This window comes from Anastrepha ludens, chromosome 2 (genome assembly GCF_028408465.1).
Source record: "Anastrepha ludens isolate Willacy chromosome 2, idAnaLude1.1, whole genome shotgun sequence".
Lineage (NCBI taxonomy): Eukaryota > Metazoa > Arthropoda > Insecta > Diptera > Tephritidae > Anastrepha > Anastrepha ludens.
Window position 1 is genome coordinate 63,548,923 of NC_071498.1, and position 126,690 is coordinate 63,675,612.

The 126,690-nt window shown below is 37.9% G+C and overlaps 2 protein-coding genes across 3 annotated transcripts; one reads left to right on the top strand and one right to left on the bottom strand.

Moving 5' to 3' along the window:
* The first annotated feature begins 53,260 nt into the window (after window positions 1-53,260).
* Window positions 53,261-103,491, top strand: LOC128871624 (ankyrin repeat and sterile alpha motif domain-containing protein 1B). Its single transcript, XM_054113517.1, has 14 exons — window positions 53,261-53,876; window positions 73,479-73,899; window positions 73,972-74,611; window positions 77,373-77,769; window positions 87,593-87,672; window positions 87,785-88,147; window positions 88,223-88,415; window positions 88,490-89,669; window positions 89,909-90,153; window positions 91,665-91,961; window positions 92,034-92,181; window positions 92,598-92,795; window positions 96,355-96,486; window positions 102,800-103,491. The coding sequence occupies exons 2-14, from the start codon at window positions 73,558-73,560 to the stop codon at window positions 102,956-102,958; spliced, it is 4,374 nt and encodes a 1,457-aa protein (XP_053969492.1). The 5' UTR covers window positions 53,261-53,876; window positions 73,479-73,557; the 3' UTR covers window positions 102,959-103,491.
* Window positions 103,492-119,596: 16,105 nt separating this feature from the next.
* On the bottom strand, window positions 119,597-121,201 carry LOC128871625 (40S ribosomal protein S3). 2 transcript variants are annotated; one of them, XR_008456046.1, is made up of 3 exons: window positions 121,090-121,201; window positions 119,938-120,804; window positions 119,597-119,879 (listed from the first exon to the last, which is right to left on the bottom strand). XR_008456046.1 is itself a non-coding variant. In XM_054113518.1 (2 exons), the coding sequence occupies exons 1-2, from the start codon at window positions 121,117-121,119 to the stop codon at window positions 120,100-120,102; spliced, it is 735 nt and encodes a 244-aa protein (XP_053969493.1). In that variant the 5' UTR covers window positions 121,120-121,201; the 3' UTR covers window positions 119,597-120,099. The 2 variants fall into 2 exon arrangements, 1 of the variants encoding a protein (XP_053969493.1); XM_054113518.1 differs by having other exon boundaries at window positions 119,597-120,804.
* Between the last annotated feature and the right edge of the window lie 5,489 nt (window positions 121,202-126,690).

Here is a 126,690-nt window from a genome sequence, read left to right on the forward strand (position 1 = left end):
AATTTTTTCTTCATTATGCCGCCATAAATGAGTGGATTTGGCAGTCGTTCGGTGCTAAGTATCGACATGAAACATCAAAATATTGAAAACAAATTACTAAAAGCGACACCCCTTGGCAAGCAATGACAAACCTCTGGAAGTCTTTCTGCTTTGAGAAGTTTTCTCATGAAAAATGTATGTCTTTCCATTTTAGAACGGCATTCAAATGTGGTTGAGTTGTATGGTTGCCCATGAGAGGTCCCACTTGGATGAGAAATTCGCCTCAAGAGATACCATTGCAAGATTAAAAGGGAGAAATACAGAAAAAAGAGAATAGCGGAAGATAATGGTTATGTTTGAGGGCTTAGCGAAGACCAAACGAAGACTACATCAAACTATCAATAAAATGCATCTTAACCTGCCTAGGCTAAGCCTAGATATCTAATTTTTAGCCCGCAGAGATAAGGATAGCTGAGGTGAAGGTACTGAGATGGTTCCAGTTCATCCTCTAGAAAGCTGCTGCAGAAAGTCATCACCATCATATTGGCACTACAGTCCGGGGTTGACCTTTTTTTTATCAGGATAACTAGCAGGTACAGCACTCAGACAACATTAGGTCCATTGTACTACACTCGGATTTCCTTTTAATTTTCTTTAAATCTACCCCGACCTGTCAATAGATCTTGTGCTTTCGGTCTAAGTTGTAAGATTCTCATCTTACGTATGCCGTCTTCTACATCTTGCAACCATCGTTGTTCCTTTGATATCAATGAAGATTTCATATGCTTGGAATGGCCAAAGTGTTGATAAAATGTTGTATTGATAAGAATGGATCCTTATTTATGCTGAATAATACGCCTAAGTATTTAAACTCTTGCAGGAGCTTAAAAATATAGCTTCCGATTCTGATGTGACTATCATGAAAGGATCGTGTCATTTGTAGAAAGAACTCGAAGTAATACCAAGTCTCCCGCGTGGATACCTAACAGGCAACGCCACAAAATTCGAGAGTTGTGGCTTTGTTAGTCTAAGAAGTTCCCACGAGCACATCCGATTCACCCGTGACCAGAAAGATGTCGCGATGTTTGTGTACTTGCGAAGCACTCACTTAGTTGAGACGAAGCGGAAAAACCACTTGTCCAGCTAGCTCAGCCGCCCATTCGGATGCGATCGGTTTACTGAAAAAATACGGCCGAGCAGAGTCTTGAGATTGGCGTAACATCAATACCAAAATTATAAATAACTGTCTGAACCTTCTTATCACAGTATTATTATATTAGAAAGGGAAATAAAATGGCTGATCACCTAACTAAAAAAGTCGTAAACTCATCATGAGCCTTTCTGTGGACTAACAAAAGGCCACATTAACGAATTTCTCAGAAGAAGAAATTTGTTGAACACTGGTGAAATTCTGTCGGTCAGCGATAAGCGAAACAGTTCCTAAAGCCGTACAAAGGAATTTCTGAGGAGCTACTTTCGCTTAGAAGAGAAGACTTAAGACTTTGAACTGGTTACTTTACAGGTCACTGTAGCCTGAATCCACACGGCGACAGAAGAAGAGGCCAGCCGACAAAACGATAGAGAGATGGCATTGAAGGCAACTTTGGAGCTATGGGAATATCTGATATTCAACGAAAAGCTTATGATAGGGTGACGTGGAGGCGAATTGTAACAGAAGCAATGGTTCACCCTGAGCTGTGATTATATGATGATGATAGCCTGAAATATTACTTAAATAAAATTGGTTTCACTGATACCATCATCCGGCGACTCCGTGAAATGGGCACTGAAAATTCAGAATACATTCTTTGTGAATGTCCTGCACTATGCATACCACCATGGTGATAGCCGTGCAGTAGAGCCTTAAGCCCCAGAATATGCTAAAAAATTTTAAAAGTAGCCTAATAATTTTGGGTTGTGCGACATATTTGGAAAGTTAAGCGCTCATGTGAATATAGTGTCAGTCAGTCTGCGCTTGAGGCATTGGTCAGCCCTCTAACTACTTCTAAACTAAGACGACCATTCACATCAGGATTCAACCTTGTTGGTAAGTACAATCGACTTGTTTTTATCTATGTTCTAGATCACACGGGACTAACCAGGAATGAGTGATCTTGTCATTTGGACTCTGACCAGGATAAGAGTAAAAAAATGTGTTAATATTTATCTCAGTGATGAGTGCAAGTTTTGAGAGCACTAAAATGAGTGGCCTTCAAGCAAGTTTAGCAGATCTTTTTCTTTTTTGTTTCTCAGAAGAGGCTAAAATCGAAAATTTCGGAAACATCATCAAAGTAGCCGTCACACCAGTGGTATGCGGGGAGTGCATGCTCTCGGCTCAGGCAGTTCGCTGAGACTGATAAACGCATTTCATCATGCTGGAGCCCCGTTTGTGCTTTTTATACACACCAGGTATCTGCGTTCAGGTGTCTCTCCTAGTTGCGTATTGCGTATTGCGTTCCCCTCCTAGTTGCCAATAACCTCTATGGCTACTTTGGTACCAATGGGGCATCGGAAAGTTGCAATTTCTTTGATCGATATCGACTTGTCGTCTGTTTTGGTTCGTCTTGAAGCTTACCTTAAGCGTTTGCGTTTGTCATTTGTTTGGGTTCGTCTTGAGGCGTTCGAGCTTGTCGTCTGTTTGGGTTCGTCTTGAAGCTTACCTCAGGTGTTCGTGTTTGTCGTCTGTTCGTAAATACAGTCACTCCACAGGAAATCTGGTTCAATATGGCTTCTTTGCATGGCGCATCTGTAAGATGTTCTAGTTCGGTCGTATTCGCCTTGCTTCCGCTTTGCACTTCCATTTTATGTTTCTGAGTTTTATTACAATCCTTGCTGCAAACTTTTTACTGCGACCCATTTTTCTTTGCATTGCGTTACCTGGTTACGCCGCGGACATTTGCAGGATCGGAGCGCCGTAAGTGAAAAGTCTGAACTCTTATCTTCTCTGTGGCATTCTGGACAGGTCGGAGTATCTGGAGGTACGCAAAAAAGCCACCATGTCCACCAAGAATCTGCGTTAGATAGAAATCTGTTTCCCATAATTAATCAATCCCATGGTAATCAATTTATATGCCCAGCGTCACTTTGTTATCGAACATGCGCGCTCGGTTATCTGGCTAGGTTCAGTAGATCTAGCCAGGTATCTGTACTTTCTACTCAGATGGAGCTACAAACCTACCTTCTGGAGGCTTAGACGTTGGAATACTTTCTGTGTGCCTCGAAGTGCCATCCATAGCTCCAAGTCCATAAGCTTATATCGAATTACAGATGAAATTCCTTCCACAAATCTAAGCGAATTCGAACCACTGTGCCGCTCGCCATCAGCACATCGCCACCGCACAGCACCTTCCAGCCTTTGTCACCAGCATTGGACACACACAGTAGCCATAAAATGTTGCCTTTGCGGCAATCATTGCCCGCCAGAATTGCTGCTGCTACTACAAAAACTACTGTCAATGATATTATGCGCTGCCATTGCTGTTGCATGGCTATCACCTCAAGCAGCTGCGACATACAGACGGACCGACAGCAGCTGGCGGCTTAATCTTGCACCATTTGCTACTGTTACAGTTGCAGTTACAATTGATAGGCCGTTTTTGATGTACGACTATTCTGGTTGGCTGCTGCCTGCTGACTGTTATTTCGATGCTATGCTTTTGTTGTTGTTGTAATTTTTGTCGCAATTGTTGCTGCTGCTGCTGCTGCTGATGTTTTTGCTATTGCCATTGCAATTGTACATTTTACATTTTGTAGCGGTTGACAGTTGACTGCAGTTGGTCGTAACCCTGCCCTTGTCATTGGCAAGAGCGAAAAGCCGGAGCATATTAATTATTAGCTTCAGCTGGCTGGTCGCACAAACACTCGGCGCAAACATCAATTCATACTTTAATACAGAAATAACTGTTGCTGCAGTAGAAATTCAAGACCTACACGCGCGCTCGTACAAAAGCATTCGCTCATACATACAGACCAGCATAAAAACAGTTGTCATAATGCCATTGCCGTGATTTCAAAGGAAGGCAGCCTTGCTGTCTTGCAACCTTGTAATGCAGCTGCTGCATTTCTCGCTTTTTACGCTTGATTTTGGGGGCGGCTTCAATTTCGGCGCGCATATTTTTATGCGATAATCTTTTTGACCGCAGAAGACATTTTCGCTGTGTAGGCTGGCCAGGAGGAAGAATTCTAAGCTTTTCTTTGCATTTTCAAATATTTATACCCCAATATTATTATTATGACTGGATTTAGCAGTGCGACTTGAAAGATCTTTTGAGTTCTCTCCATGAATTTAGAGCATTTCATTGAGCCCAACTTCTGCAATAAATTTTAGTATTTGTGCTTTTTTATTGAATTTTATTGAATTTTATTTCCTCCCCCGGTGAAATATGCCTACCCAGGTGTTTGTGCCGCTTATGTATCAATGTTGGGCCCGATGCCAACACAAGTTTGGTGGTTTCATCTTCTTCGCTATAGAACCTGAAGGGACTTTTGCATAAACCCCAACAAATCTTTCCACAAAACTATGATGAAATTTTGAAGAGCTACCGAACTGTTTAAAATTGTAATTAAAATTTCAAGTCGAATATTCCGATATCTTAGCAATGATTGGTGGAGTACCGCAAAGCAATGTACTAGCACCTCTTTTATATCTTATATACACCGCAGATGTGCCAAATCCGACAACACATAATGCCATGATAGCAGCGTTCGCGTATTGATACTGTATTAATGGCATCAAACAATGACGAAAATCTGGCGAATTTCACACTTCACAAAATAATAAACAATACAGTAAAGTGGTTTGACGAATGGGGTATAAAAATTATTCACTATGGCAATAAGTTTCCGCCCTCGTAAACGAGGGGTCGCTGCTAATACTATTTTTGTGTTCGCTCTAATAATACGAGGGGTACCTTTTATATGTCGGGATTAGAGAACAAAAACAAATTTAATCATCGCAAATCACTTTATTGTTTTTCAAAATATTCTCCATGAAGATCTATACACTTTTGCATGCGTTTGAACCAATTTTCGAAGCACTTTTGCCACTCTGAATGAGGTACCTCCAAAACATGCATTCTGAATGCCGCAACCGCGGTTTGTTTTTTACGTACGGGAATAAAAAGAAGTCATTCGGTGCCAAGTCAGGACTATACGGCGGATGGCCCATTAATTCGATGTTTTCGGTGCTCAAAAATGCAGTTGTTTGAGCCGATGTGTGAGAGCTCGCATTGTCCTGGTGAAGAGTGATCCGTCTTTGGCGATTGGTTTTCCTAATTTCTTGGAAGACAACTGGCAAACAAATGGTTGTGTACCACTCAGAATTTACTGTTCTGCATTGTTCTAGTGGTACGGTTGCGACATGTCCAGTTTTTCCAAAAAAACAGGCGACCATTTGCTTGGAAGAGCTTCGTGCGCGAACAACTTTTGTTGGATTTGGCTCATCTTGAAACACCCATACAGTCGACTGCTGTTTACTTTCGGGCTCATACGCGTAAATCCATGATTCATTACCTGTCACGATGTCATAGACGTGTTTCGAAGCCCCGCGATCGTATTTTTTGAGCATTTCCTTCGACCAATCGACACGAGCCATTTTTTGAGCGATTGACAAATTGTGTGGGATCCAACGCAAACAAATTTTTTTGACAGTCAAATGTTTATGCAATATTGAATGTATGCTGGTCCCACTAATGCCTAAGATTGTCTCAATTTCACGATAGGTCACATGACGATCTTGCAATGTCAGTTCGCGCACAGCATCAATGGTTTTCGGAACAACAACTGATTTTGGACGACCTTCACGAAATTCGTCTTGGAATGAACTACGATCACGATTGAATTCACCATACCATCGATAAACACGGCTCCTTGATGGAGCTTTACCCCAAAAAATGAATTAAGTTCATCCATGCAATGTTGCTGAATTAAGTAAGTTGTAAAAAATAATCGCACGAAAATGTTCACGATTTAATTCCATTTTTGGACCGAGATGAATCTTTTAAGTTACTGTAAACAACACAAATAGCGCTGGTATTTCAAAACGTTCTGAGTACGTAAAAGCCAAAAAATGTCAAACTTTGCGATACAGCTGTCAGTTGCCACATTGCAACACCAAGGTTTGTCAAATCCCGAAATATAAAAGGCACCCCTCGTATACTGCTGATTTGAAGGTGTATATATTATGTGAGGCCTCGATCGCAGTAGTTGAAATTCGTTTGAAGCGTAAAGATCCTTCTTTATCTGACGTCAAAAATATGTACATGCGTCCCAAAAAAACAGCATTTGCGGGAATTCATGCTTCCTTATTACCTTTTAAAGAAAAGTGCAGCTAAAGAGTTTTCCAATAACAGGTGCTACCTACCGCTATCGAGAGATGATTAACGATTTTTTATGGCCGGAATTGGATGGTATTGATATGGACAACGTTTATTTTCAACAAGACGGCGCTACGTGCCACACAAGCAACGAAACCATTGATCTTTTACGGGAAAAGTTTCTGGACCGTGTTATCTCTCGAAGAGGTGATCACAATTGTCTACTAAGATTTTGTGATTTAACACCTTGTGACTGTTTTCTTTGGGGCACGTGAAAGAGAAGGTCTACGTCAACAGCCCAGGGTCGATTCAAGACCTCAAAGATGGAATTCGGGAGGCTATCGAGGACATAGGGCAGAAACTTTGCAATTCGGTTATGGAAAATTCCATGAAAAGGATATTGTCCTGTAAGCGTCGTCGTGGGGGTCATTTCCCTGACGTTATTTTCCATTATTAACGGCATACCTTCCTCTTTACAATGCAATAAACATCCGATCATTTATATTAAAAAATAGCATTTTTCTTTTAATATCAAAATAACACCTCTTATTGGAAACCCCTTTATAACCTGTCGTACCTATATTGATCAATATTGACGGTAATCAAGGTCCATCAAATAGAACTTGATACAATGAGTAATTTCGACGCTTCCAAAGTGGTCATTTCGACGTGTGTGATAAAGATTAACCAGGTCCATTAACAGCGAAAAAAAAGCATCATGCTGCAAAGGTTATGTTGTGCACCTGGTGGGATCAGAAAGGTGTCATCTATTATGAACTCCTTAAACCATCTGAAATCATCACTGGCGATCGTTACCGACTGCAGCTAATGCCTTTGAATCGAGCTCTCAAAGAAAAGCTCTGAATCGGGAAATCTTGCCCCACTCGCCGTGTTCCCCAGACATTGCACCTTCGGATTATCATCGGATGGTCCGATCAATGAAATTAGCGCTTGTTGGAGAGCGGTTCACATCTTACGAGAGTATCGCAAACTGGCTCAATATATGGAGCAAGTTAAAAGAACACGAATTTTTCGCCAGAGGAATCCGTATGCTGCCTGAAAGATGGAGTAAAATTGTAGCTTCCAATGGCACATGCCTCTCATAATATCATAAGAAAGGACGGAAACTTATTCCCATACCCAATAATAAAGACAAAACTATACAAGTTATACTTATATATACAAACAAAAAGTCATCATAGTATAGGGTGGGCCATATAGCGTTTGCTTTTTGAATCACCTATTTTTTTGAGAATGGTAACACAAATGACATGTCAAATGTGTTCATAATTTACTTAAAGGATTGTCATTTACGAAATGGGACGCTATACGCTTGAACAAAATTGGGAAATATTGATTTTCACATCGGTGGCTACGTCAATAAGCAAAATTGTCGGATTTGGGGCTCAGAAAATCCACACGTTACTGTAGAGAAGCAAATGCATCCACAACGAGTCACTGTTTGGTGCGGTTTTTGGTCTGCATCATCGGGCCTTTTTTTTGGAAATGAGCGAGGAGCCGCGGTTACAGTAAATGGCGAGTGTTACCGTGACATACTCAAGGAGTTGTTTCCATCGAACTTTTGGCTACCGTTTTTGAAAACCGAATAATCAGCCGAAATTCCGATATCAATTGGCCGCCTCGGAGCTGTGATTTAAGCCCGTTGGACTATTTTTTGTGGGAAGCCGTTAAGGACAAATGCTATGCGAACCATCCAGAGACGATTAATGCTTTAAAACACGATATCGAAGTTGCCATTTATGCAATTGGAGCCCAAACAATCGAAAAAGTGCTTAAAAATTGGGTTGATCGAATGGCGTACTGTGAAGCCAGTCGTGGCAGTCATTTGAACGATATTATTTTTCATTCATAAATGACAATGTTCAATCTTCAAAATAAAAAAAAAGTTTGAAAAAATATTGATTGGTTTTTTTTTTATAGCCGATTCAAAAAGCAAATATTACTTGGCTATATATTCTTACTCTAAAAAACAACAAAGTTAAAATCCGTCCAGCAGCAAAATATCTTGGAATAACTATTTACGAAAAACTAGCATGGAAGCAGCATATCATTAACAAAAAAATGAAATTAAGTATAAGTACCGGAAATTAAATTGGCTAATCAAACAAGCATCAAAACTATCGTTTTATATTAAGGTGCTTACATACAAAACAATTATTACTCCTACCTGGAAATAGTAATCGAAATAAACAAGCTAAAACAACTTTTACAGAGAACGCAATCCAAAATATTAATAAAAAAAATATAACAAATGCGGGTTGGCTTATGTCCAATGAAGCCATCCATCGTGACTTAAATGCAGACACAATCCAAGTACCAATCACACAATGTAGCAGTAAGCATATACATTCTGTCAAAAACGTAGCGGGAATTATTCAATAAAACGCAAAATAATTGTTTCATCATCAAAATTTATTTGGTCGCCTTCAAAATAGGCTCCATTCGAAGCAATACATATACTCCAACGATTAGTCCAGTCATCAAAGTCCCTTTTAAGCGCATTTGAAGAGATCTTCTTCCGCTACTTCAGCGAATTCTCCTTAATGGCCTCTATCGACTCGAAGCGGCGTCCGCGAAGTGGTAATTTAAGTTTTGGGAAAAGAAAAACGTCACAGGGGGCTAAATCCGGTGAATACGGTGGTTTTTCGATAATATTTGTCGAGTTTTTGGTCAAAAAAGTGTTCAGAATATGAGTCTCGTGGGACGGTGCGTTATCATGGTGCAAGATCCATGAGTTTTCTTTCCAAAAATTAGGCCGTTTTCTATGCACATTCTCTCTCAAACGTCGCATAACTTCCAACTAATATTCTTTAATGAGTGTACAACCATTTGGAATGAATTCCGAGTGCACAACACCATGATAATCAAAGTAGACGAGTAGCATGACCTTCACTTTTGACCGACTTTGACGAGCTTCGGCTCATGTGGATAGCGCCATTCAGCCGCCTGTTGACTGGTTTGCATGTCAAACTCATATAGCCAAGTCGCATCACCTGTTATGATGCGCTGGATAAACGTTGGCTTCGAATTCACTTGCTCAAGCTTGTCTGCAGCCACCTTCTTCCGATGAATTTTTCGAAAGAAATTCAACTCTCTTGGAACAAGTCGAGCAGCCACACGTCTCATGCCCAATTGATGGTGTAAAATGTTGCGAATTGATTCGTGAGATGCGCTAAGGTCACGAGCTGCCTCTGTCAAACTTAAATGAGGGTTTTCCAGAACCTGACTTTAATGATGGTTTTTCCCCTGACTTTGTCGATGTTGTCATCTGTTCAAGCCGTTGATGGGCGACCAGATCGGGACAAATCTTCCACCACTTTTCGGCCCTCTGTAAAAGACTTATACCACTCGTGGACCAGTGTTTTTGATAAATCACACTCACCATAGGCTTTCTGCAACATTTTCACACGAAATCCCGTTCAAAAGACAAAAGCAGAGCACACCGGCGGTGGACTGATATAATTAAATGCAAAAAGCAAGCTAATTGACAAATTACGCTCAAACTCTGTCACACCATAGAGGACAGTTGTACCAACACTCCAGCAAAAAAAAATTTAGACATATGTATGTGTAACGCGCCCTTTTTAAATGAACAATTCCCGATATTTTTTTGACAGAATGTTAAGTACAGCGACTCTCAGTCGTGCGTAAATTAGTATCGGCAGAAAATATCAAGTGAGGATGATTAAAAGGACTACTTAACTGAATTAACAAAAAGATTTACACTGTTAATGTAGAATGAAAAAAAAATGTTCTGCTTGTATTGGCTAAAGGGCGTATATGTCAGATCCTAATTCTACCAAGATTGCATATTGTTAATATTTAAAAGATTTTAATAAATAAAGGGGGAAAAATGTAATCAAGGAAATAATTAATGGTAGGGGAATGCAACAAAATAAAGTACAATTTTACCTGTTTGCTTTTTTGTCTATTTAAATGCCATTATCTCTTGAACGGGTGGACGGGATTTAAAGCACCTTTCACTGATATGTAAATGAATTTATTTAGGATAGGTCATAAAGTGCTTTTGAATCGCCAAATAGAACTGGCATCGAATTATTTTTAAAGAATCGTTTTTTTTTTGCCAATTGAGCTTATATTCAAAACAAAAGACGAGAAGAAAAATTCACGGGATCATTCTTTTTGGAGATAGAAAGATGTCTGCTGTCATTCAATCAAACTTTCGGGCAAATGTATGTACCAATTAACCGTCCGTTGTGTGAAAGTTTTATATTCTTTCGTTGTTTAAAATGGCCTGGCCAGGCCACCTATGAGAACACGTGCTTTATTTATAGGCTGGTACGAAAATTATGTCTGTAATCAATTTAAGTTTAAAACCGAATAATAAAAAAACAGATTGATTAGTGTTAAAAGAAATTTATTTATCAAGGTTCATCCTTCTTACTGTTTTTTTTAGATTATTTGAAAAATTCAATTTATAAATAAATATAAAATATATATGAAGTTGACGTAGTTACTTCAGCTAGACATATGCTGCAAGTGTAGGTTTTGGTTTTTAAACCGTGAGTTAAGCACATTGCATCTTTGCAAATGTGGCAAGTAAATCGGGTTTTTCTTTTAAACTTATCCAGTTTGGTACATAGCTTGCACAATGCCCGGTGCTGTGAGCTTACGGGCTTTGATGCAGTTTTTTGTGCTGGGGCCGTCGAAGTTGATGGTGGATCCTGTGAGTGATACATTATTTAAATTAATTATATGTTTCAGTACGAATTCGGATGTTTATATAAATACTTACATAAAATACATTGAACTTTTGCATTGCTATTTTAATTCCTGGTCTACCATATACCCTGGGATTTGCTGCGCGTGTTTCCATATGATAACATACATAGATACATTTTCATCCAGGAAATCAAACAAAGTCTGATATAGAGGTCGAAACTTTTTATACGGGCGCACTGTGCCTACGACTGCATAAGAGACTTGGCCAATTCGAGTGATGTGAAAAAGTTATCGCAATACGCCGTTCGGCCGGAATTACGATACCTCTCAACCAAATCCAGTACCACTCGCTCACCTTGGTTAATTTCTCGTTCTTCATTTGGTCGTTTTCCTGTGTAAATCTGTCCCTTGAGAGGGTAGTTTGTTGAAGAATCGCAGACCCACCAAATTTTTATTCTGTACTTTGCCGGCATAGACGGAATATACTGCGTAAACTTAGTTCTCCCACGGTACGGAAATAGTTGCTCATCTACTGTTATTGCTGCATTTGGAGTATATGCTCCTTGCATATTGTGATTTCATCATAGTCCAAATGTCGTCGATTGGTGCAGATTTACTCAACAGCATACATTCAGAACGAGTATTAGCTCCATCAAAACGAACAAACCGAAGCAACATTTTGAATCGATCTAAAGACATTGTTGCATTATAAATATCAAAATGCCGAGAATGCCATAGATCCTTTGCTTGCATATTATTACAATGGAACACACCGGAAAATAATAGCAATCCAAACCAAGCATACATTTCCATTTCGTCTGTTCCACTCTTTTCTACATGTTAGATTAGCCTCGTTCCAGGCCTTGATCATATCTCCTGCTTTCCGATTCGTCTGACGAACAATTATATCGACTATTTCAGGTGACATTATGTCACGAAAAGTAGACACTGGATTTGGCAGAAATCGATGAGCAGGTCCCACTGGTCTGATGCTGGTACTGGTAAATCGGTTCCAATGGCGTGCTCTAGGTGCTGGCGGTTCCTTTTTCCAAAACATATTGTCAATCTTGCACTCGTAACATTGCTTTTTTCACCTAGTAATCGATTCACTCCACTGGCAAGATTTGAGACGCTAGGCTCAGGTTCGATTACTTCATCCCATTCAACTTCATAAATTTCTTCGTTTTCAGGCAATTCTACTTCAACCTCAAGCTCATTCTCAATATCAGACACCTCTCCGTCATCAACAGGAACTTAATCCTCATCATTATCGTCGTCGGTGACAAACGGATCATCTTCCTCATCCTCCGCTGCAATAAATTTGCTCAACACTTTCTCGTGATGGCGCATTTGCTCACTTGATAGACGATTCCTTCTTCTACCGATAGCTAATAGAGCCCTATCTACTTCGTTTGAAAGTGACATTTCTGTTCCGGCACAAAGCACTTTATGAATAATATAGATCACCATTTCAATTGTTAATAAATACTTACTTTTTTCCACTCAAACAAAAATGATTGCAAAAAGCAAAATCAATCATACACAATCAAAATGTGCACCTGTAATAAATAGAACCAAATTCAATTCTAACGGCATATATCTGGCGCCTGTTCTCGTGTTTTTTTTTTACTAAAACTAGTAAAACTGTCGAAAATGCGGTGAGAGCGAGAGAGCGACTAAAGTTTCAACTTCTGAGTGAGAGAGAACCGTATTCACTCTTTCTTGTACTCTAATTAGTCAAAAGACCAAGTACGGTGCATGACTATACTAGAACTGCAGTGGTGGCCTGTGCAGGCCATTTACCCTAACATATGAAGTTTTTGTGTAAAATGTATTTTTTTTTCATAATCACTTCGTGGAAATGGTTATAAAATTTTCAGAAGATTCATCTAACAGACTTGTATGGTATATTTTCGCCGTTTTTTGAAAACTTAACGAAACAAAAAGATATACCCCTCTAAAATTCGGAATGGCCTGCGTAGGCCACATCACAAAACGGACGGTTAAATACACAATTTCAACATCTGCTTTCTCGCCTTCAAATTATTACTCAGTAGACCTAAAACCAGGTTCCACGTTGCGGCAAATACCAGTTTTTCCAGGGAAAAATAGGTTCAGATCCGATTAGTTCGAAATATGCAAATTCGATTTCTTAGCCAGTAGCCCTGTTGCATTTAACAATGGGTAATGCATCACAATACGCTAAATCTTGGAAAATACCCATGAAAGGAGAATCGACACACACCATCTTTCCGTCGATTTCAAGGTTGCATTCGACAGTATGAAAAGGAGTTACCTGTATGCCGCGATGTCTGAATTTGGTATTCCAGCAAAACTAATACGGCTTTGAGAGATGGCGTTGCTCAACACCAGCAGCGCCGTCAGAATTGGGAAGGGCCACTCCGAGCCATTTGATGGCAAACGAGGTTTCAGACAGGGTGACTCACTGTCGTGTAACTTCTCTAACCTGATGTTGGAGATGATCGTACGAGCCGCAAAACTTAATCGCTCCGACACAATTTAATAATTTATAAGAGCGTATAATTGATGGCGTATGCCGACGATGACATTATCGGCGTTAACAACCGAGCTATTAGTTCTGCTTTCTCCAAACTGGATAAAGAGGCAAAGCGAATGGGGCTGGTGGTGAACGAGAACAAAACGAAGTACCTCCTGTTTTCAAACAAACAGTCGGCGCACTCGCGTATCGGCTACCCACGTCACTGTTATGATTTCGAGACTGTAAGAGACTTCGTTTATTTAGGAGCCAGCATTAACACCGATAACAATGTCAGCCTTGAAATCCAACGTAGAATCTCTCCTGCCAACAAGGGCTACTTTGGACTAAGTAGGCAATTGAGCAGTAAAGTCCTCTCTCGACGAACAAAACTAACACTCTACAAGACTCTCATCATGCCCGTCCTAACGTATGGCGCAGAAGCTTGGACGATGACAACATCCGATGAAGCGACGCTTGGAGTGTTTGAGAGAAAGATTCTGCGCAAGATTTTTGGATCTGCGCACGTAGGCAACGGCGAATATCGCAGGCGATGGAACGATGAGCTATATGAGCTGTACGACGACATAGACATAGCGCAGCGAATAAAGATCCAGCGGCTGCGTTGGCTGGGTCATATCGTCCAAATGGATACAAACTCTCCGACTCTATTAGATTATTCGATGCGGTACCAGCTGGTGGAGGCAGATGAAGAGGAAGGCCTTCTCTGCGTTCAGGTCGGGTGCAGAAGGACTTGGCTTCACTTGGTGTGTCCAACTGGCGCCGGTTAATGCGAGAAAGAAACGACTGGCGAGCTTTGTTAAACTCGAACAAAATCGCGTAAGCGGTTATTGCGCCAATTAAGAAGAAGAAGAATAAGAATTCAATCGCACATTGTCATGATTGTATTATTAGAATTATATATTAATCTTCATCAACTGGGTGCTTCTACTTTCGAAATTTCTGTCACCATTTCAGAAGGTGAACCCGGCCATCATACTTGCCCTTTCCAGAAATTTGTACCTACAAATGAGACTCTCTATGAGCAGCCAAGTTTTCGGTCAGCTTTTCAAACTCTTCTATAAAAAATGCAACACTCAAAAATAGCGCTGAGAAATACGGCCATTGTTTTTTCTCACTCACTTACAAACTGACCTCATTTGCATCAGGCAAAATTTCATGACCAGTAAATATGTACGAGTACAACGAGTAAAAGTGCGGTTGTATCAAAATTTTTTTAACCCGACTTTTTTATTTTAATTTCTTATTTGATAAATTATATTTTCCTTTGTCAGTTTTGTTTTATTAATTTTTTTTTCTTTAATCTCAGATTTCGGTCACAATTTCTTCTGAGCTCAATCATTTTTTTGTTTTGTTTCTACTTTGAAGTTGTTGTTGCCCACCCACATGACAACTATGTTGCGGCTATTGTATTGCATACATGCACACATGCATACATACATATATAGTACTTGTCTTTGCATGTATTCCTACATTCCTGCTACATACTTTTCGTCATGCTAAACGCTTTTTGCGGCTGGTCGCACCAGCGCTGTTACAATTTTATGATCTGTATTGCTCGTTCGCGGTCAAAGCAATACTCGATTGTTGCTGTTGTTCTTTTTGTCATAGCATGTACATATTGTCTTTGCTGTGTGAATTTCATGTTGCTGACTTTTGATTGTCGTGTGATGTTTCACGTTGTAGTTGTTGCTCTTATTCTGATGATTCCCTGCGGAGAAAACCTAAACCAGTAACAAAGTGACTAGTGCAGAACCAGGGTAAAACGAAGCACTTCACTTTTGATTGTCAAGTAAAACCTAAAGCAGTGACAAAATGACAAGTTGGCAACTAGTGTCAAAATTACTAGTGCAGAACCAGTTCAAAGTGAACCACTCCACATAATGTTAAGCTCGAACTTCTTTTAAATTCGCACAAAGTTTCATAATGTTAAAGCCGAACTTTTTTAACTCGCACAGGGTTTAAAACTTGAATCTGTGTGAATTTCATGCTGCTGACTTTTGATTGTCGTGTGGTGTTTCACTTTGTAGTAGTTGCCCTTATTCTGATAATTCCCTGCGTGGAAAACCTAAACTAGTAACAAAATGACTATATCAGAACTAGTGTCAATATGTCTAGTGCAGAACTAGTCCAAAGTAAACCACTTCAAATAATGTTAAACTCGAACTTTTTTTAAATCCGCACAAAGTTTAAACTTGAATCTATGTGGTTTTTGTAGAAGAATGAAAAATATTTTCATACAAAATTTATTAAAATCAAATAAGATGCAATTAAATTTACAAAAATTGTCAATAGGTCTTCAAAGTATAATTATTTAACGCCAGAACAGCTGGTTTTATTTTTTCCAATTTCTTTGGCTTCAAAATTGTCATTTTTTTATATCTGCTGATGATCACAACAAATATGTTCTACATATGTATGAACGCATGTGTGATGAATACGTCTAATAGTGAACAAATATGTTTAAATTTTGGGTAAATTTTTCTCAAAGACCGAAATTTATATTCCAAAAAGCAAACGTAACAAGAAGATGCAAGTAGTAGTTGTTGTTTTTACTCTACTGCATTAAGGGGTAAATTGGGTTTCGTTGGTTCAAAAAATCGATTTATTTTTTTTTTGGCTTATTAATTTCTACAACATCTCAGGAATATTATCCTAAATTTTCAACTCGGTCCGAATAATAAATTCGGAGATACAGCCTTTGGAATGTGTGCGCTCCAAGCCACTTTTGTTGTTATTCAAAACTTTAAACGCGTTTTTCTCGGAACTGTGTTTTCAAAGTCGGTTGTGAAATGTTCTCGAAAACTACTCAACCGATCTTGATGAAATTTTACACAGGTATTCGAAATACAATTACCTCGTGCTTGAACGAAGAATTTTGTTTTTTTTTTTTTCAATTACAACTATTTAAAAAAAAAATGTCCAGCAAATTTGACCGAAATGTTCATTTTTTTGCAAAAATGTCTGCCAAAATTTCAATTTTCACTTTTTTTTCTTTCCTTCGTTCAAGCACGAGTTTATGGTCTTAACTAAAGCACTTATTTTTGTTTTTTCATTTTTGATGAGCCTGTCAGGAGTTATGCTGACAACGCGGACGCACCTTTTCTTCGAGCGGTCATCGGAAATGACGTTACAATGGAGGAGTTTTAATTTTTTTTTTTTGAAAATTTTAAAAATTATTCTTTAAATATGTATCTATAAGACAGAAAAAGGTTCGAATTAAATAAATAATTTTTTACATAGAAAAAAAACATATTGAAAATAGGTCTTTTTTTACCCGACGAACCCCATGTAACCCCTTAAAATTCTTCGAATGCAAACACTGTAAGTAATTATGTCACTTGGATATTTTAATAAAATAATTTTTTAACTGAAAAAAGTACCAAAAGTTCGAACTTCTATTTATATGGTAGGCTGGTGATCCACCCAATCTTCTATTGAGTGAGTAAAATTTAACGCTGGTCCCGAACTGTAAAAAAATTAATGCAGCGAAAAAAAGCTGTCACTTTCAAGAATGTTACCATGTAAAATTAATCAGCTGTTTATGTGGAAACGAGAAGGAGCACTTCCGATTTCACTAGAAACGCACCAAAATTCGGCACCAGTGGGCTTCCTTCCCTACAGGGTTACGCTTACCCATTATTGATTGTTGCTGGCAAATATCCGTGTTGTTGTAGTTGTTTTCATAGTTGTTTTCATTGATTGTAAGCATTACCTCCTGCTTTGTTCTCAATCCGGGGGGGCAGCGGATGTTGCCATGTTCCAGCATTTTTGCCGAATCATGTTTACAGTTAAAATTCTTGCAACTTTTTTCGCTGCTCTTGTCGCCAAACAGCCAGTTGTGTTCTTTGCACAGTTATAGCGAATTAAAACAAAAACAAAGTAAAAACAATAATAGTATCGATAACAAAAACAATGCTTAAAATCGTTAAATCATTTCGATTGTTATGAGCTAAGCTGGCGCTTTGGTTGCTGCTATTGGTTATTTTTCTTTTTTTTTTTTATTTGCTTGTGCTTTTGACATATTTTCAATAACAATGAGATTTTTGACTAATTTATGTTTTTTCTTTAAACTTTTTCGCACATAGCAAAAGTGTAAAAACAATCGCGCAAGTAGTGCAGAAAATCGATTCACAATTATCAATGGGCGATTTGTCAACTGCCAAGACACAGCAGCTGTCAGTTCCATTAATCTAAGCGGAGAATATTTTCGATATTTTGTTTTGTAATATTTTATTGTAATTTATCATTTGGTTTTATTTTACGATGTGTCGCATACAACCTTAATTTGGGGAGTGCATTGTGATTTTTCGCCGCCAATTAGCTGCTGGTGTGTGTCTCTGCGAGCGTTTTTTTGTTTTTGATTATAGATAGAAATACACTGGAGAGTTTGTCGTTGCCTGCCGCTGTTAAAAATAAACTTTTGTTTTTAATATTTTCGCATCTGATTTCTTATGATTAGCCACCTTAACCAACTTACTGTGGTATCAACTGGGTAGAGGCTAAATGAAGAGTAAATAGTTGGGAGAATACTCAATTACATAATTACCCATTAGGAAGTCAGAAGAACTCTGTCAAGCAAAAAGGTAAGTCCTTCTACATACAATAGGGAACTGCATAACATGCGTAAAGTACCATAGATATAAGGAAAATAGTTGATTTCTTGGCAAGGAAGTTTCTCTCGACTATCAGCGGGCTCATGCAATCAGCGTTAAGGGAACGCTCTAAGTGAGCGACCTCAAACAGTCAAATGGTTAACCCAGCCAATACCGAATTAGTTCTGTTTAGTAGAAGATATAAGTTACCGAGTTTTCAGTTATCGTTCATAGATGGAGCAACACTAACCCTATTGATTTTGGCATAATTCTGGACTCAAAGCTTTCTTGGAAAAGAAAGACCGAGGAAAGGATGAATATGGCTGGTATTGCCCTCTTTATCTGTAAGAGGACATTTGGCAAAATATGAAGTCTGAAACCGTATATAAACCACTAGGCGTACAATACGATCATCAGTCCCATTTTGACTTACGAAGCTAAAGAATATCATAATAGTCCAACGATTAGCTTATGTAGGTATAAAAGGTGCGCTCTGATCAACGCTTTAGGTGGCGCTGGAAGTGATCCTACATGTTCCATCCATTGATATATAAAGGGTTTTCCAATAAGAGGTGTTATTTTGATATTCAAAGAAAAATGATATTTTTAATATAAATGATCGGATGTTTATTGCATTATAAAGAGGAAGGTATGCCGTTAATAGTGGGAAATAATATCAGGCAAATGACCACCACGACCACGCTTACAGGACAATATCCTTTCCATTAAATTTTCCATAACCGAATTGCAAATTAGCTGCCCTATATCCTCGATAGCCTCACGAATCCCATCTTTGAGGTCTTGAATCGACCTTGGGCTGTTGGCGTAGACCTTTTCTTTCACGTGGCGCCAAAGAAAACAGTCACAAGGTGTTAAATCACAAGATCTCGGTGGCCGGTCCGGAAACTTTTCCCGTAAAAGATCAATGGTTTCGTTGCTTGAGTGGCACGTAGCGCCGTCTTGTTGAAAATAAACGTTATCCAGATCAATACCTTCCAATTCCGGCCATAAAAAATCGTTAATCATCTCTCGATTGCGCAATCCATTCATTCGTAACACCCGTTATTGGAAAACCCTTTATGTTAAAGGCATAGCGGACCAATCTGCTTCCAGTATTAAAGCAGTAAAAGAAAACACGATCGGTGGAGCACTTCTAAGAAGCATCGGAAACACACTACCTGCTTCCCAAGATAGATCTGAACAAAGACTACAAAATACAAACTCTCGACAGAAAGGACTGGCAGACCAGAATCAAATCAGTTGATAGTGGTCACCATATTTATATTGCCGCCTCAAAGATGGACATGGATGGCACTAGATCGGGAGTGTACGCGGAACAATTATTTTAACCAAGAAGCCCGATAGGACTAATGGACTTACCTCCGGCAAACCTTACATTTTTTGTTGATAGTCAAGCAGCGATCAAAACTCTGGCCTCAGCGCGCATCAATTCAATATATGTTAAGGAATGGAGGAGGTCGCCCTCGCTTGTCCAACTGTCCAACAACACTTTGTTGGGTCCCCGGCCACTCTGGAGTGGAGGTAAATGAAAGAGCAGATGAGTGTGCAAGGAAAGGCTCTGAGCTGGATCTTCAGGGAGTGGTAGAGAACAGTAGCATTACTTTAAACGAACTGTACACTGCGATTGACTTGAGTGAAATCGCGGTAACCAATAGAAGGTGGTCTTTGACTATTAACAGCAAGATCTCCAAAGCGCTCTGGCCAAAACTGAATCTTAAAAGTACAAAATGTCTGCTTGGATTCAACAGATCAGCTACCAGCGTCCTCACTGGTGTTATAACGGGTCACTGTGCTATTGGTACCCGAGCCAGTGGAATGGGCGTCCCTCACAATAACTTTTGCAGGAGTTCTGGAAATGAATAATAAATTGAGTCGGTACAACACCACCTCTGTGAATGTCCTGCGGTTCAAAGAAGCCGTGCCAAATATCTTAGGGTTTATTTCTTTGAAGACCTGGGAAATTTGCAAAATGTCTCACTGGAGGAACTAGGTACTAATTACCTACCTAAAAGGATCTAAGTGGGTTAAGCAACTTAAATAGGGGATAGAAATACAATGCAAGTTTCACAAGAGGCTTTAAGGCCACCGAGTGATTTATTTTAGACAAGCAACCTGGCTAGCCTTAGCGAACCTAACTGTCTAACTTTCTGAGAGAAATTCGTAGTGTACAATTCCATTGTAATCTATAAAAACCGTAAGCATCGCTGTTTTTTTTTTTGGAAATCATGTCTTTGGCGATATCAACGCGATCCCTTTTTCTAAATTTTGCATGCAATTCTTGTCGGTTGAGACCAATTTTGCAGCAACACGCACAAATCCAAATCATTAACTTCAATGTCGTCGATGGATCCAAAAGCAATGTCCAAGTCCTCTGGCAGCACTCTGATGTCTGACTTAGAGCGTCACCAGGCAGTTGTTCAGAGAACTTTTTGATCAAGGTAGTAATCTATATCTACCTGGCCGACTATTTTAGTGCCCTTATGGGATCAGCTACTTTAATCTCAGCCATAAAATTTACACTAACTAACTATCCAAACACATCGCTATTGATTTGCTTTCCTCAACTGTTCACCTTCGTTTGAGTGAATTTACGTTGTGTATTTGCGTCAATTGATTAGTTGAAATTGCGCACGGCTACGCTGGATTATACTCGAACGTAACAAAGCAAAAAATATTTCGTTCTGGCTACTTAAGTTCGATTTCCAACAACGGCTACGCCGCACACTTTTTCACTACATAGTGTGGCTACACCAGCGCTAATAAGCGCCCTCGTAACCTTAACTATTTAATACAATCCGCACAACCGACCAACCAACCGTCCTGGTCAGCCGCTGATCACCTTTCCGCTATTGCCATAGCCCAGTGAAGGCGCAACGAAAGACGCTAGCAACAAACTTGCTAAAGCATTAATAATAGCTAATAATAATACCTGCATTCACACATACTTACGTACAAATATACATATGTATACATACATACATGCATACATAAAAATGTAAGTGCATAAGTATGTGTTTGGTGTGGATTTGCGCTTGTGTTGGCATATAATTTTTCATGGATAAAATTATTTAACTTGCTAATTTATGTTTCAGCCGTGCAAAATAATATTTTTGCTTGCCTTGCCTATCTCTCCGTTTTCCCACTTTATTTTCCCTCTACACTATATTTTTGGCAATTTAAATTTTTAATTTAATATTTAATTACAATGTAAACTTTTGGCAGTATTGTTGCTGTTGGCATAGATTTTTGTATGCATTGAAAAGCTTTGCTACGGGTAGGTACATACACACAAACGTATTTAATGTCCTTGTGACCTATATTTTGCCTGCAAATATTTGGTAATATTTCTATACGAGTATTACCTAAATAAATAATATATTTTAACGCTACCACAAACTTGCAATGAGCTAATCAAAGTAGGCAAAGTGCAAAAATATTAAAAGTCATATTCGATGTACCAAAAGGCAGCAGTTGGCTGTTAACTGAGATTTTCTCACCCCGTTGACTTGTTGGCCATAGAGACTGGCATTTAATATGTAGTTTTTGGCTAAACAATATTTATATACATATGAGCGCAATACTATAAATTTTGTGTCCTATTCTTGCATCATGAATAATGAAAAGCTGCAGAGGAATATTCTGTAACAAATTGATTTAAACGCCGAAATATTGTTGCTAATTTTTAGGCAATATTTGGGTACATTCACTTCTGAACCCATTTCGTAGTTTTTTCCATCTGACTGAATGCCGAATATTAAGTTGTGTACATAAAGCATTTAAAGGTTCCCCCAGCAGGAGTGTTCATTGTACCCACTCGCAATTTTGCTGTTAATGGTTGTAGGTAACAGCGCCTAGGTATTGTTTTAAAATGAAACTTGTATTATAAAAATTTCCAAAATAAACAAGACTTGCGTCATAAAAATGTTTTTGATGGCGCCATCTTTTTAATGAGTTACATCCCTAGCTGACTTCCAGTGAAAGCTTGGTGACATTCGGTTATGTGGAAGCGAAGTTATTGCGTCTAAATTGTCAGTATGTTTGAGTCACCGGTACAAAAATGAGTTTTGAACAAAGAGCTAATATCAGATTTTGTTTTAAAATCGGTAAAACTTTTACCAAAACATTTGAATTGATGAACAAAGTTTATGGTGATGATTGTCTGCTTCGTGCCAGAGTTTATGAGTGGTTTACACGTTTCAGAGATGGTTGTGAGGAGATAAATGACAATGAACATACGGGCCTCCCAAATCAGTAATCACCGAAAACTCGATTGAAATTGTTCGTAAATTTAATAAAAAATTAACCGAAATCATTGCTGAAATTCATGGAATCGGAGTTGAATATCTCCAAAACATCGGTTTATCGCATTTTAACTGATCATTTAAGCTTACGAAAGGTCTGTGTACGTTTCATTCCGCACAAGTTAACTGAGGACCAAAAATTGCTTAGAATTCAACATTCGAAGGACCTCATTAAACAGGCGAGAAAAGACAAGAACTTCCTTTACAACATTGCAACTGGTGATGAAACGTGGTGTTTCCAACATGAACCTGAAACTAAACGTCAAAATGCCGAATGGAAGGTCCCAGACGAGGCACCACCCAAAAAATCGCGTTTGGATAAATCAAAAATCATATCGATGTTCATTTGTTTTTACTGTTCCAAGGGAATTGTCCACAAGGAGTTCGCGCCAATGGGCCAACCCGACAACGCAATTTTCTATCTTGGCGTCTTAAAGCGTTTTTTGTATCGCATTCGTCGAATTCACCCTGAACACCGCGAAAGAGGAAACTGGCGCTTATTGCATGAAAATGCACCTTCTCATCGATTCACTCTTTTGACTAATTTTTTGACCAGAAATCGCATTTTAACCATCAATCAGTCACAGTATTCGCCTGATATGGCTCCCTGTAACATCGTCCTATTCGTAAAATTGCATTTGGCCATGAAAGGAAAACATTTTGCGTCCGTAGAGGCCATACGAAAGAATTGTACCGGCATCCTGAAGGACATTCTGGCCAATGACCTGAAACACTCTTTGAAACACTCTTTCAAAAAGCTTTTAGATCGCGCAAAGCAGTGTATCGAGGTCAGAGGGAACTTTTTTGAATAAATAAACTCGAAGTTATCAGAACAAAGGTCCTGTCGTTTCTATTTTAGCTCAGTCTTGGTTTATTTTGGGCTTCACCTTGTATGTGAAAAATGGCATCATTTAAATGTCCACCATGAGCACGTCTGCTGGTCAGTCATGGTGGTGAAGGCCTTATCGGAGTGGTATAGTCCAGACCCAATTAACACAAAATATGTCCATAGAGTCACTGCTTTTATATCTTGATTTGACTATGAATCTGGCTACGCCATCTATTTCCTTTCTGTAATTTCTCTCAAGTCTTGCCTTGCCAGTTCATCAGATTTCTCATTTCCTTATTTGTTTCCATGCCCAGCTGCACACATTACCCCGCTTAACAACAGTGCAAGAGCCCTGGGTCTTTAGAGGCCGCCTCTGTGGCTTAAGCGCGTTAAAAGGGCCACGTTATTATATGACAGGAGTTCGAGTAGACCTAGGACCGGTCTTATAGTATCATCCCATCTCATTGTGACGGGTCTTGAGCAATTCTGTTGCCAAGACCTGGGAGCGGCTGAGGTGTGTTGTAGGGGTAGACGCGGATGGTCGAAGTTTGTGATTGCACCTGCTTATTTTCCTTACGACGCTCTGGAAGGGCCACCACATGGGAAGGCCACTAGTCTCGTGAGGTTCTGTGAGCGGCGCAATCTGGGCATTATCCTATGTTGCGATGCTAATGCCCAGCATACAATCTGGAGTAGCAGCAAGTACAATGGCCGAAGCTCTCGACTATTTTACCTGGGTCGAGTGAGAGTGATGACTGTCGTGCGCACCAAAGCATTAAGTTCTTCTTTGCATTCTCTGACGATTTTTGAATTGGTTGAAGGTGACTTTAAAGCTAAGTTGGCTGCTTGACTATCTAAAAAAACACATACTTCCGATAGTTGTTGTGGATAGTTTTTAATTATCCTGTAAGCTTACCCTATACCGAGAATTTCTGGTTGAAAAATACCATTCCAATTCCCCGGATGAAAGAACTTGCAAGTTTCGAGTTTTTTCGAATATACACCGGCGCCGTCGTCGCGATCCATCTTGGATCCGTTTGTGTAAATTTCTGCTGTGTTTTCTTTGAATACTAAATTCAAATCCCATTGGTTTTGCGTGGGGAACTGAAAAAAAGAAGGTGAATCAACCTCGTCCGCCAAACAGCTTTTGCAGAAAGGACTTGAGGCAATCCCAAGTCTCACCGCATGGTCTACTAACGAGCAATTCCCGCTGAGGGCACTCATCAAATTTGCCCTCAGCGGGAATTGCTACCCGTGAATAGACGGATCTCGCGTCGTTGCACGTCTGCGCACTAACCCAGAGCTCACTGAGTTGACGTAAGGCGCATCTTTTCAGGAGCAGGCCACAGGTTTTTAAGGGAATCCCAATATTCTTATTTTGCAATGAAACCGTCTATATAGTCCCCTGTCTGGTGGGCAGCTCATATGCCCAGCTTTTCCCCGCTATGCCGCTGTGACCGGAATCACACATGTGTCTATTATTCGGATGTAATCGAGAGGGAAGTCAGGCATTCCCCGAATAATTTCGAACGAACAAATAACGAGCCCAAAGACGTAATTTTCACCTGGTTGTCAGAGTAAATATTTACCCATTTTACAATAATTGCCGAGATGTGCAACCAACCCACTAAATTTGAGTTTGATGGAGAGCTGCTCACAAATACTTCCTAATCAACTATTCCGTCCAACTTCGATCCATCCGTGAACATATATTTGCTATGGTCTGTCTCCAAATGTTGCACACCGCCCACTACTCCTTTGAGGGAATATGAATAGAATAAGTACTTCTTGGGGCCAGTGAGGGTGTACATTTATTAAGCACCATAGGGTGGAACTCTGACTTTCTATGAATACTTGAGTACTCGGAGCTTAAGTCTAATTTGTGACCCGAATACCTCAAACTGATTTGCTAGCCCAATATTTAAATTTTATTGCGATCGGACAAAAACCATGTCCATTTTTTTTTTTTTGCATATTTTAAAACTAAATTTCGGCCCTCCGTCCATCTTATAATACAAGCCATATTGTAGTCTTTTTTCCGGAACTGGATGACACTTAATTAGATTCTAGCGCCGTTTTACTACCACAATGTTCTGTTGCTTTGGTAGTTAAGATGCCAGGACTGCTATTTTCCATAACCACTTTGTTGTATCCAGAAAGGGACAAATATACCTAAATTCCAGGCCTGAAATTTCCTCAGTGTTGCTAAGAAATGGTTTGCCGAAAACTCGTAATCTCGCTCTTAATAAACCAGGGCAATTGCAAAGATAGTGAACAGGAGTTTCCTTTTCCTCCACTTCTCTACAACTGAGGCACATTTTGTTGTATGAATTTTTAACCTCGCCGCATCCTCACCTACATTCCAGTAGCCTGTGAGAATAGCGGTTGCTCTTGAGGTGTTGGGTCGGCCATATCCAAGCAGTTGTTCGGTCTTTGCTATGTTATAGTCAGGCCATGTCTTCCTGGTTCAGCTTACGTCGAACTTCAGGAAGTTTCTAGCCAAGCAAGCTCATCCACCTGCTCGTTACCTTCGATGTTCCAGTGGCCAAGAACTCATTCTGCAGTGATATCAAGCCATTGGTTAAGCGAGTTGGAGTTTACTGCCCTTGCCTATCCGTAAATATAGCTATCTTGGTCGGAGATGATTGCTAACAATTATACTAGATTTACCTGCTTGTCCAATCTGCTTCAGATGGAAATCCCAAACAGAAATCTTTAATGAAGATAAGTGATGACGTTAGCAAATGATGATAATTGCAGAAGGATCTTGCTTATGCCAAGATATTTTGCTTGTGGTAATAGTGCCAGCCTGGCACCATACTGCTTGGAGAAATTGATGCTTTGTACCTTATTATTACTAGTAAAGAGAAGTTCTCTTTTATTGGGATTTACATTCAGAACACAGCTTGCAGTAAAATTCTTAAACCAATCCACTGCACAATAACATAAAACGCCTTCGTGTAATGTACCTCTGTTGACAAATCTCTTGGTAGTGCTACTGCCAATTTCATAATTCAAGCTATAGCGCTCATTTTTTGCTAACTCTCAATTTGCTTAATTTATTTTTATTTTACTAAAATGTCCCCGAGGAGATAAAGTTTGCTTTGCGCTTTCTTCATCTTCTCGATTGGAGGGATAACCGCTTACGCGATTTCGGCCGAGTTTAACAAACCGACGCCAGTTAGACGCGGCATTAGTGGAGCCAAGTCCTTCTCCACCTGACCTTTCCAACGCAGAAGAGGCCTTCCTCTTTCTCTGCCTCAACCAGCTGGTACCACATTAAATACTTTCAGATCTAGACCGTTTGCATCCATTCGGACGATATTACCCAGCCAACAAAACGGCTGGATCTTTGTTCGCTGCGCTATGTCTACGTCGTCGTAAATCTCATACAGCTCATCGTTCCATCGCCTGCGATATTCGCCGTTGCCAAAGAGAAGTCAGGCATTCCTGGACTAATTTCGGACGCATAAACGACGAGCCCAAAGCCCTAATTTCCGCCTGGCTGGCGGGGCAGATATACCTATGAATAGAAAAAGCACCGCTCGGGCCCAGCGGGGATTGATCTTTAATGTCATGTTTAATTCCAAAAATTTACAACTTACCTAAATTGAATTTTACTAAAGTGTCCCCGAGTATATAGAGTTTGTTCCAGACCGAATTTAACGCTTCCCTACTTCTTTATACTTCGTTTATCTTCCATTGTATCTTACCAACTTATTTAATCTTTGTTGTACATTTTAATCCCATAAGATTTTTTATTATTAATTAAAGAATGGGGACTAGAATGATTTGGAGAAATTTACTGGGCAAATCTAATGGACAAATCTACTGGGCTTTAGTTGAAGACTGGGGACTAGAATGATTTGCCCCCACGACTAGAATGATTTGTCTCCATTCTTCAACTAAATCCCAGTTAGGTTGTGCTGCTGGGAAATGTTCCTCTGTGTTATTTCTGGATTAAACTGCTTCCACAAACACTCGATGGAAATTTTCTCTTAAATATTTAAAATTTACTTTCGCAGTATAAATATTATATAAATTTATATAAAATATATATTTAAAATATTTTCACAGAAGCATAAAGTCGCGTTGCCTCAATGTTTTGCTTTCGCTTTAGAGTTGTAAGGATTTTTCGTATCACTCTGCTCTGTAGGATGCATATTTTCGTTGAGTACACTTCTGATTTTCCTGACACTGTATGTACATATGTATGTGTGCTTAACTAGAAACATTGCTTACTCGTTGTTAGCCTCGTAAATCAAAAATTCAGCTTCTAACCATTTTAAATTGTATTCAAATTTTAATAAAACGCAGAAGATTTATCACCTTTAAAAAAATATTAAAATATATAAAAAAGTAAATACAAAATTTAAGTAAGCATTTATTAACTCGATTATAGTCAAAACGATTTGTATAAGCGCCCCGCGGTTTATAGGCAATTTGATTTACGTTGCCACAAACTGTTGACATTTATAATAGCCAGCCTGGGTAAGCGGCGGCTGCTCCTACTGCACGCCACGAGGCACAAACAAAACCCTTACGGAAGTCAAATAACCACAAAATTAATGCACAATGCATATTTTACATAAATTTTCTGCACTAACTCACAGTTGAGCACTCTGGTTTACATGCGAGTACGTTAAGTACCTTTTTATTTATGCGAATTTTGAACATTTCATTTCTGTAGTTGCCGCACGAAATGGGAGTCGAGGTATGAGCCAACTCAATGCAAATTGATTATTCTAATTTAGTGTTTAAGCAGCAGTGGACAATGCGAACACATTAATCATAACAAATGTCAATAAAGCACCGTTAAAGTAAATGCAAATCACACAAAACTATGAAATCGACACAATGGAAAAAATAGGAAACATGGAATAAAGGGTGGCTCAAATGGGTGTTTTCTCGTGTAGTGGAATTCACTCATCATCATAATCATTGTTTCCTTGAATCCCTAGCGGGACATAGAGCACCAACAACACATACGGGCCTTCCCGTCCGAATACTGAATAACGCCTTCACCTGCTCTCCGCTTAACCCGAGTTGAGCCGTCCCGCGATAGACAGTTCTTTTCCAAGCTTCCCTTGGTCTGGCGTCTATCCTCTCGCTGGGAATGGGTTCCATTCCATTGTCTTTTTCGCTATGTTACCGTCTTCCTTGCGTAAAGTGTGACCAATCCACTTCCATTTCTGTCTACTAATCAAAATATCTAGCGGCGCCATGTTTGCTTTTTCGAGCACTTCCTTAAGTCGATTATTCCTTAACAAATCGATTATCGCAAACTAAGCGACAACAATTTTGGTGTAGTTAACTCAAACAAGTATTAGTGGTTTTAATTAAAAGAATTTAAAAAGGGGAAGTTACATTATAAAAAAGTTTAAAAAAAGTGGGAATGTGTCTTTCGGGTATTTGGCTTATGATTTATCGCATGGAGAGGAAAGAGTGAGTCTTTAATATGAACGTTTGCTGCGAGATATGGGAATCGCTTCCATTTGGCGGCAGGGAAGTTCTAAGAACTATTTTGGTTGACTCTAGACTCTGCTGAGGACCTAACCTCTTAGCTTGGCAGTTAACTTAAAGGTTTCAGAATAGCAGCGATTGCGATTGGATGTTATTAACAATCCGTAGGGGAGCAATTACCTTTTTTTTGGTTTCATTTTTTTTTTTTTTTTTTTTGTGGATGAAGTAGGACTCAAAACGCCTTCGCACTTACAGCGACCGTCGTCGACTGGCTAAGTGGTGTGACCACTAAAACCGTCCCTCCTCCTTTACTGGAGAGACTCCCTTACCGGAACTACTTTCTGCATTACTTCGAGAGGGTTCTGTGCCATTGAAATGGACCAGTTCTATTCACCCTCGTCTGATTCGAATACATTTGTAGCCAGCTTCCTGCTATAGGCTCGCCTTCTTATGGCTCTATCTATGCCGCGTTTATGTCTATTGACTAAAATTGGTTCCTGCGACCAAGTCAAACAATTAGTGTAGCCTTACTCAAGACTGACAACTCTTCAGCCAACCACTCCGCATATCGGAGGTGCTGCAATATTTTCGCTGCATATCTCTTAATACCATTCCAGTTATTGATTGATGCACACATGGCTGGTATCAGATTGTTCACCTGCAATGGATGTCCAAGTAGCACTTGCAGTGTTTGACGCCCGTTGACTAATATATCCCATCTATGTTACCATTCTTCTATGGATTGAAGCTGTTCATTAGCTTTTTTCTCCTTCGATCGGTTTGCTCCATTGCCTGTCATATAGATGACTCATTTCTCGTGCATATACACCCATAGGGAGTTTTCCGGCGATAACGCAAATCGCAATCGCAATATTCCAGAGTCACCCATCCGTAATCCATCCCTCCCCTGCAAACTTCCCAGATTTGTTTAAAATCCGTCGCTTTTTGTCGAAGGAAAAAGAATGTAGCTTATTCATTCTCAATACATCCGACCCAAAAATGTATCATCTAAGTCTGGCGAAAGCCGGACGGCGGCAGAAAAAAGATTCAGTAGTATCCTCATCCTTCAAACGAACTCTATATAGTTGCCATTGAAAAAAAAAAAAAAACAATTACCGAGCTCCTCTTGTGGCATTCGACTTGATGTTGCTCCACAAATGAAGGCGCCGACAGTTTTAAGCCGACTCCGAACTGCAAATGGTTTTTTATGTAGAGCTTTTTTATGGTAGAAATGCTCTCGGAGGTTTACCATTGCCATTAAAAAAAGTTGTTCTATAATTTTGCTATTTCATGTATAGATATTCGAACTACGCACTCCCCAATGGTAGTCACGCACCAACTCATTCGGCTACAGCGGCCGCTCATGAATCCATTTCCATATATGAATAATAATTAGTCTTATTAGTGCTCGTAACTCACTGCTCCTTTGTCTGAGAAAGAATTTCGCTACCACTTTATAAGGCCTTCCAAGAATCACTTAGTTCTTGTGAACTCAGCTTATGAAAACTCGAATGATGTACCCGAATGTTTCCGCTGTACTTGATCTCAAAATTGGATCCGACCCAATTGGGCACTCCAAGGAAACGCAGTTTGCCAACTCATCAGCCAGTTCGCTGCTTGAAACACCATGCACCATGCACCTTTTTCAACCATTCAACGGAGTTTACCCTCAATTTACTTCTTCTTCTTCATTTGACCGATCGAAAGACCGTTGTCATCATACCTAGAGCAGCAAAGCATCTTAAGTTACCTTCCAAATGCCAACTTGCTCTAGTACCAATTTTAGTCTAGGAGCCCTAAGTGTAGAAAGTTCTTAACGAGCTTTCCTAGGGAGTGTTTGGGATCCCTCTCTTCATTGATTGCTTGTAGGAAAACTAACGACATACTTTCTTCCAAAAGAGATTCTAGCTATGAGTTTGTACTTACATACGTGCCAAAAAGGTGCTGCTCTAACAGCCTCATAAGCAACCCCCTTAATGAAAATATACTCTCTTCACGATATACATCAAAGTGTGGGTCTAGTTAAGAAGAAAAAACTGCAGGCACACTATTTTAGGTCTGGACTTTAACCTTTGACCAAACTTTAAGAAGCATTTTCTGAGAACAGTCTGCCACACTTTTTCACAAACTTTCAAACAGCAGGTCCAATGAATACGTCATTTGGGCTAAAACTTCTCTTGGCCCTCTGGTTGACAGCACAGCACTCAGTTTCGAATTAGGTTGAAGCCGAAGCCACTTCCTATGGTATACAGAGAAGTACGCTCGCATAGGTTATATGGTTACCCATGAGAGCATTGTCCGCTGTATTGATATGTAATGAATATTAATATTAAGTAAGTGAGCTCTCATATCCTTCCGCCTGATTTTGTTATGTGACGGAATCTCTACATTTTTTTGATGAAACCCCTGAACATTCCAGCTGTTGACTGAGTCCAAGACTACTAGGTGTTAACGTGTTTAATTTCTGCCAGAGTGTCGACAGAGATTACGCTTGGTTCTCCCTGTATACTATTCATTCGTGCAGTGGTGGTAAAAGTCTTTGATAGTCGTTAGTCAATTTGGGTACCTTTCCATCGAACCCCAACCAGATTTATTTTGTCAAGTAACACAAGGATTTATAGTTCATTGAAAGGCGATATGAGTGGATTTTATATTAAGAAAGCAAAACGTTTGAGCTCTTGGTAGATCTTTTTTAACGGTAAATTGGTCCTCTTAATTGCCAGCTCATTAGTATTACAGTTCCAAGAAGTGTCCCTATATAAGGGCACCCATTTTACGCACATTAGTGTAGCACTACGCGGCTATTTCGTTCAAAAGCTTCCCATATTCGATAGCTACCTTCGATTTTGGTGCTATTACCCGATAGCGATTTAATATCAGTTAGTTTGCATGAGCAGATTGTGAAAGACAATAAACTTACAATTTTTCCGAATTCGGAATGGTTACTTTCTCATAATTCGGATACAGTCTGACAGTTAAGACTTCGAGCAGAAAAAACTGCCATTGCCAAAATCACTCAGAGTCTTAGAGGAAAATTTATTTGGCACACCCTGTAAAAGAGGGCAGTGTATTGTTAATGGTTGCAACCAAAGTTTGCCATAGGCGGTCGAGAGAAGATTGCAAAAATAGCCAATTGTACATACTTAAATATATATTAAACTAAGGTTCGTTGGGGTTGAAGCTCATAATACGAGCATATCGGCCGCTGCACACCTGTTGCCAAAATAGCCCAGGTGTAGATTTGTGTTCTCTTTGTTTCTTGTTTTTTTTTTTTTTTGCCTTATACAGATTTGCTTTAGTTTAGTTTCTTAGTGATTGTTGTTGTCGATCGGTTAACCTTTATTGTTTTAGAACATTTCTTGGAGCATGAATCTGTGCCGCAAAGCTGCGATTCCACATGCACACACATACATACATGCATACATTTATAAACACCCTGCAAGAAAAATCGAAGCAAGAGAAACAAATTTCGATATTCACGCGAGGAACAGCAAGTCTTTTTCATTTTTTATGACCAAACTTTTCTAGCTTTAGGAAAGTACTTCAAGTAACGGCCAACAACGAAAGCTGTCATAGCAGCTGCAAAGATGGCTGGAAACAGTAAAGCTCCTGATCCAAACGGCACACTAAACACGGAGCAGAAAACCGCCATTATTGGAGCTCTATTTTTTCTCAAAAGTGATGGCTTCTCTTTCCCCTCGAGCAGGGAGTAATACCAAATGTGCGGAAAGACAGAAACGAAGCCAAGAACAAAACGGGACCACAGAGATTGGTACAGATCGCTAAAGACGCGAGAGCAGGAAGGCTGTGGATAGGCGAGGAAAACACATATATGCAATGGTGACTCGGAATGTTTATAACATCTACAATCCTGCAGATTAGGAACAAATTCTTCAAGCACTAAAAAGTTAGCTGCTCTAACATAAAACTGTAGAATAATAAATAAGAAGACCTACGGATAACCGTGTTTTAAAATACACTGAAGACGGCACTCAGTCGATACCGTCGGCTTCGCAGACGTCATCGCTTTGGTAATAAATGGTAGCTGGTAGTTGGGTAGGTAGATACAAGTGGCAGTCGATGTCTAAACCACTGACTTAGCGATCCTCGTTAAATCATTTTGTTTTAAGTGCAAACCCATTTATCTAGCTGACACTAATATTCCTAACGTCATCCGTATCATTCAAGCACGATGAGCCAAAGTATCTAAATCTAGTGACATGCCACGCGGGACAGCAGCAGAGAAGATGTCTGGCAGACTCTTTCTTCTCCTCATGGAAGAGACCGAGTAGGCAGCTTTTTCTGAAGTTGTAAACCTCGGTGGAAGCAATAGGAACAAAAGAACATACATAGGTGAGCCCTCCCCTGAAAAGGCACTGGTATTTAGGATGACACCCTAATATCAGTATAAAAGTTCTATCACGACTGAAACATAGCTTCGGATAAGGAATGACCAACGAAACTGTGATAAGATTTATAAAATCTAAGAAGATAAGATGGTCCGGGCACGTGGAAGTTGACCTTGAAAAGCTAAACGTGCGGCGCTAGAAGGAGGTAGCCTTAGATAAAGACAGATGGCGCAAGGTTGTGAATGAAGTAATGGTTCTCCAAGGACTGTGATGCGAAAAAAAGAAGAAGATTAGGAAGACGAGCCGAAACGCTTACTTTTGGTTGCTTAGAGTAAACACCAAAGCCAACATTATCGTCAAGCTTTGAGCCATCAATAAAAAAATGTAAGCAATTCTTCCGACTCGGTATATTATGAACCCACTCAAGTCTCGGTGGAGTTCTAGTACTAAATAACCTTTTAAAGCATGGTTCATTCAAACAAAAGTCAACAGGGCTGCTGGTCCCACACCGAGTATTATGGCCAAGTATTCAACGCCTATCGCGCCATTAGTTACGGCACGCCGAGCAGCAGGGTTACCTGCATTCTGTTTACCAACTAAATCTAGCGGAGGTAAGAAGAAAAGGTAGTTCACTTTCTGACAGATATGGAGGCAATAGCGAACGCTAGCGGTTCTCATAAATTGCAAAAGCCTAGGCAGTTTTCTTTAAGTTAGCAATCAGATGATGATATCTCAAACACTTGGACCACCTAACATGAAATCACCCAACCACCGAAAAAGAAATGCAACAGGGCACAATTTACACTTCATAGGATATTCCCATGTAAAATCCAACAATGGCTCATAAATGGTCATTTAGATGACGCACCCAGATGCGGTTTTAAAATAAAACATGTGAACATTTACTTTCAGGTTTCACTATTTTTATTCAAAATATCTTAACTATTATATGTGAAAAATGACATAATTTAAATGTCACCATGACCAACGCACGTCTGCAGGTAAAATCCGCCAAACAGTCGATTCATGAATGCCTAATTGCTGAGAACGTCGAGATATCGTTATTGAAGGTTGTTTAGCAATTACGCTACAGCAGCAATATTCTAAACAGAACACCTCGTTTTAGGTCTGCCAGCCCTTTTTCTATCCTCAACAGAACCAGTTTCTTGAAATTTTTCAACAACCTTTGAATTGTCGACTCATTTAAGCGATTATTTCCACCAAAAAAATCATGAATTTTTCGATATGTTCTTCTTAATGTTTTTATAATAAGTTTCTATAATTTTAACGCGTTGTTCTATGGTGTAGAATTGAAAATCTGTCTAATTAAGGGGTTATACGCAGTTATGACTTTCAAAAAAATCGATTTTTTTTATTGCATTTTTGTAAAGTACATATATTCAAAAGTATACACACGAAATTTGAAGTAGATCTAAGCAATACTTTCGGAGTTATACCTAAATATGTCGAGATGCCTCGGCACGTTTTAAGGTAGGTATTGAAACTTTAAACGTGTTTTTTTCAAAACGGCATTTTTCAAGTCGGTGTACACGATATCTCGAAAACGGCTTGTTTGATCGGTCAACCGTTTTAACTCAATCTTTAAAGATACATTTTCTAGTAATTAATCGTTCCTTTTGTAATTCTGATACTTATTTTCCATTTTATAATCAATTTACGGCCAAATTTTAACGTAAAAATCGAAATCATTTCTTTTAAAAGCTGCCATTTTGTGAAAATTCACTATTTTGATTAACCGAACGATTAATTACTAGATAATCTAATATATTAACAAAATTTGTTTGGTTTTTTGATTTCAGATAATCCAATCCTGAGTTACGATGTACACCGTAAATCGTCTTTTTTTAAAGGAGGTTCCAGAAATCGCCAGCAGCGCGCTCTATAATCAACATTTTCATAAATAAAAAATTTTGTTACGTTCTTGAAGGATGCTTTTATAACCGCCAAAAATTTTCAAATTAAAATATTCTGAAGTTTCTTCAGGATAAATCCTTGACAACCCGTCTTTTATTTGCTTCATAACTGCGTAAAAAATGTCAAAGAAGACAGAAAAAAGGTACTGTCTAGGAATTATTCGCTACCGACATTTAGGTGTCACTTTTGAAAGACCCTTTATGAGTGCATAGAACGCTGAAGGAATGCCAATTAGATATGGTTCTAAAATCACAAAACGCGCACCAGTTCGGTACTAGTAGATTTTCGCACAGGGAAGACTTCGATACTCCACAAACACATACACACGCATTCATAAACAATTGTAGGTACAAATGTAGTGTCTGTACACATCCATATTATAAGTATTATTATTATTATTTAAATCGTAGTTTTTCGGCTTTTTTGCTATGCAAATTCGTCGCAAGTAAATGCGCACACAAAGTCATAATTTTTATGAAATTGGCCAAATGTTGAGGCCAGCTGAATTTGGGCTTACCTTGATTATTCACGTGTTCCTTTGCTATTCATTGCTTGTGATTTATAAGTTGTCTGGCTTTTTGCATTAATATCAACTTACATACATACGTACACACAAAGATTCATACATGAGTAGTTATTTTGACGTACTTAGAAAAATGAGCTTTCTCCCGAATTCATCAAGTCTCTTTGTTACGTGAAGGTACGAATATTTTATTTGGCTATCAACCAATCTCCTCAAATGGCTTTGGCTTCTAGTTGCGGTGTAGGTTGAGATAGGGAATTTAGCATTCTTTTGGGTTTCTAGGCATGTCGAATTTTATGCCAAGCAAAGGTGTGACTTTTACGCAAAACATTAAGTCTAACCGTAGTAGCTTTGTTCATAGCATCATTTACCTATGAAATGAGACGTTCAGCTATTAGTCCATAGCTGTGGCCGGCCACCGAAAAAGTTTGAGGACGCCGAATTTCAATCATTGTTGGATGAAGATGATGGTCAATCGTAAGAAATGATGGCAGAGCAGTTGGGATTGACCCAAAAAGACGGGCAATTTTTTTAGCGCGGCACCCACAAATTGCCTAAGTGCTGGGAAAAATGTGTCGCTAGCGATGGCTATTATTTTGAAGATTAAATTTGTAACCATTTTTTGTTAATAAACGTTTGAAATTGAAAAAAAGTCTAATTTCATAGGTATATACCTATATCAGCAGTCGTAGGAAAGAAGTGAGAACCAAGATGCCGAAATCTTAGCCCCGCGATAGCAGGACAGCTAAGGAGAAGGTGCTGAGAAGGTGCACGCAGAAAGTACACGAAGTAATTGCAAGGCTCATAGCCTACATACCTCCCGGATATTGTTCTGTGAGAACTGAGATTTTGCCATCCTCAGAAGGCTTTCGCGTAGTCAGAAGAATTTCGTGACCTTACAAGTTCGTGTACTTGCCCAGCGCTCGGTGATTTGATGAGAAGCCCATCGTTACAGAAGTAGAGCGCAGGTGGTCTCTTGTCTAGCCAGCTGGTGATTGTTACTGAATAATAAAAAATAAAATATGATTTTCCAACACAGGCAATGCAAAGCGTTGTAGAAATTCGAAAACAAGAAATACAAAATACAAACAAATTTAAATAAAAGGTTTTCCAATAAGAGGTGTTATTTTGATATTCAAAGAAAAATGCTATTTTTTAATATAAATGATCGGATGTTTATTTCATTATAAAGAGGAAGGCGGCCGCCGTACCCGAATGGGTTGGTACGCGACTACCATTCGGAATTCACAGAGAGAACGTTGGCTCAAATCTCGGCGAAAACACCAAAATTAAGAAAACCATTTTTCTAATAGCGGTCGCCCCTCGGCAGGCAATGGCAAATCTCCGAGTTTATTTCTGCCATGAAAAAGCTCCTCACAAAAATATCTGCCGTTCGGAGTCGGCTTGAAACTGTAAGTCCCTCCATGAAACAACATCAAGGCGCGCACCACAAATAGGAGGAGGAGCTCGGCCAAACACCCAAAAAGGGTGTACGCCCCAATTATATATATATATGCCGTTAATAGTGGAAAATAACATCAGGCAAATGACCACCACCTCCACGCTTACAGGACAATATCCTGTGCCCTCGATGGCTTCACGAATGCCATCATTGAGGTCTTGAATCGACCCTGGTCTGTTGGCGTAGACCTTCTCTTTTACGTAGCTCCAAAGAAGGTGTTAAATCACAAGATCTCAGTAGCCAATTGTGAGGACCTCTTCGAGAGATAACACGATCCGGAAACTTTTCCCGTAAAAAATCAATGGTTTTGTTGATTGTTGTGAATGGTTTTGTTGAAACGTTGTCCAGATCAATACCATCCAAGTCCGGCCATAAAAATCGTTAATCAACTCTCGGTAGCGCAATCCTATTCAAAATATAATAACACCTGTTATTGGAGTTTACGAAATTTTCTAGAAATAGATCGCAAAGGGCGAGGAATCTGAAATGAGGATTAATTCACTGAATTGATTGTAATTCCTTTGATTTCCAGGCTTCTACGTTAGTGTTAAATTCAAAAAAAATATAATAATTCTAAAATTCTTTTCAAAAAAAATAATCGATAAGTCGCTTAAAAGCCAATGAAAAGTTAATGGAAAACTTTTTGTCCCTGAATGGTAGGATAATTCAATAATGAAATGAAGAATACCAAAATGAGCAGATGGAAGGAAAAATTAATGACGTGTGTGAGAGAACTAAGACGGGAGGCTCAAAATGGTCACCTTTCATTAAAAAGTTGAGAAAAAAATGAAAAGTTAGGTTACGTTAATGTAAACAACGAAAATTACAGAAAGGGAATAGAAAAAATGTGTTTGTAAAAGTTTAACAAAACTCCACAATTACATTGGCTCAACGACTAGGAATATAGTAAAGGTATCGCGAAAGGCACAACCTTCTGTATTCCCTCAGCCGTGGTTTATCGTACACCAAAGCAAAAGCGTGAAAAAGGGTGCGTGTTTTAAATAATCTTAATTACTAATTCTTTATCTTTTAGTCTTTTTTTTTTTAATTTTTAACTCAATTTCCAAGACAAACCAGCGCAATTCGCACATGTAAGAACAAGAACAACAACAACTACAGTGTGCATTTCACAAAAGATTAATAAATGACCACGAATCAATACCTTGATTAGTTGCCACATAATGTTGTCTCACATTGCGATAGCAATAAATCTTAATTGGCTATGAACTTGAGTAATTAATAATAATCAAAATTGTTGATTTTAATCATTTAAGCCCGGGTGTGTCCCGACCAATCGGCAACAAATCGAAACGGTAGCAAAAGAAAATCAGAATTAAAGAAATACAAAAAAAAGTTATCCGTTACCCACGACTATCAGCTTACAACACCAACAGTTTGATGACAATTTACGCAACTTGCTGTGGGCAAAAGAGAAACTCATGCAGCGAGCTGTAAATCTAGGATACGCTCGTAAAGTGCAGAGAAAATTTTGCAGCAGCCAGCTGTTGACTATTTGTAATTAAATATTTCAAAACCGAACGGACAAAAGCATTCCCACAATTAAATGTTCGTAGTAATGTGCGACTGGGGAGAATATGCCTGTGCAGCACGTTTGGTAAGTCACTGGCTGTTGGTATGTAAACGAGTGTAAGTTTTGTGCATGTACATATGTCAATGTAGAGTTGCTGAATCCCTGCAGTCAAACTTGGCTTCTAGTTTTGAACTACTTTGCTACCTCACTACTACTGCAACTCAACTAGTTCGTCTTCCATCTTGTTTCAATGCTAGTGACTGGTATTTTTAACACGGTGATATCACACGAAATGTCAATTGCCACTGAGATGCAACAGCGTTATACATACCATTTAATAAACTAGTCAGCCTCTGCATGATTTTCAACATTTTATGAAGTAGTTTATAGGAGATAAAAAATATTCCAGTCCAATTTGTGGCGAAAATCACCAGTTTTGAACCAGGTGTAAAAGTAAATAAAAATTGGTAAATGAATAAAAATTTATAAATGAATAAAAATTGTATACAAAATTGCTTCTTATGTTTAAACTTGGCGTACGTTTTCAACGATTTTTTATTTGTATATTTCAAAATTTTGCTGATTAAAATATTAAAATAATAAAAAAAAACTAAAAACATTAAATTTTCCTTCCTAAAAATATGGTATAAAAATTTATTTTCACATTCAACTCATTGATCATTTTGCAACTAGTTCAACACTAGTTACTTTCGGTTCAGTATGAGTTCTTGTTTGAAATAGCAGTGCATGAACTAGATTATTAGCGGATGAGTTTGTCTCTTTACTACAAAGTTGTTGCTGTATTTGTTTCTTATCTTTAAATTTGTTATTCGTATTCAATAACCTTTTTGGTAATTTACATGTTTAAAAATTTTATTGATTCTAAAAAAAATTAAAAAAAAGTTAAATTTTGCTACTTGAAAACATAGTGTAAAAATATGTTTTTCACATCCAACCAATTGATCATTTTGCAACGAGTGCAAAACTAGTTACTTTCAGACCTGTATGAGTTCTTCCTTCAAATACCAATGTATGAACTAAAATGTTTGCTGATTAGTTTAGCTTTTCACTAAAGCACTGTTGTTGCATTGGTTTGTTTCTTAACTTGGAATTTGTTATTCACCTTCAAAGATTTTTTTTTAATTTACGCATAATGTTTATTTACTCTGAACAATATTAAAAAAATAAAATATTAATATTCAAAAGCAAAAATCTTTTTTCACATACAATTCATGGATCATTTTAGAACTAGTGAAAAACTAGTTACTTTTGGACCAGTATATATTCTTCCTTCAAATACCAGTGCATGAACTACAATGTTTGCTGACTAGTTCGGCTTTTCACTGCCGGACTGTTGCAGCATGCCACATGGATCGCTGCGCAGCTCTGCCATTGATATGCAAAACACGATTTTGTAGAACAGTTTTGCGAAGTGCTCTTTTTTGTACCACTTTTTTGCATTTAAAAATTATATGCAATAATCACTTCATTCAGCGGTGAACCATTTAATGGTGCTTATGGCGGGTGAAAAATGCGCTAAACCTGTCATAAAACTGACAAAAAACGAATCGCAAAACACCAGTTGTACTCTTAACGGACAAATCTTGGGGGTGTAGTAAATTTAAAAAAGCAGGCAGTCATGTGCATGTGAATGTACTAGGTTGCGCAGAATTTCTGCAAAAATAGTTCACATACATATATGCAACTATAACTGACTCATTGAGCTCTGCGATTGCCCTGCAGAAAATTCCCGTAGTTGCGAATTTGAAGCTTAATCAAAAATCTGGGTAGAGTTGAAGAAGGCATTTAATCCCTAGTAAAAGGGATGTGTAAGTACTGAAACGTTGTCCGAATACTCCTTGCTTGCTACATGTAACAAAAGATCCCAAAGAAAGTGAAAAGGTATAGCTTTGGTACATTCTTTGATTAATTTGCTGACATTTTATTGCACGGGATCATGATTCTGAGCGATGCACTTTAATGTGCATTATAGCCTCGAATAACGGTAAAAAAGTCTCATCTTAAGACCATTTTTTAGATGAGCCAGGAAAGCTCTCTCTCGTGGAACAAAAACTACACCATTACACCTGCTTCTTGTATCTGTAGCCTATATGAAAGACTGAAATAGTATGGCTGCTACGATCCAAGACAATTTCTGAAATTAGAAAAAAACTTAGAGGAGGGAGGATCCGTTATATTAGCGACTAGTAGCGACTGAGAAGAGCCAGAGTAAATGAAGAGGCTTCTCGTGAAACTATACCGATAGTTCCACATTGGACAGTGGCAAAGGCGTAGAGGTATTCTTCGAGGTACTAGATGTACTTATACCTACGTCTCTGTTGGGAAACAACTGCGAACTTGTACAAAAGCACCCATCTTTCAAGGAAGTCAAGCAACAATCTTGTCGTTAGCGTCAGAAATTACTAATTCCATAATAGTTGAGATAGACACCCGAATGAATAGATAACTCACCTTCCAGGTTTCCAACCATAGAAAAAACGTATACGTTAAGAAGAATGCGGACTCAATCAAGATGGGCGCTGCAAATTTTAGAACAGTAGGAAAGGGTACTTCCCTGTTTCTGCGGTAATCCAAACTTAACTTTGTCTAGACATTGGATAAAAAAAATTATATTTTTTATTTTTTTAGGGTAATATTTTATTTTATTTTTCCAAATTTTTGGGAATTTTTTTCTAACCATTCTTGAGCATGGATTGGATGTCAGAAGCCTTTTAAATTTTTCTTGCAAATAGTTCTTTAAAACCAATTCATTTTTAAATAGTAAAAATCTAACCCATAATTAAAAGGTATTCTCTACAGAGAAATATTTAAAATAAATACCCTTTCGCAGTGTTTTATTAAAAACTATTTAAAGTTGAGAGCTGAAAAAATATACTTACAAAATATAATAGGACTATGAATAAGTTCGTGCGGTTTTACAACAAATGGCGTAACTTGATTATTATTCCATCGATCCACATTTCCAAACATTCATTGGAGAGCTACTGTCGTAAGGCACAAACGTCAGTATAAGTTTTTTATTTGAAGCGTAAACAACAATATTTTTACCACACTTGAAAATGTCGAATTTCGTGCCAAATAATGTGTTTTTGCGGGGAATTCTTCTTCATTATTTTAATATGAAGAAAAAAGCAGCCGAAAGTCATCGTATCTTGGTGGAAGTTTATGGTGAGCATGCTCTATCTGAGCGAACGTGCCAGAAGTGGTTTGCACGCTTTAAAAGTGGTGATTTTGGCTTGGAAGACGAAGAACGCGAGGGTGCGCCGCCAAAGTTCATGGATACCGAATTGGAGGAATTGCTCGATCAAGATCCGGCTCAAACGCAAGAAGAGGTTGCAAAAACTTTGGGAGTTGATCTCCAAACGTTTAAAGGCCATGGGAATGATCCGAAAGGTAGGCCATTGGGTGCCGTATGAATTGAAGCCAAGAGACGTTGAACGCCGTTTTATGGCATGCGAACAACTGCTTCAACGGCACAAAAGAAAGGGTTTTTTGCATCGAATTGTGACTGGCGATGAAAAGTGGGTCCATTACGACAATCCAAAACGTCGGGCAACGTATGGATACCCTGGCCATGCTTCAACATCGACGTCGGCGCAGAATATTCATGGCCTGAAGGTTATGCTGTGTATCTGGTGGGACCAGCTGGGTGTTGTGTATTATGAGCTACTGAAACCGAATGAAACGATTACGGGGGATGTCTACCGACGACAATTGATGCGTTTGAGCCGAGCACTGCGAGAAAAACGGCCGCAATACGCCGATAGACACGACAAAGTTATTTTGCAACATGACAATGCTCGGCCACATGTTGCACAAGTGGTCAAAACATACTTAGAAACGCTCAAATGGGATGTCCTACCCCACCCGCCGTATAGTCCAGACCTTGCGCCATCCGATTACTATCTCTTCCGATCGATGCAACATGGCCTGGCTGACCAGCACTTCCGTAATTACGATGAAGTCAAAAAATGGATCGATTCGTGGATTGCGGCAAAACCGACCGAATTTTTCACAAAGGGAATCCGTGAATTGCCAGAAAGATGGGAAAAAGTAGTAGTAAGCGATGGACAATATTTTGAATATTAAATTTGTAACCATTTTACGTCAATAAAGTTTCAAATTTCGAAAAAAAACCGCACGAACTTATTCATAGTCCATTACTTACATTTTTTTACTTATTTACTAATTTGCAGAAAAAATTCATGTGTGCTCATAAAAGTAATTAGCTTAATTTTAATTAGATAATTTCCTCAATCCACTAAGTAATAGATGAAATTAAAAAAATCCCATTACTCTGCTTCCTAAACAATTTTCAACCTACGCTACTGCTTGGGTACCACCACATGCGCGAGTATGACTCATTAGCTCACTTGACCGCAAGAATGTCGTTGGCATTTGCATATTCATTCTATTCAACGTTAAATGTTCACAATTTTTTCCATTTTTCTATTTACACAAACAATTTATTTCTGCGACTGTCTATTTGTTGTGCAACTGGCAAAGGCGTCATTGCCATGCATTCGCGATTTTGGCTGACCGCTGCAATTAACGCCCCCAATTGGGCAATGAAATCAAGGGGTGCCGCATTTTGCATTTTATGACACCACAAACTGACAGTTGCCGTTACAGAAAATTAATTTTTAGTGTTATGTCGAAATAATTTGGCAGTTATGTTCTAAAAAATTCAGGCGCCGCTAAGGAAAATAATTAGGCGCATTCAAAATGGATGAAGATATTTGAATTATAAGGAAATGAAAATTAAATATTTGTTGCGATTTCCTGATTATTTGCGGTGGTTAGTTAAAAAGTATAAAAATAAAGGTAATCACTTCTAAATACTCTGGTATTAGGTACAAGTAATAAGCAAACGATTGACGCCTACCTGAGAACCTTAGGAAAATGTTTGCTCAATTGAGCGGATAATGAGAGGTTTTATTTTTCTCCTTTGGTTAAGTTATTCAAATAAGACGACGTGGAGCTGGTAAGGCGTGTGAATGGCTGTCAAGAGGAAATAACCTGTACTCTGTGTAATACAAATGAACAGTGGTCTTGCAATCTACTGCATTTAAAAATGTTTATTTATTTGTATAATTACCCTAAAATCTAATTAGCGGTACAGCGGCAACAGCTACAATCACCTTTAGCTGTTTGTATGACAAAAGGAAGGCAGAAATATAAACAGACGGCCGTTGAGAAAAACAATCTGAACTGCTTCAGCAAGTGGTCTTATTATATCTAAATCTAATAATAATATTGTATAATACAATAAATTTTCAAAATATTTAAGTATGTTAATAACTTTGCACGGAATGCTTGGACCCTCACCGGATTTTTTGTATTTCGAAGCTTATCTCATTCGGATAAGCTTTGGCTTTCTCGGCTTAAATTGCATAAACTTACAGAAGGGGCGAGTCTACGAGACAAAATGCATTAAAAACTCATAAAGTTAACTGCATTACATCACAAATTACGCAACCGATTGGGGAACTGTTTTCCTGCTCCATAACTTTAAAATATTTACTATCATTCTGCGATAATCAAAATTATCAATTGTTTTTTATTACTATTAAAATATTCCAAAACAAAATTTAAAAAAATTGGTATTTGTGTGTACGGTTGCTGTACAGGGTTTGATTGAAAAGTAATGAGCCTTCCCACGCGGAGCGTGTGCCAAGCGATCAACCGAATCGGATGGTGGGGGAAAATGATCGTTAGACCTTCCCTTCCACTAGAAACCGGTCCCAGTTCGCTGGCAACAGTTGTGCCGTCAACATCGCTCCGCGCGTGAAAGCTGTTTTAAAAGAGTGTTAGGACTTTGCAGTGGCGAAAATGCAGCGATCGTTGGAGCAACGTTACTCGATCAAATTTTGTGTAAAGCTAAGCAGTTCGTACCTCCAGGAAGCACTGTAATCGCGGCATTTTACAAAGAAGTGCTCCTTTGGCTGAAAAACCGCGTCGCCCGACCTCGTCCACAATTGGACCCTTCATCATGACAATGCGCCGGCGCACACCGCCTTCCTCTGCACCTCTGCATTGGCCAATATGCGGGTTCCGGTGCTTCCCCACCCTCCCTACAGCCCAGACCTGTCCCCTCCGGACTTCTTCTTGTTCCCGCGCCTGAAAAGAAAGCTGAAAGGGAAGCGTTTCGACTCCATCGAGGGTATCCAAAAAACTGTGACAGCCGAATTGAACGCGATTCCGGCGGATGAGTTTAAAAAATGTTTCCTGCAGTGGAAGGACCGCTACCAGCGGTGTATTGACGCTCAAGGGTCCTATTTTGAAGAATATTAGTTGTATAAGCCTAATTTAATAAAACTGCTTAAAAAAAACAATAAGGCTCATTACTTTTCAATCAAACCCTGTATGCTGGTCCGACGAGAGGCGGGGGATCGGGACTTTTTACCCTAGGGTAATTCGAATTATATGAGTTAGACATTATTGGAAAGGGCCCGCATTTGCAATTTTCCCCCGGGGCCCGGATATGCTCTCTACGGCCCTGGCTGTATGCTATCTCTTCAAAAATAAGAAAAAAACAGCATGTCCCAAAAATTTTAAATAAAAAAAAATTGTATTTAAAAAATTGAAAGAAAAAACTTTTTATTTAAAAAATTTAAAGGAAAAAAAAATTTTTTTTACTTAAAAATTAGAAAGAAAAAATTATTTTAAAAATAAATTAGAAAAAAAAATTTTCTTTCAAATTTTGTTTTATTTAAAAATTAAAAAAAAAACATTATCTTAAATATATATTATATTAAAAATTTTTTTTCTTCCAAACTTTTAAATAAAAAAAAAGTTTCCTTAAAATTTTTTCTTAAAATTTTTTTTGAAGACTTTTGGGATATGTTGTTTTTCGTTATTTTTGAAGAGTTAGCATACAGCGAACATACACACAAATACCAATATTTTTGAAATTTTTTTTTTCGGAGAGTTTGAATAGGAGTAAGAAACAATTGATAATAATTTTAAAAATAAATTAGAGAAAAAATTTTTTTCTTTCAATTTTTTTCCAACTTTTTTTTTGAAATGCATTATAGTTGCATAATTGAGAATTTTTGAAATGTTATAAAGAACCGAAGATATTTCACTTTATCAAACCAGCTAAACTTTCTAACATAGAATGAATATCAAAATTATTCACTGTGTTTTCAAAAAATTTTCATATCGCTTATGCTAGGTTGTTCAATAAATTTTGCCGTTTGATAAGAAATCATCATTTCCTTCATCTCCCATTGCGGCATAGGGCCTCAATAAAACATTTCCACCTACTTCTGTTTTTGAATAGCAATTTTAGTACGTTCCACGGTTTTTCGCATTCAGCGACTTCTTTTTGTAGCGCTTTTCCCAATGTAGTCTTAGGTCAGCCCCTTTTGCGGCTTCCTTGCAGGCTCCAATCAAGAGCTTATAGACCGACTTCCATTGCCTATCCACTTTCGTAATATTACATGGTTGACCATTGGCTGCAAATTGCACTCATCATTGTTGATGACGTTTGGACACCACACCTTGAGAATAGGCCTGAGAAATCTGTTCACAAAACTTTGAATTTTACCGGATAGCTGGTCGGTTACAAGCCTGGTGTCGCATTGTTTTGAAATACACTTTATTATTCAGTATATTCTTGTTCCAACGAAATTCCAATTTATGAACTCCATCCCTCAAATGATAATCTAGAAGGGCTGCTAAATACGCTTCCACAGCTTTTATGACGTCATCATTTGTTGAAAAACGCTTTCCACGCAGGAATTTTTTTTAGGCTTGGAAGCAGATGGGAGTCGTTAGGAGGTAAATGTGATGAATGCGGTGGATGCCCCAACGATTCGCACTTTATTTCATGGATTGTAGCCATTGTCAAAATGCTCTTGTGACTCGGTGCATTATGCTGATGAGAAAAAGTTTTTTTCTTTTGCAAACTGGATTTTTTTACGAATTTTTTCCCTCATCTGGTCTAAAAGAAAAAATATTCCGAATTTATTGTTTTACCAGTTTGCAAGTAATCCAAACATAAAATTTCTTTCGCATATCAAAACACTGATGCTAACATCTTCTTGGTCGATATCTGGACACGAACTCGTTTCGAAGCCCGGTGATAGAACCAAGTCTCATCAATAGTGATTAATCGACGCACAAAATCTACTTTATCCTTTCGAAAGCACTCTAAATGTGGCTGCCAAAGTCGCATTCGAATGATTTTTGATCCACTGTTCCATTCTGAAGCCCAATACTTGAGTATAAATATTACTTACACTGCTCAATGAGATGCCTAGGGCTTCTACTAAAGGTCTTTCCGTCACTCGACGATTCTCCAATACGATATCCTGTATTTTTTCTACGATTTTTCGTCTTGTTGCTGGATCGTCTTCAAGGATTGTGCGACCACGTTTAAATTCAGCAACCCATCTTTCTAATGTACTCAGTGATGGCGAAAAGTCCTTATACACTTTCAATGCTCTGTCATAAATTTGCTTTGCTTTTAAACCGCCCAAAAATAAAAATTCAATCACTGCACGATACTTGATTTCCATTGTAGAAAATATTGTGGCACGTCGGTACTTAATGGCGTTTAAACAAAGAATAAATTGACAGATTGAAATGAAACTTCACAAACGTTCATGTAAAGAGACAAAACAACATAGCAAAAAATTATCTTATCGAACCGCAAAACTTATTGAACAACCTAGTAATTTGACCTGTAGAAAAAGTTCCAAATATTGCAACAGCCCTTATTTGTAACTATATAATTTTATGAAAGGAGCAGGATTCGAAATATTTTAGCCTCCACTGTATGAGTTTCCGGCAACACATTTTGCCAGAAGTGAAATTTATTTCTGGCGCGCCAGGAGTAAACAAATGAAATGAAAATGTGGCAACTACTATTCACCAGCCCACGTTAACTTACGTGTATAATCTGAGGGTGTAAGGCAAGCGCAAAAGCGCATGTCACAATTTGACTCTCCGTTTGTTTACAACTACAATTGCATGTGGGATGCTTCGTAAATATTAATAGTAATAGGAATTTTTAGTAGTAAATATTTATTAAGAGAATTGAGATATTTTTATTTTTATTTTTTTATACACTGTTGAGCACAGAAAACAAAATGTTTGTCTAACAGCTCTAAAAAAATAAAAATTTAACGAATTTTTTAACAATTTTTTTTTCAATCAAATTTAATTTATTAAGAATTACTTTGTTAAACTCAAAAAACATTAATATTTGCCTAACAGATTTTTCAACATTTAACAAATGAAAGTATCATTAAAGGATTATATTTTTAATATACCTATTGAAGCTTACGAAAAAAAACTTTTGGAAACTACTAAAAATTGCTAACGAAATTCTTAGTCAGAGGTCGGCAAAGTTGACCTGAACGACAAAGTTTGGAAAAATCTATTGATAAACACAATAATTAAACAAAATAAGTATTGTCAAGGAGGCGATAATAATTCACTTTAGTGACCCAAATTGGTCCAGAGAGATAAAAGCAATAATTCAAAAATTATATATATATATTAGGGCGGGTCGATTTAAAATCGCTCATTGCTCTGTGAAAATCGTATTCTAGGGATCAAAATAAGAAACTTTGCCGAAGGAACCATATCTCTAAAACGAATTCTAATGTCCCCCAATTTGGTCGAACGAGAAATCCCACTTTGACCCATTTAGAGTGCTCCAATAGAGTCCAAATGTATGACCGACCCCCACTAACTTTGGACGGCCGATCCACCCATGCCAGTGGCACACCCTCTGGAACTCCCCTGGGGGGTTTCCCATACAATCATTTCAAAATATCACCATTTTTGGCCTTTACATGAGAAAAGAAACTAAAAAGTTCGACCCAAATTGGGGGACATCAGAATTCGTTTAAGAGGTATGATTCCTTCGGCAAAGTTTCTTATTTTGATCCCTAGAATATGATTTTCACAGAGCAATGGGTGATTTTTTTGCCTCCCCACAAATCGACCCGGCCTAATATATATATAATTGGCGCGTACACCCTTTTTGGGTATTTGGCCGAGCTCCTCCTCCTATTTGTGGTGTGCGCCTTGATGTTGTTCCACAAATGGAGGGACCTACAGCTTCAAGCCGACTCCGAATCGCAGATATTTTTGTGGGGAGCTTTTTCATGGCAGAAATACACTCGGAGGTTTGTCATTGCCTGCCGAGGGGCGACCGCTATTAGAAAAATGTTTTTCTTAATTTTGGTGTTTTCACCGAGATTCGAACCGACGTTCCCTCTATGAATTCCGAATGGTAGGCGGTAGGAAAAGGCATTAATATGAAGAATCTAACAAAATCAACCAAACAAATACGCCAAAGCTTATATCTCCAAAATCCCTCAAAAATCTCTTGTATTCACGAAATCATCATTGGGCTCTATAACTCTGTGTGAACTTTGGCCGGCTGCACAAAATGTCTCCCCGATCTTTGGTAGAATTCTTCAAGTTGTTGGCCTTGAGTTTCCGAATGTCGTCTTCTAGTTCGTCAATCCATCTTGATCTTGGCCTGCTTCTTGCTTTCGTTGCAAGTGCTTTAGAGTCAACTATTTTTCGTTGAGCTCTAGTGGGGTCCATTTTCATTGTATGGTCTAGCCATCTTTGATGAACCGCACAACTTTTTTCTTTTTAATAAGTTGGTCCAATTCATTTCATGGTGCCATCTTCACTGTACCGAAGATTAGCCTCAAAATTTTTCTCTCGAATACTTGAATTTTGTTTTCATCTTTTGTTTTTGTACAAGACTCCGACTCTGGTCGGGCTATAGATTTATACAACGAAATTTTGCAAGATCTGTTCGACAGGTTTGATTTAAAAAGTTTAATAAGTGAGTAGAATGCTCTATATGGTGCTTGTATTTTTCGTGGATTGTGATACTCATTGCGTTGTTGTGGCTAAATTAACCCCAAATACGTGAAAGTTTTCACCGCTTCAAATTCATATGCCCCGAGCTTGATTGTACCAAGTACCGCATCATTTTTTATGGAGATCAGCATATACTTTGCTTTCCCTCGTTTATTCTGAAATGAGTTTTACCGGTTGCTTTTTCTATATCACAGAAAGTATTTGATAATGCATTCAAGTTCTTGCCGATTATCGCAATATCATACGCGCACGCGTATATTTGTGTTGTTATGTTAAGTAGATGCCAGTTCTTTTTGCATCAGCCACTTCGCCCATTGCGAAGGGCAGTAGAAGATTAAAAATGGTTGAAGAGAGAGTGTTATATTTTCTAACTCTGGTCTGTATTGCAAAGGCCTCAGATAATCCGTCTCGTGCCAAACTAGTACATAGATTACTCTATATTAAATAATGTAGTTACTGAGTTTTACTGAAATCTGCTCGAAACTACGTCCTTAACTAGCGCCCATAGTCGCTGTCCATCAAATGGATAACGCATTAAAAAACATGCTAGTGACTGACGAAACTGACTTCTGACTGTTGATGAAACATATTTGAGGCAATTTTTTATATTTTTTTTAAACATTAATATAAACATTGAAACCGTTCGTTTGGTTGCATTATAATTATTTGACTGGAAAATCACCTCGAGCACTTTAAAGTAAATATAGTTTTTATTTATCGCACCATTACTCGTCACAATGAAATTGGTAGCATCGCGAAACGTCATGTAAGTGGTTATCAAAAGACTGCAACGTCACGTGAAATAGTTCAAAAAGTGCACTGGGCTTTGCACTGATTGGCTTAAAATTTCGGCACGTAACTGCAGAAACTTTATATATATATAATATTATATATATAAAAAAAGGAAGTTTACCTTTTCCAAATATTATATGTAAAAATCATGAAAATCGGTTGTCAAACAACAAAACTGTCAAATCTCCCCGGAAAAAGGGCTGTAACTTCCTCAATTTTGCTCTGATGGGCCTAAAACTTTGACACATTATTTTACAGTAATAATGCTATAACTGGCTCAGCTTTGCTCTGCGTGCGTGAATCGCATTTACAAATTATAACACTCAAATGTAATCACTATATCAGTATTTTGATTTATAGTACTTTTTTTATATTACCCTTCAGAATCAAGCTTAAAAAAAGGCCCTATCACAGACGCTAATTTTACTTTTTTTCCAATAAGAGGTGTTCTTTTGATAAAAGATCAATGCTTTCGTTACTTGTGTGGCACGTAGCGCCATCTTGTTGAAAATAAACGTTGTCCAGATCAATACCATCCAATACCGCCTTTAAAAAATTGTTAATCAACTCTCGATAGTGCAATCCATTCACCGTAGCTGTTGCTCCAGCTTCATTTTCGAAAAAGCAAGATCCAATGACTCCGCCCGGAGCATAAACCGTACCAAACAATCACACGTTGAGGATAGAGAGATTTTTTGTTGACGAAGCTACCGAGGTGGAAATGGGCCTCATCACCCAAGGTTTGTGCAATGCCTAATTCCTAATTCCAAAAAACGACAAGGTATGGACAAACCTGGGTTTTCTTCAACACTTTCGGCTACAACAGCAATATTTTCGACTGTTCTTGAGCGAGGTGCACGGCTTTTATTCTTCACATCACTAACTTGTCCCTACAGCTCAAATTTGTTCACCAATTTCTGTATTGCGGTCCGACAAGGTGCTTCACGATGACCCAAAAATATTCGAACCGTCTCTGCCAAATGTTCACCATTTTTATAGTGAATTTTAATAATTTCAATGCGCTGTTTAAGAGTGTATCGTTCCATTTATATTAATGGTGTAGTTTCCACTTGTCAAATATCAAAAACTGACAGCTTCAAAAGGGACATCTACCGAAATAGCGGGCTATTGAAAATAACAACTGTTATTGCAAAACCCTGTACAAGCACAGGAAAGTAACAATACTCCCTTAGAAATACTTTTTTTAATTCAAAATTTGATTTAAAGCTATTTTTACTCAATAATACTACGAATTTTATTAAAATTCTATAATTGCAAATGTTCATCTAAACGTTTGTAATTCCGTGCAAAATAAATGGGCGAGACGAACTGTCAAAGGATCGATAGTGTGATAAGAATAAAGTGAAACCGAAACAACTCAGTCAGCCAACAATGAGGTTCGATAGAACTTTTGTAATTTTTAAAAGTATTAAATTTACCTTTGACCTTCGATAAAATCATTATTTTCAAAAATAGTGAAAATTTGGAATAAAAAATCGCGCTAATTTCCAATTGCCAAATTTTCGCCGCGCGCTTTCTTATTTGGAAATGTATGTATATATACATGTTAAAAAAATATATAAATTTATATAAAAAGCGCTCTTTAATTTTAAATACATGTATGTACATACTGAAGATTTGGAATACAAATCGCGCGATGCTACAAAACAAAAAAAAAAATGTTATCAAATAAAACTTTCATAAAAATAATAAATTTTTCGCCAGAGTCACGTATAAATTTCACGATAATGCAAATTATTAATTGCTGGGTTAACAATTGCTTTATACATTTCTCTTCAACGATATTTCAGTACAAGATGCAAATACGGTCGTAAAAACCCTAATTTTTAAACTTTTCCTGGGAGTTCTATAGGAACTCTAGGAGGTTGGGACTTTCATCGTTTTAATGGTGTGACCTTGTTCTTTCTATTAGGCGGGGTCGGTGGTGCTACGCCCCCCTCCCCCTCCGCACCCCATTCAAATATATCGTAGTAGTAATGGACGGCCGCCGTAGCCGAATGGGTTGGTGCGTGATTACCATTCGGAATTCGCAGAGAGAACGTTGGTTCGAATCTCGGTAAAACCAAAATTAAGAAAACCATTTTTCTAATAGCGGTAGCCCCTCGGCAGGCAATGACAAACCTCCGAGTGTATTTCTGCCATGAAAAAGCTCCTCACAAAAATAACTGCCGTTCGGAGTCGGCTTGAAACTGTAGGTCCCTCCATTTGTGGAACAACATCAAGACGCACACCACAAATAAGAGGAGGAGCTCGGCCAAACACCTAACAGAAGTGTACGCGCCAATTATTTGTTATTTTTTTTTTAATGGAAAGTTTAGCCGAATTAATTAATTTATTGTAATTTTCAAAGTCCTTTTAGTTTTCAAAAATCTAAAAATATCTAAACACTACTGGCATTTTGCTTACTTTGTGACGAAGTCTTACCCTCTTGAAATCTACCTGGCACATATTTCTTCAGCCTTATATTTACTTCTAGCATTGAAAGCAACCACTTGGCAACCCCAATATCTTTCACTTGTAAATCCCCAGCTAAGAAGACACTTGTAAACAAAACACTCTCGCTCTCTACCACATTTTGTCATTCTAGCCATTCGTGGCGCGTGCTCTCGCAGTATGTGTGGGTGTTAAAGTAGCGCCACACGCGTTTCTGCCGCACACACACGCACACACAAATAGGAAAGCAACAATGATTGGAGTGCGCCCCAACTCGCCAATGCACTTGCCACCAGTAGCGGAACAATTCTACGCTAACGCCGACTCTATCACTACTGTCAACACTACCGAGCCACTGCTCTCAGCACAAGAGTACAAGCGACTCCAAGTACGTACATATGCGCGTGTGTATGTATAATTTCCATCCAATAGAACGCACAACAAATTTGTGGCGCTATGGCGCAGAGATACTCAATCACTGAAGTGTGCATGTATGTGTGCGTAGATATTTACTCATTTGCTCGCTCATTCACTCACTCACTGACACGCCAAGCTGGGGCAGCCTGACACTTTAGTGGAGCAATCAAGATTCAGTCAGTTTTAAGAAGCGTAGCGTCGCGTTAGAAGAACAGAAAGAAAGAAATGAGAAAAATGTGCAGGCGAGCATTCAAATAAATGGGAAATAATGCAATGACAATGAAAATGTGAAATGTGAAATAAAAATGCAATAATTGAATGAAATGTGAAAGACGTGAATTAAATAATTGATTTCAATTGAATTAATTAAATACAAATCCCTTATAGAGCAAACAAAAGCGTGAAAAATTCATGTTTTCCGTGAGTGTGTATATACGTATGTGTGTGTGTGTGTGCGCGTTGAGAATTGAAGTACTTGAAGAAAATCTTTGCTAGCTGCCTGCTGTTGGGATACACTTTTGGGTGGCGGCGACAACGACACCGACGACGACGACAACGACGAAGTTTAAGCGCTTGAACCGTATTGTGCTTACTGTTGTTGTTGTGGAGTAGTATAAGCAAAAAATGTGTATGTACCAGAAAGTGAAACGAAAACGGGAACACGCCTTTTAAAGCCAGCAAAGCCTTCAGCCATCAGCTACTAGCTTGCTAGCTCCAGCTAAGCCAGCTAAGCAGCGCCTAACCGATAACTGCCAAGCGCAATACGGACAACAAAAACGAGCAGGAATTTCAAGCGCAGCCTTAAATGGTAGGACAGCCTAGAAACAGTAACTGCAAAATTCAAATCGCCAACAGAATAAATAATAGAATACATTTGTAGTTAGTTAGGCAAGTATGTAGATGTATGTGTGTATATGTACATATATGTATGTACATATGTGTATGTACATATGTGTATGTACATATGTGTATGTAGGAAAGTATAAGTCGGTTTGTGCATTTTTGTACATTTTTCTATTACTAATTATTTTAGATATGTAAATAGTAGCATTCTTGTTATTGTTGTCCGCCCCCAAGTGAGTCAGTGTCAGTGAGGGTTTTACAGTTATTTGCATATGCGGTTTCTAAAAACTGAAAATAGAAAATCTAAAACGAACAATTTGCGAACTATCTACGGAAATTTGAATAATTGAATTAATAAATAGTAAGTAGTAGCCTGCGTTATACCCAATGCATGAATGCGAAGGTATTGCAGCAGGTGTTGAGGCAGTACGTTAAGCGCTGATAGCACTACTATATTATAATACTTTATAACATCAAACGTACCGAAATTCGAGTGGAGCCAAACTTCATATACCCATTGCACGTTTTAGTCTTAAGAAAATAGAGCAGATTTATACGAGGTTCGTTTGAAAAGTCCGTGCAAAGTCAGAGAGATGGCACTACTGGCGCGCACCGAGGTTATGTTTAGTTAGTAGCATCTCTTGGAAGAACGAGCACAAAGTTTCAGTCGAATCGGTAAATTTCCTTGTGCTTAGCATTCGTTTGATTCGAAGAAGGCGAGTGATTTTCCTTTTCCATTGCAACAACGCACCAGCTCCCGCCTCAGCAGTTGTGTTTGCAAAATTAATGGAAATAGAGTTCCAACTCATTTCACATGGCACCTTTTCTCCTGAATTGCCTCCCTCGGATCCCTCGGTCTACTATTTACTCCACAATTTGAAGAAACGTCTGGCGGGGAAAAAGATTTTATTCAAACGATGAGGTGATTGCAGAAACGAATGGCTATTTTTCAGAATTAGACAAATCCTCAACAAACTTGAACAGGGTTGGAGAATGTGTCGATGAATAAAAAGGTGTACCCTAAACAATGGGGGACTGCCAAAGTATGGGCTATCGCCGCTCGGCAGGCAGCCGGATTAAAACTTTAGGTCCCTAAATGAGTGGAAAAACACTAAGACGTACGCTTACAAATAGGAGGAGAAGCTCGGCCAAACACCTAACAGAAGTGAACCCGCAATTTTTTTTTTACTCCAAACAATTAATTAGTTTTTAATTGTTTTGTTTATTTTCAAACAACCCTCGTAGAAGTAATATATTTATAGTTTTCAAATTGGCGGGCAGTTCGCATTTTTCATAATTTCCAATTTCAGAAAAGTGTAATTTTAATGAAGACTCCCGAAAATCGATGAAATTTTTAATGACATTAAGCATTTATGAATTAATTAAAAATTCCTGCTTTTTTCGTAATTTCTGCTATTTTATGATGTGGTAGGGTTAAGTTACAGTCTCATAAAACTAGCATTTTAATAAAAACTTCCGAAAATTAATGAAATTTTTAATGAAATGTAATATATTTCGAGTTAAGGAAACATTTTTGGCCTTTTTCGAATTTTTTGTTACTTTTTGAAGTTAGGTTGAGGTAAAAGTTCATAATTTAGAAATTTAATGAAAACTTCTGAAAATTAATGACATTTCGAATTAAATGAAATAAATTTTGAGCTTAGGAAGAATTTTTCGCCAGTTTCTCAATTTTTCTTACTTTTTGAGGTTAGGTTGAGGTGCATATGCGTAATCCCACTTGAATCCCACTTGGGCTGCCTTTTATATTTTGCGCCCAATAATGATAACACAATAAAATATTCATGAAAACGGCTTGTTTTTCGAAATATTCAAATATTGAAATTTTTCTGCTTGGAAGTCAACGCATTTCTCCGTTCGCTCGAATCAATTTTCAAAGCTCTTTTGCCAATCAGAAGTAGATTACCTACAAAATAACCTTTTTAAAGGCTTCAACAGCTACTTCAGGCGTTGAAAAACGTTTACCTTGCATTTTATTTTTGATGTTCGTGAACAAAATGAAATCATTAGGTGCGAAATTAGAGCTGTAAAACGGATGACCCATTAATTCGATATTTTGAGTGCTCAAAAACTCTCTTGTGTGAGACGATACGTGAGAGCTCGCATTGTCTTGGTGAAGGATGATTCGTATTCAGCGTTTGCTTCTCTTCAATTCTCCGAAAACTTCTGGCAAACAAATGGTTATGTACAATTCTCATACCATACTAGTGGTACAGTTGCGACATAACTAGACTTTGCGTAGAAATGGCCACCTCTTTGCGTTGAGGTGTTTCGTCCATGAACCACTTTTGTTGGAATAAGCTCGTCTTAGAGCCCCCGTATTCTCGATTGCTGTTTCGTTTCGGTCTCATTTACATATTCTACGATCTAAGATAACATTTCTTTACACCAATCGACACGAGTGCTTTTTCTTGGGCAATTGTCGAATTGTGCGGTATACAATGAGAAAAAGTCTTCTTGACGATCAAATGTTCATACAATGAGCGTATTCTGGTTCCTTAGGGTCTAAGGATGCCTCTATCTCGCGATATGTCACATGACGATCTTGCTTTATCAGTTGACGCACAGTATCAATTTTTTCTGGCACAACAACAGTTTTTGTGTGACCTTCACGAAACTCATCCTGCAAGGATCAACGGCCACGTTGGAACTCGTTGCTCCAGCGTTTCCCAGTGGCTAAGTGTGGAACAGGAGTAAAGAAGGGGAGACGTTGTATACTTTGATCCTAGACCATGAAATTAAAGAAGTTGATCCATAAAAACCTACAATCACCAAAACTTCCCAAATATGTGGCTTCGCTGATGACCCGGTCTTCCTCGCGAGAAACATGAACGTATTCTAAGAAATATTCTAAGCACTCCAATGAAAGCAAAATGAAATGTCTCAGAAGACTTAACACCCTGAGAATAGCGCCAGACTTTATAACTGGTAAACATAAATTAGAATACGTGGATTAAATTAAATATCTCGAACTACTCGATTTAAATGTTAAAAAGCAAGCTCTTGAGTAGAAGAACGAAAATCAAAATATATATTGTAAAACACTGAATCGACCAGTGGAAACATATGGATATGAAACGAAGATACTGAAAAATTACACACTCACAGATATTGGAAAGAAGAATACTGAGAAAAATGCTGGATCCAGTACGGGAAGAAAATAGTATCTATCGCATCAGATATAATAATGAGCTATAGGAATTCCTACAAGGCGAAAACTTCGTGCGGTTTGTTAAATGGCAGCGCATCCAATGGCTAGGACAAGTTTTCAGAATGCCAGATGGGAGAATACTTCGCAAAGTTTTGGATGCTCCCATGATTGGAAGAAAGCAATGAGAGCGACCCCGGAAAAGGTGGTTAGACGACTTCGAAGATCATTTAAGAAGCATAGGACTGGCCAACTATCGGAGTCTAGCTACGGACCGAAATGCATGGAGCAAAATTGTGGAGAAAGCTAAGGCTCACACCGAGCTGTAGCGCTATGTTTGACGATGATGATCAATGCACTCCTGTCTTTATAATCTGCGTAGGAAGTCGCAATAAATCTTTTGAGCTAGATGAATTTCGCAACTCACTAAAAAAAGAACAGATAAAGCTCTTAAGTGAAAACAAAAAACAAAAAAAATAAATGTTTAATAACTTTTACATATATTGAATTACAGCTCATCACACGCACGGTTGCAAAAGCGCCAAATATAAAAGGCAACCCTCGTATCATAATTCAACCACTCCATACCCCTCTATCTGCCATATCTTATACCATTCCTAAGCATTCTGTTCCACACTGTTCCATACTATTTAGATCTATTCTAGTCCGATTCTTCCCACACTCTTTCTTCATATTCTATTCCAAGTCATTGTACTTCCTTTTATGAAATAAAATTATATTCCATTCCACTTTATTCCATATCATCATACTATATTCCATTATAATTTAAGTGAATATGTTGTCATCCACTTCATTGCGTCATAATCGATTCCATTTTATGCTATTCCAAGCAATTATTCCATTCACTTCCATGCTCATTCCATTCCATAGCATTCCGTTCATCTCTAATCCATTAAATTTCTGTTTATTCCAATCAGATAAGAATCAGTCCGCTTTATCTTCATTACACTCCAAGCCTTATACGAGTATGTTTTGTTTCATTAAATAAAAAATTAATATAATTATATTCCACTTCATTCCACCCTATTCTATTCAATTTGATTATAATATTTTTCATTCTATTTCGTTATATTCGACTTTATTGCATCTTGTTCTGTTCCATTTTGTCACTATAATCTATTCCACAGCATTTTATTCCATTATACATCATTCCACTCCATTATCTTTCATTTAATTCCATTCTATTTCATTCCATTCCATTAGATTTCATTCTATTTCATTCCATGCCATTCTATCCCATTCTACTTTATTCCACCCCATTCTATTCCAATCCATTTCATTCTTCTGCACTTCAATTCAAGTTATTTTTATTACATCTTTTTATTGAATTGTTATAATATTTATCAATTTACATACAGGGTGGCTGATGAATTTTGCTACATTAAGAAACTCAAATAACTTTTTTTTTAGTGTATGGAATTCATTTATTTTTTTTCAAGTTGAAGGTCATTAAATTTTATTAAATGTAGCTTAACTAGTTTTAAAAATAATTGAATTTAAATGCCCCCCATGCTCGTTGTCACAAGTGCGGCATCTTAGTAAAAAGTTGTTCATTGCTGCTTTGAGAGTTGCGACAGGAATAGCCGCAATTGTTGCCCGAATGGATTGTTTTAGTTCATCCAAATTTGTTGGCTTTGTTTTATAAACTTCTTGTTTACATAAGCCCCACAAGAAAAAGTCAGGTGCAGTAAAGTCAGGCGACCTGGGGGGCCAAAGAATTTCGGAGTTTCTTGAAATCAGTTTATTGGGAAATTTTCATCGCAACTCTGTCATAACAGTCTGGGCTATGTGAGACGTTGCCCCATCTTGTTGAAACCACACAGAGTTGAAAGGAATTCTCTTTCGGCGTAGTTCTGGATAGAAAAATTCTTTCAGCATTTTCAAATAACGGTCTCCAGTAACCGTATCGGTGTGACCATTTTCTTCAAAAAAATAAGGCCCGACAATACAGCGTGAAGAAACCGCACACCACACTGTCACGCGAAGAGGATGCAATTCCGTCTCGTGGAGTATCTGTGGGTTAGAAGTACTCCATATTCGACAATTTTGTTTGTTCACATTGCCGTTTAAATCGAAATGGGCCTCATCAGGCATGAAAAGGCAGTTTAACATGTTTTGGTCTTCTTCCACCATTTGCAGGATCTTCTGGCAAAATTCCAAGCGAATCGGCAAGTCTGCTGCATTCAGTTTGTTAACCATTTGAATTTTGTAGGGAAATAAGTCTAAATCTTTGTGCATTATTGTTTGCAAAGACTGTCGGCTGACACCAAGTTGAGCAGATAAGCTTCTTGTTGAAACCCTTGGATTGCTTTGTATAGCTGCAGCTACAGCAGCGATCGTTTCCTCCGTCCGAACTGGTGGGTTTCGATGATAAGGCCTTCTTGCGACTGTTCCTTGCTCAGCAAAATTATTCACCAGTCTCATTATGGTCCATCTGCTCGGGGGATCGCCGCCAAACATCCGCCTGTACTCTCTCTGTACCAAAACTACGGACTCCAGTGCGTGATAGCGGCGGACTATCCGAATTCTTGTTTGCGTGTCCCAGTTATCCATTTTAATAAATTTTAAAGATCAATCTGCAAATTAAAACAAAAATGGAACAGATAACTTAAAAAGAAAAAAAGTTATTCAATTTTTTTTTGGTAGCGGCTTTCATCAGCCACCCTGTATTAGATTACATTTCAGTCCATTTCGTTTCAATTTCACTACATTCAGAATATTTCAAATCCGGTATATGCCTTGACGCTTTTATACATATATATGTAGATGCATTAGTGTGCGTATATATGTAAATACCACAGACAATATCACTTCCTTACAAAAAAACTATTTCTGTCAAAATAATCGTGAAAAATTGTTTTTCTCGACTCTACTATCGAATCATCAAATTTTATGGATGCCATTTCTTTCTTTGATAAACAGAGCGTAACATTTGTTAGTGGGAGTGGGTATGTATGCCTGTGTGTGTGCAAATGCGTTTGTGTACCTACTCTAGGTCAATATCCTTTGACCCAGTTCTAACAATGCTTCTCCGCATCTGAGTTCCTAACTCATATTCCCCGCTTTCCCCTGCTTACTATTTGCCATAACCGATGTCAAATTGGTTGGTGGTTATTCACTGGGCATTCCAGAATAATTTCGTGTCACAAATAATTTTATGACAGCAAACCGTTTGCGCTTAAATTACATATCTATTAGTGTTCGTGTCCAATAAATCAAAATTACCGTTGCCTGCCGCCTTCGTCACCGGATACGGCTCGTATACGGAGAGTATATTTGAACAAGCAGCTGCTTGACTGCACCATGATTTCGGTGACCAGTCAATTTGGCTGCCTGCCCGTCTGACAAAAGCAAACAACGCTGCAAAGTATGCTACAGTTATTTGCCTACTTCATTTTTTATTCAGCCAACTATTTACCAAACTGGCAATGGGATGGTCCGTCGATTATGCCAACTGACTATACGAGTGTTTGTCTGTCTGCCGCTCTGCCTACCCAGCTGGCTGTCTGAATGACTATTCTTATCAAAACATGCACAGCGCCATCTATACATACATACAGACACATCAATTTCCATTTTCGTACTCGCACTACTACGCTCAGTGCCGTAGACTCCACATTCCCTCCGTCTCTAATTCTCTGACTCTCTTTCTCTCTGAATCGCGCTCTCACTCTATTGCATCCTTTTTAACAACATTTCGTTTACTCCCCTATCCACCGTAGTGCCATAAAATTGTTCGTGTAAATGTCCACTTCATTCTAGCGTAGCGTAGAAAATCGTGTTGCATGCAATTTGTTGTCACTTTTATATTACCTCGTGTCCCATTGTCTGTCGTGTGTTGTAGTATCACATTTTTGGGAGTTGTCCCATTGATGCCTCGTATTTGTTAGCCTGCCTCATGTGCTTTTGTTGTCTTTTAGATGTTATTGTTGTTATTTTACTTGGAATTTCCTTTTATCAAAGCACACCTAACCTACCCTCTGCCGAATTTGAGTATGTGTGCGCAGGTTTTACGCACAACAGATACATCTACACTTCACTGCACACGCATATACGACTTTTGTGCATACGTTGTAGCGCCTTGCTGTATGCAACGATGATGCAACGTTGATTTTTTACAAAAGAAAGAAACGAATATTGTACAGTGACAAAATTGTTTGCTTTGGAAGGTTTACTAGCAAACACTCTTTTTTTTTTGTCGGCAACTAGCAAGTGCAGCACTCAGACATTAGCAAAAACTCATCAAAAAAATTGTTTAAATGATAAAGGGGAAGCGTTCCTTCATTTCCAACTGTGCATCTACAATATATAAGCAGTGTTTAAACATTTGGACGTCCAAAACTGGCAACATCAAAAATCATTAGGCAAATTTATGATATTATTTATAAAGATCCAATTTTAACTAACGGTATGTTCCCACGTTACGTGATTCGCTCTCTAAGTAATTTTGCGAATGTCCTTGTTTCCGCCGGGCACTCGCCATTCATTTTGGTAGCTCTTCTTCTTATTCCCGTTCTATGCTTTTTACAACAAAATTCATCCGTCCGTCTCCCAGATAGTACCAGATTATTCTAAAATATTTTATAAAAATATTCACAAATTGATCAAAACTTTTCAAAGGGCTTATTCTCGTGCAGAAAAAGCTTTCAGAGGTTAATGAAAACTTCACCGTTCTTAGAAGATGCAGTTGCTTCAATAGCTGTAACTCCTCCTGACGGAGGAGGAACAGTTCATCAGCAGCGATTTGAGCTGTTTCATAATTCTTGAAGTGCTCAGCAACCTCCTCGACACATTTTTTTACAATACCTTTTTTTTACTTCAATTATAAAAATTTAATTTTTTTGGTTGTTTCTCAACGTTTCCTTTTTGATTTGGCAGCTAGTATCGATAAGTTAAGTTAGGTTAAGATACACTCAAGCCCATTGTAATACCGCTAAGGTAACTTGTCCTGATCTGCCTAAAATCAATGTGAACTTTTCAACAATTTAAAAAAAATCCCTCCCACATTACTGAGATCTCCCAACTAATTTAAAAATTGTCTACCTGAAGTGATAAATCTACGACTGGAAGGATGAGGGTAGTAGCACAGAAGCTGCAAGATCTTCACTTCCCCTTCTTCGTTTCGATAGATTCTGCAGAAGTCACGTGTCTGTATGCTTAGTATGTCTGCCTATAAAACAGTGCTCAATTATAACAGAAATCAGTCCCTAAGGTCATGTTTATTTTGGTTTAAGAAATATGCAGTGCGTTTAACATTAAGAGTCTACCGCAATTGTCGCGCATTCTGTACGCCACCTTTCATTATATTTTCTTAAAGATTTCCCGAAAATAAGTAGCTTTCATGTTTATAGGGGTAGGTAGGTGAAATGGTTGAAGTGCCAGTCTGGCACTCCTCAAGTAGCCTGAAGCGCCGTTTTGGTACCATTAGGAGACCTCTAATAGGCAGATAGATTGATGTGATTTAGGTTGGTACACTGCCTCAGACTGTCGAAGAAAGGAGCACCCAGTGATCTTAATCGTCTAGCTGCCAAGACCGGACATTTACAGAGAAAGTGCTCCACAGTCTCCATCTCTGAAAGGTCCATTTGTGTCCTGGAACCCAGAATTGTTACCTGAACACCCAAGAGATTTGATATCCTCTTTACAGGAGTTTACTAGTTTCATTCTGCACCATGGCGTCGTCAGAGCCTTGATCCCAGCTTCACTACCGGAGAAAATGTTAATATCGCCCTCGCTCTCGCGTTCCGTAATCATTTTGCATGCCTAAAGGATCGCAAAGACTTCTGCTTGAAACACATTAGCAGTATTCGGCAATTTAAAGAATATAGATAAATTGGCTGATTTAGAGAAAACCCCTGCTCCGACTCCCGATTCCATCTTGGAACCGTCAGTGAAGACAGAGGTGCAAGCTTCGGTGCAGATTTTCCCCTCGATCCTATCGTGCCTATTTGGAAAGATTGCCCTAGCACGACCCTCAAACTCTAGTTTGCGAATAGAGAGATCTGTTCGAAGTTCGGAGATATACAATGTTAACTGCCCGAAAATGCCACCATGTTCCTTGAGAGATTGCCTCTAGAGGTCAATCTCCTTTGTTTATAGGGGTATGCCAACATCATTTTCAATATTCTCACTATGAAGCGTGGTGCCGAGTCTCGCTAGTTCATTGGCCCTACAATTTTCCTCAATGTCACAATGGCCAGGAACCCAAATTACATTTGGGCGAGATGACTCGTGCATCTCATTAAGAGATGTGCGGTATTTCATGGCTACCTTGGAGCGTGTCGACTGTCTTGTGAGGGATTTTATCGCCGCCTGACTGTAGATACCATTTCCCCGTATCGCTTCACAATGCACCAATGTCATGGCCTAAATTATTGCCATCCGTCAATAGTCAAGGAGTCGAAAACCAAAGCAAAGGGTAGGAGAATCGTGAACGTTGTGGTGGCAGTAGTAAATGGGAGTGTATAGTCCAATACCTCGGAGAGTTCCAAAATAGCGATCAGGATATTTCCGTGACTGTAACTCTTATTTGTTCATTTCTTTAAAGTGTTCAGTCTTAATGCTGCGCTGCTAGTGCCATGTTTCGTCTGCATTTCTACGAGAAGGAGGACAGTGGCACATATAAAGTTTCTGATCAGTTTCCAATCAAAATTAGCGAAGGCAACCATTTCTTATTAATTTGCAAGGATATTGACACTAAATTACCTTCAAATGAAGTATTTCACTCTCTGAACCTTGTATTTCGAATTACGTAATTCGAAAGGTAATGGGAGGCAACGAGGTGAACGAGAGAGGCAATTGCGAATGGGAGAGCGAAATACAGGGTGGGCCATATAGCGTTTGCTTTTTGAGAATGGTAACACAAATGACATGTTAAATGTGTTCATAAAATTGGGAAATATTGAAAACCTATTTCCAAAGTGGTGAGTCTTCTTCCGCGGTTACAATAAATGGCGAGCGTTACCGTGACATGCTCAACGAGTTGTTTCCAAAAATTGAAGAGGATGGCATGGAGGACATTTGGTTTCAACAGGACGGTGCAACTTGTCACACTGCCAAAGTTACACTCGAACTTTTGGCTACCGTTTTTGAAAACCGAATTCAATTGGCCGCCTCGGAGCTGTGATTTAAGCCCGTTAGACTATTTTTTGTGGGGAGCCGTTAAGGACAAATGCTATGCGAACCATCCAGAGACGATTGATGCTTTAAAACACGAAATCGAAGTGGCCATTCTTGCAATTGGAGCCCAAACAATCGAAAATGTGCTTAAAAATTGGGTTGATCAAATGTAAAGCCAGTCGTGGCAGTCATTTGAACGATACAATTTTTTATTTATAAAAAAAGTTTGAAAAAATATTGATTAGTTTTTTTTTTTTTTATAGCCGCTTCAAAAAGCAAATTTTACATGGCCCACCCTATACTTGCCATGGCGACATAGCATAACCGTAAAATAGCTGCTGGCAAAGGCAACTCAGATGTGCCTATCTTTCTACTCCTCATTTCTTTTAAGTAAATATTTTATTTTTGAGGTGTTAAATAAATATGTTTACAATGGCATGCCGGCATATTTACACCTACTCTAAATAAACCACACCTACAGCATTCCCATAGACAAGTGTTGTGTGTATTAATACTTAAAATCGTCTTCAAAAACTCGCGTGCTATTTTGTTATTGTACCGTCTAATTTGTTTATTCTTAGAATGCCATGGAATGCGATAATTATGTCGAATATTAAGTTGCTTTGTGGCATGCACGCATTTATGGAACACTCCATAGGTGCCACCAAAAAGTGTGGAATTTGTTGCGCTTACATTTTATTCTTCTCCAATGAATTTATTTTTGCCCGCCTAATACTTGTAGGATAATTCTCTTGGCGGCTGTTTCGTTTCAGACGGCTTGTATTAATATCAAAGGAAGGCCAAATACACACCCACAAAGAAAAAATAATGAAGAAATTTTTTGGGAGTTCCATGCAATTAATTGATTGTAAATGGGAATTTTACGTGGTACATAAATTACTTTATTATCAAAATATACATGCTTGCATATATGTACATTAGGGTGGGCCAATTTTTCGCAGCATTGTTGCTAGCAGATTCGGCTTCTAGTATACAAAATTATAAAAACAAAAGTCCATTGAAGCCTAGCTCTAAAGTCAATTTATTTAAGGGGTTATACACCTTGTGAGCCCGAAAAAATGGACGATTTTTTTTTTTATTATTAGTATTTTCATTGCAACTAGTATAACATTACATATATATACTAACGAGCAATTTTTGTGGAGTTTTGTTACAACAAATAATTTGAGTTAATCCTCAGCAAAATACAATTCATACTTTTAACTGATTTTTATTTATTAATTAGTTTAAATCTAGAGGTTTTTTACGTTTGAGCCTTCGTTTCCATTTTGTATTATCGTTAAGAATCGAGGCTTCATTGTTCACATGCTTGCTTAGTCGCTCTGCGTGCGACCTTGCAAATTTCTTTATGGTTGCCGTAACCGAATCAATATTGAGGTCACGTTCTAGATCTTGCGTCCTAATATACCATGGAGCACAAACTGCATGCTTGAGTGCCTTAGTCTGAAATCTTTGTATATGCGCTGTGTTACTATAGCTGGTGCAACCCCATAGCTGAATCCCATAGGTCCAGATAGGTTTGAGAATTTGTTTGTAAAGCAGTATCTTGTTGGGTGCGGATAATGCTGATTGCTTACCCATTAGCCAATGCATATTTTGGAATTTTAGGTCCAGTTCTTCTCTTTTCTTTTTCACGTGCGCACTCCACCTAAGTTTCGTGTCGAGCGTCATACCTAGATACTTTGCTGTATTAGAGTATGGTACTTTAATGCTGTTTATGTATATTGGCAGGTAGTTGGTCTTTTTGTTTGTAAAGTTGATGTGTACAGACTTTGTTTCGTTCAGTTTAATATGCCATTTATCTGTCCAATTGTATATTTTATTGATAGCAAGCTGCAGTTGTGCAGTAGACTCTATTTCTGTCTTTCCGACGGTTAATATTGCAGTATCATCAGCAAATGTTGCTATAAAGCAATTTCTGCTGTTTGGCAGGTCGTGAGTGAAAAGTAGATAGAGAAGAGGTCCAAGCACACTTCCTTGCGGCACACCAGCTTTTATCTCTTTCAGTTCAGAGAACTCATCTTCGTACCTGACGCGAAAATAGCGCTCAGACAGGTAGGTTTTTAAGATATTAAAACATTTTGTTGGCAGTACATTCTTTATTTTCCACAGCAGGCCAGCATGACATACTTTATCGAAAGCTTTAGAGACATCGAGAAATACAGCCGAACAGACATTTTTTTCTTCAAATGTGTTCTCGATGATACGAGTTAATCTGTGAATAGTTGAGTCAATAGTTGAGTGGCGCGCGCGAAATCCAAATTGGTGTGTTGGTATTATTTGTTTATTTTCTATGATATTGTTCAGGCGCTTTATCAAACATTTTTCCAACAGTTTTGACAAGATGGGCAACAGTGAAATCGGTCGATATCATGCTACATCATTTGGAGGCTTTCCTGGTTTTAGGATCATGATGACATCAGCTATTTTCCAATAGATTGGAAAGTATTGCAGCTTAAAGCAAGCATTCATTATGTTTGTTAGCTTAGTAATGATGTTTCGTGGAACTTGTTTGAGGACTTCGGCAGTTATTAAATCAAACCCTGGAGATTTCTTCGACTTCAACTTTTTTATCTCGGCGCACATCTCATCTTCAGTTATGGGTACTATATCGCCATAATTATCATTGGCTATGCTATCATTATTTAGTATTGATGATGTGTCGCTATTGGGTGTAAAGATTTTTGCTATATTAGATAATCTGAAAATATGTTTGCTTTTTCTATGTTGGTTTTCGCCCATCCATTATTGCCTACTTTGATTGGTGGATTATGGTTAGCTGGCTGTTTAAGCTTTTTGGTGCATTTCCATAGTGAGTAGTTTGTGTCTCTTTTATTATTTAATTGCTGTGCGTAGTTTGTAAATGATTGATTTTTGTATTCTTTAATTTTATGGCTGAGATCTTTCGCTGCTTTGTTCAAAGCTGCTTTATCAACAGGTGATCTTGTTTGATGCCACCTACGCCGCATTTTTCGCTTCTTTAGCACCATTTCTTTTATATCTTTTGTGTATTTGTGGCCAGCGGAAATTTTCATTAAAGGAGGTGTGCTCGACCAAGCAGAGTGTTGTATTTCTCTCGTCAGTTTTAAAACTTCGTCATCTATCTTTGTTGTTGATTCCATTGGAAACGTATTGTCTTCAGATTCTTCTAACATTTTGCGGAAATAATCCCAGTCGGTAAATTGACTAGTTAATTTGAGAACTGGATCACGTAACACTACCGTTTCGCTGAGAGTTGATAGATTGGCGAGTGATCTGAATTCATGTCTAGCCCATTTTCAATATTAAGATAAGCACTGGAGACTTTTCTGGTGATGAAGAAATCGATAAGGTCCGGATTTTTTTGTGGATCAGATGGCCAATACGTTGGCATCCATGAAGATGCAGTGTTACAGTTTGTTTGTTGAAGCGCTTTGAAGAGCTCCCTTCCTTTAGTGGTTGTTAGCCTAGATCCCCAATGGATATGTTTAGCATTAAAATCACCGCCCATAATGAATTTTGTTTTATGACGCTCAATAAGATGGACATATTGATCGTATTTGATTTGGTGCCTTGGAGGACTATAAACAGCTGTCAATGCTAGATCACCTCCAGCATTAATTGTGATGGTGGTGGCTTGGAATTCATTGGTGCTGACTTTTTCTTGTTCGTAGTGTTTAATATTGCTTCTAATAATTACGGCACTTCCGCCTCGGGCACTGTTGCTTGGGTGAATAGTGTGGTAAGTTTCAAAGTTTTTGATCTTGAAAAAAGTTTGATTAGTGAAATGCGTCTCAGCAATTAAACAAATGTCGATTTTTTCTGAATTGAGAATCATTTCCAATTCTTGCTGGTGCTTTGGGAGACCGTTCGCGTCCAAAACATTATTTTTAAAAAATTAGGCATGTGTAATTGATAAATTTTAAATTCAAGATTTTGCAACCTTTGCTCCAGTGATTTGTTAAATTCTTGTTGTTCTGTTAGTTTTTGCAATATTTTTGAAAGTATATTTTCTTCATGTGTAGTGACATTTTCGTTAGTTTTTGCCACTTGTGAATAGGTTGGTAGATTGCTTGGGGCTGGAATTGGTATTGGTTTATGCGATATTGATTTCGTACTTAATTAATTAATAATTGGCGCGTACACTTCTGTTAGGTGTTTGGCCGAGCTCCTCCTCCTATTTGTGGTGTGCGTCTTGATGTTGTTCCACAAATGAAGGGACCTACAGTTTCAAGCCGATTCCGAACGGCAGATATTTTTATGAGGAGCTTTTTCATGGCAGAAATACACTCGGAGGTTTGCCATTGCCTGCCGAGGGGCGACCGCTATTAGAAAAATATTTTTATTAATTTTGCTTTCACTGAGATTCGAACCAACGACCTCTCTGTGAATTCCGAATGGTAATCACGCACCAACCCATTCGGCTACGGCGGCCACTACTATAGTTTACCAACTTACAAAATTCGCTACAGACAGAGAAACCGGTTAGTCAACTGGTCCACAAACGGCTTATTTACAACCAACTTCTATTAGTTCAACAATCGGTTGGTCGATATAACAATCTATAGAGTTCTGCTCTGGCTTTGAGAAGCCCTCCTAAATTATGTACCGCTATATATGACTTTATTTAAATAAAAATGTTTTAATTGCCCTTAAGAAAATATTATTTTATTGCTAGCTTCATCTTTCTTATTCGTACTAGCTTCATCTTTATTTTTCTCTCTTCCTTTAGTTTGGCTTTCAGCCTCAGTGTTATTTTTCCGCTGTCCAATTTTTTTGTCGCGAATTTTTTGTAGTTCTTTGGCTACTATGCAGCCTCTGTAGCTAGCAGGGTGTGCAGTTGCAGCATTTTGGCAGCTGCTCCTTTGATTTTGTGCATTCGATTGTTTTGGACGATTGTCATAATTTTTTTAAATATATTTTAGAACTGTTATTCAAATGAGGCATAATTATTTATTGTAGATATCGCCACTCCCCCAAAACGCCGTTTTTTAGAAAAGGCTTGCGGTGATCACGGTAGCGCATGAGCAGCTCAACTGAAATCAAAAAAATTAAATGATTATTGTAGAACAATATTTTTTAGTGAATCTGAACGGTTTATTTACCCAAAAAAAAAATTTCTCGATATGAAAACCGCTTTGCAACAAAAAACCCATTTTTGAGGGGTTGAAAAATTAAAAAAATAATTAATTCCAGCAAACTATGCAAATATTAAAAAAAAGTGAATCGTTCAGACTCACGAGGTTGTAACTTCGAATAATTAAAAAAAAAAGTTTATGAAAATTGGTCAAATAGTTGTGGATAAATATTGATCACCGCGACGGTAATTTTTAAAAAACACAACTTCGAGATAATCGCTTTTAAAGTTTTGCGTTCACTTCATTTATGGATAATTTGCGCGCTTCCACGGTCTGTAACTTTCGTTCTAGTGCTCCCATCTTTATGATTTTTTGAATTTATATTTTTAAGATTATGTACTTTTAGAATACGCCATACAAAAATTTTCGATTTTTAGGTCCAACACAAGGTATATAACCCCTTTACACGAAGTTAATATTTATATATTTATTTAACTAAAGAATGCAATCATATTCCTTCCGGCTATGCACTTTCAAGTAGGATCTATGACTTTGTATATGACATGAAACTAAGTTTTTCAGTGCCGTATGCGCACTAGCGACCGTTACGCAAATTTTATAAAATTTTTTTGTATATGTGCAATTACTTTTATGTGAGTGGTTTGGAAGAGCCGCCTGATAAAATCAGCATATTCTAAATTAGGCCTAACAAATTCTACATCCAACTTTTTGAGAATATAAAGATCTGGGAAAAGTGTACAATAACAGCATACGAAGGCTAGGCATTCGGAATTAAGGAATTTAAATAGTTAATGAATGATATTTTAGAGTCGAAAAATACCCCTGGATCTCTAATTTGGTCTACAGTTTTCAGTTTAGTACCCAAAATACGATAGATATAATATATGGTATTTGCTTTTATTGAAAAAAAACCACTTGAAAGCATTTGTCTGCTTTCAAATACAAAAAATTTTTCTCACACCAAGAATAAACTCTGTCTATGTCAGATTGCAACAAAACTGAATATTCAGCATTCGATATGGTGGAGTAAATTTGAAGATCATCAACATAAAGGAGGAATTTCCATTTACTTATGCATACACCTACATATAGGGAGACATATGTACGTATAGTAGGCACCAATGTAAAAGGCACATTGGATTTTAAAAATTTGAAAAATTACTTTTATGCAATTCAAAGTGAAAATGTGTGAAAATAATACAAAATTAAGAATACATTTACTTTTGCTCAATATGACCACCTTTCACTATGACCTTGAGACGGTCCAGAAACGAATCGCAAGCTGCTCGAATGTGACTTGCAGGTATTTTAACCCACTCGCGGACAATGTCTTTTTTCAGCGCCACGAGGCAGGGAAATCTTTTATTTCGGTCTTGGCTCTCCAAAAGGACCCAAAGTGAATAATCCATTGGATTGGCGTCTGGTGAATTTGAGCGCCATTGTGTGGACGCTATGAAGTTCGGAAAGTTGTTTTTTAGCCATTCTTGGTTCACTCGAGCTATGTGAGACGGTGCCGAGTCCTGTTGAAACGTCCATGGATACTTTCCCGATAATATTTCTCACTTACCTTGACGCAAGGCTAGAGGATAATGACTGGAGAGCGCCTATCTGCGGTTACAGCGGCCTAAACCATTACCTGTGGCGGGTGCTGCCTCCTGGTGGCCAATCGATTACTCAAATTCTCATACGAACGGTCGGTCAAATAAACCCCATAGTTTTTGGAGTTTACGATTTACAATATTCGGAAATTGGCCGCTTCGGTCTCTCAAGTTTCACTTGTAGCTGCTTGTAAGGTTTGACTTTGAGATCATTTTTCAGTATGCAGTAGATGCTACGGACAGATATTTTCAGTTCAGCTGCATGCCCATGCATCAGCTGCGCGAGGGTTTGAAATTGGTTACACCTCGAGACCCTGTAGTTATGGTAGGTGTGACTCAGCTCATCGGCATGGGGTTGATACAAGGATTGTTAATTCCCTTCAGAGTACTTTTTTCCTTGCTCTAATGTTGGTAACTCATTTCCTAATCTTTTTCTCCTAGTTACACTAGTATCTGTAATTCATATTTCAATGCAAAAGTAGTTCAAAATAGATCGTCGTTCCGACAGAAAATCGTAATCAATTTGATTTAGGGCGAATATATCAACGTGGTATTATATAAAGGTGATAATTAAGAGGCATCGGATTTTAAGTTGAAATAAAACAACGAAAATTCAAATTTATTAAGCAATTTATATTATTTTTGTGTAGAGCCAGTCATGGCATTTATTTTTTAAAGATAACTTCTTTCCAATGTTGGCCGGAACTGCGCCGTAATTCGGCCATCCGTAAACTCAAATTTTGATTGACTCACTGGCGGACTTCAGTCGATATGTCGTGAATGACTTTAGTAATGTTGGCTTCAATACCTCAATCGAAGCTAATTTATCCACAAAGCATTTAGACTTACCCCCCCAATGAAACCCCAAAGGTGGGCTATCACACAATTTTTGTGGCTAATCTACTGGGCCGAGACGAGAGATAAATTACTCATCGAAACGTCGACGCAGTAAATCCATTGTTTCACAGGCTGTATGGCAAGTAGATAGCACCGTCTTGTTGGATCTAAATGTTGTGGAGCTCACGGGTTTTAATTTCCGGCATCTGGCATCAAAAGCTCGTTTATCATGGCGCGATAGCGTTCGCCATTCACTGTTACATAGACGCAAGCCTCGTTTTTGAAGAAATATGGGTCGATGATTAGTCCAGCTCATAGGCCGTACCAAACAGTGGTTTTCAATAGATGTAATAGCTTTGGGTTGCTCTTCAGCCCAATTACATCAATTTTTTATTTATTGACGTAGCCATCAAACTAAAAAGAGCGTCGATTTTCATAATACGAATAATAATAAAATAAGTCTTACCATAATAAAATGTCAATATATACTGACGGAGGTCGTAGCCGAATGAGCTGACGCGTGCCTACCAATCGGAATTCACAGAGAGAACGAAGTTTCGAATCTGAAAGACCAAAAAGAAGAAAAAGTCTTTTTCTAATAGCGGTAGCCCCTCGGCAGGCAATGACAAACCTCCAAGTGTATTTCTGCCATGAAAAAGCTCCTCATAAAAATATCTGCCGTTCGGAGTCGGCTTGAAACTGTAGGTCCCTCCATTTGTAGAACAACATCAAGACGCACGCCACAAATAGGAGGAGGAGCTGGGCCAATGACCCAAAAAAGCTGAAAAATTATGTGTTTGATAGTTTGGTAGTAAACCCGCGTGATCTTCCAAAAAAACTCTATTGCAAAGAGTTGATCACCCTTTACTTAATGAATGATAGAATACAAGATAACGCCTACCCAAGTGGCATGGCGTGAGTACAGCAAATAAACAAACAAAAAATGGAAAGAATAAGTTCTCCTGCCACTTAGGTTGGTTTATTTTCTGCACTTACGTCGCTCAATTGTAAAATTCTCCAAAATTAAAATATCGGGCTTCGGGAGGATGCACTCTTTACGTCGCACTCTTTACTTACAAAAACCCACATGTATTTTGTTTTTACGTTATGATAGAATTAATATTAGAAATTTGAATTGGAATTTATGAAATTTGTATATTATTTTTTGGATACAATTTTCCATACATTTTCTTCAAATTGTAATATTATTACAATATCATTTTAATTTTTGTATTAATTTGTTGCAAAAAAAATATCCTTGCACTATTCTTCAAAAAATTGCTGAACATAGTTTACGCCATACAAATGAAGACCCGAAAAGTTTTACGCCGCTTACGAATAGCAGATAATTTTTATAAGAAGACCCGTGGGGCGACCACTTTAGAAAAGCCTTTTCTATCGTTCGGTGTTTCATGCATCCAGCGGGTTTTAAGCAAGGACCTTTACGAATGGTAGTGACAAAACAACTGTCGGGTGCAGAATCGAAAAAACTGACTTACTCTGTTTTTAAAAGGTGAGCAATGGTTTTAAGCCACCAAGTTTTAAGAACCAAAAGAGCAGATTGAATACGTAGTGTGAACCGAGAAGAAATGTAACCATAGCAATATAAGGGATTACGCACATACCGCTTCGAATTCTAAATACTGTAATTTCTTTACATTAACTCTTTCCTCAATTTTAAACATTCGAATAAGGACTTATGCACGCTTTTTTCTACTAACTTTCAGGTTTGACGTTCATCAACTTCTCCACCACAGCAAATAGAATTTCACAAGCGCCCAACAACCTTCATAACTTCTAGTCATTATGGGTAAGGATCAAGAATTTCTGGACGCAGCACGCAATGGCAACATCACCTATATCGAAAAGGTGCTTAGTCAGCGCGCCAAGCGAGCCGGCCCACTAGCCAGCTTACGACGTGGACCCGGCGTCAATGTGCAGGACAGCGGCGGCTACTCAGCGCTACATCACGCCTGCCTTAATGGGCACAGGGACATAGTGCGACTACTACTAAACAATGAAGCTTCGCCGAATCTGCCTGACTCACGTGGCTCTTCGCCACTGCACTTAGCCGCTTGGGCGGGCCATCAAGAGATTTTGAAAATGTTGCTTACACATCCGTATAAGCCGGCACAGCCAAATTTGCAGGTGCGTAAAAAACAATAAACGCTTTAAGCAAACATTTTTTTTAATAAAACTATTTTTTTTATTCACTTGCAGACCATCGAAAACGAGACGCCATTGCACTGTGCCGCACAACATGGCCACACAGGCGCATTGGCGGTACTGTTGGCACACAATGCCGATCCGAATATGCGCAATTCACGTGGCGAAACACCACTCGATTTGGCGGCACAATATGGCCGTTTGCAGGCGGTACAGATGCTGATACGCGCACATCCCGAGCTGATCGCGCACTACAGTGTGGCGGCAATTGAGGGGGTGTCTACTAGTAGTGGTGGTGGTGTTGGACAACAGAGTCAGAAATCGCGTCATTCTTCACCATTACCACACTCCGGTTCAGTTTCGACTCCTTCGCCTTCATCACCATCGATAACTTCTTCGCCTGTGACACCAACTCGGAACATCTTTCCACATACCTGCCTCCATGTGGCCAGTCGTAATGGACATAAGAACGTGGTTGAGGTGTTGTTGGCTGCAGGTGTTAGTGTTAATCTGCTCACACCATCTGGTACGGCGCTGCACGAGGCGGCACTCTGCGGCAAAGAGTCGGTGGTGCGTACACTGCTTAGGGCTGGCATCGATTTGAATGCGACCGATGCAGAGGGACGCACTGCATTGGATATACTCAAGGAATTTCCACCGCATGTGACCAAGCATATTATTGCTGTTATCAATAGTAAGTGAAGTTGTCATTGGACGTTGGAGAAATTGGTAGACACTGTATGCAAAAAAGGTCTCAACTCACTCTGGGTGGTGCCGATATCCGTTTCTTTTGAAACTAACTAAACTGACTATAAATTTAAATACAACGAACCGACGCAAGCAGCTCTAGTTTTTATACCGGAAGCTCTTGTCCCTCGCAGTGTTTCCGTTCGGATTTCTCGCTTTATGTTTGATTGAACACGTAGCGTATGCGCAACTCTATTGAAGATGTGCTTAAAATATGTATCTATAAGACCTCCTTTGGAGAGAGACACCAACTTCTGCCGAAGACTTCTGCAAGATATGGGCCGTACACGCCTAGGAGTTAGTAGCATCAGAACAAGTGAGGAGGATCGCCTTCCTAAAAATAACCCGACATATTGACCACTCTCACTTTTTTAACGCTTCATAACCAATCTTTCTAAGCATTCTAAGTCTTCACGATAGAAAAAGTCATTTGTTGAATATTTGGCCGAATTCCAGACGGTTTTTTATATCAGGAGTTTTTGCACTCGGAGACTTACTACTGCCCGCCGAGAGATGACAGCATATTTCGAACCCGTCCACTACCTAATGATAGTTACGTACCGTCCCATACGGTTATGGTGGCCCCCTTTACATTAGTTATGAAAAGGTGGTAGAGTTCTTTAAAAGAGGCTGGGGAGAGGAACTTTCCCACTAAAGATAAATCGAATCTCCTTCAGCTTAAAAATTAAAAACAATAATTAAATATCTTCAAGTCTACAACTGGATAGCAGATTTAACCAAATGTAACGGAATTGCTTTGTGTGCCTTCGCAGATATTAGAAGAGCCTTCGACAAGCCCTTGTCTATGGATCTATCTAATGAACATTTATCCGATTATAAAACAAAACTCCACACTGTGCTGAGTAGATGAGCGTGATATCCCTTCTTCCATAGGTAGCCGTACTGTACGCAGTGAAGCCACAAAAGTTATCCGCGGGTGTCTTCTCGCCTGCGCAGTGTTCTTTGTGGCAGCCAATACCTGGGAACTTAAAAAAAAACTTAGATCCTATTATAATTAAGCTTTAATGAATTGGTGAACTCAAGTATTTAAAATTTTACAAACACTTCAACAAAATACGGTATACGCCTATGTCCACCTTGCCCTCGAGCTTTGAGCTATCTGTGCACACACTAATGGACTCGCACTGCTTTACAACGTCCTGCTTCTACTCTTCGCTCGAGGATATGAGGATCGTAAGCATTATGGTAGTGTGTGGCCTTAAACTTCACCCGGATTTAAAGGATATTATACTATACGAGGGCGGTTCAATAACTACCCGTGTTTGATAACAAAGAGCATCGTGTGCTGCCATCTATCAAACGACGGCAAAACAAATTTAAGACTGATTGTTGGTTAGTTTAGATTTGGCAGCTATTCGAGTAAAACATGATTCCTGATTTTCGCTAAGATGAAAAAAAAACGTAGTATCGTTCGGTAATCCGCTTTTTGTTTTTGGATGGAAAAAAATGCGAGGTGATAAAAGCAAAGTTGGAAACTGTTTATGGGGACGCTTCGCCGTCTATGATCATAGTTAGATATTGGTTCAACGAATTTAAACGTAGACGAACATCCATTTTTAATGACGACCGACCAGGACGCCCTTCAGACGTGCTTACCAAGGAAATTATTCAAAAAGTACACGACATGGTTCTCGCTGATCGACGAACGAAAGTGCGTGAAGTAATTTCGATGTATGCCGATCGGAACGGCAATTAATATTTTACATGATAAGTTGACGATGAAAAAAATGTCGCCCGATGGGTGTCGCGATTGCTCACAAGCAACAACAAGCGAATGCAGCTGTTAACCTCGAAACAGTGTTTGGAGCAATTTAAGCGAGATTCGAAAGAATTTTTGCATCAAGTTGTCACCGTTAATGAAACCGGGATTCATCATTACACACCAAAAATTAAGTAACAATCTTCCGGTGGATCTGAATGGATTTCTCCCGGTGAATCTGCTCCAAAAAATTCGAAGACAGTCCCATCGGCCGAAAAGCTCTTGGCGACGATTTTTTGTGATGCGAACGGCGTCATCTCAATGGACTTTTTAAAAAAATGAAGAACGGAAAAGGAACGCAAAGGAAGAAAAAATTTGCCAGCACATTCATCCGAAGTTGTCGCCGCCAAACTGCATGATTGCGTTATGAGTTGCCAACGCACCCCTCGTATTCACCCGAACTGGGCCTCTGCGACCTTTTCTTGTTCCTTAATATGAAAAAATGACTCGTGGGGAAAAACTTTAGTTCAAACGGGGAACTCATCGCCGAGACTGAGGCGTATTTTGGAGAGTTCGACAAATCCTATTTTTTGGAGGCCGGAGCGTTGGGAGAAGTGTATCTTCCTAAAAGCGGACTATGTTGAAAATTAAAAAAAGAAATTGAAAAAATTAATTTCTAACACGGATACTTATGCAATCGCCCTCGTATGATGACAGTGGTATGTCGGAGCGCATATTCCACCATTCCTGGGTGCTCCGAAATATCGGTTGGGATCTTTCCGTGACCGTCACTATTGCGTAATTTTTATATGTTTTATAAATATTAAAACAAATCTAGAGGCCTCTTTTAAAATATCCTTTACTTTTAATGTCATTCAATGTAAAATGTTTTATTAAGAATATTTTGAAGAGAATTGTCATAAAAGCTAGTAACCAATTGGCGTAAAGCATTTTATTTTTAACTATTTTGTTTTTGCATCCTTTGCAGATTTCCGCAATCAAATGGACGTAGATGATAACGACGATGTGGTGGTATTTCGCCATCAGCACCCGCCGCCGCCACCCCAGCGACAAAGTAGCAGCCTCAGTCACTATCAGAAACAGCAACACAATAATCACTACCACTTTAACTCAAATAATCATTTACTTAACCACACGCACTCACTGCAGCAGTCTTCCCCGTACGCCAACAATAGTGGAAGCGGAAGCGGCGGTGGTGGTGGTGGTGGCAATAACAGTAACAGTAAACAACGCTATGGCACAAATCTCAATGGTGGCAAATCACTGGATAGTGGCCTACAGCCGGACCAGTATGGCATCGGTGGACGCGGTGGCTATCACGAAGTGAATTCTCCTGTGCACAGCACATCCAACAACTCGCAGAAGTATGTCAACCATGAAATGAAAGAGTTTTATTTGATTTTTTTTTTTTTGTTATTTAATAAATAAACATTTTTTGTGCATGAATAATGGAATGGAACGTTTCGCACAGTTTAACATCATTTTGCAGGCACAATAACCACATCACTATTTGATTTTTTTATGCAACCATAATTCACGCTTTGATTTACTCGTTTCACAATTCTATGATTTTTACATTTAATTATTTATTTACTGTATGTACACTTGTGTTTAACAAAAATAAATGTTTTGTATATTTTATGGATATTTGTTTTTTTAATTTAATTTTATATGCATGTCTCAAAAAGTTTACTCACCATTTATTCACCGTTAACTAAAATTTATGTGCCATTTTATAAATAATGCCTGAATAATTTTACTACCTCAAGCTTTTCTTTTTTGTACTAGTCTTGGTTTTTGTTGTACCAGCCTTATTAAGAAACTCTGCCTACTCGGTGAGCCTTAACTGGTATCATTGAAGTTATCTAACCGTAGGCCCATGAAACGTGCCGTTTCGGCGAGTTCGATTCAAGAGTAAAGGGGTGTTAGGTGAATTGGCTTAAGTGGACATGTTTAGAGGCTGTCAAAATCGAATGTAACTTCTTCACATACAGAACATTAGTTTGCAATGCTGGGATACATTTTGGAGAAGTAAAAGTTTTAGCAAATGTTTAAACGTTAGCGATCGATGTAAAAGTAAAGGGCTTCCCAATAACGGGTGTTAGTTTGAATAACCCACTATTTCGGTAGATGTCACTTTTGAAACTGTCATTTTTGATATTTGGCAAATAGAAACTACGCCATTAATAAAAATGGAACGATACACGCTTAAACAACGCATTGAAATTATTAAAATTCACTATAAAAATGGTGAACATTTGGCAGAGATGGTTCGTAAAACTCGAACATTTTTTGGTCATCGTGAAGCACCTTGTCGGACCGCAATACAGAAATTGGTGAAAAAATCGAGCTGTTGGGACAAGTTAGTGATGTGAAGAATAAAACCCGTGCGCGTCGTTCAAGAACAGCCGAAAATATTGCTGTTGTAGCCGAAAGTGTTGAAGTAAGCCCAGGTTTGTCCATTCCTCGTCGTTCTTTGGTTTAGGCATTCCACAAACGTCATTACACCGTATTTTGCATAAAGATTTGGGTCTCAAGGCTTATAAAGTCCAGTTAACACAGAAACTCAAGCCGGCCGATCGTCAACAACGTCGTATCTTCGCTGATTGGGTCATTGAAATGCATGAAAAAGATCCAGAACTCCATCGAAAAATCATCTTGAGTGATGAGGCCCATTTCCACCTCGGTGGCTTCGTCAACAAGCAAAATTGTCTGATCTGGGGCTTAGAAAATCAAAGAGTTATTGTTGAAAAGCCTCTCTACCCTCAACGTGTGACTGTTTGGAGCGGTTTATGGTACAGCGGAGTCATTGGACCTTACTTTTTCGAAAATAAAACTGGAGCAACAGCCACGGTGAATGTATTAGGATATCGAGAGATTATTAATAATTTTTTATGGCCGGAATTGGATGGTATTGATCTGGACAACGTTTATTTTCAACAAGACGGCGCTACGTGCCACACAAGCAACGAAACCATTGATATTTTACGGAAATAACACCTTTTATTGGAAAACCCTTTACAATCGAGTCAATAATCCACTCGCGAGCCGACAGTACCATCGAGATATTTTTCGATTATTTCGAGTCAGCTGACTTCCATAAATTTTACATTGTGTACTCGTATACTAAGTATACGGGATAAAGAAAATTTACTGAAAATATCGCTTTTCTCTCAAATTAATATTCGTAACATTAAAGCTCGTCGTTTTATGTTCTCTTTAAATGGCGACCACCGGAGCCGAAAGGACTACTAATTCCCGAGCATGAAATACGAAATGATAGCGGTTGTCCCTCGGCAGACAATGGCTAACCTCGGAGTTTATTTCTATCTTGAAAAAGGGTCTCATAAAACCCCATCTGCTTAGCGGAAATGGCTTAAAACTGTAAGTCCCTGCATTTGTGGGAAAACATCAAGGACATACACCACTAATTGGAGGAGGAACTAGAGTTAAACGCAACTAGCATTACGTTTCCAGAGACTGCGAGAGAGAACCATGGAGATGTCTTAACAATCGTTGGCCAGGAGGGAGTCCGAGAGGTTTTGGCCGATTTTTATGCCTACGGACTATTTTTGACTGGTAATTCTTCCAACAAAGAAAATATTGAGATTATTAAGATGCTGCGGCATTCAAAGCTTTGTCGTCCAGTGAGATTACGTCCTCATTGGCCCTTGTGTGTATCGAGAAACTGAATCTCTTAGGCATGCACAATGGCATCCGGTTAATTTGGGTTCCAGGACTCAGAGGTATAACTGAGAACGAAGTAGCAGACACATTGGCAAGAGAGGTTGCGGCCTCGTCATTAATAGGAACCACGCGCTTCTTTGCTGTGAGACAACACACCCTCAAGGAAAAGCTTAGGAGGGAAGAGTTAAAACTAAAAGAGGTTAGTTGGCACCAAACTATTGTGCTAGGCCAGGCGAAACCCTTATTGGGAGGGTAAAACCGAGAGGTTTTAAATCTCCTCGCCATTGCAGACTGCATAGTCATCTGCATATGATCGTGATATGATCCACTGCCTCTTGTCGTTTCTGTGACTAATCCCAGAGGACTATAATGCACCCTCTTCTTGAATGCAGTGCTATGGTATGGAGAAGATTGAGACATCTCGATCATTTGCAGCCAGAAGAAAGACACTTTAGCTCAGTCCAACCTCCCCCTATCTTAAGCTTAGTAAGGGAACTGTGTAGGGATGAAGTACTGTGAGGAGTAGAGGACATAAAAGACCATGAGGGCGAAATGCAAACCTCCAATAAGTGTAAATCTAAATCGAAATATAATAGAGATGCTGCAACAATCAAGACAATAACTTACATCTCTCGAATTCGCCTATCACTACGCAATATTTGAAAGAATTTTGAGAGGTGTGGAAGTTTGAATCTATTTAATAACTGATGAGATAAAGAAGAAAGGCAGCCAGAAGTTTGTAAAAAGTGCTCTTATACAGGGTGATTCAATAGCACAGGGGTTTTCTTTTTATAAAAAAAACACGCCACCATCTATCGAAATTATTAATGTTTCTTTTTTTCTCAACATCAGTTAAATCCTCACCATAACTCCTCTGGTAACACAGAACACGCTTATAAAGATTTTCCATGGCTTAGTTCACTATTTTAAAATGCGTATGGTTTCACACTTCAACGCTGGAATCGTTTCATGCTTATTGGCATGGGCCATACTTTTCACGTAATACCTGAAAAAGAAGTATAAAGGTTTCGAATCACAAGAACTCGGCGACAATTTGGCCTCGTTACTTCGTAAGATAATTCATCCAGCGATTTTTCCCCCCAATAGGCCCATTATTTCATACGCTTTGTGACAAGTGACATCATCCTGTTGAAACCATTTTACCCAAGTCCATATCATCTAATTCGGACCATAACAATTTTGTTTCTATGCCACGATAATGCTCACCGTAACAACTTTACCAACATCATTTTCGAAGAAATACTGTCCAATGACTCCGCCAGTTCAAAAACCCCACCAAGCAATGAATAATGAGCGCATAGTTTTTTTCTTAACGTGAATGAGTTCAGAACTCTAAATGCGTCAGTTTTACTTATTCAGGTGAAAATGTGCCTCATCACGCAATCACGCAATATGCGGAATGAACTTCTTGCATAATCGTTTGAATCACTTTTGTTCTTATTCAACTGAGTATCGCTACGTGACTAAGTTTAGTACAAATTTTCTGGAAAAAGTAAAAATTAGCATATCACAAAAGATTACTGCCATATAAGATTTGCATCAGCCATGAATAATGCTATAGGTTGGGGCAATGTTTTTAAATTTCTTTTGGAGTTGGTTCTTTGAAGCGCGAATATCATGTTGTCCAATACTTTGTCTCAAACAACCGATTTCTTCGTCAAATCATAATCTTATTTTAAGTCCAGTCAACACCTAACCAATATCTTGGTTCCAATCGAGTTTAATTTTTGCGCAAAAACAATCATTCATTTATTTTTAAATATTAAAATTGATCTTAGGTAAAACAAACTTTCACTCTTCGTTCTCTATTTCAATTGCGGTGGGAAAGTTTTGGTTGGCTGGCTGGTTAAACTGGTGATTCTTCCAGAATCCAACTAGAGCTTCCGCACCATTTTGTTGCCACCTCCTCGTAGCATGACTATATCCAGTCTGTGTGGTTTAGAAACCTTATTAGGCTGTTGACGTCTAAGCCAGACAGTTGTTCGAGGCCCTCGAACAGCGGTTTGCCCAGGGTTAACATTCTGTCCTTCCATAGGGCAGGGCATTCACAGAGGAAATGGAAGATTGTTTCCTTTTTCTCCGGTTATTTACAACTGTGACAGTTATGACTGCCGTTAGTCTACAGGCGTCCCGTCGTTTCATGTTTATCAATGTCGACCATTGCTTGAGGTTGTAGGTGGGCCATAACGTCCTGCTGATTTTGCATTTCGTCTGGTTTCTCCATCGAATTCGAAGGTACTTTAAGGAAATCTGGAAATAATAAACCCCCCTGGAAATCTCATAATAAACCCACCTGGTTTAACTCGAGGCTTTGTCATCTGAAAAATTTAAAAAATAAAGCATACAAGAAATTAAAAAGAACCAATAGCATAATCGATCGAGACAACTTACTCCGATTGAAAAGGGAATTCAATTGTCTTCATAGCTACTTGTTTAAACAATATATTTTTAAAATTAAATCAAATTTAAAATCAAATCCCTCTAGCTTTTGGCGTTATATCAACAATAAACGGAAGACCAACGGCTTCCCCACTTGTTTAAATTATGATGGCATTGTTTCAGATAATGAACAAGACTCGTGCGACCTCTTTGCAAAATTTTTCCAAAAAGTTGATGAAAAATTTGACAAATTAGACACTTTTAATTTTAATGTATCCTCTTCTGAATCTTTTGATTACTTTACTGTTTCAACCAATGATGTTATACAAGCAGCTTCAAAACTGAATAATAGCTCATCTATCGATCATGAAGGCTTCTGCCCCGTATTTTTTAAACTCGTCTCCACCTCAATAGCGAAACCGATCTCAATTCTCTTCAATAAATGTATTAACAAATCGATTTTCTTAGATGCTTGGAAAATATGCTCAATCACGCCAATTTATAAGTCAGGAAGCCGAAATAACGTATGCCACTATCGCCCAATAGTTAAACAAAGCACCATTTCGAAATTATTTGATTCTATTCTCAAAGTTAAAATGTTAAGTCGTATTAGTGATCTTATCTGCAAGTACCAGCAAGGCTTTATCCCCTTAAAATCCACTTGTACTAATTTGGCACTAGTCACAAACAATATTATTTACGCTTTTGTAAATCGCGCACAACTAGATGTAGTTTACACGGATTTCTCAAAGGCATTCGATAAAGTCGACCATTCTATCCTCATTAAGAAGCTGAGTGCATGCGGTATTAAGAGAACACTTTTAAAATTCTTTTTAAGCTACCTTACGGGAAGGAAATTATTCGTTAAAATAGCATCGTCTAAATCTACATTATTAATTAATGCTTGGTGCTTGGGAATACCCAAAGGGACTCACTGTGGGCCAATTCTTTTCATAATATTCATAAACGACTTACCTAAAATATTTCAATATGTAAAATGCTTAATGTTTGCAGATGATGTTAAGTTATTTTTACAAATCAGCGGTATTGAAGATTGTTCCAATCTTCGAAAGGATCTCAAACATCTTCAAGATTGGTGAACCATGAACCACCTACACTTGAAAACCGACAAATGCTGCGTGGTTTCATACAGGAAGAAACCTAATCCATTCATCTATAATTACTTTTTGAACAATATTATACTTAGTAGGAAAGAGGAAATCAAAGACTTGGGCATAATCTTCGATTCAGGACTTACGTTCTCGAAACATATTGGGTGTTTTTTTTAGAGATTAGGTTTTCAAGATGAAATAAAACGTATATAATTTAATGTTATGGCCAAGAATTTAGCTTTATTATAAAGATAAGGGTTTGCCATTATGTTTTAAAAATGATTTCGGGCAAGTGGCCGCCGCGGCTGGCTCGAATAAATTCCAGCCGAGAGGCCCAATTTTCGACCACTTTTTGCAGCAATTGGGGCCGTATGTCAGCAATAACGCGCCGAATATTCTCTTCCAAGACGTCAATCGTCTCGGGCTTATCTGAGTAGACAAGCGACTTCACATAGCCCCACAAGAAATAGTCCAGCGGTGTTATATCGCACGATCTTGGAGGCCACGCCACAGGTCCACGGCGCGAGATAATGCGCTCACCAAAAGTTTCCTTCAATAAATCGATTGTTGCGTTGGCTGTATGGCATGTAGCGCCGTCTTGTTGGAACCAAAGGTCGTCCACATCAACATCGTCCAATTCAGGCACGAAAAAGTCATTAATCATGGCTCTATAGCGCTCTCCATTGACTGTAACATTATGGCCGGCTCATTTTTAAAGAAATATGGACCAATGATTCCCCCTTTCCATAGAGCACACCAAACAGTGACTTTTTGAGGATGTAACGGCGTCTCAGCAATGGCTTGTGGATTATGTTCACTTCAAATGCGACAATTTTGCTTATTGACATACCCATTAAACCAAAAGTGAGCTTCATCGCTGAACAAAATTTTCTTGTGAAAATCGGAATCGGTGGCCATCTCGTTTTGGGCCCATTCACCGAACGTGCGACGCGCTTGATCAGGTGTAAGTCTATTCATTATAAAATGGCAAACCAAACTGAGCATAAATCAAGTGACAGCTGTCAAAAAGACCATCTACGAAAAAAGTAGTGCCAACTTGAAAACCTAACCTCTAAAAAAAACACCCTTTATTATCTCTAAAGCTTTTTCTATGATTGGATTTTTACGTCGTAATACGGAAGACTTTTCAGATCCCTTGACTTTGAAAGCACTCTACGTCTCTTTAATTCGAAGCCGACTAGATTATTGTTCTCTAATATGGAACCCATTCTACCAATGTCATATAAATAAGATTGAAAGAGTCCAAAAAGTCTTTACCAAATATGCGTTGTGTAAGCTGCGCTGGCCTAAAGGGCTCCCTAGTTATATAGGCAGACGCAAACTGATTGGACTGCAAAGCCTTGAGGACAGACGAATCTACTTTTCGATTCTCTTCGTGTATAATCTTTTAAATTTCAATATAAATTGTTGTGAGTTACAGAGTTTAATTACATATCAAACAAAGCACCATGATTTAAGGCAGGTTCGTTTATTTGTAGATTAACGGTACTATGCCCTCAATGAACCAATGGTGAGATGCATTCGATTCTGTAACAATTATCCTAGCCTCGACTTTAGACTAAGTTTATATAATTTTAGGCATCAATTGTTTATAATCTTTAACTAATAATTAAAAATTATCTAATAATAATAATCTGTAAGAATTATTTGTAGACTGAATAAACGAAATAAAAATTGCATTCTTGACCGCACCTAATGGTGTGAATACCGGTACTGCAAGAGCGTTATTCATGACAGATCCTCCTCTTGCCAGTTCATCTGCTTTTTCGAATGGTTTTCATGGTTTTCACTAAAGGTCGTAAGGCTATTCCTACTTTGTTCCACCACTTTAGAGGTTGTTGTAGCCGAACCCAGTGCTTGGATTGTAGCTTGGTTATCCGAAATAATAGAGATTTTGCCCTTAAAAGAAAATCTGCGATTAGTAGCCTACAAGCTTCCCCAATTGCCAGTACTTCCGACTGGAAGACACAGCAGGCATTGGGGCGACGCACAGATTTTTCAATTTTAAGTCTACGAGAATATATACCAGCTCCAACACCACAACCCATTTTTGAACCATCTGTATAGACTGTAGTGTCGAAGTTATTTAGAGAGATTCCATTCTTCCTTAAATGGAATGAGAGTGGGGAAAGTGTATGTATTGCATTAATTTTGCTAGTGATGAAGAACGTATTCTCCACATTTTATTAACCGAACGCATGATGTTGCCAGTGTTGCCGGAGTTCGAACAAGAGCAAGATATTATATTATATAAGAAAAAGATTAACACCGCCGCAATTATTGAAGCTCAAACACTTCCAATACACTGCTTGAAGGCACAACTCGAAGGAAAAACGTCAGTATCTTCATTCACAGTCCGGCTGCACTGAAAGCAATAAAAGCAAGGAAACGAGGGATTGAGAGGAAATTTCATTGGGAGGACGACTGAGAGATTGATCACAGAGCCCATCTGTACAGTAGCCAAAAAATCTGATCAAAAGCCCATGCAAAAAAAAAAAACAAGTCTAATCTAATTCGGTCACTTAATTTCGAATTCACAGCGAATGTGAGCACGGCGGACATTCACAATATATTCGCTTCACTAAATGCTCTCTGTTGTTTAACTTGGCGCAAAACCGCTTACGAGACTATTGCTGAGTTTAACAAAGCGCGCTAGTTATTTCTTTCTAGTGCTAACCGGTACACCGAGTTGGACCCACCAAGTGATCTTCTTTCCAACGCAATGGAGGCCTTACTCTTCCTCTGCTATCACCAACTTTTACCGCATCGAATATTTTCAACATAACGACATGACCCAGCTTACGTAGCCGCTGGATCTGCACTCTGTCTATGTCTTCGTAAAGCTCATATAGCTCTTTGTTCCATCACCCGCGATACTCACCGTCTCTAACGTGCAAAGGTCCAAGAATCTTCCGCAGAATCTTTCTCTCAAACACCCCAAGGGACGCCTCCTCGGATATTGTCATCGTTCAAGTTTCTGCGCTATATTTTAGGATAGGCCAGATGTGAGCCTTGTAGAGTGTTGGTTTTGTTCGTTGAGAGATACCTTTACAACTCATTTGCCTACTTAGTTCACAGCAGCATTTGTTGGCAAGAGTGATTCTCCGAGGCTGAGTCCTATTATTTTGAACAGTGAATTATTGAGTTTTTGTTTTCAAATATTGGTTTTTCTTAATATTAATAAAAAATGAAGTTTAAATACATGGAGAGACTGTATGAAATGAACAATTTGTGCTAAAAAATTACCGAAAAACATTTTTTTTTTAATAAATCGAACTTTTTGTTTTATGTTGAGATCACTGCTATTATTTTGAACAATTGGAAGTTATATAAAAAAATAATTATAATATTATTGTTGTAATAAGCAATTTTTACTTCTTTCAATTCGATATTTAAAATTTGTTGGGATCCCGGGATTAACACGAGCTAAACACCAGCAGCGGCCGCCGTAGCCGAATGAGTAGATGCGTGACTAACATTTGGAGTTCAGAGAGAACGTAGATTGGCAGGCAATGGCAAACCTCCGAGGGTATTTCTATAGTGAAAAAGCTCCTCATGAAAATAAAAAAAATTTGCGGTTCAGAGTCGGCTTGAAACTGTAGATCCCTCCATTTGTGGAACGACATCAAGACGCACGCTATTTCCCCCCGAAAACTCAAGACCCGAAATCTCCTAACGGACCTTCTAAAACTAATACTAGTATTTAAAAGATTAATAGTTTTAATTTTAAATTTTTAAGCACAGCACACAGCAATTCCATGCATGCCTCAATATTAATATTTTCTTAGTTCAATTATTTTTAAATCGATAAATGCATTACGAATACTTTTTTTAATTTATAATAAATATATTATTGTAGTAAATTTGTATCTCAATTTTCCTTTTGGCATATCTTTCACAAATTTTCTTTTACTTCCCCTCACTGCTTTACTTCACATCACTTCGTACACTTGACGTTTGTGTGTAGTGAAATGGGTGTGAGTCCGTCATCGTCGATGAGTAGTTTTGAGCCAGTTTCGGTGTCACCACGTTCACGTTCTTCAACGGGTAATTGTAGAATAAATAAATCCAAACAAACACATACTCAAGTTTAAACTGACTACACTTTGCAACTCTTGTCTCTTGTCTCTTGTCCCTACACCCACCACTTACACAATAGGCGGCATAATTGCTATGGCAGCCAACAATCCGATGCATATGAGCACTTTTGCACCAGGTGCGCCACCCAAAAAACCACCGCGCCGCAACTTGTCCGTTTCGCCCACCCACTCAGGGCAGCAATTCACTTACACCTCACCAAACCATCATCAACACCAACCACAAGCGCGCACGCGACAGCAACATCATAGCCCATCAACGGATAGTCCTTATAGCGGTGGACATCAGAGTCATGGCAGCGTGGGTGGTATGAGTTTTGATGAGACAACCCAGTTGCGCGAGCGTCGGCGAAGTGATCGTCTATATGCGAGTACTAGAGAGAGTGCAAGTTCGACGACGGGTACACTCTTGACATCGAGTTCAAGTAATGCAAAGCTTTTAATGTTCTTAGTTTAGTGATGACATTAATTTAACGTTATTCTCTTTTCATTTATTTTAGATGACATGTTGGAGCGCATGAACTATAGCAGCGAAGAGCGCGCCGATTCCGCGGATGGTGTTGCTACATCCAATTCTATGAAACGCCCATTGAACAAATCGCGTGATGTGAGCACTGATATTATAAATTGCGAAAATCCCACATTGAAGTCGTACAATCCAAATAGGAAGCTTAAAAGGAATCGCAACAGTTAGTAAGTAACAGCAATGGGCTGATCAAACTCGTTTTCGTAGAACTCTTACTATTCCATTACTCTCCCTCTTTCAGTTCGCTCAGCATCAGCGACACCAAGGAGAACGATGCCAAACCGAAAATACCGCTCAGCCCTACAAATTATCAACAACCACCAACACCTGATCATCCACCACCCTCTTCCAGTCATGCCGAACGCACTATACACGAGCGCATACGTCCGCTCAGCATGGAGTACAAGCGACGATCGGCGCTCATACAGTTACAACAACAGCAGCAGAAACACAGTAAAAGCATGATCGATTCGAGCACATCACCTGCCAAGCATTGGCAGACTGCATTAATACCGACGCCTACATTCGATTACCCCGTTGGCAGTTTATCGCCAAAGCAAAGCACCAATGCCTCACCCACAACGACAACGTCGCATGCCCGGCGCAGCGGCACTGGCATACAAGGTTCCTCAGGTTCGCTAAGTTCTAGCGTTTCACTTTCAGATCACAGCATCTCCACCGATTGTGTTGAGGAATTTGTCGGCGATGCACCCTTTGCGGGTCTTTTCAAGGGATCGAGTGTTAATTTACGCCATGAAAAACGTACGATGGGCAATCGCAAGCTCGGGATCCCATTGGCAGCACGTAGCGCATCCGCCTCGGCAGCGGAGGGTCAACAACAGCAAAAGCAACAACGAATGCGACCACCTATACCGACCAAACCCGTTTTACCTGAATGTAATAAAGTGCTGAAATCTTTGACAGTCCCTACTAAGGATTCCAAAGCATCCACCACTCAAGAAGGTTGTGAAGAGGGAGAAATACGGGGTGATAATACTAGTCACGTAAGTCAAAATGTGAGCATCTGCTTGGAGGGTGAGAATGGAAATGGCAATGAAAATGAAAACGAAAATGATGAGAATAATGGTAATGGTAATGGTACCAGTAACGGCAATAGTAATGGAAATGAGGATATCGACGCGGCACTATCTTCGATTACAGCAGCCACCACCCAAAGCAGTGGCATACTTAGTCCTTTCAATGCGGAAGAGGCGCGCAAGAAGATATCGGAGATTATCGAGTCCTTCGGCAGCGGCATCTTGAATTCGACTTTAACACCGACAAACGATATTGAACTAGAGTTCGATGAAGCTATTGAACCGGCCGAACGGCGCGAGTTAGCAGTGCGACTAAGGAATGTGGGATTGCTGCATTTGGAGCGCATGCTCTTCGAAAATGGTTACGACAACTTCAGATTTGTGGTGAGTGGCTAGATCTATTTAGTGACCAAAAAATGGCAGTCACAAAGGGAAACTCTTGAAAAATGTGATAGCCACAGCTATTGGAGTCTTTGAATGTGTTAAGTTTGAGACTCATTGTGAGTGAAAAATTTATTGTTTATGCCGCTAACTTGGTTTGCGCTTGCCATTTTCGAGATTTTTATTAGGAAGCGAAGTCCATAGCTTTGGTATTTTATTATCTTATTTTACTTCTCTTCCAGAATGGCGTCTTTGAGCCGAGTGACACTCAACTGATGGATATACAGACGCCAGATGCAAGTAAATTAATCTCATTTGTGCGAACACTACCGAAGGCAGAGTTTCAGCCGCAAATTGTTGCCGCAAATAAAGAAAAAGAAAGTAAAACAGCTAAGGATAGCGATACAGCGGCAGAGAAGAGGGGCGTGACGACGCTAAGTGAATGGCTGCAAAGTATTAGCCTGCCGGAATACATCGAATCGTTCAGGTAGTCTCGACTTTATGGTACCTTAGTTTTGGTTAAGTTAAGCTAGGTAATCGTTCATAATGCGAAGCACTTAAGCTCAAGCCTCCTATACTCCTCGGAATACCTCAAATGATATCACCAATTGAAATTAAGATTATATGACTTCTCAAAGAAATATATATCGAGCACTTTAACCCTCTGTCTAACCAGTGCTTAACAGTTGCCAAACGGTTGCTCAACGATCTGCTCTTTCACCAACAATTCCGAGCGCAATCGTTTCAAAGAATCCTTAATCTGGTTGCATGTAAGGAACCAAATAATTTGTAAGTAGTAAAAACAGCCATCCGTACTCGTATACTGAGTTTGAGTAGAGATTTTATGCATTAAACACTTATTAGTTAAGTTAGCCAGGTTGCTTGTCTAAGACAAGACACTCGGTGGCCCTAAGGCCCATTTTGGTACCTGCATATTATTTCCATCCCCTAACTAAGTTCCTTAAACCACTTATATAATTAAGGTAAGAAGGTAACTAGTCCCTCCAGTGAGGCATTTTACAATTTTCCCAGGTCATCGGAGAAATAGTCCCTAAGATATTTGGCACGGCTTCTTTGAAGTACAGGGCATTCATAGATGAGGTATAGTAAGGACTCAATTTCTTCTTCATCTCCACAGTTTTGCAGAAGGTATTGTGAGGTACACCCATTCTACTGGCTAGGATGCCAATAGTGCAGTTACGCATTATAACAACTGTGAGGACGCTGGTAGTTCTTCTGTTGAATCCAAGCAAACATTTTGTACTTTTGAGATTTAGTTTTGGCCAAAGCGCTTCGAAGATCATGCAGTTAGTAAACAGAGACCATCTTCTATTGGTTTCCGCGATTACGTTCAATTCAATCGCAGTTCGTTTAAAGGAATGCTTATGTCCTTTACCACTCGCTGAAGGTCAAGCTCAGAGCCTTTCCTTTCACTCCAATCCGCTCTTTCATTTCCCTCCAGAGTGGCCGGGAACCCAACAAAGTGTGGTGTTGTGTTGTTAGATAAGCGAGAGCGACCTTCTGTATTATTTTACAAATTCTTGAATTAATGAGCGTGGGGGCCCATACCTTGATCGCTGCTTAACTCTCAACAAAAATGGTAAGGTTTTCTGGAGGTAAGTCCATTAGTCTTATCTTTTTTGCTGCTTTATATATCGTAGATCTCACCTGGAAGGCGCTACACTTGTCTTGAACCATAGGGGAACAATTTGAGGATCGAGAGCCATCCTAGCAATTCAACTTTAGCACACTTTCTTTCCTCTCTTTCTCCCTTTGACTCTCACAGGGGCATCAAAATGGGCCCTCGTATGGCCAACCATCTTACCTAACCAAACCTAATTTGACAACAGTCAAGCAGACATCACACAGACGAAATCATAAAAATATCTTAGTATTTCAAATAAACCTCTCGCACGATTCTTTATGAATTATTTCTCAGAAATTGCTATATTATATTTAATATGTATTAAAAAATACGTCCACTTTCCCCACCCCCAGCAAGCATTTGTACAACACTATCGATAGTGTTTGTGGAGTATGGGATGTCGAGCTGCAAACAGTTTTGGAGATCAACAAGCTCGGCCATCGACGACGCATACTCCAATCGGTAGCCTACATAAGACAAATACGAGAGCCAAATAAAACAGACAAAAGTGGAGAAGCCGAAAACCACGAAGTTACGAAAATAGAACCATCTGCGAATGGAGAATGTGGCAACAAAGAACCGCAACCGAGAAAACAACAACAGGCACAGCCTCAGCAAAGAACTTCAGTTACGGGTTATAGAAAAAATAGGTAAGCCATTTCCTTGAGATTCTCTGGAGATCCTCGTAAAATCGCTCTCTGCCTCTCTCACTTTCTTTTCAGACCCGCACCTCAACCACCAACTGAGAAGCCACAATTACAAATACGTGCACCTTCTGAACTGCTGCTCGGTTTACCAGTAAATTTACGCACAAAATGGCGACATTCGGCGAATGTTTTGCTCAACGAACAAATCAAATATGAAGTTTATGTGAGTATTTATAAGATTTGATTGCTAAACGTATTTTTGTATTATATAAAATGGTACCATTCGGTAGTACTTGGGTTCGATCTCCGCGGTGGGCGCGAAATAACAAAATTATAGCAAATATTTTTTCTAATAGCGGTCGGTCCTCAGTATACAATGGCAAACACCTGAATGTATTTCTGCCACAAAAACCCTCCTCATCAAAACCCATCTGCCATTCGGAGGTGGTGTAAAACTGTAGGTCCATCCATTTGTGGAAAAACATGAAACATATTAAGTATAAGTGAAGTTAGCTGTTCGTAATGTGGTTTATGAATTTCATAAGCCTTTTTCAGATTTAGTTCCTTGAAACCTTTTATAAATCTACACCTTGCGATTCTTAGCTAAAATTTTACTAAAATATTCTTAATCTCCTGCAGTACCTGGGCTCGACGGTTGTGAAGGAGTTACGTGGCACCGAGTCGACACGTAAATCAATACAAAAACTCAAACGCAATGATATTGATAAACAACAACAAAAAGTAAATCGTTCAGCGAAGTTGCAGCAGAAAAAACCAGCGCTAGTTTGCTTGGCCATATCGCATTTGGGCGTAGAATTCATTGATGTGAATAGTAAGGTGAGATACAAATTGTATGTACTAAATATATACTTTTTATATAGAACCCAAATAAGTTTTGAAAAGCAATGTGAGAAACTTGTAGAGATCATTTATGAACTACTAGTGGGTTTGGTGAATTATGGTTTTCTTTGTGAAAATTTTTCTTTCTTTGTTTGACTTTTTTATTTTATTTTTTAAGGACTAGAAATTTGTATCCGTGAAATGGCCGTCCTTTATGTATGAGAATTTCATTTTAAAAATTATTGGAAAGACGAGTTTCCGAGCCTCAAATATTCCACATTTTCTTAGAAAATTATGCAATAATTGTTAAAAAAAAAATTAAAGGGAATTTAGTTTAAAATCAAAATTTCTTCTATTTTTGATTAGTTATTGGGGTTAATTATTAGGGTATTATAATCTGCCGTATCCGCATGGGTTTTGTGTAACTATCATTTGCTATGGTCCGAGGTCGGCATGAATGGTAGAAAAAGTTTTTTTTTAATAGCGGTCGCCCTCGGCAGGCAATGTCAAACTCCCGAATGCACTTCTGACATGAAAAAGCTTTGCATAAAAAACCAAATACATCTGTTACGTAAATTTCTTAATAACTAAACGCAATCGAGTCATCGTGTTCTCATTATGGGCAAACCAAACCAACACTTAATAAGTAATATGAAGACTCTTCGCCATCGATTTTAATCATACTTCAGTGGTTTACTCAATTTCGGGCTGCACCGGAAACGGCTAATAAAATCAGTATGAAGTTGGACTATCGAGAAGTAAAAGTACGAAGGCTTGAAGACGATACAGGCTCATCACATAATTTCAGTTTTCATACTTATTGGGATGTAAAAAAGCTATACCAAAAATGAATGGCACGTTTTTTCACAATTGAAAACAACCACAATGGTTTCACAACTTCAGAAAAGTGTTCAACGAACGAACGAATTTTGGACGAAGCAAGGAGTCAGCACAACGCAACAGAGCAAGAGGAATATTAATCTTTTTATGACAAACCGAAGACAAAGAAGACTAATCAGGGTTTGCGGGCATAGTCATGACGTCAGTTTTATTGAATTCGGCCGCTCTTATTTGCATCGATTAGAAAAGAGAAAAACGATCATTGGTTTTTTTTTATGCGTAGCTGTTTGATCAATTCGACGCTGATTCGAATTAAAAACCGCATTTTGTAATCGCTTTTGCATTTAGCGATTAGCCAATCGCGTTTAGCCTGGAGAAAAATTATCTCCCGTCAACAGAAGACACTGGAGCATAAGTTCACTGTTACAATGGCGAAATTGCACTAGTAGTTACGAATTATTTCCTCATCCAGCATATTCTCCAGTTTTCTCCTCCTGCGATTATTTCCCGGTTCAAAGTGAATTGTTGTGCTCGGTGGTACAAGATTTGGGTGAAATGAAGTGAAGAGGAACAAACATACGAGTACTTATACTACATGATGCAAAGAATAATGAGATGGCGCCCATCGTGGTCCCGTTACTTTGCGCTCAGCGAATTTGACAACTAGTTACGTGATTTTAGCTCCAGTATGGCCAGATTACCATTTTCGTAACTTGATTTATCATTTTTTTTTTGTTATTTTTATTATTTTGTGTCTCGGAGTTTTAGTTCTTTCTTCATGACATTTTTCTAGTTGTTCTAATTAAAATGTCATGTTTATAATTTTGTAAAATATACATTTTTTAATAATTATTTAAATAATTCACTCAGTTTTATTTAGCTTTACTTTTTTTTAACATCTGGTGGCATTGCCCGCGATTGCCGGTGTTGTTGGTGTTCTTCTGCTTTCGGCAGTCAAATCTCTCTCTCGCTACTGCAGAGTTGCCTAGCTTTGGATATAAAAATGCACTAAATGCCCATTTAAAGAAAATAAAACACGAAATTTTTATTGTGTTACTTAAAGAACTTTGTATGCGTGACAAATTGTCTGTAGAATGTGCGTTTTTTTTTAAATAAATGTGTTATGCTTATGTACAATTTAATTTATGAGTTTTTTTGTTAAGCGAAACTCTTTTGTTAAGGGAACGACTTTTTTGCTATATTTGAAGTTCTGTAACTAGATAAGGTACTCTTTTCGTAAAAAAGTCAGTATAGTTTCTTTAGTATTTTCTGGTATTTTGTGGCTTATTTTTACAATGAATACATCTATTGATGCCCTATGTCCCACTAAGGATTGATGGCCGGGAGGAACGATTACACCTCTATGGTTTCAATTCGCATTCAGTAAATTCAAAGGCTTTTTAAAATGTGTAAAAAGGTTTTCAATCTTAAGAAGAGTTGAGAGAGGGGCATTTAATATTTTTGCATAGCCTTAAATGGAGCCAAAAATAAAATTTTCACTTTCAAATTATCAAATTTTTTAAGAGTAAAAAAATTGTGAAGAGCAAATGGTTGACAGCACTGAATGTAATGTTTATAATTTTGTAAAATATACATTTTTTAAAAATTAGTTCAATAATTCACTTAGTTTTATTTAACTTTCTCAGAGTGGCCTTTTTTAAACTTCTTCTGTATAATAATACAGTTTTTTTTTAACCTAAAGTCTCGGTAGCCTTAAATTAAAAACAAAAAGAAACAAACACCAAACTTAAAAATTGTCGCATTTTCGGTATAAAAAAGCACTAAATTTATTGCGAAGAGCAAATGGTTGGCAATACTGCACAACTCAGCAAACGTGACGTCACGTACGCTCTGATGGGCGCAATCTTGTTTATATCATTCTTGCTTATACTATAATATTTTGAGAGCAGCGAGAGATCGTATTTTTTGGTGGGCATACCAATATTTGCGAAATGTGTGATAAGCAACGAGGTAAAAGGTGAAAGATTACAAGGTTTGCTCGTTAGGTATGGTGCAAAATAAATTTTTGAGGAAAACTTTGGATTCCACGTCATTTGGGATATCTTTCATATACTAATACCTTTGGTTTGTTTACGAATCTGCGAAATGGTGCGCGAATGCTGCAGCGTGATTAGCCAACTGTGAAAAGTTGTGTGTTTTAAATTAAATTTAGCTATATTTGAATATCAATTGAAATATCAATATTAATTTAAAAAATACAATTTGCTGCTTTGCACATTTGTATTCACCGCATTCGTAAACAAATCAATAGTATGAGCATTGGCTGTGATGTCTTTTATCACTACCACAAACTAAATTTTGTGAAACACATCCCAACTCACATCAGCACATCTGTCAAATCGCTCAGAGCCGAATAACGGTCTGGTATGTAGTACACCTTAAAATAACCTTTCACCATGGTAAAAGGACGCTGTGTTTAAGAAATGAAGCGTTTTTCTTCCGAATAGAGTGTTCATTTTTTAAATTTCTGTCACATTTACTTACTCCCATATAGGCATACATTTGTCTCTTATCTAAGTACAGTTAAGAAATTCGTAAAATTAGACAGCCCTTCCATGTAGAAAAAATCTTTCTAAAAGGGCACAGGTATATCCATTTCATGCATATTTTGATTCAATATTTACATATATAAAATTCGGTGTCGCCCAAACTGAGCCACTAGTTTACAATTTTTTTCTACTTTCGATTCTTTCAGCACACAATTTGTGAACATGAAATACAAAATATCAACTGCGCCTGCCAGGATTCGGATGATTTACGGCATTTTGCTTACATCACCAAGGAGCTGGATATCCACTACTGCCATGTCTTCTATGTCGAGAGTACGGTGGGTGTAACATTTTTCTCTCTATCTCTTTTTTCAAATTTTTATAAAGTAGGAAGTAGAGCGAAGTTGAGGTACATAAGTATTACTACATATTTACCTTTAGCATTTTTTTTTTTTTTCAAAATAATTCACTTGAAAATTTCAAGAATGTTTCAAGATACATTTTTCAAAGGGTATAATTTTACGATATTGGCCGAAAGTAAGCACATAATAGCTGAGTAAAAGTGCGCAAACCATTTTTGAAAATTCTGCATGGGGAAAAAGAAATCCATTATTTTTGCGTTAAATTTTTGTGCAATATGGTGGTCGTTGTAGCCGAATGGGTTAGTGTGCTACTACTGACGAAAAGCGCAGATGCGAAAATCTTTGCTTGAAACACCAAATGATAGAAAACGTTTTTTCTAATAGCAGACACCGAGTGTATTTCTACCTTGAAAAAATAAAAAAATATCATAAAAAATATCTGCCGTTCGGAGCCAGAGTTTCTCCATTTGTGAAATAGCATCAAATAGGAGAAGAAGCTCGACCAATTACCCAAATAGGGTTTAAGCGTCAATTATATATAAGTATATAGTGTGAAAGTAAATCATGACTCATCGACATATGTATCGTAAATAACTTTAATTCACTTGCAACCAAATTTAGTTAATTTTTTTAAACTATTATTAGGAAATGAGAATTCTAAGCCCGATAAAATGTTCGAATCTGTGCATACCAAAAAGATGAAACTTTTATTAGAATTTCAGAGTCCACCTCCAAATCTTTTTGCATTCTCAGGTAAAGTTTTTTTTTTGATTATCATATTAAGTATGCAATTTTTTGTCTGAGTCTTTTTAGAATAAGTCGGAAAAACAGGATTAGAATTCATATTGGAGCGAAATATTTACTTTGGGTGCATAAAGTAAAATTTCGCGGGGAATAATTTTGTAGAACATTTTAAGAAATTAGCTCACTCACCAAAGGGTCATTTATACCTATTTTTCTTGAAAGTCTAAAATAAACTGGCATTTAAAAGATCGCTAGAGGGATAAAATATTCCAGTAAATTACTCGCTCTAAGGATTCACATAGGCTTCACTCAGATAAGCTCTTTATGCAAGGAACGTCAAAGTACACAGAAAATAAACAAATATGGCCCCTTGAAATATGCAACCACTTTCTTATGCTCTCCTTATGATTCACTCTCAGTCATACTCAGTTCATTTCTTGAGATAAATTGCTGAAACTTTTTAAATTATGACCCTTATTATGAGCAACATTCGATCTTCGACTGTAGTCGAAAGTGCTGATCAAACGAATTTTCATTTGGTATTATGGTGCTCATTCGTTGAAGAATAGGACTATTGTGAATTTCGATCGCTCGACGCATTTACAATAGATAATTTTTCTCAGCTGATACAGCAAATTAAAATAAAAGAAAAACCGATTGTGTTGAAATTCTTTGCTAACAACATTTTTAAAAGTTAAAAAAAGTATATTTTGTGAAAATGAGTACAACGGAGTTGTGGTTCGACGATTCATCGGACGATGAAAGATAAGTAAACTAGCTAGAAGTAGAAAACAACTGAGGGGCGCATCCAACTCCCTAGAAATGGCTTCCACTGAGTAAGTTTAGAATTTTCAAAATGTGTTGACGTTCTTAATATTACAGAAATTTCCTTACAGATTTTTATAGAACTTTAGATTATCTAAAGAGGCGTTTATGAACCTACTGTCCAGTACAGAAAACCAGTTGCAGCAGCGCCCGAGCCAAATCCATTCCAAACATGTTAAAGCTAGTCACAGTTCTGCGATTTTGTGCTCAGGGATCGTACCAATTGAGTATTGGTAATGAAGGTATGCTAGGACTTGCTCAACCCACTGTGTACGATGAAGCTGAAGATATTGAAGTGGACTCAAATAACGGAGAAGTAGAAAACATATTTTTAGAATATTATAGAAAAATCTAAAAAGTATTAAATAGAAACCTTTACGCCACAGTTTCTGTTTTATTTTTGTTATAAATTTTCTTTATTCAATTATTCGTCATTCGAAAAAAATATGTATTTCAGTTCCTCTTCGTATTTCAGCCCATACCTACCAAGGGAAAATAAAAATGTATTGTATTTCTATAAACACCACAAAAAAAACCATTATTAAGCTTAATCCATTTTGCTGCCGTTCTCACTGGTAATCCCAAGCAATTCAGCTCCGTTGTAAATTCCTCCCATTTTTTTGCTGCTTGAACTTTGGTGCAAATCTCTTTTGCGAATTGTGGATTCGCCTTTCTAATTGTTGTTTGGTACTCACGACTTTCGACCTGCATAAAATTGACAAAATTAGTATATATTTATTATTTGGTTACTATAAAACCATAAATAGTCGCAAGCAACTTACACTTTAACAAGTTTTTCCACAATACGCTACACGATCGAAAGCAAAATTGCATTCGACTCTAAATTCGGTAAACAACGAAAATTTCGATAGGGTTGCACCGCTCATAATACCAAATTGACATTCGATTTTCGATCTTCGACAACCAGCGAATATCGAAGATCGAATGTAACTCATAATAGGGGCCTATGTAATAAGAACATGCTCCTTGAGAGTAGATAAGAGAACCAGAAAGTGAAAATGGAGAGCCCAGTGAAGTTAATAACAATAACAAATACGTAATAAAGCCAGTGAAGATTTTCATTTTGTTATTGGAAATGGTTTTCGCAGATGTGGCAGCGGATTTTGTGCGCGGCAATAAAAGCAGAAAATGTAATAAGAAAGTAATCAAGAGATTCAATTGCATTCAATAATTATAAAAAAAATTAAATTTGCATACACTCCAAACATCTTCCGTATTTGTATGAGTAATTCGGGAGACTTTGCCACAAAAACAATTATGCATAATATCAAAGCCTTAGAAGGCAAACAACGGGTCGCCAGTTTATTGCCAACTGTTTAATATAACTGGCACGCGGAAAGTGCCGAATTGCTAAGGCATTATTCGAAGGTTTTATACCTACAAAATCCAATGAATTCAAGTTTAACATGACATCGCAAAATATAAAGGAATAAAGATAAAGGTATTTTAGGAAAAACTGCGCACTAAGCATATCATAGGCTCGAGTGTTTATATGAGCAATACCAAACCAAATGTATTCGGTATCGAACTTTTCACGACACAAGTCACGTCGGCCAAAATTACATCAGCTGTTCAGCTCAAAAGAAAAAATGGTTGAAAGAAAATGAAAAAACTTGGTTGAAAGAAAAAAAAACTCTTACGTTCACGCGTTGAGCGTTGCTTATAGTACTTTGGATTTATCTCTTGATATCTGCGGGTACGATCGGCTGAGAGATATTGATATTGAAAAACCTAAATCTAATAGGACTATGAATAAGTTCGTGCGGTTTTTTTTCGAAATTTGAAACTTTATTGACGTAAAATGGTTACAAATTTAATATTCAAAATATTGTCCATCGCTTACTACTACTTTTTCCCATCTTTCTGGCAATTCACGGATTCCCTTTGTGAAAAATTCGGTCGGTTTTGCCGCAATCCACGAATCGATCCATTTTTTGACTTCATCGTAATTACGGAAGTGCTGGTCAGCCAGGCCATGTTGCATCGATCGGAAGAGATAGTAATCGGATGGCGCAAGGTCTGGACTATACGGCGGGTGGGGTAGGACATCCCATTTGAGCGTTTCTAAGTATGTTTTGACCACTTGTGCAACATGTGGCCGAGCATTGTCATGTTGCAAAATAACTTTGTCGTGTCTATCGGCGTATTGCGGCCGTTTTTCTCGCAGTGCTCGGCTCAAACGCATCAATTGTCGTCGGTAGACATCCCCCGTAATCGTTTCATTCGGTTTCAGTAGCTCATAATACACAACACCCAGCTGGTCCCACCAGATACACAGCATAACCTTCAGGCCATGAATATTCTGCGCCGACGTCGATGTTGAAGCATGGCCAGGGTATCCATACGTTGCCCGACGTTTTGGATTGTCGTAATGGACCCACTTTTCATCGCCAGTCACAATTCGATGCAAAAAACCCTTTCTTTTGTGCCGTTGAAGCAGTTGTTCGCATGCCATAAAACGGCGTTCAACGTCTCTTGGCTTCAATTCATACGGCACCCAATGGCCTACCTTTCGGATCATTCCCATGGCTTTTAAACGTTTGGAAATGGTTGATTGATCAACTCCCAAAGTTTTTGCAACCTCTTCTTGCGTTTGAGCCGGATCTTGATCGAGCAATTCCTCCAATTCGGTATCCATGAACTTTGGCGGCGCACCCTCGCGTTCTTCGTCTTCCAAGCCAAAATCACCACTTTTAAAGCGTGCAAACCACTTCTGGCACGTTCGCTCAGATAGAGCATGCTCACCATAAACTTCCACCAAGATACGATGACTTTCGGCTGCTTTTTTCTTCATATTAAAATAATGAAGAAGAATTCCCCGCAAAAACACATTATTTGGCACGAAATTCGACATTTTCAAGTGTGGTAAAAATATTGTTGTTTACGCTTCAAATAAAAAACTTATACTGACGTTTGTGCCTTACGACAGTAGCTCTCCAATGAATGTTTGGAAATGTGGATCGATGGAATAATAATCAAGTTACGCCATCTGTTGTAAAGCCGCACGAACTTATAAATAGACCTATTATATATCTGACATCTGAGTATGTACAACCATCCGAAAAATTTAAATTAAAAATGTCGATGAAAGCAGTAACGAAAATACCGAATATCAATTTAAAAACATTCAAAAATGTTATAACGCCTTTCAAATCTATATATATAAAAGAAAGTCATGTTTTATAATTCGAGAACGGCTGAACCGATTTGGCTGAAAACTGGTGCAGAGGTAGCTTAGAACCAGGAGACGGACATAGAATACCTTTTATCCCATTCGAACGCGTTTCCGAGAAGTCACTATAAAATGTGATATAACAAAAACGCATCTGATATGGAATAACAAAACGCAAATGACAGCTAAACGTAATTTTGTCTATGGGTAAGTAGAGAATTTGATAATAATAATAGTAATTTGATGATAATAATAACACTGTCAGTAATTCCAAGATCAACGGCTGCTGACGAAATAAACGCTTGCTTCAAATCATCGAATCTATGGCGCTATGTGAAGAAACTTCAGCTGACAACAAACATGAGAGTTGCATTACTTAATGATACATCTACTGAAGATTTCTCTGAGCAATTACTGACTATCGGTAATGGTCGAGTACCTGTCGACGAATCGAGCGGATTGATTTCATTTCCTCAGAATTTCTGTAACTTCGTCTCATCGAGAGACGAAGTTATCAATAAAGTAATCCCAAACATCATTAATAACTACAAAAATAATGAATGCTTGAGTGAGCGAGCAATTTTAGCGGCTAAGAATAAAGATGTAGATGACCTCAACTACATAATTCAAAATGATATCATTGGAACAATGCATTCATTCAAATCCATTGACTGTGTAACAAATGAAGATGAAGCCACCAACTATCCAATTGAATTTTTAAACTCCTTGGATGTGCCTGGCTTACCACCGCACAATGTACGCCTAAAAGTTGGCTCCGTAGTAATCATGCTTCGAAACATAAGCCCACCAAAACTTTGCAACGGTACGCGTTTGGTGGTAAATAAATTGATGAACAATGTGATTTACGCGACGATACTCAAAGGAGAATTCGAAGGTGAAGAAGTTCTCATTCCGAGGATCCCGATGATCCCAACCGATCTTCCGTTTGAGTTTAAAAGACTTCAATTTCCGATCCGTCCTGCATTCGCCATGAACATGAACAAATCACAAGGCCAATCCTGAATCTAGAAAATCAATGTTTCTCACCTGGTCAATTATATGTGGGATGTTCACTGGTCGGAAAACCATCTGCGTTGTTTGTTCTTGCACCTGATAATAAAACAAAAAATGTCGTGTGTCACAAGGTGCTTCACTGAAGAGTGCAATCTATTAAATCTTCATTAAAATACATGATTAATAAAAAACTTAACTTAATAAAATCAAAAATCTGCTTTTTTATTGCCTCTAGGGCGGAATAAAGTTTTCGGGTCAACTAGTTTAAAAATAAAAATAAAATAAATATAAAACAAATTACATTTTTTGTCTTTTTTATTTTATTTACTAATAGCATGCAAAATCATTTTCAATCATAACGTCGTTTGCGTGTTCGGAAAACTGTAGATTTTTTAATAACTTCATCTCAAAAAGTTGTCGCCGTTAATGATATTTCAAAATACTAATTTATAAACTCCTCAGCTTTTTTCTTCACTTTCTAAACTCTCAAACTATATTCTTAATTTTCCATAGGACCTGGCCACCGATATCATATTAACGCTAGGTCAAGCCTTTGAGGTGGCCTACCAGCTGGCTTTGCGTGATGGCATAACACAAACTTCGGCGGCAGCGTTCAGTGGCAACTTACTGCTAAGTGGCATCAGCACCGGTGACGCAGTGACAGCTGAATAAAAAACAAACACACACAAAGAAGAGAAGACAGAAAAAGACAAATTGTTAAATTATTTAGCTCAAATTAAAGTTGTGTAAAAATGAATTGAAATGAAAGAAAAAGAAAAAACAAAACGAAAAAGTAAATTATTTAGCCAAAATCTGCAAGGTAAAATTAAATGAAAAAAAATATAGTTGTAATAAGAAAAGTGCATAATTGTTGTGCTTGAATACCAAAAACAAAAAATACCATACGTACTAAGTTGGTTTAGGTAGAAGCATTCAAAGCATTCTTAATTCACGTTGTAATGTTTTAAAGAAAAGAAACGCATTTTAATACATTTTTATTTGTATTTATTAAAGATTTTAGCGAATTTTGCATTATTTTTAATGCCTAGAATTTACATTTTAAATAGGATTTTAATTGTTTATTCACGATTTTAGCAGAAAAAACATTTCCGTTCCAACACCAAGAGAATTTATGCTGGTTATCCCTTTTTTATGAAATTGCTAAATTTGTATACAATGTAAAAAAAAAATGTAAAATAATGTTATATGAGTAATAGTGTATGTACCTACATATTTATTAAATTTGTAACCAATTTCTAGTAATTTTTACATTTAATAATCAAACAATCAAGTTATTGCATTCAAGTTGCTTCCTTTATTGAACTCTCATCAAAAAGTTATAATCAAATTATCTTAAAATAAACTAAATTAAACCTCGAACACTTTTGCAAGACTGACAGTTTATAAGAGTATCCATATAAAGACAGTCATTAATGCTTTCCCATAAATATTATATTCGAACATACATACAAGGTGGCGCAGAAGTATAATAATAAGTTGTATTTTGTTTTTTTTTTTTTTGTTTTTTTGACTCCTAAAATCATTTCAAATTTCATTTTAAATTAGAGAAAATAAGAGCGGCCAAAAACGGATAGTGTCGAAGACGAGATGACAGATGGCGTCATTCTTAAAAATTAGGGCGCCCATCTTCAAATAGGGTGCCTACTCATGATCTACTCTGTTTATATCTCAGTACAATCGAGGCTTGATAACTTGACAGTAGAACTTTATTAATAGAATTTATGTAGTTATATTTAAAAAAGCGAGCCAATCTTATAATTCGAAAAAAGTTATCATAAACCATCAAAAATAGACTAGACATCAATAGACTAAGATCCGCTATTGACTCCGCGAACCAGTGCTCGCCAATCTAAAGAGGCTTGCCAATCAAAGGCACTCCAATAAATTTTTGTATTCTTTATGTTTTGCTGATGGGGAGGCTGAAAATGCCTAACGCATCATCAAAGCTGCCGTCGCTGCGATGGTATGTCCGGGGACTGAAGAACTCCGCCTTGTTTGGAACCGTCGCCCACCCTGGAACCGTTTTCGCATTACTTAAGAGGGGCGTTCCATTTTCCTCATTACAAGGCCTGTGCTTGTGTGCCTGCTTCCAGGTCTTGCGTCTTCATTTGGAGAATTTTTTCCGCGAAACGACTGATGATTTCCCACGTCTCCTCGCTGCTTAACAGCTTGTCGATTACATTTTCCGTGGTTCATTTTCCCCAACGCGTGCATTGGAAAAAGATGTGCTCAGCGCCATATTTGACAGCATCACCGTATACGCATTCCCTATTTTAAAAAGGTGTTTCTGGAAATATCTGTGCCCCACATATATATACACATATACTTAACTGAAGTTCCTGCTGTACCATGTAGCGATGTCTTTTTTTAGCCTAGCCACCCATCTGCCACGTGTTTCGTTTCCTCAGCGGGGTTGCTGTAGCTTTATCGTGTCGTACTTTATTTCGTGCGCTGCAGGTTTGCTAACTCCTTCTTCGATCCTCTCGTTCTTTAATGCCCACAACTTTTTCCTCTCAAAGGCTAGTAATTCCAGTACTAGGGATTCCAATACATAGAAGCATTGAAGTGAGTTTCTTTAATCTCAATGGCAATGGCATAGTTGATATCCTCGAGATAGGGATACCGTTTTGGTAATTACGTCTGGAGACCGTTGTGAGCAGTAAACTCAATCGTCAGTTACATATGTACGTCTGCTGTTCGTCTTGCTACATTTTATCAACGCGGCAGTTGTTCTTACTGCTTTGTTCGTCTAGCATACGAGGTGTGCTCAAAAAGTATCGCAAATTTTGTGTTTCTTTTTTTAATTATTTATTTATTTATTAATATCTATTTTGTCGCGCACAAGACACGATGTTTGAGCAGGGGCGTTATCGTGATGCAAGAGCCAATTTTTGTTCTTCCACAAATCCGGGCGTTTCTGACGGATTGGTAATATTCCTTATTGACCGTTTTACCCTGTGGCAAGAACTCGCGATGCACAACGCCCCTGGAATCGAAGAAAACGGTAAATAAAACTTTTACATTCAACCGAACTTGGCGCGCTTTTTTCGGTCTTGGCTCGTGCGGCAGCTTCCATTGAGATGATTGAGCTTTGGTTTCCACGTCATAACCATAAACCCACGATTCGTCACCAGTTATGTCCAAATATGGAGCATATTTGGGTCGTCGCGGACAGAGTCCAACATCTCATTAGCAATGTTCATGCGATGCTGCTTTTGGTCGAAATTGAGCAGTTTGCGGCGACCCGTCTCATACCCAAATCACTGAAAAAATCGAATGGCACGAGCCATTCGATATATCTAGGTCCTCAGCATCTTCTCTAGTGGGGATTCGACGATTGATCAATACCATTTTCATCAATTTTTTCGTCTGTTGTTGAAGTGCTTGGGCGTCCGGCACGCTTTTCGTCGTTCACATCTTCTCGGCCTTCTGAGAACATTTTGTACCACCGATAAACGTTGCTTTGGTCCAAAGTAGCTTCTCCGTATGACACAGTCAACATTCGGAATGCATCCGTGCACTTAATTTCGTTTTTCACACAAAATTTTATACAGGTTCTTTGATCCATCTTTTTGAATAGGTAAAAATCGAGCAAAACACGAGCCGAAACATGTGCAAGCAAAGCAGCTGTGAACAATTAATTGAACATTCAAAAAGGCCGAACTCGAAAATATACGTAACCTGCGAAAATTCAAAATTCCAGATACTTTTTGAACACAGCTCGTACGTTCCAGAATACTTCGCCCCCAATCAATGTTGCCCAGTTCCATGACAATTCGTGTTTCAAAAGCTTGCGCCGCCCTCCACTTTTAATCTGACTCAAATGCTTGAGTGGGACTAGATTATTGGGCGTTAGTAACACGTCAGTTGTGTTTGCTAGATCGTTGCGTTCCTTAGCGAACCTTCTGCAATAAAATTCCACACGCTCGGCAGCTTTCTCTTCCTCCAAGCATTCTGGGCAATAAGGACTACGCCAAGTCTAGGCGATGCAGATATTTGCACCATTATGCGCTCTACGAACACTCTCAGCCATTATTAGCAACGAATTAACAATAATTGCAGACAAGCAGAAGGGAACGTATATCTGAAGGGAGCCTTGTGAAATGTATGTATTCTTAAGCTAAATCAGCTCATTTCTCCTTAGTCTGGCACAGTCGAAGCAGCATCTTTTCTGGATCTAATGCTAATTGGCCTTAATTAGAAGAACATCACTGGGCTTAAAAATACCAATACATGCCCAAATAACGGTACTATATGGTCTTGAGTACTCTAGGTCCTTACAAAATTTTGGAAAATATCTTTTTTGTCCACATCAATCCGTAACGGTATTATCGATGTGAGTAGATTTTCTCTCTCTTACCCCTCTCAGCTTAACAATAATTTAGAGACAACCCTTTACTTTCTTTTCACTGGAAAACTACGAGAAGAAAGATGAAAAAAGCTCTCTCTCTTTCTTTAAGAATTTATTTCAAAGTGTTTATACGAATCGGCATCTGTCAGAATGGCTTGATTTTGTGATTTCTCTTCAAATTTAAACTGTAACTGCTCAAAACCTTTACATCTTACGTCCCAATAGGTCTGCATCTTTTATTACAGCGAACATTTTGGATCAATGAGAATAAGTACAGAATCGAAAAGCTATAAAACTACCTAAAAACAAGGGTACGCAAAAACATATGTCGTTACCCGAAACAAGAAGTCAAATAGATGGAATATTTAAATTTACTTGTGTGGACTTAGAATTGGTATTTAATGGATTTTGGATTTTGTAGTCTTCAATGAGAGTTCGTAAGTTCTTTCTTTCCATGTTTAAGAGCTTACTTAATGCTCTTCTGGGAGGAAGTTTAAGCTGTTTAGGCTGTATTTATGCTTCACTCACCATCCGGTGTCATAGTGTCCTCCCAGTCCTTGATAACATCCTTTATGTGGCTTTAGTAAGCGCACAACAGAATTTTGATCCATGGAAGTTTTATGTAGCGCCAAATTTCGCTGGGTAGTTCACCTATTCGTTGCCGTCTTAATGTTGTTGTTGTTGTGGTAGCAGCTTACTAAACCCTGTCAGTGCGGTGCAGTCATCGGTCATCTTCGTCTAACTCATCTAACGATAGGCCCAGGAAACTTGCTGTTTCGACAGGTTAGGTCTAGAGGGAGAGGGAGGGGTGTTAGATGAGTAGGCTTGATGGGGCATGTGAATAGATGGTTAGTGTCGTGCGTTGTGCTTTTATTTGCTAGACATATGTTGGGTATGTCGGGGTGCACTCTGGAGAAGTAGGAGTTTAACCTGCTACAGCACCCAGAACGCAATTAGGCCAAAGTTACGCGGATCTCGCGAGGCATCTGAAGGTCTCCGTCTGCAACAGGTGGTTGTTGGGCTCCAATAACGGCATTCAGGGGTCGAGAGTTTAGGAAGATGGTAAGGGTTTCCTCATGAATGTCGTTTAGTGTTTGTCTGCATACTGTCCGATCCATTAGCTGTAATTGTTTTTTGTCCTGGATATCGTCAGTGTAGTTCAAGAGATGTCCCCGGACGTATCTAATCTTTATGTCCTGGTACCCAGCCCAGCAAGAACTTGTTCCTTGCTCCCAGGGTATTGAGGATAGTAAAGGATTTCTCAATGATGTTATTGTGTGAGCCACTGCAGGCTACCTAATATAGGGCTACCTAGCGAAGTAGCGTAGCTCTCTGCTGCAAATTTCTATGCCATAGTTTTTCGCTTGAAAGACCTTGGGATAATCGCTCATTGGTATCAATATTTTAAAGTTCGGGCCAAAGACGTCCGCACTTGACCTACCGTTTTCAAGCTTAGGCCAATATGCATAATAGATTTCCCGGCCAGGTGGATTACTGGTCACCCATATCTAAAATAGATATCTCAAAATTTCTAGAAATCTTTAGCACAGGGATCATTGCATCAGGAATTTCACTACCTGAATATTTATGAATTTCGATGCGATTTCCATATATCTGATGAAATTTCCGATCAGTTGGTCAGAAATATTGTTAAGTCTTAGCGATTCTAAAGTAGCCTCCCTCTCAATCATGTTGCTGCATATACTTCTTTAATTTTTTTTTTTTTGCATCAGCTCAGTTCAAGTTCTCAATAGAATGAGATATTGCGACTAGACAGTCCACGCGCGGTAAAAAAATTTCCCACGCTTCTGCTTCAATTGCTCACCCCAATTATTTTTCACTGTTGGCAATCAAAATTTTCTCACTTCTATTTACATAGAAATCTTAAGTAACCAAAACCATTACATTAAAAAAAATTATGAAACATATTTTGCGGTTAAAGAATTTACTTCAGAAACCCACAGAAGCCAAAATATTAAGTCTGAGAATATTTATGCATGTATGTGTTTAAGCGATTTAAGCGATATACTCCAAAGACAAGCAATTTGCTTACAATAAATGAAAAGTAAAAACCAAAATGAAATATGTAAAAAATAATAACTATTGTATAATGACTTGATTAAAAAAAAAAAAAACAAATGCAAGAGAATTAAAAATGCACAAAATAAGAAAATTTAGCCCAGCTTTCCAACGAAACTAATTTCAAGCATTCCAAATTGTGAGTTTCTCTGCCTCTGATATTTTAAAAATTCCCCACAATTGAAGTCGCGTTGGAAAGCTAACTCGAATAGAACAAATTTATCACTATTGGGTAAAAATAGCTCGTTGCTGTGCTTTTAATAATTAAAAACGGTAAACAATTTTAGAAGGAAGAGCTCAGCCAGACAACCAAAAAGCGTGTAAGCCCCAATTTATTTATTTTTACTTTTTAAACAATTTTATTTCGTCAAAGTAAAAACGAAAGTCCGTTCAAGATCAAAATTCAAGCTCGAAATGTAGCCTCCGCAAACAAATTTTGGCGTTATTTTAAGGGAAAAACTCCAAGCTCATTGAACACGATTTAAAAACAAGCTAAAATTACAAAAAGTACAAACACAATCACCAAAAAAAGTTTTAATTTTTTTACATTTTTATCGGAAAGTACAGGCAAAATCTTTTGGAAAACATTTATTTGATTTCAATACGAAATTTTCTATTTTAATTTTTAGCAGTCATTAGCCATTAGATCAGGTTTAACTCACAATTCAAAGAAAAAAGGCTTTGAAAAAATATAAAAAAGTATATTCAGCAGTCATTTGTTAGTCGATAATAGTAATGGCGAACCAACACTCGTCGGATGTGTACGAGAGAACAAAGTAAATTTAAAATCTGCAAAATGTTTACGATTCGAAATTTATGAAAACAGTGTCGACATTTTTTAGTTCAAAAGCAAAAGAGGCACATAAATTAAAGTAAATAAACAGACATGTAGGTTGGGTTCATTTCCTTTTAAAAATCGAGTGATTCTTATTTTCTAGGGAGATAGGTTCATATGGAATTATTTATATGTTATGTATTGTATTTTATACGCAAGAGAGATTTCTGCACGGAAAAATTTATTATTTGTTCTTTCTATTGTTAATATTATTATTTGTTTAATATAATACATTTTTCGTATTTATTAATATATTTTTATTATTACATGTTATTTTAATATCGGCATGAAACATGTCTGCTCTAAATACTTTATTTTTACTTTTTTTATTATAATTTTTTTAAGTTTGTTATTTAATTATCTAATATTATCTATTTATTATCTAGGTAGTGGTTGGCGATTGACACACCTAGGCCTGCTGTAGGCCCATTGTGATACCACCAGGGCTGTCCCCTCTCCTCACTCTACATTGTCCTCATTGGACCAACCTGTAGCTTTAATATATCTAACAAGGCTTGTTATTTTTGTATTGGCTACTTCTGCCAAGTTATTCAGGGAACTTTTTCCTAAAATATTTATCCTCCTTCTATCCAGAGCCATGCACTCGCATAGAAATGTTCTATAGTCTCTTCTTCTTCAATGTCGTTACAGCTTCTGCAATAGTCGTTATAGGGTGTCCCCAGTCTACTGGCATGCCTGCCTATTAGACGGAGCCCTGTTAGAACCCCAATAAGATTTCTCATTTCCTTCCTGTTCAGTTTCAACAGTCGGTTTGTGCGGCCCATGTTCCATTCTGACCACGTCATCCTACTTGTTGCACAGGTCAGGGACTGAGTCCATAGCCCGTTGGCAGCTTTGATCGTGTATTTGTCTATAAGCATCTTACAAGTTGCTAAAGGTATTGGTATGTTCGCTTTGTCTGGTTTGATCGGGAATGTGGTACCCAATCTCGCTAGTTCATCTGCTTTGCAGTTGCCTTCTATGTCCCGGCACCCAGAGCAGGTTTATTACAAAGCACTGTAATAGTTCTGTCAAAACGTCGATACATTCTTTTACTGACTTCGAGTTAATATTAGGCGATTTTAAAGCTTTGAAGGCCGATTGGCTATTTGAATATATGTTTATATCTCTTGTGGTGAGAAACTTTTACTTAGGGCTAGCAGACCTTCCCTGATAGCCAAAATTTCAGCTTGAAATACACTGCAGTGATCCGGTAACCGGAATGAGATGTTGGCATTCATTCCTTCAGAATGAAGGCCTCCTCCTACTTGATAATTTGGCTTGGAACCATCAGTATATATGCTGATTCCGCTTCTATTGTCCATTACCCCATTGCCCCAATCTTCTTTCGTTGGGAAAGTTGTGGTAAAGGATGTGTTTAAATGCAACTCTACTGAGTTACAAAAGTCTGTCGTTTGATGTAGGAAGGGGTATTCGTCTAGTATTCTTGGGTGACCCCTTCTGTTAGTGGTTAAGTTAGAAGATTATCTTAACCTAAGTGCCGATTTCGCCGCCAGCTGTTTGCTGTAGGCCTCAATTGGTAATAAGTGCAGCAAGACATTCATCGCTGCCGTGGGCGTAGTCTTTAGTGCACCGCTTATACAGAGACTAGCACCCCTTTGAATACTTTCTAGGCTTTTACTGTTGTTCTTTTCTCAAGTGTTGGCCACCAGACTAAGGGACCGTATGCCATGATAGGCCGTACCACTGCTGTATATAGCCAGTGTACTACTTTTGTGGTTAGGCCCTATTTTGCCCCCACAATTCTTTTGTAGTATAGAGTGCTGTGACTGCTTTTTTACTCTATCATTAATCGTTTGATTCCACGAGAGCTTCCTATCTAATACTAGTCCTAGGTAGCTCGCCTCTTCCCCAATTGACAGTGTGACTCCCTCAAGGCGGCTTAGAACAGGTATCCTGTGTTTTCTGGTGAACATAATTAGTTCTGTTTTGTTGGGACTCACCCCAATTATTATCTAATTATTTATTTTTATATTTTATTATTATTATTTTTTTATTATTATTATTTCTTAATATTTGTGCTATTTCCTCGAAAGTGGACTTGGGTAAGATGCTATGGCTGTTGATATTTTAAAACAATGTAAACTAAGCCTCCCTCGAAGTTCGATTTACCATTCCAAATACTTTTTCCGGCTTCTTTCGGGGTTCGTATCCTTTCAAATCTGCTTTCAGAAACTTTCTTTTAACTGTGTGAGCTGTAACGGATTTTCCAAATTCTTTTGACAGAACAGCTTCAAGAAGAGGACTTTTTACGATGCTTGAGAGACTGGCGTATATGTTTTCGGTTTTACCGCGTTTTTTTCTTTTTGTTTAGCTTATTATGATGGGATTTTGTCTCCGCAAGACTTCCCTTCCTCAATTAAAGCTTGGATTCCCACTGCTTCACTTTTTTAGGCAACTTTTTTAATGAAAAGAAATTATTTATATCCGCTTGATAATTTTGCACTAAAGATTATTCACACATTGACTACCAAATTTAAAAGGCCAAAACATTTTAAGTATACCTTTAAAAATGCAACTCTTTAAATTCTACGCACCAAGTGTGTCAATTTATTGTTGTAATCAAAAGTTAACCACAAAAAGCAGAGATCCCTTTGGTAGCCACATTTGAAATTACTTGTATTTTAGTGAGTTGCGTAGTACTTTTGGCCAAGGATGTATGTGTGTGCATATTTCCTCACCTGTATCTCTTAGGAGGCTTGAGAGTTGCAAATGTGTGATAAAAATATATTTTTTACCAAAAATAGTTCTACAATACCCTTTTTTCTTCTACCGCTAATTAAATCATGCCCAACACACTTTACACTTTCATTGTAACTAGTTAGTAACTAGTTAAACTAACGAACAATTTGTTTAGGGTTTTGCGTTATACAAAGGAGTTATGATGCTCTGCACAGAGTAGTTGACTGCTGCGTGAGGTGCGTCAACCAGTCTTTCCACTCATTCCGATCGGTGAGAGCTGAAGCTTCGCTATTAACACTGTGAGAGAGATTACCGCAGCAACGGGCGCAATACCGAGATGCCCAACACACATGAAACTAAAATAATTAAATTATAAAAAGTAATAATGTTAAAAAGCGCACACCATCTGATGTAGTTGCACAAACAGTTAAATACACAAAAGGCTTGCCGAGAAAAATTACATGTGAGCATTTTTCTACAGATACAAAATTATTATTATGTATAACATTTTAGTTTGAAAATTCAAAAGCTTTACTTACATTCTTTACTAATCTAAATGAGTGCAAATGCAACAAGCAAACGAAAATCATGCGTATCTTAAAGCTAGCAATTTTACAATAATTCAGAGACATTGATGTATAGAGAAGGCTCAGGAACAAATGAGAAGTTTAAATCTCAAATGCTAACAAAACGCGGTTAAGAAATTTTTATTATTCTAGCACTACTGGGAAAAGTTGGCATAAGAGAGTTAATACAGCTGAGCGTAGTCAACAGAATTTAATATAGAGTTTGCATTGAAATGTAAAATGCCATGATTTGGTGTTAGGCAAAATAAAACAACAACAGAACTTGTACATTTTGCTCTCTTTAATGCCACACGACTGGGAAAAAGTTAACATACGAGAGTTAACAGAGGGGAGCGCAATCAATAGAATTGAATATAGCGTTTGCATTGCAAAATAAAACAACAACAGAACTTGTACATTTACTCTCATGCTTATTTGCAGTCGGCAGTTTGCACGCAAAAATGAATTGTTTCTTGTGGGATGAATACATTATTTCTAAATATATAAGTTTTCATATATGAATGTGAAATTTTAAGTATCTAATTAACTAGATTGTATTGACATTAAGTGTATTATCAAAATTATTTCAAAATAGCCAAATAAAAATTTAACTTAATTTACCTTGTAAACCATTCATTTACATCAAGAGTTACTATTCAACAATATATTGTACTATTCAAATGATTATGTATATTCATGTACTACGAAGTGTTGAATACATACAGCATCTACCATATTTATGTGGACAGAATAAAATCTTAACATTTAACCTTCTCATTCGTCCCTGAACCTTCTCTCTAAAACAACGTTTTCTGCTAATACTTCTAAGCAACGTTTAACGGACTAATACCGAAACAAAAACTATAAAAAAATGCATAAAAAACAAGCATCTGCATTATTTCGAATGTGAAATAACAGTGTTTTGGGATATCCAACTCCACTGTTGCAAAACAAAAACAAAAATAATAAAATTAACATAAATTCAAATCAAATTAAATCTCTGCATTACCTTTTGATAGAATTATAAAAATTTAGTTGTAAGCTACAAAAATTCATTCGAAATTGTTATTAAATTGTTGATGTTAAAAAATCTAAGAAAAATGTTAGCAAACATATACATATACATATGCATATAATAGATGAACGTACATGTACATAAATGTGTTAAAGCCAATTATGCGATTTGTATGGGAACAAAATCTTTTCATTGTTGTGTAAAAAAAAAAAAACTTATTTATGCTGTTATAATTAAGCTTTAGATGTGATTAGTTCGGCTTGTTTCGCTGATGAGTGGCATTCATTGTGGTACCTCTAAATTCTATAACATTTACAATTCATAAATTTATACAATCTAATTGATATATTACAAAGTTAAACATAAACCCCCAGTTACAAGACTTCAAATACATAAATAAGTTAATAATGAGAAAAAACAGTTAAGAATTGCTAATTAAAGACTTAAAACATGCAGTGGAAATGAACTAATATGCATTTAATGATACATATTTATGTATTTAGCTTCCTACGGGTTTACTTATACACATACATATATACATACATATATATTCATCGTCAAAACTGTCATACAAGCATAAAACATAGAACAAAATAAGGAAGCAATAGCCGCAAATACAGAATACAAATGTAGCTTCAAAATTCGTTTAGCATCCACATACCCATACGCAAACATGCATACATAAATAAATTCCAACCTAATAATATAATATTTATCAACACTATTGCCTACTAATACATGGAAATGTCACAACACCAAACTGAGCCCATTACTTCCTCAGCTGCAATACAGTTTTATACAATGTACTTACACAACTACATATACATATACATACATATATAAATATATTGCATAAAATACAACAAATGCATATTCGTAATATTTGCAATAAATATTAAACGATATATCAATATTACAAAGTATTATACATTATTAAAACATAGTTTAATAAACAACTATTTGAAGTGTTCTGCGTGTTTAAACAAGTTCCAGCAACCCGATTTAATAAAGAGAAATGAGCAAACAAATATAAAAAGCGTGTAGTGGATTTACTTCTCGCTTGATTTATTTCTTCATTCATTTAATTAATAGTCTGAAAATGCAGTAATTCTTACAGAGTATGAAAAACAGATTAATGCTTAATAATTCCATCACAAATAAATTAAACTTATAATTTCCTTGTTTCATTGCAATAAATGAAAGAAAAGGTAACATTTCTTAGATTTACATAGAAAGCATGTTAGGGAATCTGGGAATTTGGTGCAACAATTCATTTAGGAACAATAGGTCGGTTCATGAAGCAAATAATTGCTAACAATTTTTACAAATTATCACGTTTTGGTGCTCAAGTACCCAAAAAACTTGCAATGTAGGGAAAGTGAAAGAGCAAAAAGGCATTTCATTTTGAGGGGTTTTTGTAGCAGCATAAACATACCCCCAACCTACATACGGGGAATGCTGCTGGAGTGAGAGTCCTTGGCCGGATATAAATCCGGGTCGTTTCGGTAACGTAGAACCGACTGTCGTGGAAACGTAGGGGTAGTTGCAAGTGGGTTTCTACTAGATAAATTTTTATTTGCAAGCATTTGCAAGTGGAAAAACAGCCGATAGCAAATTAAAATAAGCACGAATTAAAATTTGCGAATTGCAGCTGCTAATGGAATGTTGTGCATCTGACGGCGATGATGAAATGGAACAAATTATTGAGGACAAAATGGAATAATGTGATTCCGAGGCCCGTTATTTAGCATTTTACTTTTTTTTTAAGAGGTTACTCAAGTGAAACAATTTTTAATATTTGTCATATTTTCAGCTGTTCATAAAACTTGCAAATTGTTACTGGTTTTGCATTAATTTACTTTTTTAACATTTGTCTCTATGAGAGAGACAAGTTACTGGATAATTTTTGCATGAACAGACCTAATATGTAACAATTGTTACAGACTATCAAGTTTTGATGTTCATGTACCCAAAAAACTTGCAAAGTAGGGAAAAATGAGAGAGCAAAAAGGCATTTCATTTTGAGGGGATGTTGCAAGTGAGTTTCTACTGGACAAAATTTTACTTGTAAGCATTTGCAAGTGAGAAAATCAGCTGATTGCAAATTAAAATACTTAATTAAAATTTGCGAATTGAGTCAAAATTCTAAATTAAAAAAAAAAAAATTTTGATTAAAATTACGAATATTTATAAATATATTTTAGAAAAAATGTATAAAGTTTATTTGAAGTCATTAAACAGGAATCGATCAGTAAATATATTGTTAATAAAATTTATAAAGTTTATTTGAACTCATCCAGCAGGTTTCAGCCAATGATATAGAGGTATGCACTTCTGAACCACAGCCTCCAGACACCATTTCTGCAGTCTCCGAAATATAAGTCAAAAGCATTGAAGCGATTTATCGCATTTTAACTGATCATTCGGTTAACTGAGGACCAAAAATTGCTCAGAATTCAACATTCGAAAGACCTCATTAAAGGGCGATAAAAGACGAGAACTTCCTTAACAACATTGCAACTGGTGACGAAACGTGGTGTTTCCGACATGAACCTGAAACTAAGCGTTAAAGTGCCGAATGGAAGGCCCAAGACGAGCCACCACCCAAAAAATCGCGTTTGGAGAAATCAAAAATCAAGTCGATGCTCATTTGTTTTTACGATTCCAAGAGAATTGTCCACAAGGAAGTCGTGCCAATGAGCCAACCCGTCAATGCAATTTTCTAACTTGGCGTTTTGAAGCGTTTGTTGTATCGCATTCGTCGAATTCGCCCTAAGTACTGCGAAGGAGGAAGTTGGCGCTCATTGCGTGATAATGCACCATCTGGATCGATATCCACTCATATGATTTTTTGAATAGAAATCGCATTTTAACCATCAATGACTCACCGTATTTTGCCTGATATATCTCCCTGTAACATCGACCTATTCGTAAAATTGCATTTGGCCATGAAAGGAAAACATTTTGCATCCGTAGAGGCCATCCAAAAAGCTTGTACCGACATCCTGAAGGAAATTCCGGTCTATGGCCTGAAACACTCTTTCGAAAAGCTTTTAAATCGCGCAAAACAGTGTATCGAGGCCAGAGGGAACTTTTTTGAATAAATAAACTCGAAGTTATGAGAACGAAGCTCCTATCGTTTCTATCGTATTTTAGCTCAGTCTTGCTTATTGTGGACTACACCTTGCATATACATACATATAAATACATGCATAGACGGAAGCAAGGACATCGGATTTTCTTTCGACAGGGCAGCTGCAAGGACAAATGAAGATTTTTTCGATCCTTGAGAGTCTCGCGTATAACTTTTCTGTCTTCCCGTATACTAGTGAGGTATTTTCTTCCATTTTTTTAATTTATTCTGGTAGAATTTTGTCTCCACAAATCGCTCATTAGCCCATTAGACTGTGCACCGCGAACATTTCACTAAATTAGTAATATATTATCAACCTGAGACTTCCTTTCCTCACTTAAAGCTTGGATTCTCACTATTTTGTTGTAACAAAGTTTACATTCAAGTGAAGAAAGCTGGGATTGCCACAACAATGCAATTTCTAATGAAATGTGCTTCATTATATTCTTCATTGGGCAGTGATGATGAAATGGAACAAATTACTGTGGGCAAAATTATTTACTTTTTTTAATTTAATACGAGGTAGCTCAACTGAAAAAATTATACAATAAGTTTTGTGATTTTTCCCACCAAAAATTTATTCAGCTGTTCGTAAAACTTGCAAATTTTTACAGGTTTACTTTTTTTAATATTTTTCTCTTTGCGAGCGAATTCTCGGAAATGAAGTTACTGGCCAGTTACTGCATAATTTTTGCATGAACAGATCTAATTTGAAGTGGTTCTTTGTTGAAGAAAATCTAGGCCAATATGATTTGAAAGCGAATTAAATTCTCTCACAGTTCTAGAAATCGGAGCATTGGAAGCATAATTAGTTCGGACCATCCCAAACAAGAAAATATCACGAATTCGTAAGCTTCGGTGAGAAATATTGAAATTAATTTTCTCGAGTAGCAATGGAAAGTCAATCGCCTAACTTATCAACTCGAAAACGAAAGTGAGGAAGAGAATAGTCCTTCTAATGTCTAATCTTTTTAGATTAATAAGGTAGCACCGACTTTTATAGAATGGACTTGGATCAGTGAAATCCAAAGAATGCACAAAAGCTTTCTGGATACGTTTAAGCTTACTAATATGATAAGCATAATATGGTCTCCAAGTAAATACTTTCAATGCTCTTCAATTCTGTAATTTAAATGCCTATGAGAGGAGAATTTTGTGTCGAATACCACACCAAGATCAATAATTAGATTGGATTAACTAGAACCACCAGTGAGTATAGCAGTATATAGCAGTGAGTATAGAGTATAAGATAGGAAGATTTAATGTAAGAAACATAAAAACACTTATTTGTATTTAAATCGAACTTCTTTCTTTTATACCAAGCAACGACGTTTTCTACAATAAATCTGATTAAAGATTTATATAGTCCGCTGTACGTGCAATCACCAAGTATATTTTTAAATCATCAACATAGAAAATAAAATTTGCGTTATTAAAACAACTAGAAATGTCATTAACAAATATTATAAAAAGTAGTGGACCCAGTATACTTGCCTGGGGTGCACCAAAGGACGCAATAAAAGAAATAGATGGCACACCAACAACATTAACTATATATTATATTTCCGAGAGGAGAAATAGGATTTAATCCATTTTAAAAGATTGGAACGAAATCCTATAGCTCTCAATTCGGAATTAAACCCCTGTGATTAACCTTATCAAATGCTTTTAAAAAGTCTGTATACACATGTCAACTTGAACTTTTTTTTTAAAGATGATGTAAAATATTCAATAAAATATGATTACATCAGAAAACACTGCAAGATTTGAAACAGTGGATCTAATATACCTTTCATGAAAACATGTTGGTCTACAGAGACAAAATGATTAAATGCAAACCAAATTTTATCTTTCACTATAAGTTCAAATAATTATGAAAACGTGGATAATTTGACGATTGGTCTATAATTGGCAATATTATTCTTATTACCACTTTTGAATACTGGATGGATTAATGGTTGTTATCGTACCCTTCCCAATCAAGGAATTTGGATAGGCGATTGCAGTGCAGTTCTTAAAAAGATACGACGATAGAGCCTCCACATCAGATTTTGGTGGTGTCTTAAGTTGGCGAATTCCATCTACAACATCAGTAAGCATTGACTGAGGAACTCATACTCAAGTGAAACGCAGAAATCAAATACGAGTCTGCTTGAAAATTTGAACGGAGGAAATCTGCAAAACCATTAGCTGCATCTATGGAAAAATATGCTTGAGTTTAATTATAGTAGACAACAGAAGGAATACTTGAGCCTGATTTCCCGCATTTAACAAACCGCCAGAAGGAACTAGGATTTAATTTTAAGTCCGATTCGAACGTGACAATATAATGTCGCTTTGAATTCCTATCCAAAGATGTGAGTTCTCTAGAAAAATGTAAATATTTATCTTTATGAGTGGAAGTGTGAAAACTTAAAACTTTTTGAAATATTTATTTCTCAGTATTTTAAGTTTAAGTATGCCACGGTACTCTATAACTAATTTTTTCTTAACACAGGTATATTATTTTTACAGATATAATTTATCTTAAGCTTAAAAATGTCGTAACAATAGGCAACTTCAAACCCAGTAAATAAGGAATCAACTGCTAAGTTCATTATATTAAAATCAAAATTTCTAAAACAAAAACTAGTAGACACGTTATCAGGACAAAATACATTCAACTCATAAAATTCTTTATGAAGTGCTGGTTGGGTGAATTTGTTGTTCTGACAAAGATGTTATTATGTAGTTATATTTCGCACCTTGAAACTGTTTCTTATAGCCGTTGAATTTTCTAAGGTGATATATGTGATTGTGCCTCATATTTGGCAAACTAAATTGATGAATTCGTAATCAACTCCAAAACTATCGCTTTTTTGCTTTAAGAATACAGATGAAGTATCCCTGACTACGAAAATTAATTTTAAGTTAGGTATAAATTTAATATATATTAGATCTAACTTTACCTTCATCGTCCTCTAAAATACCACATACCAAAATGCATTTTTACTTATTTTGTACAAAAATTCTCCATAGGAATTTTTGTTGTTCCTTGAAGACGTCATATTTAATTTTTTATTGATTTTCTACCTTCACTTTTTCATAAAAGCATTTTTTAAATTAAAAATTTACAAAACTTTTGGAACCTCCGCCAATTCATCCAGTGGTTTGGGTGGTGGAATTTTGTATTCTGTCTCTGGGGTCTCATAGATTTTCTCCTCCTTGGGCTCCACAACCGACACATTATCGGGCAATGGCTTCTTGGGGCCGATCTTGTTCTTGGGATCGTAAGGCAACATGATTTTCACCTTAATACCCAAAACACCTTGACGCAGCAAGACGTGACGGGTAGCGGTTTCAACGTAATCGTTGCATGGATCACCAGAGTGAATCATCAGACCATCGACGAATTTCATCGACTTTGCACGTTGACCACGCAATTTGCCGGACACAACAACTTCACAGCCCTTGGCGCCCGATTCCATAATGAAACGCAATACACCATAGCAAGCACGACGCACTGCCAATCCTCCAGTCAACTTATAACGCAAAGATTCAGCTTGCGCTATAGCACACAAACCACGGGTAGCCACTTTTTCGGCGTACAATTCGATGCGACCAGGCTCGAAATTGAAACGCTTCTGCACCATAGCGGTCAGTTCACGAATACGACGACCCTTCTCACCCAACACTTGTTGTGTTTTGGTGGCCATGATGATGATTTCAGTGCGGGCAGGGGTAACGCGAACCTCTACACCAGAGTAACCATCCTCGGCGAGCTCACGAGTCAGGAACTCATTCAATTCAGCCTTGAAGATGCCGTCGGCAACGAACTAGAAGAAAATACAAACAAAACGATTGAATATTAAAAAAAATGCAGCAGAAAAATGTATGCATATTAAGCAAATAAGTATAGTTTTCTGTGGGGTGCTCATTTTTCTTCATTCAATTGCTCAGCTCCAAGACAACCAATTGACGTTTGCATTTTGAGGTTAGCTACAACATTTGTCTTCCAATCCGGCGGTAGGAATTATTTTTTACTCTTTTTCACTTTCACTCAATATCACAGGTTTAATATTAATGTTACTATATTTATAAACACATCTGGAATTGGTTACCTTTCGTTTTTTTGAGATATTAAGGCTCATTTTGTATCATATACGTCTCGCACAGAACGTGGTCAAACAGAAAGAAGGAGGCACGGCCTTACCAGCACCATGGCAGTCACATTGAACTGCTATACCATTATTTGAACTGCAAAATAAGTTATCGATAGGTTTTAAACACAGAGATGCATTGTGAATAATACAATACAAGTTACACGTTCAAGATTTTGCTTTCGAATGGATCACACAGCTTACTTGAATAGACAGCTCATTGACGCAGCCTGAACGCAACATGCTAGTCAATTATTTTCAAGACGCCGTCCTTAAGAAAACAAACTGAAACACAGAAAATGCTTAATATAAAAAGGAAAAACGGAAGGTTTCATTAAGATCATTTTTTAATTAATTTATTTATTTATAAGACAATACAATTATTTTTACACTAAAGAATAATAATATGTAGACGGCCGCCGTAGCTATTCGGAAATGCGTAGGTTCGAATCTGCGTGCGTGAAACAGCAAAATGATAGAAAAAGTTTTCTTTAATAGCGGTCGCCCCTCGGCAAGCAATGCCAAACCTCTAAATGCATTTCTGCAATGTAAAAGCTCCGCCCATTCGTGGAACAACATAAAGGTGTAAGTGCCTGACTTATTAATGTGTTCTTCCTAGTAAGAAGTCTTCTTACAATTAATTTACCACCCCACTAGCGTGATTAGTCACTTACTGGTGTGGTAGACGAAATCTCTTACCAGCAGATTATTAAGCATTGAAATTAAATGAACTAATTACGTTGTGTTGCCATTCATTCGTGACTTTTCTTTAGCAATCCAATAATCGGACTAATAGGAATTATAGAGGGGAATTTTATTGGAGGAAAATGTAACAATAGTATGTGGCTGTTTTTCCGGCAACCACGCAGCTAATTTATTAAGGCCTTTTGGTCGGCCTGCCGCCATTTGCTGGCAATTTTTCTTATTAAGCAAATAATAAGAACAAGAGAAAGAGTATCCAAAGTGAATTACGAATATTCAGTAGAGCTCGCTTCATCCCAGTTGTAAGGATCCGGAACATACGTCCAATTTCCAACTGAAACAGCTGTTCGAGCAAATGAGCGTGACTACTTACGCCAGGTCGATCTCGGAGATCCCGTAATAAAGTGCAAGGTTTTTTTAGCCAACAATTTATTTCGCATTCTCCGATCGATAGGTTTAAGCGTAGTGTGCGCCACTTGTTTTTCCAGCGATGAAGTGCAGGTCATCAGCAAAGCAAAATCTTCCAAAATCATTGACCCCGAAAAGATTTAACATGTTAATACTGAAAAACTTGGGCCCATTGGGAGTAGGATATCTCACAAAGGTCCTCAATCTGTTCTTGGGCACTCTCATAACTTTCCACAAGTGGAAAGCAGGGTGAGTTATCCCACTATTGAAACCTGGGAAACCTGCAAACCAAGGGGAGTCTTAGCGCCCGATAACTCTCCTTTCCCCAATAGTAAGCACACTTGAGATCATCTTATTCTCACTCTTTACGAAACACCTGGCTCGAGCTACGCATCACATGGTTTCCGTAGAGTGCGCAGTACCACCACAGCACTCACCGCCATAAACACACAGATTAATCAAAATCGCCCCTATAAGAGGACTGTTCTAGTAACGTTGGCGCTGGCCTTCGACACGATCAGCCATCCCACGCCACTAGATGATATCCAACAGTCGATTCAAAACCGTAACAAGTTCCTCAAATCGCTAGTCGGTAGGACTCGGAGCAAAGACAAAGAAATTATGCTGGCGACATTTAAAGCAATTGGCCGGTCGGTTCTAAATTACGCTGCGCCTGTCTAGTCACCTGGCATTGTGGGCAAAACTTCACACCTGTTAGAATTCTTCACACCTGGTACAACTATGGGATGTCTCCTGATGACTCCTCTACAACACCACTACAAGGAGTCTTCCATGCTCCCGGTCAAGGGGCACAGTAAAATGCTCAGCAATCAATTTCTGCTGAATTGTTACCGTTGGAATCACATCTGCAGGCATTTATTAGAGGCTGAGCCACCTCCCGAAAGAGTCGGGAATCATCCCTAACACCCCTCTGAACCCAACCCGTCAAAACAGCATGTTTCCTGGCCCCACCATAAGATGAGTTAGACAATGACGATCGGTGACTACATCGCATTTGGTGAACTGCGACAACAACAACATACACACACCCACACCCTTTCTTCCCACGGCGTTAAAAACCAAAAAACTGCATTTGGAGATTTTGTTATAATTCGTGCTTTCACTGTTTGGTGCGGTTTTTGGGCTGGCGGCATCATCGGGCCATTTTTTTTTTTTTTAAATGAGCGAAGAGCCGCGGTTACGTTACCGTGACATGCTCAACGAGTTGTTTCCAAAAATTGAAGGGGATGACATGGACGACATTTGGTTTCAACAGGACGGTGCAACTTGTCGAACTTTTGGCTACCGTTTTTGAAAACCGAATAATCAGCCGAAATTCCGATATCAATTGGCCGCCTCGGAGCTGTGATTTAAGCCCGTTGGACTATTTTTTATGGGAAGCCGTTAAGCTAATTACACACCAGGCAACCGTTGCAGCAACACGGCCATGTTGAAGCAACCGTTGCCTCGTGTGTAGCTGTGTTGCCAATTGATTTTCGTGTTGCTGCAACCGTTGCCTGAAATATCAAATAAATTTGATTTTTGGGATAGGTTGCTGCAACCGTTGCTTCGTGTGTATCATTGTTTACTGCTTTTACTCGTTCAGTTCGTTGAAAACAAGCGAAGAAGAAGGTTCGTGCGGAGTAAAATAAAGTGAAAAAGGAAAAAATGGCAATTGAAAATAATGAAAATTATGTTAATTTTATTAACGAATATAAAAATTTGAGAGAGCTGTAGGATATAAGTAGTGAAAAATATAAAAATAAAAATTTTAGAAAAAAAGCATACGAACATTTAAAACATTAATACAATAAAATTGATAAAAATTTCAAGCCCGCAAAAGAGTTTCCTGTTGCAAGATACCGCAAAGTTATTGCCAGTCTAATTTCTGCTGATATTGCCTCTCTCATTATGGTATCTTGTTTCGTTATTTTGGCCTTTACGAAGTCCAACAATTTTCTAAACAGGGCTTCGTCCATCCTCATGTAATTTTTATAGTCCGCTGGCTCATTTTCCTTCAATTCTTTCAGCAGCCTCTCGTTCGAAAATTCGATTTTTTTTAAAAGCCAATTTTTGGACCAAATTTTCTTTCTCTTCTTTTGTTGCATCTCTTCTTTCTCATTTTCGTACAAAAGATCGTCAATTATAATAAGAGAAGTAATTTTCGTATTTCGTCGATCATTTAAAAAATGTAATTTTACGTATCTTCCGCTTGTACCTTTCCTGCACCACAGTTATACACAATACTGAGATTGAAGCAACGGTCGCAACGTGTTTCTTAAACAAAGGCAACACGTTGCTGCAACCGTTGCTTCAACGGTTGCCTGGTGTGTATTTAGCTTTAAGGACAAATGCTATGCGAACCATCCAGATACGATTGATGCTTTAAAAGACGAAATCGAAGTTGCCATTCATGAAATTGGAGCCCAAACAATCGAAAATGTGCTTAAAAATTGGGTTGATCGAATGGCCTACTGTAAAGCCAGTCGTGGCAGTCATTTGAACGATACTATTTTTCATTCATAAATGATAATGTTCAGTCTTCAAAATAAAAAAAAAAGTTTGAAAAAATATTGATTAGTCATGCCGTCATGCGGTTGTCAAATCACGAAAAATAAAGTAATGGGTTTCAGAAGGCGTCACCTTCCTTATTTTGTACACCGAACAATAAACAGGTTATAGCAGCAAGGCTAAAATTTTGATATTCTCCTATTCTTTTGGTCTCTAAATTATAAAATTTGGTTTCAATTACTCAAAACTATCAATCTTTGTATATTTTGATATTCCAGGGAGCAAAAGCTGTAAAACAATTTGCTATAGTTGTTTTTTTTCTACTTTTGTTCAACTAGTTTACCAATTTAGGAAACTCGTTACAGACAGAGAAACTGATTATAGCCTAGACAGACGGCGGACTTAATCGGGATTAATAACGACTTAATTTGAAATTATCTCAGGAATTAAGTGCAACTAATGTTTGTCAATCCACAGACTAGACTTAATTCTCATAACTTATAGGGATTAGGAGAATTTTTGATGACAATGATAAATGATGAAACATTTAAAGAGACGAACAAAAAAGACTGAATGCAGTGCTAATTTGCACTAACACGTTCGAAATTATATAAATTGTTTTGATATTTCGGAGCAGCTTGAGAAATTGCAATGTAATATTTTTTTAATAAATAATTATTCCTTAGTATCAGGGCAACTAAAAGCTGGATCATTTTACTGTCAAAACCATCCAATAAGCAAATCAGCTGTTTACTAATCCGCGTAAGAACCGTCTGTCACATTGCAGTTTTAATCAGAATTAACTGCGCCGGTAATCCTGATTAACGCTGCCGTCTGTCTAGGCTACAAACTATAAATATTTGAAGATTTTGACATTTTAAGGACCAAAAAGCAAAAACAAAATATTTTGCTATGTTTTTTTTTTGTTCTACTCTGGTTCAACTACTATATTTTATATATACATATATATAGAATCGGCGCGTACACCCTTTTTGGGTGTTTGGCCGAGCTCCTCCTTTTATTTGCGGTGTGCGTCTTGATGTTGTTCCACAAATGGAGCGACCTACAGTTTAAACCGACTCCGAACGGCAGATATTTTTATGAGGAGCTTTTTAATGGCAAAAATACACTCGGAGGGGTGCCATTGCCTGCCGAGGGCCGACCGCTATTAGAAAAATGTTTTTCTTAATTTTGGTGTTTCACCGAGATTCAAACCTACATTCTCTCTGTGAATTCCGAATGGTAGTCACTCACCAACCCATTCGGCTACGGCGGCCACTACTATAGTTTACCAACTTACAAAATTCGCTACAGACAGAGAAACCGGTTAGTCAACTGGTCCACAAACGGCTTATTTACAACCAACTTCTATTAGTTCAACAATCGGTTGGTCGATATAACAATCTATAGAGTTCTGCTCTGGCTTTGAGAAGCCCTCCTCAATTATGTACCGCTATATATGACTTTATTTAAATAAAAATGTTTTAATTGTCCTTAAGAAAATATTATTTTATTGCAGTCTGCCTGATTGAAAACATTATTTGATATTATATAGTGATGATATCTCGATTTGTAATTGTGTTTGTTAACATATGGTCATTGTACAGATGCATATGGTGAGTGAATTGATCGCCAAATATGGGATTATTGGATGGGTGTTACTGACAGATAGATATTTGCATAAAGGGGTGTACATACGGTACATCTTATAACACATTTTATGATACGTGTATTTTTAACCTAATATTTGACAACAGAATCTTGCCTTTTTACGTGCTTTTATACCTATAATCTCTATATCTCACATGAAAAAGGATAATCATTCTTCTTTAAAGGTTTCAAATGTTTGTGTTATTTTTATATACCACATTTCGCCCTCACCCATCACTCAGATACCAGTGCACAAGCTTACTGTAAATCACTGGAAACGTTATGTTATAT

Excerpts from the sequence above, each read along its gene's own strand:
- LOC128871624 (XM_054113517.1), top strand. The coding sequence starts at position 73,558 with ATGGGTAAGGATCAAGAATTTCTGGACGCAGCACGCAATGGCAACATC. Across the intron at positions 89,670-89,908 it reads ACGACAACTTCAGATTTGTG|AATGGCGTCTTTGAGCCGAG; the intron begins GTGAGTGGCTAG and ends CTTCTCTTCCAG. Across the intron at positions 91,962-92,033 it reads ACGGGTTATAGAAAAAATAG|ACCCGCACCTCAACCACCAA; the intron begins GTAAGCCATTTC and ends CTTTCTTTTCAG.
- LOC128871625 (XM_054113518.1), bottom strand. The coding sequence starts at position 121,119 with ATGAGCCTTAATATCTCAAAAAAACGAAAG. Across the intron at positions 120,805-121,089 it reads ATATCTCAAAAAAACGAAAG|TTCGTTGCCGACGGCATCTT; the intron begins GTAACCAATTCC and ends ATTTTCTTCTAG.